A 128,446-nucleotide genomic window follows, 5' to 3' on the forward strand; every position below is an offset into this window, starting at 1 on the left:
CAGTGACGGACAGAATGGTTCCCCCCATGAAGACTCCCTGTTTTTAACCCTGCTCTAGCCCTGTATTACATCTTTTACAAGTAGGCAAAGCCTAGTGTGAGGAAACAATTGTACTTTTCTATGCCTTTGTAGGTCTGAATGCATGTTTACATGCAGGACTTAGCCTGCTCATGTCAGTAGAAGTGATTCTGTGTGTCTGAATGACGTGTTAGTTGAACATATTTCAGTCCCAATGTTTCTTTGCAACATTATTTGGTGTAGAACCAAGGAAAGCTGTTGCCGTGGATCCAGTGCAGTCGCAGTGGTGGACCATCTCCTATAAAAGACAGTCAGACATACAGAATCACAATAGGACTGCTCCAGCCTTCCAAAAAAAGGACTCACAAAACACTGGCATCTACACACACACCATATATAACTCAATTATATCAAAAATGATATCTGACTGGCTAATGACCAACTTAAAATACTCATTATATTACTAATCACTAATAGTTTTTCTGATAACTGTAACATAGTACCTCTCAGTCCTGGTCCCTGGGACCCTTTTTCACTTCTTTTTTATTGAGTAATTTGATCAACTGGATTTACAACAAGCTGATCATTTGTTCAGATGCACTGAAGAAGACAAGCATCTAAATCTGCAGGGTGGGATGTCTTTAGGGCCAGAGTTGAGAACCACTGCTTCATCAAAATTACTCTAGTGTGTAGTGGCCTATCTGCATAATGTTGCCCTCAGGCAATGAACCAAAAAAAATCATTTTTGGGAACTAAAAAATATCATAATATGTCTTTAAACAATAAAAGATGCTTCCTAACATATTAATGCACATGCACATATTTTTATTTATGAAGTTATTTCAAATTAATCATGTGAAATAACAGTATTTAACATGCCGATCTCTGGCACAGTGTCCTATGCCGTTTTGGCTCCAAAAAGTGATGCTTTACCCCCCCTATAAAATATCACAACCACTGCTACCCCTTTTATAATTGCTGATGATTAGTTCTTGTGATATTATATTAAAAAAAAGAACAGCAAGAAACTATAGGGGGAAGTGGAATAACAATAAAACTGGTACATAAGGGCAACGTTATGCAGTAGAGGGTTATTATTATTATTATTATTATTATTATTATTACTATGATGATGATGATGATGCATTAACTGTGGCAGCCTTGGCAAACACATTCATTTTCCTGTTTAAATTGATTTTCATTAAAGAAAACTTCTGTTTTATTCGGTCTTCTCACAGCATTGATGTTAGAATGTCTTAAGACATTAAGAATGTCATAAAAATGTCAAAGCTCCCATCTGAGCCATTTAGAAAGTGATAGGACCAATCAGCAACAAGGGGCAATACTTTCGAGTGCTGTGGAGTAAGCAAGCAGCAACAAGCGGCCGGTGCAGTTATGGCAGGAGACATTAGCATGGATGCTGCTAAAGTGCCAGTTTTATCAGAACTTGACGACATTTCTTCGTTAAAAGAAGAACAAAGAACAGCATTGAGCTGTTTTCTTTTCAAAAACGCCAAAAGTCGTGTACTGACATGTCTACTGTCTCCATGGTTTCGTTATGCAGTTCTTTATGGAGTTTACTCCTTCGGTAGGGGCGCAGCTCATTGGCGGCTACATCATGTGTTTTGTTGCTCTGATTGGCCGGTAAAGATGTGACCGACAGAACGTTCATCCAATCACCCTGAGTTTTTTTCAAAGGCTCTGCCCTTTCCCAAACACTGTATATGAGTGGTTTCCCAGATCCATCTGGCGTGCCAGGTTAAGGATTTCTGGGACTGGATTAAAAAATAATAAAACATATAAAAAATAAAAATACACCCACTGTTTAAACTATAAAAATGTCATTTTTTCATGTTTTAGGACCTGCTATTGTAATATAATTTATCTTTGATCTATTTTTGCAGTCTTCTAATGCTTTCAGTCTTTTGTTTTGAACTGTGAAAGATGGGCAGAGTAGAGAAATAAAAGGACCATTATACAGGGAGGTCCTCACCCACAGTATAATTCACCCTGAAGTCACCTAGTACCGCACAGTAGGTGGCGATGTGCAACTTTACAAATTGGCTGTGAACCAACATTAACTAAGAGAAGAGGGGAGGTCCTGGAATGATAACTGGAAAAGTGGGACTTCCATAGTGGGACACATAAAAAGAGCATGCAGAAACAAAACACAGTAATGAAAATACTACATGGTTAGAGGGGGTGAAAAGGATAAACAAAAGGAGGAGGGAGATAGTGAGAAGGAGAGAGTTATAACTACATATCACATTAAGGTCATCAAACACTGGTTCTGTGATTTGAAACCTTTCAACACTTTTTTCCCCATCCATTATTGCTATCTTTTTGTGACTTTTAACCCATTTTTGCCACTTTTCTGGAACTTTTTGCCACTTTTATCCTGTTTTTGCCCTTTTTTCACCCATTTTTGCCATTTTTTTCTGACCACTATTTTCCCAAATTTGTCATTTTTTGGCCCTTAAAGCACATTTCTACATCTTTTTGCAGGTTTTTGTCCATTTGAGCTGCCTTTGCCATTTTTAACCAATTTTTGCCCCTTTTTTGTTGCTTTTCACCCATTTTTTTGCCACTATATGCCAATTTTTGCTCATTCCGCCACTCTTTGCCACTTTTTCTGCTTTTCACCCATTTTTTTTGCCACTCCACTTTTGATGCCACTTCTTTGCTGTTTTTAACCATTTTTTGCCCCTCCCCCCAGTTTTTACTGTAACTCATGCATGTTTTGTCACTCCATTTTCATTTTTTTGCCACTTTGTAACTTCTTGCCTATTTTTGCCACTTTTGACCCATCTTTGCCTTTTTTGCCACTTTTTACCCATTTTTTTTTACCCTCTATGTACATATTTGACCATTAATGCCATTTCTTTGTCAATTGAAACCATTCTTGCCACTTTTCACCAATTTTTTCATTGCTTTTTCCTCTTTTTGACCATTCTTGCCACTTTTAACCCATTTAAATAATTTCTGGACACTTTTGACCCATCATTTCCACTTTTTGCTACTTTTAAATCATTTTTGACACTCCATATCCATTATTGCCAATTACTGCCACTTCATCATTTAAACCCATTTTCCCAACTTTTTAGCGATTTTTTAAATTGTTTTTTCCTCATTTGTCAGTGCATTTCTACCCCTTTTCCAACATTTTTGCATGTTTTACCACTGTTTGCTGCTATTCATGCATGTTTGTCACTCTATGTCCATATTTTCATTTTTTGCTACTTTTAATCCATTTATGCAATTTTTGCCATACTTTTGCCATCTTACCTATTTTTTGCCACCTTACACCAATTTCTAACACTTCTTGCCCTTTCTTGCCACTTTTAACCCATTTATGCCATTTTTGACACTTTTTGCTACTCTTCATCCATTTTTGGCCCATTAATACCACATTTTTGTCGCTTGAACCCCTTTTTGACACTTTTCACCAATTTTTTTCATTGCTTTTTTCTTTTTTTGCCCATTCTTGCCACTTTTAACCTATTTATGCCACTTTTTGCCAATTTCTGCCACCTTAACCCATTTATGCCATTTTTTGACCGTTCTTACCCGTTTCACCCCCTTTCCCCCATTTTCTTGTCTCTTTTCAGTCATTCTATTCTTCACCTCAGTTTCTTCTGCTTTCTGCATCCTAATGAAGTCTGATGTTACTGTCTTAATTATTTTGTTCAGTGTATCCATCCACATTCTTTACATCATTGAAAAAGGCTAATTCTGTTCTCAGAAAAGGGTTTTCTATTTAAAAAAAAAAGGGGTGGGGTGGGGGGTGTACTACAGCATTATAATATAATAGCATGAAAACCAGCACGTCCTCAGGGGGGCGCCATCCCTCTGAAAATCCCTCTATTGCTGACATCACTGTTTCCTTCCACATTACCATGAAAGGAGGTGGCAGCTCAGTGATGGAGGAAGGAGGAGCCTTCCCACACAACAGCTCAAAGCTGGGATCAGAGCTTTAAAACAGTTCCACTCATGCTGTTGACTCAGCATGGAGCAAAGTCCAGCAATTGTGATACACTGCACAGGACTTTGGTGCTGGAGATACTCATGGTAATCCTCGGGACAATGCAGCACATGTTACAGCATAGTGTTAGGAACACGAGGAGAAAGATCGGAAACAGAGCAGTGGTGAGAGTTCAGAGCTCTAAGTCCTTTCTTTACCACCAAATCTGGAAGCACCATTAACAGCAGCTCCGTTTGTCTTTCAGCTTCTGCTAATTTGGTTAATTAGTTCTCAGGGCTCTGCTTTGCTGATTGTTAGTCACTAGTGTTTTAGGAATGCTGTAATTTTGTCAGCACATTAGTCAACAGACAGGGAATGTGTCACTGCTTCAACCTGAAAGAAACATTTTTCAACAAGATTTGATAAAACAAGAATCAAAAAAGTCGTTGATAGATACATGGTAAGGGGACATTGGCTCATCCTTGTCAAATCTCTTGAAGGCAGAGCCTTTTAACTTGACATCCTAAACAGTCTGTTTTTTTCTGAACTGACTGAAACTAGACTCGTTTAATTTCCATTTCATGGCCTTGAAAAAGAATTTGATCTAAACAGTCACAGAACAAAAAAGATCTCAGAACAACCCAGTTATAGTCTGCACTCAACTCTTGTCTTGCATCTCATTTAGTATTCAAGCATCTGCAGCATCAGACGCTGTTATGAAAACTATTCCAAATTACAGGAAATGATATGTGGGGCTCTGTCGGGGCGAGGTTCTCAGTATCCTGCAGATATGCTACACAGATTTTTTTTGAGGTGTGGGGCAAAAAGCTTAGTTTGAGGCTGACTTCTGCAAACCAAAGATGGTGTTGTTTCATAAAATCCTAATCATTTACCAATATTTTAACAAGTACAGTAGAAACCATTTTTTCCCATTCCCAACAGACGTTTCTAGATATTAACTCTGCTGTCTTACAGTTGAGAGATCAAGAAATTCTGGGGAGAAATAAAAAACCTCTAAAATCTTTGAACCTTACAGCAGACAATGCAAGAAATGAATGGGACCTCAGGAGAATCGAGTCAAGGCTGGTGATGATGAATGGAGAGATGGCACATTAGGTTCATATTTTCATGTATTAGATTCTTTAAAAGAAATAGAAGCTTTCTGAGCAACGTGACATCAGCCTGTTGAATCAGAGGATATTCAGTGCAAATGAGGTTTCACTTCAGCAGCTTTTACAGAGAAGTTAAAGAGCTTAAAGTATCGCAAATGTCAGAGTCTGGGCATGTAAAATACCCTCACATTTCCAAAACTGGAACTAATGCCAGTCTCATTTACATGAATCATTTCCATCACTGGCACGAATGTGACGATAGATTACATACAAGGTATGTAATCACATTCACAGTGTCCATTTCTGTGTGGTTAATTTGAGGGAGCTGATATTGTTTCATTACTGTCTTAAACATCATCAATCCAAGGTGGCTGATGGTAAGGGCTATGCTGAATGATATATATATATAATATATATTATATATAATCAATATAATGGATATATTTATGCTACACTCCTCAGGAATATCTGTAAATACTTTTTATTCAAGGAGATCAGTTGAGGTAAAAGCAAGTATTATAAAAAAAGTGACAAACTACCTTTTGTAAACTTCAATTAAGAGTAAAATTAAGTTTTATTTACCAAAAAAATGACTTTACATTTCTGTGGGCATCATGTAACATTGGAGTCAAATTGCATCAAGTCTGATTTGTGTTATATGCTTGTAAATTTGTTCTGTTTTCTCAAACCTGATTTAATTCTCTGGTATGAGTTAGGCTAATCAGACGGCACACACCCAAAACACAAACTGTTTTAACTCTTCTCCTCTGGTAGGTGTTACAGGTCACTGCATGCCAAAACAACCTGACAAAACAATTTCTTCCCCCAGCCTGTCAGTCTGATCGACGCCTAACAGTCACAGAGTCACTCTGATGACCACTCAGCAGTCACCGAGTGCTAGAATAAAAGAATTTACATTTAACGAGCACCTTACCCCTGCTTGATTTAACATATCCTACACTGCCTCTTACTTCTTTACTGTATCTCAAATATCATAAATCTCACTGAGGTAAAAGCCTCACCTCATATGCACATTTGTACCAATGATCTTACCATACTCAAATGCTGCATGCGTAAGAAGGCTCTCTGTGGTAAAATGCCTCACCTCATATGCACATTGGCACTGATCAACTCTATGAAATTATCTTATCCACCTCATGTAAATCCGCCTCCATCCTCGCATATTTTATACTTCTGATCAAGTCTAGTCAGGACCCTTGCACCCTTTGCACATCTTGCGACCATCCTATCAATGCACACAGACAAAAAATACCTAACAAGACTAACTTGTACCTATTCAAACCTTAATTTTGTTGTACTTTTTTCAGTTGTTTTTATTTTTTGTATTTAATTTTTGATTCCTGTACATTGAGGGCAAAGGTGACCAGAGCCAGCTTCCTTGTTGCATAAGCATACTTGGCCAATAAATCTGATTCTGAAACAATCATAAGTTACACATTACACCATTAAAAGAAAAAAACATGAAGAAAGAAGGAACTAACAGTAGAATGTGCCAAAACATCAGCAGCATTTAGTTCAATTTTTTTAAGACATCAGTCATTATCAGTAATAAATTTTTTTACCTAGCAACAGTTTTTACTAAGATGATAATTTTTATCTACGTTTTTGTTCCTAAAATATGTGAGTTGTTTCTGTAAGCAACACACATATAATAATACAAATAATAATAATAGTTTTCAAATCACACATAAAATACTGAAATATAAATTTATCCAAAATTTATACTTTTATTCCTAAAAAGATTCTTTGTGTGACTTTTTTCATAATTTATGCTTAAAAGGCTTGAAAGTGTAGGTGGTTTACAAGCAAGAAGAGAATGGAGAGACTAAGAGGATGTGAATACAATGGAAATTTAAATTGGAGGTAAGATCATAATCTGGATACATGGGTTGGTTACACTTAATTCATTCTACTGTAAGGAAGTTATTTAGAAACGTGAGACCCTTTGATGTCAGCCAACGATAACAGAAGGCATCATGACAAATCGATAACATTATTTTGGAGGTTTCTGTGTTTCCATCTAGTACAATGATGCACATAATGACTCTGTCACGTAGCTGTTTCCCTGTTTCCACACACCTACTATTTTCTTAGTCATATATCCACAAGGTCATGAGTTCACAGTGGAGCCAAGCAGAAGTGGTTTCACAGGAACACACGATGTTCTTCACATGGATGTCTAATATAGATAACAGATTCAAAGAGACACGCAAACATGACTCACTTGCTGAAAACACCTTTATGAGGACATTCTGGCAGTACATGTACCTGTATAACCAGCCAGCCATTACAACACAGGTGCGCCTGCATTTGTTCCAAGATTTTTTAAAATTGTGTCCTGATAAGAAGTCAGACAGAATAGGGTCACAGAAACCTTAAGTTCAGTTTGGCAAATGATTTATCTGTACTCTTAAGATAAAGGGAGACATCAGCTCACCCTAGGCCTGCACCAAGAAGCTGGGATTTTGTATCTTTATAAGTATCTAGACCGCAAAAGAACACTTCTGAAGTCATATCTGACTGTGTTTTAGTTGTGAGGACAGAGACATTAAAAACCTGCACCAGTTTAGGAGGTTGATTGATCATCTTTTGGTCATGGACAGCTCCCACCAGTATCAATAAGACACTTCAACATTCCCACAGTGAGACCGATGTGATATTTCTACTGGGATATTCCCCACCCCGATGACTGTGCTTGTCTGTATGAGGAGGCGGTAAAAGCACCAGACCAAAGGACTAAAGCACACAATATATAAACTGAGACAACAGATCTTCTAAAGGGAGTGGTGCCGTTGACTATCCTGACAAAGACTGTCGAAATAAGGACTTGACATGCTGTCTCTTTGGTGAGAAATAAGAAATAAATGTTGGTCTCTGGTGTGAAAGTTTGATGTGGACCCACCCATCCCTCTGGTGAACGTACCGCAGAACAGTCTTCTTTTTTTTTCATTTTTTGGTTTAACTAAGTCTAACTTAAACTCGTTTGGTTACTGAGACAGCTGCATCATTTTTTATCCTCACTAGCAACGGGCACACTTGTTACAAACTGTGAAATACTCTCAAGTAAACAATTATAATTACTTTTATTTGAAAGAAGGAACTAATACATAGCTGTCATCATGCAAGTGATGTAATGCTAGTAATGCTTAACTGAATCAGCTCTATTTTTCTGGAGTTTTTGTAAATTTGTGCTTGAGGCTGCTGCACAACACCATTAAAAGTTGCATAAAGGCTACAGGCTTACATTGTTTAGGTGGATTTAGATCCTTTTTAGTGCTGAAGCATCCCTACATTTTTTTTTCACAATAACCCTAAATACCTAAGGGCAGTAGCCAACCAGACTTTAAAATCTGCCTGTTATTCTGTGCACAACTTTTTATTTCCCAGCTATTACTTTGTAATAATCCGTACTTTGTCAAAGTTTGGACCATACGTGCCTAAAAAAGCCTGCTCTCCCTTCTCTATGTACAGTTGGTTTAGTCCTAAAGCAATGCTTGTTTACCATCTGGTAAACAGACAGACGGCACAAAGCAGAGAATGGCTGAAGTTGTTAGTAAAACACAAACTCATTGAAACATGTCAACATTAACCATAACCATGTTGTGCATGCCTTTTGTTCTGTAAAGCAATCTGTAACGTCTGTTTTGAAAAGTACTTTATAAATAAAGGTTAGTCATCATTATATTATTATAATAAGATGAACATGACTATGACTAACTGTATTAGCCTTCCCTCATTCAGGTGCTGTGTGTCCTAAATAGCGTACTTCTCTACTAAACACTCTGATTGCGTAAGTGCACACAGTACTTTTGACTGAAGTTTACTCCAAACGGTTAAAGAATTGAGTGTGAAATGATGGACATGTTGCACCCTCAGTGAGCGCCATGTTGGTGACTTGGGGATATTCTACTGTCAGCAAGCTAGTGCAAGGCTAACGTTAGCATCCGCTAGCTAGTTAACGTAATCAACAGCAGCAGATTTCAATCAAGAAAGTCAAATTAAGTTCATCCTCTTCTAATCCAATAATGAAATATAAAATATTAGTTACCTGAATCTACGTAAAGTAGCCATCAAATTTAAATAAAAACTGTTCGACATCTGTTAATTACTTGATGTTAAGAAGCAGGAGAAGAAAACAGGCAGTTAAACCGTCATTAGTGTCTTCAGGTAAAGCTGCTGATGTGGGAGGAAGGTTAATATGAATTTTGCAACAAAGCCTGCATGATGATGATGATGATATAGTTTAATATGTAAAGAAAACATAGTCCATAAAAAATATATTTTGTAGGGTAAAATTCGTTCTCAAGTGCGAGAGCCCTATTGTATTTGCTTTGCTTGATTTTTTCATCTCTTTCTGGTCTGTTTTGGGGGCCTTAACATATGTGAAAACTCAAATTTTTTTTTCTCAAAAATTGTCCCCCTCAGGAAATAGCCATATGGTGGTGGAACGTTGTAAGTCCATCGCACAGTTTCCTGTGTGACACATTATGACCATCCTCTAAAACATACAGGAACCGAACTACAGACACCGAAAGGTCAAATTTAGTGCTTTTGGGCCTTTTGTACTGATGGATACTTTGCACATTTGCACAACCTCGTCCGAGGGCTTTCATCTGATTGACTCCAGAATTTTTTTTACTCAAACTAGACAACCTTGAGACCCGAAGTTGTACGAACTGTGAGTTTTCACTGTAGGGCGGAGTCGTTATCGGGGCACAAACTTAAACTTCATTTTTGTCAATTTTCGGCTGTGAAATTACACCAATATCACCATATAGCTTTTTAGTGTTTTTTTTTCAATCATCACCAAACTTCACAAGTATAATCACATACTGGTCCTGAATACATCCATGCATATATATCATTACTTTGCCACAGCATCCTCTGCTGCCAGTTGAACCTTTGCACCACTGATTTTTTATGTGTTTTTCATGTGTTGCCACAAAAGAAAATCAGCCCTGGCACACCATTCAACCCAGGCTTGTGAATTTCAGTGTGGGTAAAGAGCATCATGAGACCAACAAAAAGCCTCTGGACCAATGCCCAAATCCTGACAGGAAGTCCACCAGCTTCATTGCAATTTCACAATAATCCTTGTTTTGTGTCTCGCCCTAAATATTTGAACAGCCATAACTCTGGAATTTGCTGTTGTATCTTAGACCAGTTTCATTTGCCTGATAACAGTCTAGGCTAGAACACATTCATATTTCAAAATTTTAACAATGTGTGCAGAGATTGTGAAAATGCCTTCCAGACAGGCGCTGTCATACACGACAAGAAGTGATATGGTTTATCAAAAGTTAAATAACTTTTGAACAATAAATTGTTGCCTCTTACCTGTTTCCCTCTTGAAGCTAGCTGTTGTGCCGTCCCATTGACGCAGGATTTTCATTGAGCCTTGAACTCGTGTGACTTTTAGGGACTTCCTTAATTAAATCCACAGCAATAAACCCAATATTGAATGTCTTTTTATCCATTTGAATTGACTTACACTCATTTATTACTGCTTGCTTGAATGCTAACTCGAATGCTAACCATCATATTATTTACCCTTAGTGATAGTCTGTCAGCCAATGGCAGGCTTTTCCGTAATAATAGAGCATAAAGGAGAGTGATAGAGAGAGCCTGTGATGCATCCCCCGTATTGTTGTTATTTTAATATTTAGCAGTAAAAGTCAATAATTAGCAGAAAAACAACTTTACGGTCACAGAGATGCTGTACATTGTGATTCTATTTGTTGAGCCATGATCTGAGTCAAATATAGGTCTAGAATAATTTACTAGTCTGCACAGCCAGTCCAGAAAGTTCATGCTGGTATTGGATTGGTACTCGGTATCAGCAGATGTCCGACGCCTTGGTATCAGAATTGTATTGGGAAGGAAAAATGGTATGGAACATCTCTACCCTCAATGCAAACTCTAAATGGGTTAGCCCATGTAAACTGGATTACTTAAGACCATCTAGAACAGGTTTAACATCTGTCGTCAAACACAGGCTATCATTCATTCTACATTATGAACCACCCAGCAGGTTTGCAGAATGAAAGGCTGATTCTGTATTCTTTCACAACATCACTGAAAGAAAAACAAAGTCTGCAGAGTCATGCTATCATAGAAACTTATCTCTCTGTCTGATCCAGTTCATGCTCTTATACCTGATTTTGTAAACAAGGTGCAGTCATACGTGTTTCAACTGGTGGATTTGCCTTTGCTCTCCAAAGAGTCTGCATACCGATACACCCAACAACCCTGTGAAACATTCCAGGGCAAGCTGGGGCATCATGCACCAACACAATCTGACAGAAGAAATTCTCAGCTTAGGCATATCAATATCATGAAGTGGCGTGACTACTCCGGGCTTTTGAATATATACAAGTTCTTTAACTTTCAGTTGTTTAAGTATGTTTCCCACACATCATTAGATGTGACAGAGCATTGTCTGAGCCAGTATTTGGCTGAAACGTGGAGCATATCAAACATGCAGTTCCTGCAGTTATCACCATGTAGAAACAGGTTTTCCTGTAAGTTTTAATAGTATTTTATGAGAATGTCATGGCTTATTCAGTAGGCAGGAAGGTACAAGCTGTTTTCTCAAATATGTACAAGCTTTTATTGCAGGAAGGGCTGTAGGCACTGCACTGATTCCTGGTACCTGATTAATGGCTCTCCACCTACTAATTCTAGTGAACAGGGCATGTCTGTGCTAAACTGTTGTGTTGAAAGTGGAAGCAGAGAGGCATGCAACAGTTACAGTGACTGTGCAGTGGCGAAACTGGAAATTATGCAAAACTAGACAGGAAAAGGACGTTTAACCCAAACATCAGTACAATAACATCCTTAGCCTCACATCTTCAGGTCTGTTAAGGTAAGGTCACACAAAAATGTAAATATTTGAAGTAGAAAGAAAAGGAATCAATTTTATCACATCTTTGCTTTCTTACATTTAGTGTTACTTTCCATTTCATTTTTAAATCTGAATCTAAAACTATTTTATGCAAGGTTGAAACACCACCCTCAATTTTTAAAGAAGAATGACTTTAAAAAGTTCCATTAATCAACTTTTACAGTCCCCTGAAATTTTTTCTTTTTGACATACATGGTATTGAAGAAAAGGAAATCCCCCTCAGAGAGAAGCATTGTTGTTTATGTTGTAAGCAGAAATTTTGCGCAAGCGTTTTTACACTGTGGTGATAAATAGTTTGATTGCTCATTTGATATTGTTTTTTTTTTTTTTAACATCTTCTAAAAAAAAATCAAAATGCAGTTTCTCAGAGCTGCTTTTCCAGTGTTGGTGCAGTTAGCCACCAGTCTTAGGAAAATTCCACTCATTAGAACAGTGAAATATACAGATCAGGACAAAATGATTAGCCCCTTTGAAAATTCCAGTTTTGCCGGAGTATTTCTTAAATGCTGTTTAATGCGGGAAGAGATTTTTAACACAGCTTTTCTAAACATCCTAGTTTTATTTTGGATGCTGATGCTGTTGAGCCATAGCACAAACCTCTGTTCTTTCAAATGTTTTTATTGAGTTTAAGGTAGAACAATTTGAAGAAAAAGTTATCTCAATAGAAAAAAATGCAATAGAAAAGAGAATAAAAAAATAAGGTGCAAAACAAAATAAAATTAAAAACTCTACTTTGTGCTGAATATGGCATTTCTGTGAGCATGTCATGTGAACAGGGCCTTAGCCAAGTCAGGAACTGTAGTCTCAAACAAGACCATCACTAGAACCCTGCACAGGAATGGACTTTTTAGGTTGCAGATCAAGAAAAGCTTTACTTCTGCAGAAGAGACCCCTTCAAGCCAGACTGAAGCATGCTAAGGAGAAGGATTATAAATACTGGAGGTATGTCCTCTGGTCAGATAAGACCAAACTAGAGCTCTTTGGCCATAGAGATGTTGGTGATGTTTGGAGAAAGAAGGGAGAGGCGTATCACCCAAAGAACACCGTGGTGGGTTATGCTGTGGGGATGCTTCAGTGAGTGAATCTTGTGAAGGTTGAAGGAATCATGAAGAGAGAAGAATATACATGAAGATCCTGAAAGAAACCTCAAGCTGTCAGCAGTAAAACATGACAATGACCCAAACATACGTCACTCCTGGTGAAGAGCGACCTTCAGAAGACCAAAGTTAGTGTTACTGAGTGGCCTGCACAAAGCCCTGACTTAAATCCCACTGGAAATCTGTGGGGTGAACTGAAGACAAAGCTCCATGCCAGAAGACCATCAGATCTGGAGGAGCTTGAGAGATTTGCCAAAGAAGAATGGAATTCCTCCTGCCATGCAGCATATTGACAACATTATTCCATTATTTTTGAGAAATGCAAACTCCCAATTTAATCCTCAATTTTTGGCATGTGATGAATTTTAGGTGCCTCAATAGCACTAAAAAAGTATTTTAGGCTGTTTTAAAGCTACATTGGAAAATGAAGCAGCAGTCGATCAGTGGTATTACGTGCATTTTTTTGTCATGACTGTAGGCGATTAGATTAAGTACACCATACCTTACATGCTCACACGATGCTTTCATACAGTAAATTTAAGGTCAGTATGCATAAAAGATTGCTGGGGATGGGGGCTACCAAACTGAAAATGATCCACTCACAGGATGGATGCACCTCTCGCAATTATAATAAAAAATCCTACAACCTGAAAATTAACTGCTCATTTGGTCTCTCTGTACCTGTCCAGGTCTACATGTTTGATCAGAACAATGAATGAATCCTGACGCCTGAATTTGGTGTCACTTTACTCAGAGTATTCCATTCATAAACTGACGCTGATAATGTAAATGAAAGGCAACCAAAAATTGTGTTGCCCTCTATTCTTTTTGCAAAACAGTGTAGCCAGCTGTCATGCTAAGTGCTAAGTGGCACATGCTAAGTGGCACATAGTGGCACATATCTGGCACATATTTTTTCTAGCAAAAATATGTGCCACTGGCCTGTCCACAATCAGAATCAGAAAAATCCATCCCCTCTCTTTCTCCACCTTTCAGAAAATGTGTGCTGAAACAAGCCGTTCTCAGACTTTCCCCTCATGATGTCATGTGGGACATTAACCCCGCCCCCAGGTGCACTTGTCCCTCCCCGCTTGGAAGAAAGCTCTGCCCTCCTCTCCTGATCCTCAGCTGAGAGATCAGGAGAGAAACATCCATTAAGCCACATCCATGTCCCGAGAGGGGCAGAGTCAGACAGCTCATCAACGTTTAAAGCCACAGACACAGAAACGGCTCGTTCTGAGCAGGGCTGAAACAGAGGAGTTTTAAGACATGCAAAAAATCCATTACTGGAGTGTTTTTCAGCAACAAACTTCACAGGCATGTTTTTGGGACCTCTGAGACTGAGATAAACTTGTCTTAAAGGGGTAAAATATGTGACCTTTAAGGCCAGTCTGATTCAGCACCTATTTAGGAGAAATAGCTATGAACTTGTCCAAAATATTTGTGTAGACTAATGGTGAGAGTGACTCTGAATTATTCAATGGAACAGTCTCAGCGTTTCCCTCCACAAAAACAGTGACACATAGATGGAATGTCAAACAACAGTCACTGATAGCTTTCTGCATGTAGAAAGTGGTTAAAGATAAGATTTTAAGGCTAACATTGACTTTTGACATTTCAAAATTCTTTTGAACGCAAACTAAAATCCAAAATACACATTTAACCTTACACTGAGTTTCAGAATTGTTTTTATGGCCAATTTAACTTGCCCCACATAAGTATTTCTGGACAGACCTTTCCCTATAAGTTTAGTTTATAGTCATTACCAGTGCCTTTTTTCAGTGCCAAAAGATGGCTCTGTTTAAGTACCCAGAAGTCTGCTTGCAAGGAATTTAACACCTCAGCATTCAAGCTTCACAGGAAGTCTGAAGTCTGAATGAAGTCTGGGTTTTGTTTAGCATTGTTTTCAGCCACTCCCTTTTCTACACACTACTGCCAGAATCTCAATCATGTATGAAGTCTATAAATTATAATTTGGCTTTCAACCTGGGGCGAATATACCCTATATTGCTGGGCTATGTGAAAAACTAATTTCCCCTCCTGTTAAACCATGGGTTAACTGTGATTAACCGGTTTTTGGAGTTTCATGTCACTGGCCACACCCAGGCCTGATTACTGCCAGATTTGTTGAATGAAGAAATCACTTAAATAGAAGCTTTCGGGCAAAGTGAAGTAGGCCACAAGATCTCAAAAAGAAACGCATCACGCCATGATCCAAAGAAATTCAAGAACAAATGAGAAACAAAGTGAACAGGTGAAATCTATCAGTCCGGAAAAGGTTACAAAGCCATTTCCAAGGCTTTGGGACTCCAGCCAGCCACGATCAGAGCCATTATCTACAAATGGAGAAAACTGGGAACAGTGGTGAACCATCCCAGGAGTGGTCGGTGAACCAAAATGACTCCAAGAGTGCAACAATGACTCATCCAAGAGGTCATAAAAAAACCCAGGATGACATCCAATGAACTGTAGACCTCACTGGCCTCAGTTAAGGTCAGAGTTCATGACTCAACCATAAGACAAAATGGCATCATGGGAGAGTTCCAAGGCAAAAACCACTGCTGACAAAAACGAACACAAAGGCTCATCTCACATTTGCCAAGAAACATCTTGATGATCCCCAAGACTTTCAGAGAAATATTCTGTTGACTGACCAGACAAAAGTTGAACTTTTCGGAAGGTGTGCGCCCCGTTACATCTGGAGTAAAAATAAAAAGGCATTTGATAAAAAGAACATCATTCCAACAGTCAAACATGGTGGTGGAAATGTGATGGTCTGGGGCTACTTTGCTGCCTCAGGACCTGGACCACTTGCTGTGACTGATGGAACAACGAATTCTGCTGTCTACCAGAAAATCCTGAAGGAGAACATCCGGCCATCAGTTCATGCCCTCAAGCTCAAGCGCTCTTGGGTTACGCAGCAGGACAATGACCTGAAACATACCAGCAAGTCCACCTCTGAATGGCTCAAAATAAACAAAATTAAGGTTTTGGAATGGCCCTGTCAAAGTCTGGACTTAAATCCAGTTGAGATGGCGTAGTGTGACATTAAACGGGCAGTCCATGCTGGAAAACCCTCCAATATGTCTGAGTAAAACGACTCTGCGAAGAAGAGTGGGCCAAAATTCCTCCACAGCGATGCAAAAGACTCAAAACCAGTTATCACAAATGCTTGTTTTCAGTTATTGCTGCCAAGGGTGGCACAACCAGTTATTAGGTTCAGGGGGCAATTTCTTTTTCACATAGGGTCAGATAGGTTTGGATTTTTCCCCCCTTAAAGAATTAAATAGTCATTCAAACGCTGCATTTTGTATTTACTTGGGTTGTCTTTGTGAAATATAAAAATTGGTTTGATCCAAAACATAAGTGTGAAAAATATGCAAAAACCTCAGGAATCAGAAAGGGGGCAAATACTTTTTCACAGCGCTGCACCATTACTAACAAGCTAACAAAACAGGAAGTGCTGGATGGTGTCCAGTCTCAGGGGCCTTTGTTTCTCTCTAAGAATCAGAAGACATTTCCCTTTCCTTGTAAAACACAAACAAAAGAAGTGAAGATTGCACACTTAGAAAATCTGACTCCCCTCCTCAGGCTTTTAAAGGAACAGCTTTTCCTCACAGTGGTGTGTGGCTTCCATCAACACAATATGCTATCAGTTATGGGCTTGATGATTTCTCATTACATAAAGATGCATAGTTTTCTAACCAAAAATCTGTAAGAGGAGTATAACCCTAAGCTGCTGTTCCTTCTGTTTAAAGTTAAATAATGGAGTGAAACCCCAAGTTTATTCTGGGCATTAAAGGGCCACTTTTATTTGACACAAATGAACCAAATTTCTTTTTTATTCCTAACTTAATATTTGATACTATATCAAGTTATTTATTTGAATTAAAAAGTTATGACAGTGATCTACAATTCACATGTATTAAAAACAAAGCTGGGTTTAAAACAACATGAATGATTCTGCCAGTCAGGATCTGGCTTCAAAGATTAGATAGGACATATCAGGGAAGTCTGACAAATACAAAGTAATTTATTTTGAAACAACTATTTAGTTGGAATGTAGTTATCATTTCAGCTAAGTTATTCAGTGAGAATTCTGCTGAAATCCTGTCACATCAATCCTGTGGCTGTAGTAATCATACTTGTTTATTTAGTGTCCCAGAATTTGTCTAGCCAGTTTTCATGGGAGCCCAAATTCTGAGTATAAAATTATATCAATGGCCAATATCATTGATATAGCATGAACCACATTTTGTGCTTACATGAAATATAAATCTTTGGGATAAATGTGGTAAAAATAAGGTCAAACTCTATGCAGGGCTCTGAACTGTCCCTTTATATGATGAGACAATGAATCAGGCATGTAGAGAACCACATGAAAATAGCAACAAAGGAGTATGCTTCCTTGGTATTCAAGGCGACAGACCATTCTGCAGCTAGGCCTCTCACTAAAAGGGAGGAGGAGGGGGAGGAGGAAGAGGAGGATAATGAGGGTGGGAGACAAGGTCTGGCACAGCGCCAGATAGATATTCCCAGCCAGTTACACAGTTCCCGTCAATGCCTATACACAACTCTATAGAGAGGACTATAGAGAGGCTAAAGTGATGACAAACCATTGAGGCCAATCATGAGCATGGTACTTTTTTTTATAAATGACCATGTTACGTTTACATATTTCCCTCAGGATTAATAAAGCACTCTTTAAACCCTAATTAGCTAACCTTACTTTAAAATTAATGCAAAGCAATTGCATCAAAAATAAGTAAAATATTTTTTGAGGTCAGTAAACAGGATATTGTGTGATATGATTACAAAATCTTTTTTACTATTGTGCAATTGCACTTGAGTTTAAGTCATTCACTGAATCAGGAAGTTCTTTCCCATCATGTTCAGCACCTTTACCTTACCACATTGTGTTTCCAACAGCAGACGGATGGATGGATAGAGAAAACATCTCAAAAAGTAGGCAGAAAAATATCAAAGATATTTCCCCACCTTTCAGAAAATGTGTGCTGAAACAAGCTGCTCTCAGATCTTCCCCTCATGATGTCATGAGGGGAGTTAGCCCTGCAGGGCTGAAACAGAGAGTTCTTTAGACATGCAAAAATCCAATACTGGAGTGTTTTTTTTTCAGCACCAAACTTCACAGGCATGTTTTTGGGACCTCTGAGACTAATATAAACTTGTCTTAAAGGGTAAAATATGTGACCTTTAACCCTTTAACACCTGAGCCTCTGTACGCGTTCTTATTTTAACCATAAATGGCACAGAAAATGTCTTTTAAGTGCTTTTGCCCATTATTTAAAGTACTTTCAGTATCTGGCAGTTGTGTACAATGTACTACATGTTTAAAATGTGTTTTTTTAACTGTTAAAAATGAAGAAAAACAAAAAATAACTTAATTTTGGTTAGTTTTTCTAGTTAGAAAAAGGTGAAATGACCATAAGAACCACACCTTCTCAGCCTTCAGAAACCGTTTGAATTTTTTCAATATGAACTAGGTGTTAAAGGGTTAAGAGGTGATTGTCAACTGCTCTATCAACTGTGGTAAACGGTGCTGTTTTTTGTTATTTAAGCTATCTCATTTCAGCTTTTTTGCAGTTTCTCTCTTGACCGTCTTCTTCTTCTTCTTGGATGGTGTTTCGAGGCAGTTGGCATCCTAATGTGTTGCATTACCATTGACAACTGGATTTGAAATAGCCCTTCACTTTCTTGTTACTGACATTTGAAAATGAAAATAAACAAACACACTCACACCTCTCTTTTCCTATTCCACCATCCCTTTTACATTTCTGGCCGACTTCATTCAAAGCTTTGAAAAAGCCTGAAGGCGTCTTCCAGCAGCCCCTGCACTTCCTCTCCAGTTATTCCAAGAACTTTCTTGCAGCATCAACAATAATCTCAATCCTTTCAGATTTCCTGTTCCAGCCGCACACTTAATAACCATAGCCAAAGAGGCTAAAACATTTTATCTTTGCACAGACAGTACTCATACTTCTGCTCAAATCTGCCCCTTTTCTGGTTTCATCCTCATGTTTTTGTTTTCTTGTAGACCTCATTTTCAATCATTCCTCCTCTGTCTTTCTATTTGGACATTCAGCTTTCCATTCCTTATGCTCTCCTCCACACTGACTACATTTCAGTTTAGTTTTTATTAGTTTTACTGTCATTTATTTTAGGATACATGTCATGGCGGAGTGAGCATCATACATTTTTTAAAGATTTATTTTCAGGCTTTTTATTTTACCTTTATTGATAGAGGAGGACAGTGGACAGAGTCGGAAACAGGGATGAGAGAGTGGGGAGCGACACAGGCCAGATTTGAACCCAGGCCGCCTGCATACATGGGGCGCACCTTAAACCAGTAGGCCATCTGCAACCCAGCATCATACATTTTTTAAAAACATATTCTAGCAGGCTACTTATAATTTTATTTATTTATTTAAAGATGATGTTTGAATACAACTCCAGACATGAATCTACCGCTGAGTGAAGTCTTAACCAATCAGATCAGGCCATTTTACTCTCCTCAGACTTGGGTGTAGGTGCCAGTCAGTACGGTTGTGTCAAAGACTAAAACTAAGGATATTTTGTCTCCATTTTATTTAATTTTATTTTTATAAGCCCACTATACAGTTTTAGTTAGTTTTTCATTTTTTGGTTTAGTTATTATTTAGTTTCAGTTAACAAAAATGATTTTCAAATTTAAATTTCAGTTATCTAGTTAGATTTAAATAACCTTGTACTGAACATTATGGAAGAGTATTCCCTGGTTTACATTAATTGTCACCTCTAGTCCACTTAGTTGGACTACCTTGGGTGGCATTGCAGTGGATGAAGAGCATGTAACAGTATGGAAATACTTAAACATGTTTGGAGTTGGTTTTAAGGAGCGGAAGGAGGGATTTAAAACACTGCAGTTCTTTGCCATTTAAAAATAACTGTCAATAATAAAACAAATAAACTAATGAAAATGATTCTGTTGGGGCTTTATGTAACAGTGGTAAACACATTAAAACTTTACTACAAAGGCTTCAGACCACAGTGTAAAACTATGCTATTAGTCACTGGAATTTGAGTGTCTGGAAATCTAAACAACCAAGTCTATAAATAGAGCCCACGTTCATCCACTGGAGCTGTCTGGTGACTTGCTTAGTAAGGCATAATCCAGGGACCCTGTGAATGGAAGCCAACAATCATTGGTCTGTCATCAGTGTGATTAATTTTATACTTGCTTATCAACATGGAATATTTTCAGCTTATAAACATCACAAACACAGCACTGAGCAATAATCATGCATTATGGATATTACCAATATATTAGCAAGTGAAAATGTAATTTTAAGATTAATCAGTTCCCTCGCTCTGTCAGTGTCTCTCTCTTTCTCGCCTTCTGTATGAAACAGTGTGCTTTTTGTTGCGTTAGTCTGATGATAGCGATCTCATTAGGCTGCCGGGAATATTTCATCACTTCACTGTAAAGCTTCTGTGAATTTGCCATATGGTTAAGTGTTCAGCGTAGTGGAACTGACTGTAATTCTGGTGAATATCCTACTGTATCCGCTGAATGACCTCAGCAGCAGAGGCACGCACTGTGGTGTGTGGATGATACTGCCCAGTCTGGTGACGTCGGTGCCGGACGCTCCATATTTGGGCAACTGTATCGCAGTTGTACTGCTATAACCCGTGGTTTGAGATACATATCCCGCCGTCTGTACGACGTTAACATCACTTCTGTTAAATAGGAAACAGCGTGAGGACTCTGAAACTACTCTTGACTGAGATAATCGACGTGTTTGGGATTCTCACCATGACTTCTGCAGGATTACCAGCAGCTCTGTGGATTGTGCTTCTTCAGCTCACATTCTCGGCTTCAGGTAGGTCCTGGCAGCTCGCGCCCTTGTCCTAATGACTGTTTCATCTAGAAATGCACGAGGACAGATCCAACTATTAGAAACTTTTATTTCAGCATAAGAAATTTGTTATTAAAGCGAAACTTTTTTCATTGTAGGAGTGACTAAAATGAATATGTCGTTTTTAATTCATTTGTAAGATTTTGAAAAATGCAAACAGTTGGTTAGAGACTGCGAAAGACAAAGGAAATGACAGAATAACAAATCAGAATTTTTCACTTGTTTTGGCACGAACAGGCTGCATAGAGGTCATTCTGGGAGGGCACAGAACATGCAAAAACTAGCTCTAATAATACTGAACAACTTGTTAGTTACTGCTTATGCTTTATTTAGTCGCTTACTATGATTTCGTAACAGTTGTCCACGTTCTTTTGCATCATTTTTATTAAGAATACACGAGAAAGGAGGTGCAAACATCATTCTATTAAAGGAATGGCATGGGAAAGTTTTTCTTCATTTTAGAAACAAAAAAGTTTCTTTTACCTGAAAACAGAGGCTGTCTGCACTGTCAGAAATACTTTATAGTTATTCTAAATACTAAAAGTGAAAGAGCATATAGGAAAAGACATATTCCAGAGGAAAGGGCGGTTCAGTTTGACATCCCACCAGGTTACAAAATAAAACCTAAAAGTAAAAATCACACAGGAGTGTACAGGGTATAGCTAAAAATGAAACTAATGCTATAATACATTTTTATTAAACATAAACATTTTTCAAAGACTTTATACTCCCTTTCGACTGGAACAGACCGACGATTCAGGTTTTCCATTAACCCTTTATGACCTATCATAGAACAAGTCTAGGGCCATTTTTTAAGTATTTGAATTGGCTCAGTACAATCGTTAGAACCCAAATTTTAATGGTATGTATGTGATAAGTCCATGTTAACAGATTATATTGCTCTAAAGTACAAAAAAACACAAGAAAAATGAAAAGCCTTTTTATACATATTTTCCTAAACACAGAGATGTCATAGCTGTAAAAAAGTTGCACAAGATAATTTCAAACCACAAAAAACTTATTTGAGTATGGTCATAATTTCATTTGTTAAATACGCTTATCTTTATAAACTGTGGCAAAAATGAAAATAAAATGACATTTTTCACAATTGGCAAAAAAGATAGCATCTTTATAAAAATAATCTATTTACAGTAGTGAAATCAAATCTCTAAGTTGCACGTACTTTTGAGCATACATGTGTTTGCAGAAGACCATGTTGAAACAATAGTAAGTGCGACTCGTGACCTGCAAGAAAACAACACAAGTACAGCCTGGATTATATTGTATTATATTGTTTTTGATGTGTGCGCTTTATACTACATTTCTGCAAAATAAGGAAGGATATTTCTAGAAGGAAACAGAACTCTGAAACACATTTATTGTGTGATATGTTAGTGTTATTCCTCTGGTTTTATATGCAAAAAGAATTATTGATCTATCTTATCTGGTTACAATTCTACACGTGGTTAAAAATAGAATTGCAAATGGGAACTCCGGCGATCCCATAGGTTTTAAAGGGTTAATCAAAGAAATGCTGTAGGTCTTCAGGCAGTTGCCTCAGAAATGTCATTCTTAGACCTTAACATGTCCCTTTGAGCACAGATTTGATCTTAGGAATAAAGAGAAAGTCCCAGGGTGCTAGATCAGGTGAACTGGGGAGGGCGATCAAGCACTGTGATTTGTTTATGACCCAGAAACTTCTTTACTGAGAGCGCAGTGAGCTGGAGCGTTGTCTTGATGAAGAATGAAACCTTTCTTCCACAGTTGTGGTCTCTTTCTTCTGACTGTTCCTCACAGTTTTTCTAGAACCTGTTTGTAATAGTGTTAAATCACCGTTGACCCTTCTGGAACCCACTCCTCCAAAATTATACCCAAGGAAAACAACATGGCCTTGGATTTGGACTTGCTTTCTTTATCCTTTGTGATAATGGTGTTTGGTTGCACGTAATCACTACTTGAAAAAATATTGTGTTTCCTTCAATTTGTTGCAAAATGTCTCCCCAGATTTGCTAACATTTGTCAGGAGTCAGAAATTTTGAGACAATTTTGGCACACTTGAGTCATGTTCAAATTTTCATGCAAAATTTGCCGAGCTATACCTTTATGAGTGGAGACCATTTCTGCTTTCATTCTTACACTGGGTCGTCGATCATTTCCAACATTTTTTTTAAATCTTCAGAAGACTTTAATGAGCGTGGGCGCCCAGAACATTAATCGTCCTTTTCACACTGTTCCCCATTCACCTCAGATAATGCACCAACAGATTCGGCTGCTGTTTTGTTCAATTTCACTAAAATTTTAAAGTTAATGGGTTGTATAACTTTTAAGCTGATCATAATCAGACATCACTCATTGGAAACTTAAAGCAGATGTGTGTGAATACACAACCTTTAATATAAAACTCTTAGTGTGACTGAGAACCACACGGTTTTATCCTCACAAGTGCAGTCTCATTATTTAACAGCCTCATAAATGAGTTACGTACAATTTATTTAGATGGCTGCTCAAAGCTACAAAAATATGTTGAACACTGGTGAATGAGTGTCATTTGTCACTTGTATACAGTAAATTGTCACAAATATATGAGTCTGGATGTGCAGATTTAATCTTGTGTCTTCTCTGTGTCTTTGTGTGAATAAAGGTAAACATTAAAGAAGCTTAAATGTGTTAGAATTGTCCTTCACCCATGTTAATCCTTTGCAGGTTCATATCCCAGAGCACAGAATGTCACTTGGCAATCAGTCAACTTTAAAACTCTTCTGACATGGCAGCCAAAACCTGCGCCCGATTATACCTACACAGTAGACTACTACGGGTGAGTATCTTGACCCAAACCCTCACCTGTTTGTCCTTTTAAGAAATGTTATTTCAGAAAAAATGAGACGCCACCAGAGCTATCTTCAGTCTCAGGGCATATCTAATAAAAGACACTAAAATCACTGAGAATGCCGACCGGTTTGAACCTACACAGAGTTTTCATCTAGGCGTGGACAAGATACAGACACAGGTGAGGTCCTTTTTAAGGAACCATGATCTGAGGTTCTCAGGTTCAAAGGTTCTCAGAATGCATTTAGAACCCCTAATAATTCATGGGAATAAAAATAAAAATAAAGATTTACAAGAGAGACAGAGAAAAAAACAGAAACATACTTAATATGTCTCCAGATGTAAAATGTAAACAAAAATGCAGGACAAAAAATATTAGTGTAAGATGTAACAGACTGTCATAGTCTTGTATTAGATATGCCCTGAGATTTTAAAGGCTTTTTAACTTGATCCTTGACTTGAGCGAGTGTGCCCAAAGATAGCTCTGGTGGCTTCTCCTTTTTTCGCCAGTTTACACTTCTCTCTTCAAGAGCACCTGGCTCTTACCTGGAGTTTACCACACAATGAGAGCACAACCTTACATTTCCTCCGTACAGCACCTCAGGACTTACAAGCTCTTCCTTCATGAACCGTCCCAACCAGAATTTTATTCACTCTTTAAATTTATTTAATGAAAAATGCTTTAGTGAGATGGAACTAAACATTTACTTAAAAATCATGGTTGTTTTTGAAAGAAATCAAAACATTTTCATGGGGGTAAAAAGTCTTTATTATCCCAAGATAACCAAAGACATGAGGTGAGATGTCAGGAAAACAATCTGAAATGTACTTACCCCCATGGGAGAATGAAGTATGAAGTCAGAATAAACAAATGAGTACACATGACTTCACAGACTTTCCCACTGTTTTTTTTTCCAGGCACACATTAAAAAACTGCTCACAAACCCACGTTTGGGCCCTGAGAACTACTGATCTATGTGTCAAGAATCAGAATCTGTAAATGGTGCAGCTCTCTGTGCTGCTGGACAAATTCAATGAAATTATCCCGAAACGGCACAAAAATCGTTATTATTTAACTAATTGATGATGCTCCTTCCTTGTTTCTTTAACCCTGTCTCAGGTTTGGAACCTCTTGCATCGATTAGTCATGTCTGTGTACACTCTTGCAGGAACGATGGGAACAAAAAGAGGAACACTCACTGTATCCGGTCCTCGGACACAGTGTGCGATCTCTCCAGCTCTTTGACCGACGTGAAAGATTGCTACACGGCTGATGTCTCATCTGAACCCCCTCTCGGAGTGACCTCTGACCTCGTTGAGTTTCCCCACACAAGCTCGCCGCGGTTCTGCCCTTACACAGACAGTAAGTTCTTTTGGATCAATATAATGTATCGTGCTAACACGGTTAGATAACAGTTTTTTACAAACATGTTTCAGATGCATTTTCAAGCAGGCCAGTGCAGGTTAAAAGCTAAAAAGCACAATCTACTCAGGGAGAACAAGAGCTCAGTTAAAGAAGGAAAGAAGGAGGTGCAACAATAACAGACAAAAAAAAAAATACTCCATAAGATTAGCAAACTCTTGTAAAATAATGACACATTAGGCATATTATATATGATTTAACCCTCTGTTATGTATTTTTGGTATCCCATACTTATTTGGGATTAATAGGACCTGATCAGTATAATAACTAGGGCTGTTAAAAGATAAAAAAATTAGTCACAATTAATCTGAGGATTTCTCACTTATTGTGCAAAAATCACTTTTTCAGGCTTTTCTAATGAAAATATGTGCTCCTGGCCAGTCCACAATCCCCTCAAGAATCAGAACACCCCCACCCCTTCCATCTTTCAGAAAACTTGTGCTGAAACACAATATTACCTCAACAGTAAATAGTTCATCATGTCTACTTAATGTTCTTTTAGTCTGCAGGAACATGATTTTAACACAGCTGTGTGAAAATGAAATTGCAAACAAACATGAGTATCTCTTGAATGAGTTACCTCAGAGTTTCTTCTTCTGTTGAATTCATTAGTCTTTTTCCATTTTGCAGAAAAATCTGCCTTATAGACTGATTTTTTTCCACATGCAATACGCATGTTCATATTCTGACTTTACTTGGAAACTTTTGGTTTCTTTCCAAAAATCTGCCCAAGCTACATTCCCTTATTTATTCACTAGTAAAAAGTCCTTATGTCCTCATGTGAGTACTTGCTGTTTAGCTGCATTTTAGCTTGCTACTGTTGGTAAAACTTGTCAGATTTGCAGCCATATCAAACTACAAACATTACAAAGGGTAAATAAACAATTTCAATCATAAAATTTGAAATGTTTTCGTACCTTGAACTAGGGCTGGGCAAATTGCAAATTAGTTTAGACCGCACAAGTTGCAATATTTCCTTAACTTGAAATGTGTCAAAATTACCAGTTTAATAAATCAAATTTTTGCAGTGGCAGAGATTTTATGCACATTATGCAAACATTCAAGTGTCAAATTTTTTATAATGGTTTACAAAAAACTTCCTTTAGTGTTTTATGTTGTCCTTAATCAAAATGAGTGACATAAAAATGATCATTTTCCTTTATAAGGCAAATGACATCTAGTTTGCAATATGAGGAAAAATAATTTGTTAATTCATAAAGAATTGATGAAGCTTAGTGTTAGTTCACAAAAGTCATACTCCAAGTTGTGATCAGCTGACAGCCAGCTTCACCTCCTCCACCCCAGCTGCCTCCTTTATAGCATAAAGCTTGTTGCACCATCATATTCCGATTCACACTGCTATGGATAAATTGATTTTAAATAATTTTTGTTTTCAATACCCATTGTCATAAATGTGTGGATCTATATGGGGATTTCTAGCCATGTGCTCCCTGCAAAGTCAAAGCAGCTGCTTAACTAACCCAGGGAATATCTCTAGAGCAGAGCTTTCTCTGCCAAGTAAAACTGTAGTAGATCCTTATTGCAATAAAATGGTTAAATGTATGATGAATGTATGATGAATGTAGGATATAATATGGAATCATTTATTGCTTGAATTTGTTGAAAATACATAGGATGAGGAACCTAAGAATAATCACATATTAAATCACAATTGTAATATTGGGGGGAAAATTGCCATTAGATTATTTTTGCAAATTATTAAGCCCTACCTCGAACAGTTTTGTGTTGAGAGTGGCAGAATGGCGGCTACACTGATAGTACACTGATAGTTGTAATGTGCATTTGTGACCACAAGAGGGCAGACATAGTGTCCACAAATGAGCCTAACAGGTCTTAGTTTAGCGAAATTCAGAGTAATGGTGCAGGGAACCCAAAATGTACCTTCCTCATGTGAAGATGTTGGGACTTATGGGGTAGACCTTGGACCAAGAGCCTAAAAACTGAACGGACTGTCCTTTTTCCAAAAAAATCTTAACAGTGCTTGATATTCAGGGCTACATGATACCTTGTACGCTGGTTAACACATTTTCTCCTCCATAGCTGATATAGGCAGACCTGACTTCAAAGTGGAAGTGAGCAAAGACAAAAGGACCACCACCCTGTATGTGACTGACCCACTCACGGCTCGGTTTAAGGATGGCCGCCAGCTCAACATCAGGGATATCTTCTCCGACGAGCTAAAGTATAAAGTCACCTATCGGAAGAATAAGAGCAGTGGCAAGGTAAGCTAAAGCAAATATTTTCATATATGGGCTTAAAAAAACATGATTAGACGGTATTAACATCTTTACTTTTTGCTTTGTCTGCAGAAATTTTACATCTCTGACACTAATCGGATAGAGCTCACTACTCTGGACAGGGGAGAGAGTTACTGCTTCGAAGTCCAAGCTTTCATCCCCAGCCGCAGCATCAACAAGCAGCTAGGAGAGCTGAGCATACCCCAGTGCTCTGATGACGATGGCACGTCCCTCTTGGAAGGTGAGGTGTCGTGTGCTGCCTGTTAAAAAGGGCCTTATTTGACTGATTCTTTCCTTTAAAAAACAGAAGATATGCTTAAAAACCCTGAGATGAGACCAGCAGTTTCCCAGAAAATAAATTTGCATGAGCTGAAAAATAAAGAGTCTGTAAGGATTGCTCCTTTAACTGGGATTTTGTGCATATAAACAGAGAGTCTCACTGATCCAGTTTAAAATACATAAAGAGCTTAAACCAGATATATCTAACCCTTTTAAGACAAGTTTTTATTGGTGTCAGAGCTCCCTTAAACATGTGTCAAAAAAACCCTCTATTTTAGCCCTGCTCAGAACGAGCTGTTTCTGTGTCTGTAGCTTTAAATATTACTGAGCTGTCTGACTCCGCCCCCTGACCACACCCCTCTCAGGAAATGGATGTGGCTCTCCTGATCCCCCTCTTTGCAGGCAGCTGAGAGAGAGATCGGGAGGGGTGGGCAGAACTTTCTTTCAAGCAGGATGGGCCAACTGAATCTGGGGGCAGAGCTAACTCCCCACATGACATCATGAGGGGAAAATTTGACAACGGCTTGTTTCAGCACAAATTTTCCGAAGGGGGGGGGCACTTGAGGCACTTGGCACTTGAGGGGACTGTGGACAGGCCCGAGGTGCATATTTTTGTTTGAAAAGCCTGAAAAAGTGATTTTTTTGCACAATTTGTGACCTGTAATAATCAGAAAAGCATTTCTAATGGAATTTTGCCTTGTTTTTTCTAGAGTATTCAGTGGTTACAATCGCTGTTTTCATCCTCCTCTTCCTGCTTCTGATTGGAATCATCATCGCCGTCACAGTGGTCTGCTACAAACGCAGACAGAAAGCTCTGAGAACTCCGCACCTGGATGTTTGATCCACTGATTTTGATCATCAAGATCAAGTCTTATATTTCAGTGTCAAACACTGGAAACTATCCTTTTAGTTTCTGGGAAACTAGAATAGACAGTATAGACTCTGAATAAAAACACGTTTATGCTGAGAAAAGAAGAGGCATTACAACAGTCCTGCTGTATTCACTACCAGTTTTATGTATGTTGTATTTCACTACACTTTTAACCATGAATGGTTATCAGGATTATACATTTGGGAGCTCGGTGTGCACGACATTTCTATGAAAGTCAATGCTTTGTACCGTATTTTTGTATGCAGTGCTTTATTTATTGCTTTAAATGAATCAACTATTTATATGAAGCTGTTCTTTAACTAAAATTGATTATATTTTTTGTATGTGTGAAAATATTTTAAAAGCACAACCACTTTGTAGATTATAAAATGATTGAAATGATGAATGTAAAGAAATGTTACTTTTGTAAGAAATGTTTGTTTAATAGTTATGCCACTGTAGAACTGATAAAGGAGAGCACTAAAGACCAGCCTGGTGTCTTTTTATTCTACACACACATTTATGAGTATGTCTAAGCTTTTGGTTATGACATTACTGGAAATCATGTCAGTTTTAAGAATTTCTCTTCACTATGTGCTGCCTTGCATAATCTTTTCTGACAGAAGCATACCTGGTCATATGACAAATGATGAAATACAACCGAAAAACTGAAACGGAACTATTTCCTTGTGAACATGTGCGCTCTAATAACGCAATATCAGAATTTTAAGGTCTCTCAAACTTTTTCCACTGCATGTCTGTTGCAATACTTGTAGGGGTTTTTATTTACATTGTGACAGACAGCTGCTCAATTTAAAAAAAACACATCACCATGCAGAAGAATGCAGAATCAGCTTTACTGGCCAAGAATGCTGATGCAACAAGGAATTAGACTCTGGTTACTTTTGCTTTCAGTGTACAGGAATTAATCTATTTAATTCAAATCCTGTTTATTTTTTGCAAAACATTTAAATTATGAATGAGGATTCAGTTATGCATCTCATTCAGCCAAAAGCTCTGTTGTATTAATATGAATAAGGAAGTGAAACTATATTTAGCCAGTAATCACAGAGCTGTGATGACAAATACGGTGCATTTAGAAGGCCCTGATTGGGAAATTACCACCTTGCATCTCAATCATGCTGGAGTGAAGTCCTGGTAGCTGATGGTACTGAAGTTGGTAAAACAGATCTTTTCTTTGATGCTCCAATCTCATGAAACGTCTTCCAACAAACTCTAAAAACGGATGTTCTACCCTCTCTTTCAGAGTTTAGGACTTGATTTCTAAACACTGTGTTTTACATTGCAACTGTTTTACCTGATTTTAATTCATCTACCTTTGTCACCAATGAAGATGTTGTTCTCAGTGATTGTTACCACATACTTTGTTTCATTATACCGAGTTTTTTCTGTCATTTGCTGGTTTGACAGATTGGCTGTGAAGGACAGAAACAGTCTGAGCCAGATTGTTAAAGTCTGCTTCAAGATTATTAGAGTCTAGCTGAAGGACTTGAGCTCCCTCTGGAAGAAACATGTGGTCCAGAAAGCCAGAACAATAATAGATCTCCTCTGACTTTTCTCTAATGCCCTCTGGGTGGTGCTATCATGCATCCCCAAGGAAAACTAACAGAGACTCAAACTCATTTATCCTGTCAGCTATCAGGCTGATAAATGCTGAGAGCTAAATTGATTTGTGGTCCACACTAAATTTGACTCTCAGGGGCGTCTTACTTTTAATGCATCTTAACATTGTATTTATTGTGCTCCCATGTTTATTCCTGCTGATCTGTTGGCACTGATGTGTGAATGTGGTTGTCTATATGCTGCTGTGACTGTGACCAGTTGTTTAGATGGTGAGATAAGCTGGAAACTGGATTACCCTTCAGGGATAAATGAAGTCATCTGAACTGAACTGAACTAATGTGCCTGTAATCTGGACACCAATGGGATTGAGGGAAACCTCAATATCCTTTAAAGTATAAATAAAGGTTTGAAAAAACAATCTACACTCAGTATCCCATCATAAAAAATGAAAACAGAATTTTAGACATTTTTGCAAATTCATTAAAAATAAAACGCTGAAAAAAAATCACATTGATATATGTATTCCCTTTGCAAAAACACTGTAAATGTAGCTCAGGTTCTTTGCTGAGATGTTTCTACATCTTGACTGGCATCCACCTGTGGATAATTGTATTTATCTATTTATTTTATTTTTATAATTCTTATTCTATTTTATTTAATGTTTATTATTCCATATTAATTTATTTTGTTTCTATTGTTATTTTTAATTATTTATTTATTTCTTATATATTATATATTTTGTTATTATATTTTATATACATTTCATATTTTTTATATATTATTGTCTTATTTTTTATTATATTGGATATTATATGTTATGTGTTTACCAGTCATTTTCAGTGTACCATTCAGTTACAAAGTACCTTGTCTCTCCTGAACCTGCCAAAGTTTATTGTTGCTGACTTAATTGTGCATGCTGTTTAGGCATCTACCTATCATTCCCCTCGCTGTTCTTCCTTTGCTTCATTCAAGACGAGTGTTTTGACTCATTTGCTTAATGTAACTTGTAATTCTTTGGTGTCTTTTTGTAATTCTTGTTTCGCCAACATGTCAACCCTCTCGTTTCCTTTCAGACCAATAAGCACTGGAACCCACATAAACACAGCTGGCACAACTAGTTGGAGGAATCTGGAGTGAACCTGCATTATTGTGAACAGGATATCCTGTCGACTGGACTTGAAGGATCTCATACAATCACAACAAATTAACATATTTCTATCTTTACTTTTCCACCCACTGTAAAGCCAAAATCACTGCCAACATCTCTATACTCCTGATAATTTAAGGCTTGTTTTATGGCAGTACATTTCATCTGTGGGACAATAAAGGCAGTCCCAGTTGTGTGGCTCTCTCTGTCCGTATGTATAATACTGTTAAAAGATCCACGCTCCTTTTCTCTGCTGTTTTGAACTTATCTCCATGGTATCAATCCTCATATCTTCTGCATACTTTTTGCTGACCCACCCAAAACTCACTCTGCCTTCTTGGTCTTGTTCCCAGCACTCTTGCAAAACAATTTTTGAGGGATGTTTTTGTACATGGCCTTAAATATTATCCCAGTAATTAGGCATTGGTTGCTTCCTCCTGATGTCTAGAGACATTTCTCCTATCAGGACCTGCAGAGCCGGGACAGGGGTCAATGTCACTGCTCCCCAACACTGTGTCAGAGCTCAGGCTTGAATTTTATTCATTCTTTCTAATAAAGTTTTTGATGCTGAACCATATGCCACACTACCAAAATCAATCACTGACAAGTGGAAATTTACACCCCCAATCATATGCCCATTGTTCTACTTTATTAATGGCCTCTGCTGTAAAGATTTAGATGCTTTCTCAGTGATGTTTCATTTAAATATTTTAATTATTACATAACATAGTTGGTCCTTCTACAGGACACATACTTTATTGCTTAATTTAGAAATAGCTCTTTTCAGGTCATGGGTGAATTGAAAGTTAAGTGACTGGTGTTTCATATCCCTGTGACTTTCAAATGTTCTTGAATATTTTCTTTTTGTTATTTCTCCTCTCCTCCATCCTTTCTCAGTGATACTCCCTGATCCATGTATTTCAGCAAATGTTTTCCTTATCATTCCTGACTTGTTTCGATCAACAACTCTGATTTAAACCCTCGCTGTAACACCACAAGGCTGTTAAAAAACTGAGTCGTATTAACTTAAAAATCCAAAATAGGCTTTTCTATTCTAATTTTACTAGACACTTTTGCACCATGAGTGAACATGGTCCACAGTAGGAAGGGGCCCTTGAAAAACCTGGGATGAAAAGTGTGTTTTTATTTATTTTTCCTAGTATTTAGTGTCATTATTGAATCAAAAGCAGCTAAATGAATTGGTCAATGGTCTACATTTTGTATCAAATAGAGTGAAATAAAATACTGAGGCCTGCTACCCACTCAAAAATGTCCAATTGGTACGGCCCAGTGCTGCTGATAATGCAAATAAATTTAATTTAACCACTGCAAAAATATTGCTCATGATGCAACATTTGTTGTTTGGCTAGCTGGTTAAGGGGGGGCTCTGCGTAATATTCTTTCTAGAATCCCTAACTACGCCTCTAGCTGGAGATAAGGGAATATTACTGTGGATAAAGAACACGTCACATTAGGAAAAATGCTTAAACATTTTGTTTTGAGTTAGTTTTAAACACATAGGTTAGGGTACAATCCTTCCCTTTATTTAACTTCTTATTAACATGCTAATAAGCAGCATGCTAACTGTAGATTTGTCATTATTAAGAGTCTATTAGTACCTTTGTCTACAAAACCATTATCTATGGCTAAAAGGCTGTTAACTAAGAGTTTTCCCTTCATAGCCCCCTTATTATTGCATATTTGTTGCAAATTAGGAAACTGTTTCAACTTAATTCTGATTTATTCTGAGTTATTAAGGGAGAAGAATGATTCATGTGGTACTAATGCCTTATAAAGGCCATACTAAGCAAAGCATATTAAGATAATTGATGTGATGCAGCTTCCTAATTTGCTATTAATATGCAGTAAAAAGGAGGTTATGGAAACTCTTAGGTGGCCTATTAGCCATAGATTATGATCCTGTAGAGCAGGGGTTCTCAACCTTTTCAGCCTGTGACCCCCAAAATAAAGGTGCCAGAGACCTGGGACCCCCACTGTACCTGAAGGTGGCTGAACACAGCCATGCACATTCAAGAATAGTCATGTGCAGACAAGGCCACCCATTAGGGGGGAACATGGGGCCCAGCCGGACTGGGGGCTGGCAAAATCCTGGTCTGTTGTAAAGTTAAGCTGTGGTATTTTATATCTAACCTGAATAATAACCATTCTTAGCAAAGAAACAAATATTGTTATAATTCATTTGTGTAGTAAGTAGCCTTCTTGAAAATGTAAATCCATATGTTAAAAAACAGAATTAAAATGCATTAAAATAGCTAAAATGGGTTAATAATAGGAAAAAAATGGTGGGAAAGGTGGTGAAATTGGATTTTAAAAGTAGCAGAAATGGGTTAGAAGTGCCAAGAATTTGATAAAAGTGGCAAAAAATTTGTTAAAGTGACAAAAAAGGGCATATTAGGTGGTAAAAGGGGTTTTAAACATGGCTGAAATGGAATGAAAATGGCAAAAAAATAGGTGGAAATTTTGGGAAATGGGATTAAAAATTGATATAATCTGGCAAAAAAGGTTAGCTGGGGCAGAAATAGGCAGAAATAAGTTAACATGCAAATATGGGCATATCAAATTGTGAAATGTGGCATAAAAAGTGGTAGAGAGGGGTCAGTAATAATGGGTCAACAGAGCCAACAAGTGGTATATAAGTGGCAAAATAGAAAAAAAAAGTGGTGGAAAGGGTTTAAAATGGACAAAAAATAGATTTTAAGTGGCAAAAATGTGTTAGAGTTGGTGAGAAAAAGTGATGAAAATGGTTTAAAATTTGGGAAAATTGGTGTAAAGTGGCAACAGTGTAGTTTAAAAATATTAATTTTTTAAGGCATCTGGAAACCCCCTCTCAGCGTCTCATGACCCCCAATGGGGTCCCGACCCCAATGTTGAGATCCCCTGCTGTAAAGTGTAGAGTAATAATAAGCTCTTACTAATGACTAATTATCAGTCAGTATGCTGCTAATTAGCATGCTAATAATTTGTTTATTAATGGTGAGAATTGTACCCCAAACTTAATGTAAACAGATTTTTTTTAGAAGTTTTCACAGTTTAGTTTAGCTTAAAATTTTTAAGTTAACCCAACATAACTGTACAGGGAAAACTGAGTTGATACAATTCAATATGGCTAAGTAACTAAACAAACAGGCTACCGTTTTGTCAGTTGCCTGAGTTCTGCCTTTCTCCAACCTTTCCTCAGTGACCCCCCATGTTCCTCCTCACTACCAACCTCCATACTCCCATCTCTTTTTCCTCACTCACAATCTTTCCCTGATTCATTTACCGAGCTCTTATGCTTTACCACCCTTCCTTCAATCCGGCTCGCCATGACGTCGCCATCGCTCAAGATTAAACGTTCAATATTATTTTTATTTTCACCGTCCACCCTCCATGTTGTCGATGGGATTGCTCTCTGCGGATGCTTACTCACGTTGTCCACCAGGGGTCACTGCCAGACTCTCCAACACATAACTATAAGCTTTATTATAGAGGAAAGTTTAAGCCTTCCCTTAAGGGTAGTGAGTCTGCCTCTCGAACCTGGACAGGTAGATGATTGGTCCAAAGGATAACTGGAGGATGTCTGAAAGATCTGTGGAAGATTTTGTGTAATTGTGCTTTTTTGAGTAGTTTCAAAAATCACTATTTTTACTTTTACTAGTATATTTATATACTATATATAAATATTATATATATTTATTGCTGGGAGGGCATGTGCAATTTCGTTGTATTTATGCAATGACAATAAAGGTTTCTATCTATCTATCTATCTATCTATCTATCTATCTATTGATCTATCTATCTATCTATCTATCTATCTATCTATCTATCTATCTATCTATCTATTGATCTATCTATCTATCTATCTATCTATCTATCTATCTATCTATCTATCTATCTATCTATCTATCTATCTATATTTGGAGTGAAGTATTGAATTTAATTTCATTTTTAAAAGCATCAAGTAAAAGAAATCCACAACAAGGAGGTTCAAGCTTTCTGCCAACGACATGAAAACAACCAATCATTTGGCTTTCACAATACATGGCGGTCAGTACATGCACATAGCAGGAGAATGATTCCTGGTTTCTTCCTAAAACAGCTGCTGCATTGTACTCTAGGTTAGGACAAACATTATGATAAATAACCACATTGTAGGTTCATATTTTCTTGATGTTAGCTCACATTAAGGACCGGTCATATTTCACTGTGAATGCCCCTTGGTATTTACTCAGTACTCAGTACTTTGAGTACCTTTTAAATGACTTACTTTTTATTTTTAACCCGAGTAACTGTATTTTTACTGCAACGGTCTGCCACGTCCCCCTTCTGCTGATATTTTAACAACACAAATCCAAATTGTACTGACAAAAAAAAAAAAAAAAAACTTTTTGGACATCTACATTTGTTAAAATGCTCTACACATAAGCTACACTGGTTTTAAAGGACATAGGTTAAATTTAAAAACCCAGCAGAATTATAAATAGATGGTTTCAGATATTGGTCAGGACCTTTAAACATCAAAAAGGGACAGAATTTCTGTGTCATGATTGGTATTATTTATAGAGAGCAAAATGTGGGGGAAAATTATTGCATTCATTGTAGGAAACATAAGCCTGTTTTATCTGCACCTTACACCTTAAGAGAAGAGCTAAGTCCAGCTGAACTGTTTTCTAAAAACTGCCCCTGAAACAGAAGTCTTTATGGGAATATTTCACAAAGGGAAAAAACTGAACACATTTTTGTGTTTTTACATCAAAGCACATTTTATTTAAACACTTATACCATCTTTAGCGATAAGTTTTTTAACATTTTTATTTCAACCAGTTACAAAGATGCCACAGATTACAAAGTGCCCGTTCCCATGGGTATGAATAGATGGAAAGGGCAGAATTTTGAGGTCAAAGTTTTTTTTTCTGCCTTTCAAAAACCAAAAATATATATGTACATGGCCTTTAGGACTTGTTTAGGCCAAGCATCAGCAAAATGTTACTTTAAATTTTCTGAATTTATTAGAAATTTCTTTCGAAAAACAAAGAAGCTCCCTAAAATTTAGAAAGAAATTACCTTGAGATTTCTGTGAAAATTCTTACACATACCTGGTATCCCATAAAAAATATCCAAACATTTTTTTCAAACATTCCCCAAATGTTTCAGTAAAACTTCATTATGAAGTCTAATCATTTCAATAAAAATTCCACATAAATTCCTGAAATTTTTCATCAAATTACCACCAAAATTGCAAATACCTTCCCCAATATTCCACTGAAATGTTTTTTTTTTCTCTTTTGTGGTGATTACCACTAACACAACACAAACTATACACAAATAAGTAAACAAACAAACAAAAGCAAAAACACCAAAAACACCAAACAAACATCACCATGTCAGCACGTAACAAACCAAAACACACAAACCACACCAAACTAATAAAACCATGGAAATGTTAAAAATTCCCCCCACACATTATCTTGGCAAAAAAAAAAAAAAAAAAGGTATTAATTTTTATTTCAGTGAAAATGGCCCCCAGAAAATGTCTAATCAAATTTCAAAAATTATAAAATTAAATTTTCCAAGTTTACATGAAAGTATCTGAAAACCTCCACTACCTTACTACTAATTTATCCCCAAAAGTTCCATGGAAATACTTGAAAATGTCCAACCAAATCCCCCCAAATATCCAAATAATTCTCCGTAAATTTTCACGACAATTCTTAAAAGTTTTCCTGCAGATTCTCCCAACATTTCAAGCAAATAACTTTAACTTCAATGGACATTGTGGGGGAATTCTCTTTAAATATCTCTTAGAAATTATCACTGTGTAGTAGGAAAGCCATAATGTAATATCCATACACGCAGGGTCTAAGGAGGTTAAATAAATGTAAAATAAAAATAAATTAACACCAATAAAACATTTAGCTTTGATTAATGCAGACTTATAAAGCCAACTAAGTTATCTGATACTGCGAAATAAGTTAAATGTTGGAAAAAATAGTTTTTTGCCCCCCATAATTTCGTAACGCTTAAAGTGCATGTGTCTTTAAACCCCCCCCCCCCCCCCCCCCCCAACCTCCGGTCCGCTAGGGGCAGATGTGATCTCGGTTGACACAAACCACAAACAGAAGGAGAAGAAGAAATTGCGCGTGCCTCCGGGAAACCAGTTGCACTGGGCAAACTCGAGCAGTCGGCAAAAGAAAGATGGCGGCTTTCAGTAAACACTTAACAGCGAAAAACTCCTCAATAGCAGGCGGTATTTTGCTGTTGTTGTACCTACTGAAACAACGAAAACGGGCGCACAAACCAGAGGGGTGAGTGGTGATATATACCTGTAAGGTTTGCTTTGTGCTGCTAGATGTGAGGCGTTTGAGTGCTTTGGAGGGCTGACAGTATGCTAATTTACAGCTACTGGCTAGCTCCTCTGACAGGTGACAGCGACTATGCTGGGACTCTCCTGGAGTCGCTCCATTTTTTTTTGCCTCGCCTACCGAATAGTCCTCGCGAGACCAAAGTACAAACAATAAATGTCATTGTGCTTGGACACCATCATGCTTTGTGCACACTCATAATTACCCTGTTCGTGCCACTGTGGCTTTCCTCGTAAACTTGAATGAATATTGAGCACTCTATCTGTGACCCTTTGACTTATTCATATTCGTTTTACCGTCTGTTTTAGTGGCATTGGTTTAAAGATCAACTTTGTCTCTGTGTGGAGAAAAGGTGACCAGAAGTGCACATTTCCTTAATGTTAAATACTCCTATAACTTAATCTAGTTAGATAACAGTTACCTGAAGAGGAGCTCGGCCATCTACAACTGTAACAATTCACAGTAAAGGGGACGGAGATCAGACGTAACGAAGTTTATTGCATAAAGGGGAAAGGTTATACTGCCAAAGGATTGTCCAGTTCGCTGAAGTGGAGCACAGGTCAAGGTCTCTCGGAGCCAATCTGTCCCTCAGTAGAAAACACAACGTATAAATTGGTTTCTTCACTGAGTGTTAACCTATCTATTCAGTTAGTTAGACTTAATCATCCTGCTGTTTTTAACCCAGCTGGTTAAAGGTACCAATTCCACTAAAAATGCATTTTATCTGAATGCATTATACTTTCAAACACATTAATTGCATGAGTTTGCACACTTATGCATACACTGATTTTTGGTCTTTGGTTAAGCCACTGCAGTGTCTCCTTGCAGCCACAGTGATGCAAAGTGATTTCACTGCTGGCTCTCAGTGTCTCATTTCAGTTTAAAAAACTCATAGACAACTAGGCGGACCAGTCAGATTTCACCAGAACCATGTGTTATTACACATTTTGTTTTCACTGTTCACATATTTCCTCTTCAGTGCAAAACTAGTTCCCTTTCCTGTGGCTAAGTTCATGTTAAAATCTTAATTATACTTATAAAGCTGGTATGTTTAAGATCACAGAAAAATCTAAAATGACACAAAAACAAGATTTCAATGCAAAGAAGAGGAATTTTAGAAAGAGTGCGATTAGTTGAAATTAACTACAGAAATCCTGAGGTTAATTGCAGTGATTTTTTTTATTGTTCATATATATATATATATATATATATATATATATATATATATATATATATACAGTCAGTGCCTAACCATTGCAGAAACATAAAAAATGATTTTGGTACTTACCAGTGCTTTTAATTTAGGACAGCTGTGGCATGAACCTTACTTTGGTTAGGGTTAGGGTGGTCTAATAAATTTGTTAAGCACTGTATATATATTAGGGCTGAATGATTTGGGAAAATAATCTAATTGCGATTTTTTTATTACCCAATATTGCGATTTGAAATGTGATTATTTCTTAAGTTCCTTATCTTATGTATTTTTTCAATAAACACAAGCAATAAATCATTCTACATTACAACCAACCCAATATTAGATTATACAAGGGCAGAACAAGTTTGAAAAAATACCTAATTGTAAGGATTTGGACTTTTATTGCTAACTGGATATGAATGGTTGTATTGTCATTCTCATATTTACTAAGAAAAAAAGTATAAAAATGATGAAAGTAGGATTTTTTTGTAGACTATTCTACAAAAGACACTTGAATGATTGCATTTTTATGTAATGCAACGAAAATGTTTTAAACTGGTATTTTTAAATAAATTTCAGAAAGAAATATTGCACCTTTTGTGATTTGTAAATTGCTGCAGGCCATGTTGTGATTTAATCAAATTTTCAAATAATTGTCCAGCCCTAATTGGCAGCTTTTTTAAATATATCAGCCTATGACATTAAATAGAAAATGGATGCATTTCAAGTTTTTAAATGTCAGATTCCTCTTAAAATATCAAAATATATATCTGGCCCAATTTACATATTTTTTAAAATTTATCCAAAAGATTATCTGGAGTAAAAACCACCTCACTGTGATGACTTTAAACTTAGTTATTGTTCTGATTTTATTGTTTTCTTTCTTCACAGTAAAAAAGGAGGCTCAGACATAGTGCTTAACACTGAGGTGAGTTAACCTTTCATCTTTTTTGTCCATTGCTAATTACTTGTCTGAAAATATCTGTGATAATTAGCTATATTTGCATCTCAGTTCATATGTGCCATGTCTGCTCCTCCAGAGAGATGGCAGAAAAGATCGTGCAGCAGTTGACAAGGTGTTCTTCCTCCGGATCCTCCGGATCCTGAAAATCATGGTGCCTCGAGTTTTCTGCATGGAGGTATGACACAAGTTTGCTGTGTGGCTGGTGTTGTCTGTACCATGATCATGATTTGCTTATAGTTTGAACAGTCCTCTAGATGATAGCACTTCTTAAAAGGAAATATTGCTGATGTGTTAGAGATAGCTAGAGATATATTTTGTTTGTTAACATTTTTAAAAGCCATGGAAAGGCAAGTCCATGCTATTCCAAATGTTGTGCACACAGTAGAGCCCTATGACACAGAAACATCAGGTCCAAAAGCCAAGGTCAACATAGTTCTCTAGTTACATTTAGTTTTATCTTATCAAGACAATGAAAGACTTTGTGATTAGCGACGTTTTACAGGCTCTACTAACTTTTTCCTGTGCTTTTTTTGCTTTACCATAGACAGGCTACCTTATCTTTATTGCTGTCATGTTGGTGGCGAGGACCTACTGTGATGTATGGATGATCCAGAACGGCACCATGATTGAAAGGTCAGGGTCTAGCCACACATACATGAATCATTTAAGTTTAGTAGAATAAAGGATTTGCCATTAATCACTTTAAAGTTCTATTTTTGGTTTCTTGTTTAAGAATTAAGCAACCAAGACAACATTTATGTCCTCACATGAACACCTTTACTCCCCAACTGACTAGCAGGGGTGTAAATTCATAATATCACTGTGTATTAAAGTGACACTATTTTTTGTTTTTTGGATTTGGACTAGGCATCTCCTCATCACATCTAAAGCTTGTTTTCAGGGCTGAACAATTTACTTCGATCAGTTCTACCTTTATGAGCTGCTCATGTTCCAGTGAATTCTGGCAAAAAATCCTGAAGACCTCCTGCTACATGCGTAAAATGTACCAAAAATGTATCAGATTTGGTAAAGCTTTATAATTAAGGATGTGCAAATGATTTAACCTAAGAGAGGACAAAGAAGGCCAACCAACTCGATTGTCCAGATATTTTGCTTTAATGTGGCACAGCTCTAGATTGTTGTCTTTTACAAAAGCCAGTTCATGAAATTTCTTTGTTACTGGAGTGGAAGTGCCTCTGGAGCAGCAAGAGCTCGGCCTACACAAAAGTAGATCCCCAAACTCACAGAACAGGACCAACAGGCTCTTGGTATGCCAGTCAGCTTTCAACTTAAGTTGCTTTACTAGTTTAAGAACTTCATGAAATTAGTTACTGTTGCAAATTCATCAGCTGGACCATGGCTGTGTTCAGTTCAAGGAGCTGTTTAACAGAGACTGGTTAAAGTATAATTTAAAGTTTAATATTAATATATAGATATAAGTACTAAATAAAATAATTGAAACCCCTTTGGGACATCAAAAAGAAAGAAAGATACAGAAGTTAACCTCTTCTCTCTGGAAAGGACAATTAAATAGCATGTCAGTGCTTCCTTCAGGATTTTTAGGGACTATGGTGGGGGGCTCTGAGCTGTCTAGGAGGATCTGGGGGCATGCTTCCCCAGGGGAAAAATCCATGAACTTTAGCATTAAAAGCATCATTCTAGTGCACTTTGTCAGCAAAATTAAAATACTAGATCTGTGTGTTTAGTCACACATTTGGACAATTTAAAATGTTTATTGCAGCTTATGTTGACTTGTCTTTTGAAGGACTGTAATGAAAATGAGTAGGATGTTAACTTAACTGGCAACTTTGTTTGGATTTTCCACAGTGGTATTATAAGCAGAGACATCAGTATATTCAAGAAGCACTTTTATTCCTACATATCAGTCATACCAGGGGTAATTCCTGAACGTGTTTTTTCTAGAGGTGTAAAACAAAGCCACTAACACTGGACTTATAACACGTTGCTTCACTGTAGTGTTGTGCTGTGTTTTTAATCACTTAGGGCGTTTTACCACCGAGGGTTTGGATGCTCTCATCTGAAATCTGAACTAATTTGTTACATTGTTGCATAATTACACCATCTTTGGTTTGCATTCACAAGGGGATATATGCAAATGGATCAAATGTGCCACATGATGTGCAAGAATGCCCTCTGATTAGTCAGAATTTATGTTCGATTTATGAATACACTTAGGAAGTGTTACAGGCATACAACTGTGACCTGAGATAAATGCATAAAAAAATTATTATTCTGAATCATAAATGAATCTTAAGTAAATAACAGAACTAAACCACATATCAAAACAATCTTAATGCAATAACACTACAGTTACAGCAACAGCTACAACAAGCTGCAGCAGCCAAAGATGACGTGTATGTGACTTGTATGTAAAAAAATATGCTCCATAAAACAGTTTGTGTCTGTCACAGTGAGCAGAGGTTGTGGTTATTATTTGATCTTAGATTAAGTTAAAGGTCTCATATTATGCAAAAATCACTTTTTCAGGCTTCAGACCGCTTCTGTTGTAGAGTGATTGACACTCTTTGACCTGCCCCACGACAACCTGTGAACTCGCACTCAGTCGCGTAGACAGTGGTGATGTCAGCATATGCGGAGCCGATCGGGATCACTCTTGTAGTGTGGCAAAGCTGTTGGCCAAGACGGGACAAGATTTTGGTCTTATAATCTGACATGGTGCTATCGTGAACAACCAAAATAATCGTGTAGTTTGAGCTGGCCTTATGCCACATCCATTTCCTGAGAGGGGCGGGGTCAGGGGTGGAGTCAGACAGCTCATTAACATTTAAAGCCACGGACACAGAAACAGCTCGTTCTGAGCAGGGCTGAAACAGAGGGAGGTTTAGACATGCAAAAATCCCATACTGGAGTGTTTTTTCAGTATCAAACTTCACAGGCATATTTTGGGGACCTCTGAGACCAATGTAAACTTGTCTTGAAGGGGTAAAGTGTGACCTTTAAACCAGAAGAAGCTTGTGGGGCTAGGTCAGATTAAGATAGGTTCTTGTTCTCACTGCAAGTTTACCACACTGGAGTGAATAAAAATGGATTTAGATCCTAGTTTTCATGCAAACTGTACGGTTGTTTGGCCCTCATCAGGATCTCAAAAAAGCCTTCAAATTGGTGCAAAAACTCAAACTTGAGTCTGTTTCAGCCCAAACAGGGTAGGTGTGAAAGCACCCTTAGTGTCTGAGGTCTGCATTCTCTCAACACTGGAGTTTTGTGTTTATAAACTGGTTAAAATGATCATATTAGCTTATTTTAATTTAAAAGATTGAGATTTTTACACTGTTCCATTCAATTCATGCATTTGTCCTCAATTAAGATGTTTTATATTACAAGCGTTCTATTTTAGGAACTGAGAAAAGAAAAGGAGAGAAATGCTGAATAAAATGTAATTAAATAGCTTGATAATTAACTTTCAAGACTTTTGTAGCAGCTTTAAAAAATAAGACATGTTAATATTTATTTTCTTAAAATTCAGGTTTACTGCAAGTGTTGTTGAATTCATGAATCAAAACCTGAATCAGTACTTTAATTGCTCAAGAGAGTTAAATAAAATATATAAAAAAGCAAAATGTTATTATTGCAGTACAAAGTAGTTAGTTGGAATACATGTTTAATTGAATATGCATCAAAAGTGTTAAGCTAATAAAACTGCTTTAATTCTCTTGCCCTACTGGAAGTCAGTTTTAATGAATTTTAATTTCTGACTTTTCTTTCAATCGATCAGTCAATCAAACTTATTTATATAGCACCTTTCAAACAAATTCAATTGCAGTTTAAAGTGCTTTACAGGATTGTACAAAAGTGACTGACAAAAAGGTTAAATGGTAAAAAGGTTTAGAGAGTAATGCACACAAAAAGTAATTCACTAAAATAGTTCAAAAGATGGATGTTTAAAATAATAATATAACAAATTAAAACACAATTTAAAAAAAAATAAAAATAAAACAATAATGAAATATTTAACAGCCCTAACGCTTAGGTTGCACCCCATGCATGTTGCTGCCTGAGTTGAAGTCAGAGCTGTGGCCTCTTCGTCTCAACCCCTCTCTCTGAAACCCTGTTTCACACTCTCTCCCCTGTCCTCCTCTCTAAAAATAAAGCCTTAAAATGCTGAAAATATTTTAAAAAGCCTATTTAACTCATGCACTGCCATGCAGAGGAACGTTTGGTCCCTGTTTGTAATATGAGCAGTGTTGCGTGTCAGCCCTGTAGTGGGCATCAGTATGTGCACGAAAAAAATCTAAAGCCCATCAGAGGTCATGATGAAGATTCAGCTTGTATTAATCTCTTCTTTATATGTATGTTTGATACAGGCTAAAAACATGACAGAAATGTTCACATCTGCACACATCTTCGCTGATACCTGCTGAGACTGATAGTGTGTGGATAAGGTGCATCCCATAACAACTGAAACCAAAATTCATTCTCTAACTGGTTTTTGTGAAGTGATTTTGACTTTAGTTTTGGGCTGAATTTGAAAACATTTTGATGGCACTGTGTGACTCCTCAGAAGAGAGGGACCTGGATGCAGCTGAGGACCACAGCTTCACATCGGAAGTCGAACGATCGCCGCCATATCTCGTTTTATAAAACCAGAAGTCACTGGATCTAAACGTCTTCTTCATTGTTTTCTTTGTGTGTCACTACAATGTTAATATAGTCAGATCCGCCACATAAGGAAATACAAGTAGATGAAAAATATGTGAGCTTTTGGACTAAAAAGCACAGTGACAAGGTTACATTAATTTTAGTGAATTGATTTGTGATCCAAATAAAAGTATCACTGAGCAGACATAATATGTGACTGCAGATTTGCTGGCCGTCGCCGCCATGTTGCCAGAGGCAGGAATGCTATGTAATGCAATACAAGTAAACAAGTAATGTGCAAGTTTTCTGAATAAAAAGCAGAACTGCTTTCTTTTATTTCCTTAGTTAAATGAAAATATGTACTCCATGATTCACAATGAGATAGAAATTATATATGTACATATATATGTATATTTCTCATTAAACTAAGTAAATACAAGAAAGCAGATTCTGTGTTTGTGTTTCACCATCAGTTCTTAAATAAACATGGATCATTGATTAATAATGATTCATTAAAATCAATTTTATCTGATCGTTTGAACTTTTTATTCAGAAAATTTGCACATTCCTTGCCTACTTGTATTGCATTACATAGCGGACTTGACTCTGGCAACATGGTGGCGACGTTCGGCCAGCCAGCCAATCTCCTGTCGCATATTATGTCTGTGCTCAGTGATACGTGAATTTGGATCATAAATCTATATATTAAAATGAATGTAATGTTATCATTGCGCTTTAAGTCTGCCTCTACTAATATGGCAGTTATGGAGGAAGAAAACAACAAAGAAAACATTCAGTTCAGTGATTTCTGGTAGTAGAAGACGAGATATGGCGGTGATCGTCCAACCTCCAGTGTGAAGTTGAGATCCTCGGCTGCATCCAATTTCGCTTGCCTCAGAACGTAAACCTAAAGCTTTTGGAACATTACAATGGATGGAAAGATTGAAAAGCATAGATTTAATGCACTTGTTTGTTAATTCTTGACAGAACTCCAGTTTTCCTGTCATTGACATATTGTTTGAAAATTAACTGAATAAATCGACATGTTCCTGAAATGTTTACACGTGCATGGTTTCTACAAAAACACGAATGTCATTTATGAAGCCTCTGTACTTGTCTCACTTAATCTAATCACACTGTTTGCTTGTTTTTCTGCATGTGTTTGCAGTGCAATTATTGGTCGCTCAACAAAAGATTTCAAGACCTTCTTGTTCAGCTTTATGAAATTCATGCCAGTTGTAAGTTGGTTATTTTTGTTCGCTCAAGTTTTCTCTTTTCATCATTTTGTCTTTATTTGGAATTCTATTAAATAATTTTCTACACATTTAGCTCTGAATTGTGTGTAAAAACACCATCCTTTCACTGTCAGACTATTTTACTACTACATTTTTGGTGATAGCGTTTGGCCTAGAAAGCCATACTAAAGCAAAGAGCTTGTTAAGAAAGATTAATATGTTATCTTTCTGTTTTACTTGATCTTTTCAGATAGCCTTGGTGAATAACTTCCTGAAGTTGGGTCTAAATGAGTTGAAGCTGAGGTTCCGTGAGAAGCTCACTAAGAGCTTGTACGACCAATACCTGCAGTAAGTACTACAGCAAAACTAAACCTGCCCTCTTCTGGTCATCACTTCCTGCTTGTTTGTTATGAAAGCAAAAGCTTCTCTAAACTGACAGTGCCTTTAGAAATTTATATTTGGATGTGTCTTTTGTTAACATTTTACACTATCGTTGGATGGTGTAGACCAGGCCATCTTTTTTCAAAACATGGTAATTTTGATTCTGTCTGAGAAAATCCCCTTTTTGATGATTTAGATGGATTACCATTGATTTATATAGCAAAGGGAGCATGCTTTACCCATGAGGAACTTTCAATGAGAGAGAGAGAGCTGCCTACAGCACTGCCTTGATGCGCTTGCCTACTCAGTTGAACATTTATGAACTTAAATCCACAGGGAACTGTTTTTACCTGGGTGAAAGTTACACCTCTGTCCTGCTTGTTACCTGCTCTCTCCCATCAGTAGAGCCCTCTCTCCTCCTGCTGACCAATATGCTTGAAATCACGTTAAAGCAACACTGGATGCACACTTTGTTATTGGGGATATCTAGGGCCTCTTACAAACAACTGTTGTGCAACTTTTTTGGTCATACTTGATGTTTATAGCCTGTTAGAAGAGATTCCCATTTCCCATTCATTTGCCTGCAACATCCTGAAAGTATTTTTTTGTGATTGGAGGAACTGAATCGCAGACGGCTGCAGCCGTTGGTCTGATCTGTGCTTCACAGACAAACCCAGGTCAAACACTGTTCTTTCTTTGCTTATTTTAGCCTTCTTCCTGTGTTTCGATTACAGAGGTTTCACATACTACAAAATGGGAAACCTGGACAATCGGATAGCTAATGCAGACCAGCTACTGACTCAGGATGTGGAGAAATTCTGCAACAGCGTGGTGGACCTTTACTCCAACCTCAGCAAGGTACCAACCTTACTGCATTTGTTTTACAAATTGAGTGACTTTTATTAAGTTTAACAGATCGACACCTTTTGCATGCCAGTAAAATTAATTGGTAAGAACTTTATGTGCATCAGTATACAACATCTGTGTGCCAGGCTGGTAATATATTATGGTTTATAAAGTATTTGCCGTCATGACATGTATGGCGCGGGGGGGGGGGGGGGGGGTGGGGTTGCAAGAATATAATATAAATAAGCTGAAACCTTGAAGTGATTAGTGCTGTTGCCTCACAGCAAGAAGGTTCCTGGTTCACTTCCCGGTTAGTGCCTTTCTGTGCAGAGTTTGCACGTTCTCCCCGTGCATGCATGTCCATCGTGGTGGGGGAAAAAAGCAAATGATAAAACCTGAGTTTCTGAGTTAGAAAACGCATGGCTCTTATAATATTTCAAATGTCCTTATATATTAATTATTTATAAATTTTTCTTTTTTTCTGCCCTGTAGCCTCTCTTGGATATCGGTCTGTACATATTCAAACTGACAAGTGCCATTGGTGCCCAGGTAAGTAAACTATAGTCTGCTAAACTATGTTTTTTAATGTATTAGAATTCAGAACTTTCTGCAACACATATTTTAACTGTTGTAGTTCATTACTGTCAGATTTTTTAGTGTTGTCTCATAGAAACATTGGGGGATGAGGCTATTTGCATTAGTTGGTCAAGTGATTGACTCCACCCCTCTCAGGAAATGGATGCAGGAGAAGAGGGCGGAACTTTCTTCCGCCAACCGAACCAGGGGGCGGGGATAACTCCCCTTATGACATCATGAGGGGAAAATCTGAGAACAGCTTGTTTAGCACATATTTTCTGAAAGTTGGAGAAAGGGGAGAAATGGATTTTTCTGATTCTTAGGCTGATTTTGAACAGACCAGGGGCACATATTTTTGCTAGAAAAGCCTGAAAAAGTGTATTTTGCATAATATGTGACCTTTAACATAAGAGCTGAACAGACTTACCTTTATTTTGTCCGCGTCCTATTTAGGGTCCAGCCATCATGATGGCCTACCTGCTGATCTCAGGTCTGTTTCTGACCAGACTAAGGAGGCCAATAGGCAAGATGACGGTCACTGAGCAACGCTACGAGGGAGAGTATCGCTACGTCAACTCTCGCCTCATCACCAATAGGTACACACTGACTTATACTCTTTAAAGATGTTCTCTTAAAATGTGTATTAATGATGTTTTTTCTCTCTAGTGAAGAGATTGCTTTCTACAATGGAAACATAAGGGAAAAACAGACCATTTATGCCACATTTAAGAAACTGGTGAGTAGAAGTTGAGCTGTATTTGAGTCCTAAAAGGGGCTAATTTAATCATGTTTATTATAGTAGATGAAGCTTGTATCATCCTTGACCATATCAGTTATACCCATTGGTTTTAATATTTAATTGTAAACATTTATCTTTTCTCTCAGGTGGACCACTTGCATAACTTCATCTTTTTTCGCTTCTCTATGGGGTTTGTGGACAGCATGATTGCCAAATGTAAGTACATATTCTACCTTGCAAAAATAACATGACACAATGGTAGACAAATTAAATTTTTAACCAATGCAGCTACTGGACTGGGTTTGGTCATGAAATTTATTGGTTAAACTCCATGACACTGGGAGCTTTCTTCCTTTATCTAGAATGGTTTTTATGGACAAAAGGTTCAGTACAGAGAGACTGGTCTTGATTAGGATACCAAGGGGTTAAATAGCAATAATAATAGTAATTCAGAAACATTTTGGGTTACCTGTTTGGAATCTTTGGTCACCATACTGATACGACATGGCCTCATCAGTCTTGTTTTGCCATGCTTGTTTTTTTGCAGATCTGGCCACAGTAGTGGGCTACCTGGTGGTTAGCCGTCCGTTCCTAAATCTTTCACACCCCCGACACTTGAGCAGCTCACACTCTGAGCTGCTGGAGGTCAGAGAGCTCACACTTGCATGCATTCTCACTGACATAAGTCACACAGACTTCTTCTAGTATCCATCATTGGGACAATTTACACAAGTTTAGACTTATGCCAAACAGGCTGCAGTATGTCTATTTGTCTGGAGTTGTTTTTATAATGATATATTTCTGCAGTCAGAAACCTTTAAATGAACTACACTTTGCCTCAAAATACTTTGAAATGATGTTTTAAAGCCCAGGGATTTGACTAATGTGACTCATCTTTGTGGCCTGTAGGACTACTACCAGAGTGGGAGGATGCTCCTGAGAATGTCCCAAGCCCTGGGCAGGATTGTCCTGGCAGGCAGAGAGATGAGTCGCCTCTCAGGGTGAGTGTTACAGCAAAAACACCAAAACCATAACAAATGTGGAAGGCTTTCTGCTTTACACCTACGAACCTTTAATCGACGTGCTGAACCAACGTTACTTTATTTCCATCCCATATGAAGAATGCAAAAAGAGGAGGTGCTCTAGGAACTACACGGTGCCAGATCCACCCGGCCTGTTTGATGGCCACGTCTGGCCCATGTATTTGAAACACAAGAACATGCAGACCCTGCATGCACATATGAGGACATAGCATTTTGGCTGTCCTACAACATAATAACAGTTTCTGCTATTTTAGTTTTTTAGATACTTCTCCAGGAGTCCATCAAAACTTTAAGTTATTTGCTTAAAATGTTGGGAGAATATTCTGTCCAAATGTTTCAAGGAATTTATATTATTTCATGGAAATTTGGGGAAATGTTTGATTGGAAGTTTTGGGGGGAATTTGCTTTAATTTTTTTCTTTTAGCATTTTCATGGGAATATGGGAAAAAAATTGGGATGTTTGGGAAATTTATTTTGAAACTGGGAAATGTATTAGTGATTTTTGGAGGCAGGGGTTGTTCTTTAAAATGCTGAAGAGTTTTCATGGAAATTTCAAAGAATTATTTGGAATATTTGCTTGTTTCATAATTTTTATTAAAATTTGGAAAATGTTTTTGTACATTTTTGGGAATTTGCTTTGAAATTTCAGGAATTTACATGGCTTTCTGAAGGGGTGAATATTTATGCAGCCACTTTTTTTACAATATGTGTTTTTATTTAATTGGTAATGCTTTCTAGAAATCAGTTTTCACTTTGACATTAAAGGGGTTTTAATGTTTTCTTTTGGATAAAAAGCAAACTTATATTGACCATGATTGATTTATGAAATCAATAAACGGGTGAAACATCCAAGGGGATGAATGCTTTTTATGATCACTGTGTAGTGTCCATTTATGCTCTGTTAGCATTTAACAATAAGTGAATAAAGATAAAATATTTAATTTTTCTGTTGCCAAATAAGTGAATGTAGATTGTACCTGTCAACAAAATATATAGATTTGAGACATGCTAATCCTTTTAGCTTTTAGCCTGTTTCAGATATCTATCCAGATGTGATCAGAATTGTCTTGTTACTCTTCTTTGAAGGCTATGTACCTTTTTTTTAGCCAATGTTAATGTCCGACTTTTAAACTGGAATTAATGCAGATCTCCTGATCATTTCTATCTTTCTGACAGTCTTTGCCAGAAAACATAATTTAGAATGTGAAAAACATTCTCAACATTGTCCACACTTCACACAATGTGTGTTCTGTGTGCTCACTCTTGCCCCCTAGTGGGTACAGAAGGCCAAATATAAGTTCATTTATTGCCCATGATGCATGAAAATTCAAGCATTCATCTGCCGTACATCACTGTCACATGCTTTCTAACTGCATCACACTATTCTCAGAGTTACAATCTTTTCTAAACAAATCCAATGTTTATATTATTTTACAGATTCACAGCTCGCATCACTGAACTGATGAAAGTCCTAAAAGAGCTGAACTCCGGCAGATATGAAAGAACCATGGTCTCGCAGCAGGAGAGGGGTATGCATTATTTAATGTATGCAAAATAACGTCAGCTTGATGGGCTTTCTCATCCATGAAGGTAGTTCTTGTGGGTCCAACAGGCATTATTGATTTGGGGTTTATTCTTTTTACCATAGAATCAGACCCTGCAGAGAAACTCACCCTGGTGCCTGGAAGTGGTCAAGTTATCAACAGAGATAACATTATCAAGTAGGTCTATATTCTGTGATCCAGAATACTTTAGTATTCCACTTCTATTCCCTTAACCATATGTGCCTTTATCTTTTAGATTTGACCATACTCCACTCGCAACGCCTAATGGAGATGTCTTGATTAAAGACCTTTCCTTTGAGGTAAAGCTCTACTGTTTCATTGTCACATTTGCAGAGAGAGGCCAACTGTCAATGACATTATCAGTCTCCATAATAACTAAATACTAGATGTTTACATCAGTGAGCCAAGAGGCATGTATTTTATATCCCAACATGTTCTTGGTTCTCTAAAGGTGAAGTCTGGTACCAACGTTCTTGTATGCGGGCCCAATGGTTGTGGTAAAAGCTCTCTGTTCAGAGTCCTCGGCGAGGTGAGAAATAATCCAGTTCAGTAAAAATGTGAACAGTCATTCAGCTTGGTTTGTAAAAACGTGTAAGCTTTTTGGTCTTTGTAAATAAAGTGTTTTATGTTTTTTAGCTGTGGCCTCTGTTTGGAGGACACCTGACAAAACCTGAGAGAGGGAAGCTCTTTTATGTCCCACAGGTAAAAATACTCTGGATGTAATGTTTGAAGGAATGTTTGAATACTAACATAAAAACTCCTGTGGCTAAAGCAAAATGCCAGAGCGCAGGTAGCCCGATCCAAGATTCATGAAGCAGAGACAGATCTGAGGTTTTAAATCAGAGTTTGCAATGTAAATATTATCAATCATAGATGATCGTTTTATTAACACTATCATTTTAAGAGTTATCTTGACTGTAAGCAATCTAGTTTATCATTAGCAGTGCATTGTCATTAGGGATTAGTCGACTGTGATGACTGTGAAGTGTTCATTAGAGTGACTGTGACTGCTGAGTGTAGGGTTGGGTAGTTAATCCTAAAATAGTTTAAATCACAATTTGGCCAGCTGCAATTTACAGATCGCAGAAGTTGCCCTATTTCTTTTACTTGAAATGTGTAAAAATACTAGTTTAATAAATTATGTTTTTGCACCAGCAGCACAGATTTTATGCACATTATACAATCATTCAAGTGTCATTTTTTAATTATGATTAACAAAAATCCTCCTTTTCATGTTTTATGTATGTTTTTCTTAATCAAAATGAGTGACATAAAAATACTAAATGTCCTTTAACAAAGCAAAAGCCATCACATTTTCAATAGCAGCAAAAATAGTAAGCTCATTCTATCTAAAACTGATGAAGCCTAGCGTTACTTCACAACAGTCATACCCCAGCTGGGATCAGCTGGTATCCAGCCTTACCTCCCCCACCCCAGCCAGATTAATTGCTTCTGAAATATTTTCATTGTTTTCAATGCACATGGCCTTATTTATGGAATAATTTATTGCTTGAATTTGTCAAAAAATACATAAAATTAACCCAAGAATAATCATAAATTAAATAGCAATATTGCGGGAAAAATTGCAATTAGATTATTTTTGCAAATCGTTGATTGTTCATCCCCAGTTGAGTCATCATCAGAGTAACTCTGACTGTTAAAGAGTTCATTGTATTTGTAAATTGGAGGCTCCCTGCTCATGAGCTTAGAAGTCAATTTTCCACTAAGTGGCTGACTGAAATACTATAATCACTGCACAGTTGGTGCTATATTTCAAACTCTAAGGGAGCTTGGTGTGTCTCTTTTTTCTGCTTTCGTCTGTCTTTTGTATATCACTACTGAACTTGCAATGACTTAACTTAGCAGTCTTTATAAAATGTTTACACATATCAGGCTCTAGCACAACTATATTAAACTCATTTAAAAAAACAACATAAAAATTAGATTTATGAAGTAAAGCAAGAAATATTTTGTGTATCCAGAGACCCTACATGACCCTGGGTTCTTTGAGGGACCAGGTCATTTACCCGGACACCTATGAACAACAGAAAAAGAAGGGCATCTCTGATCAGGTGGGACATGTCACTCTCTGTACATTTTTATACTTTCATACTTTTGTTCCTAGTTACTAACTATTTTCTGTCCAGGTATTGAAGGATTACCTGGACAATGTTCAGCTTGGTCACATCCTGGACAGGGAGGGCAGCTGGGACTCAGTCCAGGACTGGATGGATGTTCTCAGTGGAGGAGAGAAGCAGAGGATGGCTGTAAGGATTCACTAACTCCATAATGAATAAATAACACAGGAAACCTGAAACAACAATTATTACTACATTAAGGGAAAAAACAGGACAAACCAAAGCCATAGATTTTCTATTTTCTCTTATTTCTGCTTTTAATGCTGGGTGCATAATCCAGGCTTTTACCACCTCCAGGTTTACTATTTTAAAATAATCGTGTGAGCAGAAATAGACTTTTTGGTAGGCCTAACATTGCATGCGTCAACTTCCCACTTAGCCAGGTGCTATTTCTTTAAAAATGTATCTGTGCTTCTTTATGTTTATAGATGGCCAGATTGTTCTACCACAAGCCCCAGTTTGCCATTCTGGATGAGTGCACCAGTGCAGTGAGTGTTGATGTGGAGGATTACATCTACAGCCACTGTAGAACGGTACGACCCTACCACACAAGCTGAACTTAATATGCACTGTGTCACTGAGAGACAAGGTTTATTGGTCAATAAGAAATTTATTTAAATGCTTCATCAAACACATAATCTGAGCAAGATTCATGCATTCAGAAAGTAATCAAACCACCCTCACTTTTTCACTTTCGTTGAAATTAATCGCAGAAAGTCATTTTCTTTTACAATGCATTTTCTCACCACTTGTCCTTCTTTTCTCCTATAGAGAAGTAATCTTTATGATTAAGATTGAGCTGTTTTTATCTGTACACTTGACCTTATACTCTGTTTTTAACTTTGGTGTGCAAAGATATTTATTGTTAACATATACAATTGAAAGTAAGATAATTCGGACAGCATTATGCCGTTTCTTCATGTCAGTTAATTCTTCCAAAAAGGATTAAAATGGGGGACTATGGTGTCAAAGAACAGGGACTGGTACAACTTGTGTTTTCTTTTATCTGCAGGTTGGCATCACTTTGTTCACAGTGTCCCACAGAAAGTCTCTGTGGAAGCACCATGAGGTAAGGACTTCCTGTAAAATCTTCACCTCATGCAGAAACTTATTGCAATGCAGTTTATTTTTGTCTTGAATGTTTCCTCTCCTCAAAAAGTTTTGCCTGTAGTCAAAACTGTAGTTTTATTAGCTGTTTACAGGATAGGTAGCTTAGAAGCTACAGGTTTAAAACAGTCTTATTTTAAAGTAATGTCACACGCTAAAGCCCCACAGCATCCAGCATCCAGCCCTGCTCAGAACGAGCTGTTTCTGTGTCTGTGGCTTTAAATGTTAATGAGCTATCTGACTCCGCCCCTCTCAGGAAATGAATATGGCTCTCAGTACTTTGGGCGCAGTGGAGTCGTGACATATGCAAGCAGCAACAAGAAGCTGGTGCAGTTATGGCGGAAGTTATTAGAGTGGATGCTGCTATAGCGCCAGTTTTATCAGAACTTGATGACATTTCTTCGTTGAAAGAAGAACACTGACAGGACACACTGAGTTGTTTTCCATTCAAAAATGACACAAGTCGGGTACTGACATGTCTATAGTTACCATGGTTTGCGTTATGCTGTTTTATATGGAGTTCATTCCTTGGTAGCGGTGCACATGTACCTTGGTAGCGGCTACAACATCATGTGTTTTGTTGCTCTGATTGGCCCGTAAAGATGTGACAGACAGAACGTTCATCCAATCAGCCTCCAAGTTTTTTTTCCAAAGGCTCTGCCCTTTCCCAAACACTGTCTATCAGTGGTTTTCCAGATGGATGTGTGAAACAAATACATCTGTGTCAGGTTCCCACGTGACATCATAAGGGGAAAATCTGAGAATGGCTTGTTTCAGCACACATTTTCTGAAAGGTGGAGAAAGAAAGGGGGTGGGGAATTTTTCTGATTCTTGGGGGGATTGTGGACAGATCAGGGCCACATATTTTTGCTAGAAAAGCCTGTAAAAGTGTATTTTGCATAATATGTGACCTTTAAAGGTACACTGCAGCCTTACATTTCGGTGGACAAACATTTTTTACGTACTTGCACTAGATAAACGGTGAAAACTACACTCCAGCAGGCTTATACGTCTATGAAACTTTGTTATTAGTTGCAGGATGCTAACAGATTTGTTTGTGGTAACGCTCTTTAGGTAAGTTTGTTTGTTGTTTGTTTTAAGCATTTGTCTGTTTTTATTTCTTTCATATAGTATTACCTCCACATGGACGGGAGAGGAAACTACGAGTTCAAACCCATCACTGAGGAAACTGTGGAGTTTGGTTCATAACTGATGTTAGCATACTCCTCAGATTAAGCTAGTCCCGTTAATTCTTTGCACTCAAGACAGAACGTTTAGCTAAAATTAAATGTTTTTAATCATTTGTGATTCTCATTCATGTTTCCTTTTTCACTTTGATGTTAACTAATTTGTCGAGTGTTATACAAACCTTCTAATTTATGTAACTAATCACTCAGTTGTTCTCAGACATCCAGAAGATTCTGAAAGTGCAACAAAGTGCATCAATAACTTCCATCTTTAACAGAGGTTAGCCTGTAGCTGAAATATTCAGACGATGTTCTTGGAGGCATTGTGCCTTACAGTTAATCTTATCCTGCAATAATACTGAAATATGCACCCTAATTTTTTTCCTTTACATGTGATGATAATGCTTCATCTCATTCTCAGTTAATTTCATATTTGCACAGCTGCAGGGATTTTCCTGCCTTCTGCAATTACAATACTAATATAGTAAAAGTGCAGAAGAGCGCTTTGGACTTTTTTACAGTTGCTCCAAGGAAACCCGATTGCTGTGTAAGGTAACAAGCATTATGGTTGAATTAAAATGTAAACAAGAGTTTATCTGAAACAGTGATGTAATTGCATGCTTCTGTAATCCATACTCAGATCTCTTTTCTTGACCACATAATAATTTGAGGCACTTTTATGTCACACAAAGCATAAAAGCTGATGTCATGGGATAAAGATTATAAATTGATTTGTATAAAAAAGTTTAAAATCTTCACAAATAATTTAAATGTGTATTATGAGAACTAGCTTTGAATCGCATTTAGAGGACTAAACATGAATATCAGTTATCAATTTAAAACTCACACAGCTGCTCTTTGGGATACCACCCTGGAGACCCTGAAGCACTCACCATTGTCTTAAAAAGTCCAAAATCAGCATGAGTCACCAGCCGGCTAAAGCTCCATGACTTAAAGTGTTTATTTTGTGGGATCTTTGGAATAAATCTGCTGCGTTGGTCTCTGGTCTGACCAGGCTTTTTAACTGTGATGAAGTTTCAAAGATAGAAAAATGTGTTGTTTTTTTTTAGTATTTCCATCTATTATTATCAGTTCCTCAACTTGTGTTTTTAGACCAAAAATGTGGAAAGAAATGAAATGTGCTCTTCCAGTTCAAACTCGGTTTCTTGCCGTCCACCCATGCAGACTGAATCCTGGCTGCATGAGGCCAAATGTTCACAATCATGACATTTGAAGAAATGCAGTAATGTATAGAGGAATTACACATTCTTCAGAAATACGAAACTGTGGTATGACTTTTTTTTAAACAGTTTTTTCTGGATTTAAAGTAAAAGGATCGTATTTATGGATCAGAGTAATTCAACGTTATTTCTGTAAAGCACTGGATTGAATTGCAGGTGAAGTCATGACTTATGTTCCTGGTTTATACCCTCATGCACCGTCATTCTAACGAGTAACTTTAATATGAGAGGGAGAAACAGTCTCTCCATTCACACACTTTTGTATGTATGTAGATAATGCATCACCAAAAATAAACTGATGGTTTAATTCATGAAAAATCATCTTGTATTTTACTTTTTGTGTTTCTTGTTGGTGTGTGTATGGGTGTTTGGGGGGGCGGGGTTAATACAACAATAGTATCGATATGGTTTATAAAATGTTCTCGATATTCTTAATATTTCATTATTTCTTTATAATTGCCTTTTATATTATTATTATTACTGATATAAATGTTGATATTAATATATTAATATTGCTTGTTTAATACCATTGGTCCAATAAGACTGTGCTGCCACAAGAGGGCAGCATATGATCTTCTTTTATCTAACAATGCTTCAACGTTTGAGCCTCAGTAGCTGATACTAAACATTATGACCTGTCAAATCTACATGGTATAAAAAAAAATGAAAAAAAAAAAGTCAGAATTCTCAGTTTAAAGTCAGAATCTTTAATCTTACAATTCTTAACTTTAATCCCAGACTTCTGTTTTTAATCCAAGAATTCTGTCTTTAAACTCAGAGTTCTTACTTTTTTCCTCACAAGTTAACAAAAATTGTGCATCTTGATTTTTTTTATTTTCAGTGGCCCTAATCCTCTCCCATAGTTTTGTTTGTTGTAATTGAACCAGCATAACTTTCATTAGTTTATTTACTGCTTGTATAATCTTTTTCTTTTTTAGGTTTTGATTTGTTATAATTAAAGCCTCTGATATTAAATGTTTTAATCAGCTGACAGCAGTTCATCCCAGTTAGGTATCCTGAATCATTGGTACATCAACTCAACATTCACTAGAGCCATAGAAAACTCTGGAAACTTAGCCAGGCCATTCACAACATGCAGAAGTCCACATGAATGACGACCTTGTTGTAGTTCTTTAATCACGTTTATTATGAAAGTTTAGATTTTATTATGTACATTAGGTGAATTAAAAATTAAGCACAATTGGTGTTTATGGACAGAAGTCAGAGATGGTGTGTCTGTATTTCAAGAATGAACAGAATTTGTGTTCAGCTGCTCCAGGTGAGTCTGAATCCTGAAGGGAGGGTGGAATACTGCGCTTGGAAAACGATGAAGACTTGATGGGAGGAGGCTGTGAACGGAGCAATGTTGGTTTCCTACAGAGAAAGAAAAAGACATGAAACCTCTTGTATTCAAAAACAAACTTCATCTCCAGAGTGACATTACTGCTCCCGTTGTTCCCAGCCTGGATATTTGCATCTCATCTACCCCTTCCTATTACCACATAGAAACCTGCTTCACATCAGAGCTCTGAGAACTATTCATTTAAAATATTCAGCTACACAAATTACCATATTGTTTGTTACAGTATGTCTGAAGAGATGGAATGTACTCCGTTTCTGCTTTTTCACAAGTAATCCAAAAAAAAAAAAAAACACACTAAAGCTCTATTCACACAGGATTAGTTTTACCTACTGAGCCCTGGTAATTTGTTATAATTGCATGGGATGTCTGTATTTTTGATTCCATGTGAATTGGCCGTGCCTTTAATTTGAAAGTAAAAATTCCAGGGCAAATTACCTGCCATATTTTAGCACACACAAAGGTCCACAGCGAATGGTCATCTCTGTAATTTAAAGAGGTAATCATGTCTTTTACATTAGGTTCGGCTTTTACTGATTTAAAAAGAGGCTCCATAGGAAATTGTCTACCAAATTTTGACACATATGGGCTTTTATAGTGCTCTTCTTTCTTGATTTTATCTTGTGTTTTTTTTCTGCTTTATTTTTATTCATTCAAACTTAATATAATTGCATATCAAATCGCAATCACAATATTAGGGAAAAAAAATCGCAATTAGATTATTTTCCAAAATCATTCAGCCCTACTATTCGCACGGCATTATTACTACTGATAATTTGTGAATTCCTGACATCAGTGTTTGGTTCATTTTGTTCGCACAGAGTTTAACCAAACAAGTTAAGTAGAAATAAAGTCATTTTTACACAGAAGCTGAAATTTTCGTCTAAACTTTGGTAACAATCTCCAACGCTGCCTCTATATATATTTTTTGGATCAGAAAAAGGTGCATGAAAAGCCGCATGGGCCGTAAAAACATAATTACAACACTTAATTGCAGAGATGCCAGTTCGCACAGGATTAGAATTACCTGTGAACCTGTGTGCTGAAATATGGCAGGTAATTAGCCCTGATTTTTTTTCTGCACAGGTTAAAGACATGGTTAGAACAGGATTAAAAATGTGGACATCTTGCGTTATAATTACAAATTATCAAAGGCTCCTAGGTGACACTAATCCTGTGCGAATATGGCTGAAGAGTATGTTTATGCCACTGACATTTTCAGGCTATTATTTTCTTGGTTTGCGGATAGAAAACAAAAAAGGCACAGAAAGATGTGAAGTTAAAGAAAATGATTTGAACAGAAGTGAAAAAACTTTGACCCATTACATCTCAAGTCTTCAGACACATCATTCAGAAAAATGACCATGTAAATAAAAGTTACGGTGTTGGCGAAAGCCTTTGTTGATCTGGACAACACATTATATCTTGATATGTGATGGTATGTTTGGGTTACATACCAGTCCGCAGTAAGGTCCAACAAGTCCTGAGGAGGTGTCTGGGCCATCATACAACTTCAAGAAATTGTTCTGGCAGTCTCCAGGGTCGTCAATACTGATCTGAGCAAAGGTGACAGTCACCACACGACCTCTGGGTGCAGTGATAGTCCACTCACAGTGGGTGTTGTTGGGATATGTGCCTGGGTAATTGGGACTCGCAAATGAGCCATGGTCTCCATACAGAATTCCACCGCAACCTGAAATGTTTAAAGAGAAGATGTTCTAGTAAACAGAGGCATGCACCATCTGTACAATGTCAAAGCAACATTTTTACGACTTACAATCTATTTGGATGTGCAACATTAGTAGCAGTCGGACAACTAAATAAACTGTTAAATAAATTTTACAGCGGTGCTATACATGCTAAAACAGATAACCCACGTGCTAAAGAGCTAAATTTGTCCTTCTTCTCTGACAGATAACCAATAAACTCATCAAATCTTGTCCCTAATTCCTGTCACTAAACAGTTCTGACCCTGTGGAGAAGATGTCCATGTGGCTTCAAAGCCATCTCTTGCATTGGAGTAGTCACTCTTGAAACGAAGGTAGAGTTCATTGGATTCTGGGAAGACTGGGCTCGGCACCGTGTTGCCACAGTACTTGTCGATCAGCGGTGAGTCAGCTGTGCTACCATTACGAATCTGAGAGACAATAAAAAGATGCAGGATTTAGAATCTCACTTGCACTTCATAGAAAAACAGCAACCAGAGAGTTCACAGATTGGACGCATGCTCTGTTTGAACCTCTGTATCCTTGTCTTTTTAAATTCAGTTTAGGCATCCAAGACATAGAAACTGCTAACCCACACTAAAGCTTTACATGGTTAAGGAATGTTTTTGTCTGAGCTTGAGACTATGGATAACACTGTGTACTTTGTTTATTTGGTAAGAAGCAACAGCAGGAGGGGTAAGTGGACTCTGCAGGGTCTAAAAAAACACAGCTGATGTGACTCCCTGTTGTGTCAATCTGTATTTCTGTAGCACATTAAGAATTCAAATCTTAATATAAACTTAGGACAAAAAGTAAGGAAATTTGTGTGAAATATTTGTCTTTAAATTTGCACAGAACACAGAAATGTGAAGGGATTCTGTATAAGTGAGTGAAGTAGGACTAAATTTAAGTGGCGTGTCTATGCATGCATGGTTGTTTCACCTCCAAGTAGTCAAATGAGCAGCTGCTGTGGCTCTCCATATCAAAACTGTTAAAAAAGAAAGAGATGTAGCTGTTCTGAGGCGCCTTCAGAACTATTGTGCAGTCGATGTTGTGGGGGTAGATGTCAGGCCAGCCAGGACTCTTCAGGTAGCCGTATTCCTGTTCATAGGTTCTGCTGCAGCCTGGAAACCAGCGACACAAACACAGTCAGAGCTTTTCTAAATCCAGGTCCCATTATAAACTGGAAATTAAATTAGAAACTGCACAGAGAGAAAGAAAAAGAAAGGAGAAAATAATGTTATTTCCTAAATTCAGATTACCAGAAATTGTTTACCAGTCTTGTCTTCATTCTTGGTGTGGTGTAAACAATTTTGTTAGTACAAACAATCATTTTAGGGATATTTGAACCTTAAATGAGTGATTTCATTCTTTTAACATGTAGGAATAAGTAAAAGGACTAACAAAAGGTACTCACCTGCAATTTCATAGGTAAAGCTTAAACCATTTCCACTCATAAAGGTGTCAGATTTGAAGTGAAGGAGAACTGTTCTGCCATAGCTGTAGAAGTCGTGTGGATGACCATCTGATGCACAGATCTTATGTGACTGGCCATAATCTCCCTGGAACAAAATGCATACCTCATTCAGAATCCTGATTGCCCTATATAAAAAGGCTAAAGTTAAAGGGTCCTTGTAGCAGGCGCCAGTTAGACTCAGTGTGTAGAGCAGGCGCCTATATACAGAGGCTGTAGTCCTTAAGGCTGTAGTCCTTAAGGCACTGGTTGCAACCTTTGAAGGCTATAGATTTTGCCACAAAACCAATCATCATACTGTTAGAAATGATTAAAGTATACCCTGCAATCCACAGTTTCTCATGTCTACTTGACAGTTCAGAAGTTTACAGGACGTGGCTTTGGTGCTTATTTGAGAATGGATTCCTTTAAGAAACAATGTTTAATCCTGATAACTTCAGGTCTTTCATTAATGCAGATATCTCTCTTTAACACGAGTTTCCTGAAGAAATACATTTTAACTATCACCACTTTTCTATTTAAACAATTAATCATTTCCTCTTCCAACTCAGTCCATGTTTTTTTTTCTTCCAGTTTGTTCCTTAATGGGTTAAAGGTCAAAACTGGATATATGTTAGGGCTACATGTATTGTTCTGTTATTTTATTTTTTTTTTTTAAGATTTATAATTTGTCCAATCAGTGTGTGGTTTCTTTTTATGTCACTTTGTCCCTGTCTGCGCTCACCACAGGCCAGTCCTTTATCTCCAGGTAGTTTGATGAGCAGCTCTGGCTGGGCTGGAGGACAAAGGTTTGGAATGATACTTTGACTGTTTCCTGTGCAGGAGCATCTAGGATCCAACGGCAGGAGGTGTATGAGGGATAGGCATTGGGGAAGGAGGGTGATGTCTGGGTCTGAACACTGGTTGTGGCATTCATAGTCCCACCACACACCACTGAGGAAAGACAGACACATGGAGTGATTAAAGGTTAAATGTCACATGTTAAGCAAAATATAGCATACTTTTTCAGGTTTTTCTAACAATAATATGTTCCCCTGGCCTGTCCACAATCCCCTCAAAAACTTTCTTCCTGCTTTGAAGAAAGTTCTGCCCTCCTCTCCTGATCTTCCTCTCAGCTGGCAGCTGAGAGCATAGATATCTATAGAACACTAGATAGGCCAGCGCGCTGCTACAGCGCACTGTAGCAGCCCGCTAAGCGACGTGCCTACGTGGCGGCCATCTTGGCGGGGCCGACGTTCTCATTAAAAGCAATGCATGTACATTGAAAATAAATAATAACTTGCTCATTTCTCAACCAATTTTCACGCGGTTTGCTTTATTGTCAACGTCAAAACATGTGCTATTAATGCAGAACATTTGATTTAAAAAAAACAAAACAAAACATTAAAGGGCTTTCTACAATGTAGCCTACAATTTTAGTTATTTTACTCTTTAAGTCCAGAGGTCTGGGAATCGTTTATGTTCAGCCATTATATATTTATAAATGTATATACATAGACATATAGTTGTATCTATAAAAATAGAAAGATAAAAATATACATATATAGAAAATATGTTTTTAGATCGAAAGATTTAATTATAAAGGTAATCAAATAATCAATAATATTAATTTATTTGTCTCTCTCCCTCCTTATCTCTCTCTCTACATTTATATGTTTATAGCAACAAACACACTGTGGAGATAGAATAGAATAGAGTTTATTGCCATTTGTACAAGTTAGAAACAGGTACACTGAAATTGTTGTGCTGCCAAAAGCCACTTTGGGATCTCGGCGCTGCTGGACCAACTACTACTGCTGATACTGGCACTGCTTCTACAACTGGTAACACTATTACAAATGCTGATACTACTTCTACGACTTTAAAGGCAATTTAAACTACTACTGCTGCTTGTACAACTACACTACAGCTACTATTAATCGTCTGGTATTTGGCTGTCAAGCTGCTAGCTTGCGTTGGTGTTTTGCTAGTAGCCAGGTAGTCACTGAAGCTCTCAACAAGATTTAATAATGAAAAAAGAGCCAAAAACTATTTTTACCTATGAAAGGTTATTTCCAGTTTCCTTGTTTCAACCGTACGGTGTAGTGTGCAACCGCATGCAGCACAATGTGCAGGCATCCTTGTTGTTTCAGTTTTCGTGCCATCTACAACTATGGACTGCCCCGACACATTTGCCCCCACTAGCTTAGCCTCGCCGTAGGCACGCAGCTCAAAGGAGCGTGTCATATCTACTCTTCTATATATATCTATGGCTGAGAGGAGGATCAGGAGAGCCACATCCATTTCCTGAGAGGGGCGGAGTCAGACAACTCATTAACATTTAAAGCCACAGAAAAGGAAACAGCTTGTGCTGAGCAGGGCTGAAACAGAAGGGTTTTTAGACTTGCAAAAATCCAATATTGGAGTGTTGGTCAAGCTACTTACTGGTCCTTTAAGGAGCGACTTGTGTAAGGGCACTAGTAGAAACCCAGTCCACTAATGCTCAGAGAGCATGGGGGACCTTCAGGCTGCTGTGTTTATAGCAGAGATGCCTGCCAGAGCTGATGGCTGATCATGCTATCCTAATGATTAAAGGGGACATATTTTACCCCTTAAAACAAGTTTATATTGGTCTCAGAGGTCCCTAAAACATGCCTGTGAAGTTTGTTGCTGAAAAAACACTCCAGTATTGGATTTTGAATGAGCAGATAGTGTATTTTAAAGGAAAAAAAACATATTGAAAGGGTTCGGAGAAAAGGTCTTACATGGTACTGCTCTGTAGGTAGCATTGAAGCCTCGTCTCTGGATTGAGCTATCAGTGAAAAAGTGGACAGTCAGGAAGTTTCCAGATGATACAAAGGTTGAAGGAATGGTGTTTCCACAAAATGTTCCAACCAGAGGGAAATTCACGTTGTCACCATCATATACCTGATAGAAATTAAAAAAAAAAAAACATTTGGAGACATTTACAGAACAATAATAAATATGACCTGTAGTAGGGCAAAGAAAGCTTTTTTAGAGGATCTAAAAATCGCAATTCTGCATTCATAAATAAATGTAAATGTCAAAGAACAGCTAAAATACTGTTTAATAGCCTGTGCTCATACAAAATATGTTATCACAATAAATTATTTGTATATTTCAAATTAAAAGTATAAATGCTGTGGGTTTTTTACTTTGACGTAGTCGTAGTAGCAAGTAGACGAGCTCTCAAGTTCAAAAGAGGTGAAGGTCAGGTTGACAACCCTGTTGAGTGGCATCTCAATGGTCCACATGCAGTCCATCCTGGGTTCATAAAACCCATCCAGGTTTGGATCTGGAGAACCAAACATGCCCATTGGCATTGACAGATACCCGCCACATCCCTGTGCTGGACCTGCAGATAGTTCAAAAGCACAAAGCTATTCAGGACAGGTATGGGTTGGCACTTTGCTATGCCACTTTCCCAACTAAGCCCAGGCCTGGCAGCTTCAGCCTCCGAGGCTCCTTTGCTGTCTGGGTAAAAAGACGCTGTACAGGACCGCAACCCTATTTTCTGTGTTTTTGACAATGCATTATTTATTTTTTCCTAACTTGTCTGATGTAAATGCATTAACTTTGGCTTTTACAGCAGTTTTTTTTAGTCCATTTGTAATGTATTTACATTGATACATTTGTTTTTCAAATGTTGTTTGTAATGTAAACAGTTTACAGCAGGTGCAGATTAGCTGCCTTTATGGGCCACAGAAATTCTGACACTAGTGGACCTAGAGTGGGCTATGACTCTAGCTTTATTACATGGTACACCTTAAGAATAGTGACACAATCACCTAGCAGATGATTCCTGTGTGCTATGATCTCTAACTGAGACAGAGAGGGCCTGCAGTACGGTGTACATTTTAGAACATCCTCAGGTCTTGGATTGAGGTGTCAGGTGTCATATTAAGCAAAAGCATCAGGTCCCAGAAAGAAAAAGGCGTCAAGTCTCAGGAAAAAGGGTGACCCACCTGCTTTCCTGAGACCTGACGCCCTTTACCTGCCTCTTGATGCCATTTTTCCAGAGACCTGAAGCCCTTTTTCCTGACGCCTTGTTTCCTGACGCCTTGTTTCCTGAGACCTGACACCTTTATTTCCTGACACCTTTTCTCCTGGGACCAGACCACTTTTTTTCCTGACGCCATTTTTCCTGAGACCCGACACCTTTTTTCCTGACGCCTTTTCTCCTAACCCCCTTTTTCCTGAGACCTGACGCCTTTTTTTCCTGACGCCATTTCTCCTGAGTCCTGACACCTTTTTTTTCCTGACGCCGTTTTTCCTGAGACCAGATGCCTTTTATCTGACACTTTTCCTGAGACCTTATACTTTTTTCCTTGGACCCGATGCCCTTCTTTCTGATACCTTTTTTCCTGAAGCCTTTTTTTCGGACACCTTTTTTCCTGAGACCTGATGCCTTTTTATATGACACTTTTCCTGAGACCTGAAGATGTCCAAAAATTTACACCATACTGCAGTGTTAGGATGAGGACTTATTTCTATGTCAAATCTGTGACTACGGATACATTTTTACAGTCCATTTTTTTCTAATTGTTATTTTTTATGCATGCCCCGCAAACAAACGGATCCATGTTGACTTACCAAGCGTCTCACTGTAAACGGCCCTCCAGCCAATCCCATTCACAGAAGAATCTGTCCTGAAGATAATGAACAAGTGGTTTGTGGAGGAGCGTAAATTAGGTGGCAAGACTGTACCACAGAATTTCCCCAGCAAAGGTGCCAATGAGTCCTGTCCATCGTACACCGCCACATAGTCATAACGACACGAAGAGGAGGCCTCCAGGTGAAAGGTGTTGAACCTGTGAACCCACAAGAAGGCATGGAGAAGAGCTGAAAACACTGAATAAGATCTAGAGCTTTTTCATACATAGGACTGATTCATAGCTACATATTCATTTAGCACTGAAAACACTCTGTTAAAATGTTGGCAAGATGGACCACCATCAATGCTCCGACCTGGGCGGAGGAATGGATCTAGTCTTACAAAGTTGGTGCATCTGTTGCAGGTCTTACTTGAGATCCACCACCCTGTTTTCTTGAACCATGATGTGGTAGGTACAGTTGATGTTGTGGTGGTAGTTTGTCATGGCAAGGGCTGGGCTGCTCACTGTTCCCATACTGCTGTTAAAGAAACCGCCACATGCTGGACACACGCACAAACACACACAATGAGAGATAAGTTGTATAAGTAAAATAGAAATTTAATTTGTTGCCTTTATTCCCCAATGACTAAAAAGGTTTCTAACAATCAATTCATGTTTACTAGCAATCATTTAATTCAATTTTAGTCATATTTTCTCTTTGTTACTTACGAATGGTTGAGTACTGTGCCAAGAAGCCGCCATCAGTGACCACAGAGTCAGAGTAGAAGTTAAGTAACATGGGACCAAAGGTGGTGAAAGTCCCTGGAATAGTGGAACCACATAGAGTGGCAATAGCAGGGCCATTTGTGGCCAGGTTGTAGATCTTCACACCATCATACAGACAGCTGGAGTGTGCTAGAAAAAGAATAAAGGGCTAAGATTTAACCCGTAGTTTTATTTCGGCTATTACAGGATAAAAAGTGCCAGGCCAATAAAGATTCTTTGACGTTTTATCATTTCTCCTAACACTTGCCTTCCAATTGAAAAGTCTGAAAGGTGAGGACAACCACAGTCTTTTCTCCAGCATTTATGGTGTAGTTACAGTTGACACCGGTGGGGTAGTCGGCTGGATAATTTGGGGACACCACACGACCACTGGGGGCTGTGAAGTTTGCACCACATCCTGTTGAACAAAAGACATTTCAGGAACTTTCTCTGGAGTGTCTGGACTTGGAATTGTGTGCTCTGAATTTTTATTAAAGTGAGTCAGTCCTGTCTAATTTCCTGTTGACTATTTGGTTCTTACTGGTGATGAAGGTGGCTGAAAAACCTCTGCCAGGGGTTCCAGTAGCCTGGAATCGACTTGTGATGATATTATATGGAGCGACAATTGGAGCCGGGGCCACAGAGCCGCAGCCTGTTGACAGCAGAGCCTCGGTGTTTTGGGTTTGTCCTGCCCATACCTTCAATAAAAGATGCATAGGATTAATTATCAGCAAATGAACTTACTTTGTCTGGGAGAGCTGGCAAGCAACATTACACATAGCCTATTTTAAACTACATTTAAAGGCAACATAAATTTAGCATCACAATATAAAAGCAACAGGCAATTGTCTTTAAAGGGTACATAATCACATTTTCAGGCTTTTTTAACAGCAATATATGCCCCTAGCCTGTTCACAATCCCCCCAAGAATCAGAAAAATCCATTCCCTCTCCCTCTCTCTTTCTCCAACTTTCAGAAAATGTGTGCTGAAACAAGCCGTTCTCAGATTCTGCCCTCATGATGTCATGTGGGAAGTTAGCCCCGCCCTAAGGTTCAGTTGCCTCTCTCGGCTTGGGAGAAAGTTTTGCCCTCCTCCTGGATGTGCCTTAATGGGTGTAGAGAACCACATCCATTAAGCAAGATCCATTTCCTGAGAGCGGAGGACTCAGACAGCTCAGTAACATTTAAAGCCACAGACACAGAAACAGCTCATTCTGAGCAGGGCTGAAACAGAGGGGTTTAAGACATGCAAAAATCCAATACTGGAATTTTTTTTGAACAACAAACTTCACAGGCATGTTTTGGGGACCTCTGAGACCAATATAAACTTGTCTTAAAAAGGTAAAATATATGACCTTTAACACCGATACCTTGATATAGCTACTCTCGCAGGTCCCACTGCTGTCTGGAATCTGAAAATCACTGCTGAAGCTCATCTCCAGGTGGTTTCCTTCGTGGGCAATGATCCGCCAGGAGCACTCCACATTGGCTGGGAAGTTCTGGGGATAGTTTGGAGATTTTATTGTTCCTGAATCAGCATGGATCACCCCTCCACAGCCTGTATGAAAACAAAAATATGTGATTACACTTTGAAAGTTCAAAAAAATCACTGAGTGACTTAAGAGAGGTCCCGCTGTGAATTAAAGTATATCTTCCCAAAAACCCTAAGCAATGTAGAATATGTATGTATCTGGTGTAAACTCACCTGAGGAATCAGCCGACCACTGGGCCATAAAACCACCCCTAGACACGCTGTGGTCAGCCAGAAAAACTACAGCAAGCTTGTTGGATCCCGACTGGATGGTTCCTGGGGAGGTCGTACCACAGTACTGGCCAATAATTGGGGAGCCAGGGGATCCCCCATTGAAGATTGTGAGAGAGTCCCATCCACAACTTGTGTGAGCTTCCAGGTTAAAGTAGCTGAAGGTTAGCTGCCAAAAGAAAAGGAATTGTTAGACAAACACCCTTAAAGTCAGCAATGACAGACCATTATTTAAACTCTATGAACCAGTCAGCAGTTCTAGTTTTTAAGTCATTGGTTGTTTTTCCCTGTCTTTGGGGTGGTGCCCCGTTAAACTAAGGCACATTACACATGTTTTGTGACTTTGGCCGGCTGCAGGACAAAGAGATCTGCTGATGGGACAGGCAGTGCAACAGGTGAAGGAAAAAGACTAAACCTGGTCATCCTGCAGAGACTCACCGTAATCGTGTGACCTGCTGGAGCTTCTAGCAGCCAAGCACAGCGACTGGGGCTTGGGTAGATGTTGGGGTAATTGGGACTTGATAATGCCCCTCCCTCTCCTGTTTGCCATCCACCACACTCTGTAAAGTTAAACCACAGAAATTAGACAAACTTCTATCTCAAATCCGGTCAATTTAAAATGTGCTTTTTACGAAGACTGCCTCTGTCTTACCAGAGAACAAGTATTTGGCCTTGAAGCCCAGGTCTCCCTGGGTCGCATCGGTCTGGAAATGGACCCAGAGTTCTGGAGTAAAGACCACAATTGGAACTCGTGGGATGGTCTGCCCACAAAACTTTGCCAATAGTTCACCATCTGAGTCACCTAAAGGAAGGGAACATGAAGTTTAGTAGTCTGAGAAAAGTAAAATGGCCAGATTTGAAAGCATTCTAATCAGGGTTGAGTGTCTCTGTTTATTTATTTTTTGACAATATTTCAGCACTGGTACCATTTTAAAAGCGTCCATTGAGCACATATGTTAAAGAACGGGTACTTTTAAGAGGAAAAAAGAAAAAAATTACAATGAAAAATATATATTTGATTGCAAGGGTAACCCTGAACTTCTACTTTAGCGATATATATCAACTTTAAAATAAAAAAACATTATAAGCAAAGACTAATTATTGTATTAGTCCATATAACATATTTCACTCAACATTTATTTGACTTTTTACTTGTTTGGTTTTTTCTTGTTTATCAGAACATTCAAACAATAAAGATACAAATTATTGTAACACATGTTGGGAATCAGCCATGTGAAAACACTCAGGCCTTGCAGAGGCCTGCTTATGTGGTTTTGAAGGGAAATTTTCAGACCATGGGAGAAAATCCGAGAGACTCATCTTCCCAGTAGCCCTTCCAGGGGGACTTGTTCCCATTTCTGATAGAAGGAGACCTAGGAGACTCTGCAGAAGGTCCACAATGTTAACCCCCTTCAGGGCAACACCACCGCTTGTACAGCAGCGGACCAGCTGCCTTCCACTGTTACTCTACTTTCCCAGCTGGCGTAAGTTTTGGCGCTGCTGGCAATCGGCTGGTCGAGTACAAAGAGTTTCTTTCATCCTTCAACATCGTCTGGACAGGACTACTGCAAAAAGTCTACCAGTACCCGAAGAAGGGCATGGAACTCTTCTCCCACCACCCAAAGGACGATACAAGCCCTACTCCCACCCTAAAACCGAGTCTCGTCATCACAAGACTTTTAACTTGCTGGAACCATGGAAGGAACTTCAGTGGATCACACAGTTCACAAGTAAGAGGCTTTGGTCTGAGCAGAAATAGCTGTAGTAGGAGTTTTATTTGCATTCATTGAAAGCTGCAAGTGTTTTAGACCCCACTTTTAAACACCCCATAGCAAGAACTCACCCAAGCGGAACTGGAGGTAGTCTGACTCGCAGGTCTGGTGGTTCTCCAGGTGAAGATCTTCTATCAGCACCACAATAGAAGAATTGACGTGCTGAGGGTTCCTAATCAGCCACTCACAGTTCAGGTTGTTGGAGTAGTTGGACACTAAGTACCCAGGCGAGGTGAAATTCCCACCGGCTGGGTTGCTCAGATCTCCCCCGCATTCTAAAAGATGCCAGCATGAAAAGATGGAGCAAGACAAAGGAGGGATATCAAATAATCCTCGTTATGACATTATAGCTGGAGTAGAAAAAAAAAAAAAGAGGTGAGCAAGTACATCAATCAGATACATCTGGTTTATAACTTACAGGTAAATAATTTACTACTGGGCAGTCATGCATCCTATCCTGTTACTTGTTATAAATACACCAAAAAAAAGTTCAGGCACATTGAGGTATTCCTTTTTTTCCATGTAAGTGGTCTTCTTTTTTTATAAAATGTACAGTAATTTATAGATGAGGTTATAGCAAGCAATCTCAGTGTTTTGTAGGTTTTACTTTAGGTGGAAGGTAAGTTTTACTTGGTTCCAAAGAATCATCAAACCTGCTGGTTCGTTCGAGGAGTAAGAAGCCGTGAAGCCTCCGTTGGACACTGAGGCATCAGTGCGGAAAACGACAGCCATGGTGTTGCCAGAGGAGCGCACTTGGGTGCCTGCAGGTACAGTACCACAGAATCTTTGTAGGCGAGGGGCGTCTTCAGTTAACCCGTTCCATATCTAGATGAAGAAGAAAAGATGACATGGAGACTGAGGTGCTGGATCTGAGGCAAGACAGCAACAATTCAAAGATCAGGTCTTTCATGTTAGTATGGCAGCAGGCTTAGAAAACTGTGGGATTAAACTATGGAGGTTGGCCTAAAATAAAGAGGTTTTTACCAAACTTTCAACACAGAGATAAACAACAGTTTTACAGTCACAGTACAGTACAACATATTCAGATATATTATAGGTCAGCATGACTGTAGTAGACTTACAAAACAACGTTATGATGAGAATTGGGGAAGAGATCATGAGTCAACATTAGCTCCTCTTCAGGTGCTTCCTATAAAATCTGAGATCATTCAAAGTCCTATTTCTAATCTAGAAAGTTTAACAGTTACCATCACCTCAGAATTCTGATTTTAATCTCAGAATTCTGACTTTAATCTCAATTCTGATTTTAATCTCACAATTCAGAATTAAATCTCAGCATTCTAACTTTAATCTCAAAATTCTGATTTTAAACTCACAATTCTGACCTTAAACTCACAATTCTGACTTTATTAGTCACTCTTCTTTAGGTTGTATCTTGTTTCCTTAAATAGAAAAAAATGTACCTGTGATATACATTTGTAGATTATAGCATAATGGAACTCACTTCAACATAGTCGTAAACACATGAAGAACCAGAATCTTCCAGCCGCAGGTCATTGATAGTGAGAGTAACCCGGCGGCCCGGTGTCACAATGATGTACCAGCGACACAGCCGACTGTGAGGGTAGAGGTTGGGGTAGTTGGGAGAGGATATTGTTCCAAAGGGAGCATTCAACTCTCCTCCACAGACTGTAATAGGGGGGATTAGAAGAGAGTCGAGTCAGCAGTCTTCCCTGTGATTGCAGTTGTATGCACTGAACTAGAATGAGATAATGAAGCCTCAGGAAACCTTTACAAAAAAAGGTTCCTGAAAAGTTTAACAATCAAATTTAAGACCTTTTTTTCAAACCTGGGCGGATGAGAATTAATACCATATTTTGAGCAGCAAATGGTCAAAGAAGAAAAGGCACGTGAGATTTCTCACTACACCAGACAGAGCTGATTTATCTGGTTCAATGCACTGAATATTTTTTTGGGTCATAAACACCCTTATTTGATGATTTCTGACACATTTAATGCCTCATTTCTATCAATAAACAGAAAATTGATATCTATCATAACACAAGAAGCATAAACTCAAAAAGAATGATATAACCTCCTGAGACCCTGCAAATGAGGACACACTACAACATAGTATAAATTCTGTTTTTAGATTTTTGTAAAATTGTCCACAATTTTCATAAAAGTGTAAGTGATTTACTTGGGATGGGTTACAGAACTTGTTTTGAAATCTCAAATCTTAGAATATTCTTGAAAATGTTGAATTTTTTTTAATACTTTCATGGGAAAAAATGCAGTTTTTTTATCATAACAGGGTATACTCTTCATTATAATATTAATGATTACAGCAAGTCTATTATAATAGGGTATAGTCTTGATTATAATATTAATGATTACAGCTAGTCTATTATCAGAGGGTATACTCTTTATTATAATATTAATGATTACAGCTAGTCTATTATCAGAGGGTATACTCTTTATTATAATATTAATGATTACAGCTAGAGTATTATCAGAGGGTATACTCTTTATTATAATATTAATGATTACAGCTAGTCTATTATCAGAGGTTATAGTCTTTATTATAATATTAATGATTAAAGCTAGTCTATTATAATAGGGTATAGTCTTTATTATAATATTAATGGTTAAAGCAAGTCTATTATAATAGGGTATAGTCTTTATTATAATATTAATCATTAAAGCTAGTCTATTATAATAGGGTATAGTCTTTATTATAATATTAATAGTTAAAGCAAGTCTATTATAATAGGGTATAGTCTTTATTATAATATTAATGGTTAAAGCAAGTCTATTATAATAGGGTATAGTCTTTATTATAATATTAATGGTTAAAGAAAGTCTATTATAATAGGGTACAGTCTTTATTATAATATTAATGGTTAAAGCAAGTCTAGTATAATAGGCCACAACAGAGCGTATGGTCTAGACCTGCCTCCTTTGTAAAGAGTCTTGAGATAAATTTGGTTGTGAATTGGCACTATACAAACAAAGATTGATTGATTGATTGACTGACGGATATTCATAGTTATAAGAATTTCAATGTAAATTTTGGTGGAGAATGTCTTTTGAAATTTTCTTGACTTTTCATGGATTTTTTGGGAAACTTGTTTGTTTTGTATGAAATTTTGGGTAAAAATTGGATGTATATCTGAAATGTTTTGGGGTATATTTGAGGACATTTTGAGGTGATTTTTTTAAAGGAATTTTGGACCTTAACAGAAATTTATAGCCCTGTCTGAATTTTGGGTGAATTTAGGGGGATTTTTAAAATGTTTTTGGAACTCTCCACTTATTTTAAAAGGAATCTTCCAAGACCTCCAGAACTTTTAGTGGAATTTTAGTTCATACCTGGCCTTAGGGACCGAATACATCCCTACCAACTGGCTGAAACACTACTCAAAATGTATTAGAAAAACAATCTGTTGTACAGTAGGACAAGCCTGTTGTCCTCATTTTCTATGGTGAAAACTACTTCCTACTCAAAGACAGGGCTAAGGTGTTAGATGTTTCACCTATCCTAAATAAGTGGAAGAAAATAAAAATGCATGCCAAAGAAAAGCTTGGCTTTCAGGAGGTTGTTTCAAATAAATGTCAGACCATCTAAGTCAAAGATTTTAGGGAGTATCAGGAACCCTGAAAATTGAATTTTCCACAATAATCTAATATTCTGAGATAGTGAATCTCTGACTTTTCATGAGCTATAAATTGTAACTACAGAAGCCAATTTCTGCTACTTAAAAAAAGAAAAATGTGAAGGTTAGACAATTGCAAAAAAAAATTCCAAAGTCATAAATATGAGATAAAAAATCAAAAGCATGAGATAATAATCAAAATTATGAGCTACAAAGTCAAAATTGTGAGATAAAAGTCATAATTATGAGACAAAAAGTTGAAATAATGAGATGGAAGTCATAATAATTATGAGATATAAAGTAAAAAATTATGAGATTAAAAGTTGAAATTATTAATTTTCTATCTCATAATTTCAACTTTTTATCTCCCAATTATGATTATTTTTTCTTTGAAGAACTGCATTTTACATTTTTTTTCTTTTTTATTTGGCAGAAATGGGCCTTATAGTAATCATCAAGATTAAAACAAACAAAAAAAGACCTTTTGTAACTGTGAAGAGTTGAATGTAAAATATATTGACTTTTAAGGTTGTGAAGTAAATCCCTTTTAAAAATAAACCTGACATGATATTCGAATTTCCTGAGATGCACATGTATGCCTGTACTACATCTGAAAATATCTTGTTATTGTGATTCTAAAACAGACAAACCTTTTTTTTTAATAATGATCCTACCTTCAACACTGGCTTCAAACGTAAGACTGAAGCCTGCTGCATTTCCACTGCTGTCACTGACAAACCTGATGTAGGCAAAACTGTCCGAAGTATCGATGGAAGCTGGAAGGTTACTGCCACAGTGACGGCCCAGCAGGGGTCCTACACAAACACAGAACATTACTGAAAATCTGACATTGGCTCATTTAAAGGCATCTAAAACACCATTCTGACATTTGCTATTCTATTTAGAAGTATGCAAAAAAAGAGTGTTTAAGTGCTCCTCTGACTTTCTTACCTGAAGCATTGTATTCTCTGATCTCCACATAGTCAGCAGAACAGCTCTGAGAGGACTGCAGGCTGAAGCTGTCAAAGCTGAAGGTAAGGTAGTGTCCTGTGGGACCCTCAATATACCACTCACAGTTGGAACTGTCTGGATAATTAGAGTCAGGGAAGCCAGGGCTACGGATTGTCCCACTCTGACCGATGAATGTACCTCCACATGTTGCTGTTAGGAGGAAAATATAGAAAAGGAAAATTGTGGTTAAAAAAATTAGGGTATCAAGATCCTCTGATGAACACATCAAACATTTAAAGTTACTTTGAGTGGCTCAAACTCTCAGTGCCTGTGTGCTCACCTGACACACAAAATAAACTGTTTTAAATATCTACTGAACAACCCCCAACTTAAAGGTCACATATTTCACCCCTTCAAGACAAGTTTATATCCGTCTCAGAGATCCCCAAAACATGCCTGTGAAGTTTGTTGCTGAAAAACACTCTAGTATTGGATTTTTGCATGTCTAAAAACCCCTCTGTTTCAGCCTTGCTCAGAACAAGCCATTTCTATGTCTGTGTCTTTAAATGTTACTGAGCTGTGTGACTCCACCCCTCTCAGGAAATGAATGTGGCTTAATGAATGTGAACCTCCTCTGAGCTGCCAGTTGAAAAGGAAGATCAGGAGAGGATCCATCAACTTTGCAATGTTAGCTTACAGGTTACTTGTTGGACCCACTATGTCTGATGTAGATAAATATAAAAAAACAAACATCTGGGTTTGAAAAACAATATTCTGAACATGCGTAATGACTGTACTTTTCCTACCTATAGAGTATTTCGCCTTGAAGCCTTTGTGTGTGACGCTGGTGTCAGTTCTAAACCTGAGCAGCATGGAGGAACCTGTTGAACGTTGGGTGGATGGCAGGGTGTTGCCACACAGACGAGAAATCAAGTCAGCGCTGGAAGTCGAGCCATCACGCAACTCCAAGTAGTCATACAAACAGCTATGAAATACACAATTGAAACATAAGCAGATATTATAATCAGTATGGCAGAACTGACCATTCTTAAATTTCTCAGCTCTGCTGCTCATCCCACAAATGCCTGTTCCTCATAAATGTGGCCCCCTTTACAAGGGAAATAATCAAGCTTTCCTAGGAATATGATTTATTGCCAAGAAGAATTGTTACAATTCAACTGTAAACGGTGCCATAAAGGTTGTTCTTTTTCTTTTTCTACTTTCTACTATTTTAATCTAAGCAGCAATATCTAAGCTGCTGTAAAAATAAACGGCCTGCAAACCTGCTCGTGGGCTCGATATAGAATTCACCCTCAAAGTCAATTTGGACAGCTTCTCCATTCGGCACACTTATCACCCAAGTACAGTCAATGTTCTGAGGATAGTTCTGTGGATAGTTGGGTGAAGTAATATATCCAGGAGGATCGTTATCATTCAGCTCTATAAAGCCCCCACAAGCTGTGAAAAAGAAAAGAGAAAACGGATTGAACTGGGTTAGTTGTCAGTATTCACTAGTATTACTCATTTACCATCCATGTCCTTATCCCTTTTTTAAAATACAGTAAACAAGCACTGGGCAAATTCACAGAAGCACCTAATGGCTATGTAAGAATGATTAGAAAACTAACATAACTTAATTGCATAATAATGGCATGACACCTGAGCAATAGAGCAAGTTTCTCCATATAAAGCCAGGTGCATCCAGCAACAACACATTACTGCACCAAGAACATTAATACCACATAAGATTAAAGAGCATGCTGTTATGACCCTGGGTTAAGTTTTGTATTGTTTCTTTTGTACTGCACATGTGCAGCTCTGTGTCCTCCCCTGCAGTGTTGAGTGTGTGTGAGTGTGTCTCTGTAGGTGTGTCTAGGGGATTAGCTGCTGATGTAGGTGGCTGTGGCTGATTGGATCATTGAAGAGGAAGGTGCTGGTGCTGACTGGATCTGACCACCCCCCAACCTTTAAATCTGCTGCTGCAGTCTGCTCCCCCCTAACCAGCCACTTCCAAAGAAGCCTACAGCTCTGTGATTTTTAGCTTAGCCTTTTGTGAATTGTAGACTCTGATTGTGTAGACTTTGAGATTAGTTTTGGTAAAGTGCTACTCAGATCAGTCCTGTGATTGACTGGCAACCAGTCCAGGATGTACCCTGCCTCTTGCCCAATGACAGCTGGGATAGGCTCCAGACCCCTGCGACCCCCAACGGGATAAACAGTATAGAAAATGGATGGATAGACATTTTAACAAAATCAAACAAAAAGGAAGGAAAAAACAGTAAAACCAGTGTGTGTTGTACCTGTACTGTGGGCCTCAAAGGTCAGTTTAAAGCCACTGGCCTCATTAGTTGCATCAGACACAAAGCGTATAAAGAGGTGGTTGTCAGTTGTCTGCAGTAGGGAGGGTGGACTTGAACCACAGAGTCGACCCCCCAGTTGTGGAGATGAAGCATCGGGGCCATTTCTGAGCTGTAAATGAAAGCAGGAGTTTTGGTGTGAAAATATACCAACAGATAAATATCTGATCCAAAACATTGGACAAGGAGTCATCATGCCTTGAAGGGAATAAAGTCAGTCCAAGGCATTTCAATCTACATTTTTTAGTCTGAAAAATAACTTGCTGATGAACAGCCTATTTCAGTTTAGTTGTTGTTTTCAATAAATTGCTACTCATTTTATTTTTGTCTCACTCCCATTTCTTCTTTTTGCATTTAGAAGCTCTACTTAGAACCTTTTTAAGATCCAACAGTGCGATATGTAAATTCTTGCAATTTTTCAACTGGTCTTAAATTTTGATCAAGAGTGTATTTTGAAAACCATTATTCACAGAATGTTTATTTTTTCAATATTTTCTCCCCAAGAGATGGAGTCCCTATTCTTTACTGTGTGTTATCAATAAAATCTTTGAGTTCCAAATTCCAATTATATTTTTCCTTTTTTCTTTAGAATCCTATAACCTTTTTTTAAATTCAAGTGACATTACTGCAGTAGATATATTCTTAAAGCCCAGGTTGTCCTGAAAAAAAAAGATGTATAGAGCTTGACTGTGCACCACAGGGTTGATGTTTTACAAGCTTTTTAAGACAAGAAGTCCAGACGAGACAGAATGGTGTAAGCTCTAAGGGTTATCCATCACTTTAATTTACAGAGGAAGCTTTAATGCTGGTAATTAAACCAATAGTGAGGGGTTTTTCATGCTTTCTTAAGTGAGGTTTTGCAAACATGGATGGTACTGGCTAACAGGTAAGGTTTCCTCCAGTGTTTTATTTTTTTGTCGCTTAAAATACCAATTCTGACACCTAGACTTGAGTATTCACCATGCAGACTACACCTCTGACACTGGTGATTATATATAAATATCATTTTTTACTTTGTGCATTTGTGCTGTCGTTCTCTTGATCATTATGCATTCTTTACCTCCACATAGTCTCCTGTGCTGCATACAGTCCCAAACCCTTGGATCTGAAAGGGGCTCTGGAAGGTGACAGACACTCTGAAGCCAGGTGTTACCATCACATGCCAGCGACAGTCCAGACCAGATGGATAGTTCTGAGGGTAGTGGGGACTGCTCAGGGTGCCCCTGTCTACATGCAGGAGACCACCACAACCTGAAAATAAAAGATTTATATTCATTAATTTTGAAGTGTCTGTTAAAAGACGCATATTTATTTGTTTTTAAGTGTTTTTTTTTCCTAGAGAGTGGTCATGGTAGTAGTGGTAGTAAAATGTCAGCTAAGTTCTAGATGACAACAAAATTCAGGGGTCATCAGGAAGCACACAAAGCACACCACAGACTTAAAAATAACCAGTTTACTTTATTCCAGTTGTAAAAGGCTTTTAGATAATATTTCTGAATTATCCCCAAGGTAGTTTATACTTTTGATGTGCCTCTGGGTGAATTTATATGCACATGTCTGCTAGAAAAGGGTAGAAAAAAGACGTTCAAATACCTGCTGATGATTTATATTACCTTTGGAGTAGGAGGCATTGAAACCTCTGCCACTAACAACGCTGTCAGAGGAGAAGTGAATGTACATCGAGTCCCCTGTTGAGTGAAGAGTACCAGGAGGTTCTCGACCACACACGCTAGCAAGCACAGGTGAGAGACTCGATGACCCTGAAAGAAGACAGCACACAAACAGGAAGTAGAACTTCCTCAGTAAACAGAGGTCAAGTCTCCCCAGAATGCATCTGGAAACAACAAAACATTGTGCATTAAAAGAGGCCTCTAGTCCAAGGTAAATTAAGGTATGTGTTCTTGGGTGTTCCTGTTTACATGGCTGAGGGTTAAAGGCATTAGTGACAACAGAATGACATTGATTAAGGCAAATATAGCATAGAGGATGAACTGGGGTGGAGGAGGGTTGCATAAAGCAGCTTGCAGAGGGAGCAGGAAAGCATAGCCAGGCTAGAGCTGCTTAAATATGGAAGCATGAGTGCAATTAGCCAATAGCGTGCTAAGAGCGAATCAGCTGGCTGGCAGCTGATGAGGGGTTGTTTTCTTAGGTCAGCCTGGTCTGACTGAACACTACCTAATAGAGACAATGTGATGAGTTAATGAGTCCAAATTTCAGGAACTACTGGGAAAATTCTTGTTGCTCTGACCTCTTGAGGTTGAATATACACATTCTAACTTTGACTGACAGTCAGTTCTTTCACTGGATCAAAATCCAACCTGCTTTTTTTTAACCTTTCGATTAATGACCATCTAATTTTCATTAAAAAAGGGAAATATTAGTAACCAACACATTCACCCATCACCCTACAGTCTTCATAGTTTCAAACAGTTGATTATACCATCCTACCATCTCTGATGACAAGGCTGTCAAAATAGCAGTTGGGGTAGTCCTCCATATCCAGAGACAAGATGTTAAACTCAACAGTTGATTCCGGAGAGCGTATCAGCCAGGTACATTCCAAGTTTGGAGCATAGCTGTCAGGCCAGCCAGGAGAATAAATGAAGCCTGGGTTCTCCCCTGTTATCAGCATTCCACCACATGCACCTGAAATATGCAGAACATAAGAGTATGAAAATATATTCCTTTGGGAATATTCATCCAATGGGTCATACATACATGCAAGCAAGAATGTATAAATAAATGAAGGCATATATAAATAAATACATATATAATAGGGATGGGATTAACAGGGCAACTAAGAATAAAATATAATCTGATCAACCTTTCATCTTGTAACACAGGAAAAATAGCTTGAATACATTTATTTCTAGATTCTTTGCTAGCACCATTTGTTTTAATTAGCCTAAAATATTGACATTTGGCATCATCTTATTGATAACAGGGTTCCACAAGTCAATGATATATAGCTTTATTGCTATTTTGTTCTTACCATACAGACATGCATACATTACATTAACTGAAATGGCTGGATAAATATAATTCCCCTGACTTTAGAGCATTATCTACAGGGAAAATCTGTTGTGATCAACCTGGTGGGATAGTAGGCGGTGGTCCGGAGTCCTGGACAGCGGTCCATTCCACAAGAAACCCTCTTCCTCCCACGACTGTATCTGACTGAAACTGTAGCGTGATGGTGCTTGCAGAACTTCTGATAGGTGGGGGCAGACCAAGACCACAGAATGTGCCTAGAGGGTAGTAATGAACACTGGGCCCGTCAAATATCTGGAAGGAAACAAAGATGATGGTGGGGTAGATCAGATAGTGTCATATCACTGGATAGTTCCAGATTTGACTCCATTTATCAGTCTTTACCAGTATAATCACAACATTTTATATTACCTTTTCTACCTCATAGTATAAAGTAGTTAGGGCGAAAGCTAGTTTTAAAGAGGTTGTCCCATAGAAGAAAATGATACTTGAGACTTTAGACCCCTGTTGATTTTAGATATATTTAAAGACCCTGTAAAGTGAAATCTAAAATTTCTGAGATATGTTGGAATATGGCTGAAAACCAAGTGGCAACCTTCGGTCCTGAAAAATGAAGCCAATGCAGAAGTGCAAAAAATTGCAATGTGGCGAGTGTCCACTTGAGGCTGGCTGCAGGAACACCGGAAGTCCCGTACACTATTGTAAGCAGAAAGCTGATGTCCAATTCTTTCTACAGGCTATGCTGAAAACACTGAGATCTACATGTGACTGAATTCTGGATTTAGACCGTTAGAAAGATTTTTCACCTCTTTCCTGGCTGGGTTTAATGTCGACGGGGCAAGCATGTGGACTCGTGATGTCACCAGCTCACAGTAGGAAAAACCCCACCTCTTTAACACTACAATATAAAATCACAGAGCAGTTCATCTCAGTACAGTGTGTTGTTAGCTGATGTTACTGCCTTAATTGAAAGTTACTGTCAGTTAAATGCTGTTTTTTTTTTTTTTTTAATTTTGAGGTAAATTTACCAAATCTATCAGCCACAGTGGTCTATGGATATTTAAAGCATCATAATAGAGATTTGACCCAGAAAACTGACTTTTTCTGATTTCTTGCACAGGGCCAGCAGCTGCTGTCTGATCACAAGGTCAAACTAAGGTCAGGAGGCGTGGTCTGCTCATTAAACAGATACGCCCACACCATCCTGGAGCAGATTTTACTGCCTCATTTTTCATGACTTTGAAGCTTAATTTTATAAACTTGGAGATGTTGTACTTTACTGAAATGTGAACTAGAGATTCATAATGCAGTGACCTGTCATACAACAAACCTAAATACGGATTTATTTTCACTTTACAGGGACTTTAAAATAAATAATAAATGTGCTGCAACAGTGGGGGTAAATCACTCACTTACATTCTTAATTAAAAAACAGTCAATGCATCAAGCTTGTGGTTGTTCCATCAAGTGCCATATCAACCAAATTACTGCATCTACTCTTGCCCATGACTGTGGCATTAAACATTAATCTTACTTTGAGATTGTCATAGTAGCAGTCATACAGGTCCTCTATGTCGATGTCCAAAAAGCGGATCTGGATGTAGCTGTCTCCGTCTACAGTGATGGTCCAAAGGTAGTGGGCGTTATTGGGGTATATCCTGGGATACAGTGGGGATGCTATCTGACCATAATCCCCCGTCAAATCATTGCCGTACACTAAAAGAAAATAGAAAAGTACTGTTTTAATCCTAGTTTTATTTAGGACACTTACATTATTTTACTTTGCATCCTTTAGAACTGATATTTAATGAGACACACCACAAACTGCTGCTGTGCAATGATATGTTTTAACTTTGTAATGCTCATAAAGGCTGAATGTTTCCAGCGTTGCCTTTGAGATTTTACATTTTGCTCAAAAAATCTTACATTTGCTGTTTTTCTGAAATATTTTCTCACAAAGTACAGTTTTTTCTCAAACAGATACTCACAGTGTGCAAAGGTGGCTCTAAATCCTGCTCCACTTATCGATGAATCAGAGACAAATTTAACCCACAAGATGTGACCGATCAAAGAGGTGTAGTTAGAGGGTAGTGAGTTTCCACAGAAGCGGCCAACAAGGCTCCCAGTAGAGTTTCCTTCTCTGATTTCTAGGTAGTCGTTTTGACAGCTGGAGGATCCCTGCAGTTGAAACATGCTGAAAAACAAAAAAAAAGGAGATAGCTGTTTTTTTTTTAAATCACCTGGATCCCAGACAGAAGCCATAGATAGGCACAAAAACACGTGAAACTTTGAAGGGATATTTTGGTATTTTCTGAGACAGGTTGTATAAGGTACTTGGCAATAGCATTAGCCTCCAGAGATTTCAGGGTGTGATGTGCTTAGGGATGCTAGGCTATACAGTGCTGCAGCTGGGTACAATTTCTCAGTGTAATTTAGCAAGTTTTAGGTAAAAATGGACCAAAAAACAATGCTGATTCAACTGTCACATTTTTATTTTTTTTTTTTTTTTTTTTTTTTTTTTACCAAGAAAGCCTTTTGAGTTTGGCACTATTTTCCTCTACCTCAGCATATCTGAACAGACAACAATAAACTAAACTAAAATTGAGTGATTTAGGGTCAGGTGTTGATGACAGGCAAGGTACACTGGATAAGAGGGGATCCTTCTTGAAGCAGGAGTACACAGAGGAACAACTTCTGCTGATGAAGAGGGGAGAAACTTCAATGAAAACTGGTTAGCAGGACAGATCCCAAGTCACCTGCTTATAGGTGTGTGAACTGTGAGCCCAACACGTCTTGACAACATTTCTGATCAGGGAATAGTGGCTCACAGACACCAGCAGCCTGCATCACTCCCCATCCTGAGTTCCCTGTCTCACTGAACGCTGGTGAAAAACTGACCAAGACCAGAAGAGCTGACTGGAAATTTGTCATTCAAGTAAGTTTAGGGCTGTATCTTTATTCTTCTAATAGCTGACAACAAGAAAAGCACCCTGCATTTTATGTTTAACTAACGAGAATATTATGTCAGTTGATGAAGAGGAAGGACCAAAGGAAACAGAGCTGAAATTACTACCTTTAGTGTACATTGTTATTGCCTGCAGACCCAAACAGCTGATCAGATACAAAGAGATGTAAGAGCATGCAGCTGTTAGCCTAAGCTTGCACTGCAAAATAGTCCCAAATACAGAGGTTTTCTGGGTGAAAAACAAAATGCTTAAAAATGTTCAATATAGTGCACAACTGATTTAAATTTTACCTTAAACTCACTAAATTACACAGAGCAATTGCACCCATCTGCAGTGCTAGATAGCTGCAGGTGCTTCTGTTTGAAAAAGCAATGCTCCTGAAATCCTTAGAGGTTTATGCCACTACTACTGCTAACTACCTCAAACAACCCAACTTCAAAAATACTGAAATATCCCTTTAAATTACAGAAAGCTGAAATAGGAAATACTGCAGGTGGGAAAACTCCAGTAATTAGAATACAATGACTAATGTAGTGGTGAGAATTATTCTTAAAAGTGGCCAGCAAGGTCAAGAAGGGGGTAACGTGAAATGCACAAATAATACAGTGGAAGCAAAGTAGATAGTAAAATAGTAAAAATAGATGTTGTAGTGGACAGGAGATGAATCTTGTCCATTAGCTTATATTTCCTAAAAATGATAGACATTTTCTAAGAATTTGGAAAAAAAAATCAGTTGAAGCTTAAGTAAATTCCCTGTTGTTTCTTATAAAAAGAGTCATCTGAAGAGATGACACTGGGCTTTGGAAAACTGGTAAGGGCCTGCCAAAGATTAGCCAATTAATAAATTTACAAACATGAAGGAGAGCTGGAGTCGATTCCCTGGTGAGCTTCTGATGGTCCACACGCACTCTACGTTAGGTGGATATGCATCTGGAAAGTTGGGACTGTTAAATGCACCACTTTCCATCACAAGATCTCCTCCACAGCCTGGGAAGGAAAAAAGTGAGAGGAATGAATTTTATTTGGACCTTTTAACAATGCCTATGCATCAAAAATATGATTTAAACAATGTCTACATCTCCAGACAAAACTTTAGGCAGCATGTCAAAGCACGGCTTACTGGAGGTGGATGCTGAGTAGGTGGCTCTGAACCCTCTTTTGCTGACGGAGCTGTCGGAGATGAAGTTTACCACCAAAGCGTTACTGAAGGATGTCACTGGATGAGGTATTTCAGAGCCACAGTAGGTACCTAACAAAATTTCCCAAACAGAATAAGAATTTAAAATACTATGGCTTGGTAAAAATAATTTACATAGTGTGCTTTTTTCTGTCACCTGTCTGCACCCTACAGTATACCTACCTATGGAAGGTGCCTGATAGTTGTCTCCATCCAGGATATTCACAGAGTCATGGGAGCAGTCTGAGTAAATCATCTCTATCTCAAAGTCAGTGAATGACAGGGTCACATGGTTGACTGAAAGACAAATCAAAGGCTTAAAATACACATCCTGTAAGTGAAACTGGTTTAAAAGTTATCTAGTCTCATTTAACAGGACTCACATGGCTCCTGTGCTCTGATGATCCAACTGCAGTTCTGATTAGATGGGTACTGAGCTGGGTACCGTGGGGATGCAATAGCTCCTCCTAAATCATCTGTCATGATGGTTGCACCACAAGCTTGAGAAATACACACATAAAAACACGGTCAGTCTCTCCCTCAGATAAAGCTTTATCTGGTTGACCTACAATAGGCATGGGAAGTGGGCCATGCAATAGGTAAAGACTTAGGAATAAAACATTCATTCTTAAGACCACTGCAACTCTTTCTGTTTTCCACAGCCTGTGTTTTTATTGTTGATGGTAGCATTAATGGCTCTAACTCTAGATAAACAATACTGGGTTAAAACCTAGTATATGGTTGACCACATCTATCTGGGATGCCTGTTGAAATGTGTGACTGAATTGTGTGTTCTGGCAGAGTGATTTTGTGTTGGGATGTGAAAGTGTGCCATCCTTCATGTCTGTGGGTTGAGAATTGAAGGATCCCAAAAGTGTAAAAAATAAAGCCTTGTTGGCAGGAAACAGCTAACCTGACGTGTCACATCGACTCATATCCATTGCATGAATATATTTGACATAGATCTGGGAAAGCCATTAAAATAAATAACACTGCTTTATCAAAATATTTCCCAAATAAATCAAACTCTTAATGAAGCATGAGGGCAATAAATATGCCATAAAACTGAAAGAATGACTAAATTTTACATAATGTTTTGTATGAAAGCTATGGTACACAACCTGGTACTGTCCTTATTTATATGGAATTTATTATTACTGGTGACTTAAATTTATATAGCTTCATTTTCTCCTCTCTCTCTCTCTCTGTGTGGAGACTGAATGGTACATGGAACCCTGAGCAATCATCTCCACTCCCCTCCTGCTTGTCTTTTATCACATCAAATTGGCTACACAGAAGTACATTCCCCTAAACAGACACATTGAGTCAATGACAGCGCCAATGTTGTTAGCAGAACGGTGAGGAGAAAATATCCTCCCTTTATTCCGTGTTGTTCTGTGAGAGGAGGGGACACATCACTACAGGAGACGTGCAAAACATCTTCTCTTCCAAGACAAGGTTTCAGTGTGGCTCTCTGCTCTGGTTTTAACAAGAAATGTGGTCCATGTGGTTCCGAGTCAACTGCAGCAGTCCTACTGTGACATCCAAACGAACAGCTAACGCAGCAGCATGCACTGGATATATCAGACAATCCGACCACAATGATCGGAAACCCATACCGAAACAGACCGGGAGTAGAGGGAAGACATTTTCAGTGTTGCTCTCTGCGCTTGTTTTAATAAAGACATGTCCAGTTTAGACAAAACCTCTGCTACAAGCACTCACACAGCAAGAAACCCTTTTTCCCTTAACTATCACATACTTATGCTGAAGAAGGTCAGCAGAAGAGTGAAAACATCTTTACTAACATGAAAAGCTTTTAGGGTTGTTTTTATTCTTTATTTCATACAGAAACGTACTCCAGTTCTAGTATAACGGATGCAGTGCTAAAGCTATATCTGAGGTACTTCCATCAGTGGAGGTAGCCATAACCAAGGGCTTTCAGTACAACTAAACCCCGCCCATAGCGCAACTCTGTGTGTATGGCTCTTTTTACTACAGTGGAGGCAGCCATTACAGACAGCTTTCAGCTCAAGCAAACCCAACTCTGTATGGTATGGCTCTGAAAGTAGCATCACTCAGTCAGTCAGACACAGACAGAGCCATCTGTAGGGCTGACCTCAGCGGTCAGCCAAAAGTTGGATTTGAAAGTGGCTTTTCGGCATTGGTAAACTAAAAACCACAGTGTGTCAAACTAGTCACAGGTTGCCTCACTCAGATTTATTACACTGCAAGAGACGTAGGAGATGTGGGTATGGGTGAAAAAATATGAAGGGAACCTTTTGACATGGATCAGTTTTTTCCAAGTCATGCTATTTATTAATAACCTCAAAATGTCATATTTATCGATCAATAATTAAATAAATATGTGTGCACATTAGCTGTGCCACAGATTTTGATGAATACACCCTTATTATAACCATCTCACAAATCTACTATTACAAAAAGGCACATTTTAATGGGGAATTGTACAATTTCATTGGAAGTGCTATGACAAATACACACCAGATTAGAAGTGTTCGGTATCACAGAGTTTATGTAACTCCCAATATTCTCTGTTCTGAATCCCTCTTTTTTATAGCCTGACACACCAGATAGACTGTTTATAAACTAGCACAAAAAGTATGGACATTTGTGTTTGGTAGATTATTTCTTTGTTTTAAGAGAGCTTCTTGGCAATAAATCTTACACTGTTGGAAAGCCTGTTCATTTCTCTTTTAAATGGTACCACATTTATAAGGAACATGCATTTGTGGGATGAGCAGCAGAGCTGAGTATGTGGGATGTGCCATGAAAATTTTCTCTGCCTGTTTCAAACAGCTTATTCTGCTGTTGCTACTGACTCTTGTTTTGAGCTTCTAGTACCCTCAGGTGCAGCACCTGTGAGCATGGGCCCTGTGTTAAAACCTGGAACTCTTTATCTCTCTCTTTTTGGATTTATTTGGTTGCTAAAAATAAAAATGCCAGAACAGTACAATGCAGAACTGCTCTTCAAGAAAATGCCATGAAATAGCTCATATATTATGACATTGCCAGGAATGAGTATTGTGCAGATAAAAAAAATTGATGACTGATTTAGCACAGCAAAAAAATTTACATTTCCTTCGGGATCAAGGTTACAGACCCCACCTTCAGAGAAGCGAGCACTGAAGCCACGGTGGCTGCGACTGGAGTCAGACCTAAAGCGAACATAGATGGTGTTCTGTGTTGAGGTGATTGCAGGAGGAGGACTGGTGCCACACACTTTGGCAAGCAGAGGGGAAGACACTGTTGGACCATCATATATCTGAAAACACATGGATCCAGAATGGTTACACACTCGACCACAAACACACATGCAAACAACACACAAACAAATCGGAGAAACAGGCACACACATTTACTCAATGAAACACTGAAAGCACAACCAAGTGTTCACCAGCCCACAACAACTAAAGCACATTAACTTTTTAAGACATAAAGCAGGTTTAGTGCAAACATTTTGTCTGTAAACCTCCAAATGAGGGAATGTCTGCGATGTATTTTACAGAGCAGGAGGTAACTCAAACCCAAGAATGAGGGGGGAGTCAAGCCTGTTTTACAAAGAGAGGAAACTGAAGCTCTGAGTCAGTTACTTGAAGCTCACCTGATCATTAGCAGGTTTAACCCTGTCTCATGCCTCTAATTAAGCCATGAACTTGGTGGTGCTTCTGCATTCTTATATTAATTATTTAACTCTGTATAAGGCATTGCTGTACGCTCTTCATAATAAATCATGTTGCTTCACAGGAAAATCAACACATGTTATGAGACCACTGCCTCTATACCCTTCATCTTTTACAAGCTCATTTTGAAATCCAGGCAAAAAAGTCTGAAATATAATCTTCACAATAGTTTCTTCTAGCTCTTCATGGAATTTAAAGGTCAAAGATTACGCAAAATACACTTTTCAAGCTCTTCTAAAAAAAAAAGAAAAAAGATATCATGTGGGGAGTTAGCCCCAAGTTTCAGTTGGCCCGCCCCACTTGGAAAAAAGTTCCGCCTTCCTCTCCTGATCCTCAGCTGAGAGGAGGATCAGGAGAGCCACATCCATTTCTTTACAGGGGCGGAGTCAGACAGCTCATTAATATTTAAAGCCACAGACACAGAAACAGCTCGTTCTGAGCAGGGCTGAAACAGAGGGGTTTTAAGACATGCAAATATCCAATACTGGAGTGTTTTTTCAGCAACAAACTTCACAGGCATGCTTTGGGGACCTCTGAGATCAACATAAACTTGTCTTAAAAGTTAAAATATGTGACCTTTAAGGCCACTGCCCCAGCTGCCACAAACCCAAGCACAGCTTATTTCTCTGATCTCCATGTCCATGACATATTGATGACTGAAGTATTTGACCTGGTTGAATGAAATTTTAAGGACCTTTAAAGACACAACAGAGGCAATCAATGAGCACAAAGGTGGATCTAGTATTTTAAATATGATCATGTGTTTATTTTCTCTTTATGTGTTGAATTTGATTTAGTGAAAATATGGCACCGGATCAATAGCAAACCTGTAAAACAAAAAGGGTACTTGGTACCTTAGTGCAATGCTCTTAAAAAAAGGTCAAATACGTTTTGAAATCAGATACTCACAGCCACATAGTCCCACACGCAGGTACTGTGAGGTTCTATGTCCAGGTCAGAGAAGTTAAAGAAGACGCGGTGGTTATTATCCACACTGATTACCCAGGAACAGTCGACATTGTTGGGATAGCTGTTTGGATACGAGGGAGAATGGATCTCCCCTGATGGAGCTGTGACAGGGCCTCCACAGCCTGCAGCAAGAAAGGCAAACACTTCACTCAGAAGTACCCTGTAAAAGCTGATTTAACATGCAGTTTGTCTCAGTTTGTTTTCTTTAAAACAAAAATAAAAATCTGAGTGAGACAAGGATGATGAGGGAAGCTACTGTAGCTACTGCTACAGTATCATGCTATTTGACAATCCCATCCACAATAAACGTCCACAATGATATCGTGAAATAGAAACTGTGAATTGAAGCTCACTTACCTCCCTGAACTTCTGCCCAGCTTGCATTGAAACCTCTACCACTAACATATTCATCAGACTTGAAGCGCACAGTGATCATATTGCCAGTGCTGGAGACTTGCATGGGGTTTGACGTAGTGCTGCAGAGCTTGGCCAGTTGAGGAGCCGATAAGTCCGGACCACCATGCACCTGAAAGAAGGTCAAAGGTTATTGTCAAAAGTCCAATTTCAGTTTTATTCACTGTTTGAAAAATAAAAATGCTGAAAGGTCAAAAGTCATCTACTTAGTAGATGAATGTTACAATGTCATTTAGCAGACACATTTTTCTAAAGCGACTTACATTAGACAGAAAGTACAACACAAGCAAAGATCTAGACAAGAAGAAACAAACTTCAAGTCCATTTGGACACAGCTGTTGCCATGCACTGTTAAAGGCAGAGCACACGGAGTATAAAGTTTTTTTTTTATCATTATTGCAATGGCTTAAAAGGATGAGTAGTGTGTCTACATCATCTAGTGAGTAATGTTGTGCTCACACCAGACAGGAGTAAAATCGTTCTCCAGAGTTAATCACGTGTAAAGCCAATGTAAAGAAGTGAGTAGACGCGAAGTTGCCTCAGGCAATGTACACTCTGTGAATGTGCGGTGCAAATCGCGTAAACGTAGCAAGCAATTCATGCAATTTGGGGCATGTTCAACTTCGTTGCTTCCTTCGCTTATTCATGACAGTTCACAAATCTGAACTCAGGCAAATCACACACCACCATAGCCAATCAACAAGGAAATCCCCTAGTCACGTATTTCTCCAAAGGACCAGCTTGTGAGGAGGAGGAGGTTCATTCACCTGGAAAATGAAGGAGAAACTTGTCTGTTGATTCACAACACAATGTGTGTGCTCAACCGGCGCAGGAATAAAAAGGAGCTGGCTTGGAGGAAAGTGAGTGAGGAGGAGGGATTGCCTGGTAACTAGTGAAAACTTTTGTCCATCCCTTTGTCACAGCAGATACAAAGCAGCAATCCTCTCAGTGTAGTCAAGCTCAGCCATGTTTGTTGACAACTGACTGGAATGCTGATTGTGGGTGAAGGCAGCCCCTCCCCTCTCACGTCTTGTGGGCACTTTCATACAGGGGATTTGACGCGAGCGTAGCAGGTTATTCGGGCAAATCAACAAAATTAAGCGAGTGCCTATATTTGTGTGTTCAGATTAGCGTAAATAGGTGTTCGTTTGTGTTTGGTATAAACACAGAGTAAGCTAATGTAAAGAACGGTGCATTGTACCTGCAAAAAATTGCTTCATTTGCGCAAATTACTAGCTAAATTTGCTGCTCTCCGTTCACTTCACTCGTAATTGACTTGCGTGAATGATTTTACTTGCATGTGACCACAACATTACGCATGTTCATGCCCTCAAATTAGCAATTTATTATATGGATAGAAAAAAGCCTACAGTTTCTATAGCATCCTTGCTTTGTAGTTGGTGCTCAGGCCCTAATAGCTTTATGGCCTTAAGACCAGGAACTAAAAATCACATATTTTATTTTACAGACTAGAATCACTTTAATATATTTCTATGAGTTATACCTTTATGAATTCTAACTTTTAAGGGTGATGTTTTTTTGGCCAAAGCCTAACACTGAAATGATCTAAATCTTACCTCCAGTACATCATAGTTGCAGTCTTGGTGAAACTCCACATCAAACTCATGAATGGTTAGGGTGATGCTGCTGCCGACTGATGTGGTGATATACCAGATACACTCCCTGTTTTCTGGATACCTGTTGGGGTAGTCTGGGCTGTTGAAGGACCCACTGGGACCAGAGAGCTCACCACCACAGCCTACATGGGGACACAATATGAGAGGGGGCAGTAATAGTTCAGAAAGTAAGACATACCACAATACAAAATAAAAGCACAGCACAGAACAGTTTAATAACACAGTGGCCTGTCATACAACAAATCTAAAGACAGATTTATTATCACTTTACAGGGTCTTTAATCATCAATAACTTAATTACTTACAGCCAAAAACAGCCATTTTAGGCTAAAATACTAAATATCGTGGTAAAATACATGTTTAGATGAGAATTAATAATAACAACTGGACGTTTTCTTTGACATTAATTTCTTAATAATGCTACATTTGAGTTTGTGAATGGTTAAGCCCAGCAGTGAGTATAGTAAAGGCCTTTGCACACTGAGTCTGTTTTTGTCATCTGAATTTTTCACATTAAAAAATACAATTGATCTCATGTTGTTCTAATCATGTTTGCACACTAATGCTGAAATTTTTGTCTGTCATTATTTCTTTCGGAACAGGTTCGATTTTATATGAAATTTCGCATCAGTGAAGTCATTTCAATGGGTGACTGATGATTCAGATCAGCACCCGCTGCTTCATTCTCACTCACCTTCCTTGACACCTCTTCTCTCTCGCTCTCTCTCTCTCTAAAAAGTTGCTCTTCATCTCTCCTACTTTGCTCAGCGCTATGACACATGAGCGTGTGTGGAATAAAGCTCTCTGTCAAGATGGATCCAGAGGGATTTCAAAGTCCTGATGGAGCCACAGGCTCACAGTATGAAACAATTTGCCACATTCTATGAATTTTCGCAGTGAAGGCAAATAAAAATGCATCGGACTCAGTGTGCAAGGTCCAAGTGCATGACGTTTTTTTGGATTTCGGATCAGAAAAAAATGCATCCAAAAATAACGGACCCAGTATGCAAAGACCTTTAGACATAGGCCGTGTCATATTCAAGTCCTGTGTGGGCCAAAAATGCCATAACATTATTATTGTCCCAGTCTAGCCCTGACAATAAGTAAAAAAGGTCAGCAGCGGGATCTAAGTGTTATTTTGTTAGTTTTTTTTAAACAAAAATTAAGCAAAGCACTCAATACTGACCAAAATAACTGTGATTATTACTTTGGCCAAAATTGTGCAGCAGCCCTACTGTCTGATCTCATCTTACACATATGTGCCACACAAATGACGGTAAAAAACACCTACGACAGTCCTGTTGATCTGGTCAGGTTAACAAAACAAAAAATGTCCTCACCATACTGGTACCACATCATCTGGAAGCCAGACATGGACACAGAGGAGTCTGTCCTGAACACCATGGTCAGAGCTGAGCTTGTGGTGCCGTTGCTTGGAGGTGGGTTGTATCCACAGTATGTACCAATCAGAGGGGCTTGTGTGTTAGGCCCATTATAGAGCTAGGACACAAGTAGAGAGAGAGTGGTATTACTTATAAGTCTTAGAGTGACAAAAATAAATCCACACACGAAAGGTTGACAAAAAGAGTAACAACTAACAATATGAAACAATATAATATTAAGGTATGACAGACTTGAATAAAATTCTTCACTGTTTCACTGCAAAAATCTCACATTATCTTTGATATGATGGATGTCTGGTTTAATTGTTTTGATTAAGGAGTTTGTTCTACCTTTTGTACTCAAATCACATGCATTCATTCAAATCACATGTTGGTCAGAAATGATTTTAATCTTCTTATTTAGTGCACAGAATGGGGAAAAAATAAATGTAAGCCCTGAACATTTTGCTCATATTCTGCTTTAGTTTAGGACAAATTAAATACATGCTGCTCCCCTGGTTTATTGTGATATCTAAAAGCAAACAAAAATGCAATTTCTGTGATGTTTAGCATTTATGCTGCGTCAAAGCCCAGTGTGTAAAATGCATAGCATCAATTCATTCAGGATACGGTAGTCATACACCCAGCTGTGATCAGCTGATGGCCAGCTGATCCCAATTATCACCTCCCAGCTCCAACAGCCAATCACAGCTCATTCTCTCAACACAGCGATGTATAAAAATGTGACGCACTTCTCACTAATTTCTGGTGCACCAAGCTGCTGCTGGCAAAGCTTCACCTCCTCCATCCCAGCCTCCTCCTTTATAGCATAAAGCTTGTGCACCCTCATATTCGGTTTCATGCTACTAAGGAATAACTGCTTTGGAAGTAGTTTTAATGTATTCAATATGCATTGTCATACTAACCAGGGAGCATCCTATGAGCAGAGCCTTTTCCATCAAGTAAAACTGTATATCCATTTGGCAATAAAATGGTTAAATGCATGACTAGAGTGTTCCTAAATAAACTGTGGTGCATGCTCAGAATGCCCAGTCCAGTTAAGGTCCAAATAAGTAGTCTGGACCAACCAATCTTGGCCTAGCTCTTTTTTATATTGTTAAAAAACAATCACAATAGGTTTTATCTGTTTACCTTTACATAGTCATAATAACAACTACTGCCCTCAAGCTGGAAGGAAGTAAATGTGTAGTTGATGGTGTTTCCGCCGCTGGCCAGGATGGTCCAGCTGCACTGTGTGTTGGCGGGGTAGTTGTTGGGAAAGTTCAGCGACTCCACCACTCCTCTGTATCGGCCTGAGATGAGCACGCCCTGGCAGTCTGAAAACCAAACACATTTATACTTTTACAAATTATGATTCAACTGCAGAATTATGGCAGACAAACAAAGGAATATATAATAAAAGTAATGACTACCTTTTTCATAAAATCCTAAATCAATTTAGACTAGAGCTATCAGCATTAATTGTAATTAAGGTCCATAATTAGTGCATTAACTTTTTTAATTGCATGCTTTATTGACCCCGTTAGCACACTTTGGTTAAGCCACTGCAACATCTCCCAGCAGCCACAGTGTTGTAAGCTGGGGGTGTCCAAACTTTTTCCACCGAGGACAGAAATATACAAGGATGTTGGGGCAACTTTTATATTCCTCACCTTGAGGATATTTAAACCAACAAAAAACAATCTAATGTAGCTTATGATATGCAAAGTTACTGAGTATGCTAAATGGCTAGTTCACTGCTGACAAGGCAAATAAATCGGTTTTAGGATTTTGGGGAGACAAATCAGATTTCAGAGGGCCCTGTTTTGCTACCACTGGCTCTGCCCCTGAAGCGTCACTAGTTCTGCTATTTGTTGCTTTAATCCATCAGGGAGTTATAAATAAAGATATTATTATTTTGGTTGCAAATGTATTCACTATTTACAGTGTTGTCCCAATTTAGTCACAAAAGAAACAATTAAATACATTTTGTCAAAATGTTTGTTTACTTAATTGACCTTGTAGCACAGCCTTGTGCTGAAACGACAAAGTTCAAGCACAATGTTAATGTTCAATGTGCCATATTTAATTTTATACCAAGAATTTGGTGAGGGCCAATCAAAAGAGGACCATAGTTTGAACACCCCTGTTGTAAGCCAAGCACCACTCCTTAATGTTTCATTTCACTTTACAAATTCAGACAGCCTAGTAGAGAAGTCAGAATATATCTGTACTTTGTGATATCAAGTGATTAATTTTTCACTCTTCTCTTGTTTACATTTTAATCATAACAACTTACTTTTTCTGGGGTTAAGTTTACAACATTATCTTCAATCTATCCAAAATTTCTTATTTCCTTTAAATTAAAAGCATGTCTGCATCTAAACAGGAAGTCAGCTGTGTTAGATTAAGACAGTTCAAAGTTCTAAAACAAAAACAGTTTTAAGTGCAAAATAGTGAAATTTCAAAGTGTGGCAAAAAGGAGATGAACTGCAATTAACTACTAAAGTTCTGAAATTAATCAAGATTAAATAACCCAATCATTTGACATTCCTAATTTAAACTTTAACCCTCAAATTCCAAATTAACCACATTCATACATTTGCAATACCTTTTTACTCTTTTTTACAATAGAATTATATTTCCATACTAGATGTGTATGATGCAAGGAATCCTCCAGCGCTGACACTGCCGTCAGTACGTAGTTTTACAAAGAGCTCACTGCTGGAAGAGTTGATGGCGGCGGGAATCTGATTACCACACAGTTTAGCTAGCTCTGGAGCGCTAGTGCTGTTGCCATCATAGACCTAAAGAAAAACACACATTTATTCACATGCACATCAGTGCACATATAATAATAAACGGCTCATAAATGTTTGCTTTAGCAGCAAAAAAAAAAAAAAAAAAGGAGTCCTGAAAATGAGTCAGATGGAAGGTAGATCTCTCTATCTATCTATCTATCTATATACATTTATAATATGTCTATCTTAATTCAATTCACTGAGCTCTATTGGCATTGAAAACAGACACTAGCATTGCCAAAACAGTATATAAATAAATAATTAATGATAGATTTTATATAATAACAGGAAAAACAGATTAGAATACTATAATCATCATTCATATATATGAAAGATTTCAGTTTAACTTTACAAATTACAGATTGAAATTGACGGTTTTTCCCTTAAAATACTTACAGATTAGTAGGTAGCATTATTAACAGGTATAGCCAGTACTGTCGACTGTGTTGATGTAGTGTTTGAGTGCAACCAGAGTTACAGCAAAGGGCCAATATAGATCGATGAAGTTAATTAAATCTGTTAATGGCAAAATGCTGCAGAATATGTTGGGGTCATAATACTCACTGCTAAGTAATCATAGGTGCAGGAAGAGCTGGACTCCAAGTGGAAATCTGAGAAAGTCAGGAGGATCTGGCTGCCCTGGCTGGTCTTGATGTTCCAGTAGCACTCGGCATTAGGGTGGTATGCCAAGGGGTAGTTAGGTGAGGAAAATCCTCCAGATGCAGTAGTCAGTGTTCCTCCACAGCCTTGTGAAAAATCAAAGGGAGAAATGTATCTATGTCTGTATCAGCGCTTTTACACACACTGTATTAACAGAAAAGGGTTTGATATCTGAGAGCTCAGACTGCATACAGAGATGGTCTAGCATGCCTTCATCCATGATGGCACACACTAAAGACATAAAAGGACAGAATCTGGGATATTCTGCTAAAATATAAGGATGCCATCTTGCAAACAGTAGCTTGCTTCCACCACTCAGAAAACAAGCAAGGTCAACAGGCTTGCCTGCAAAGGATGCATCGTGACTCCCTTGTAACATGTCACGTTCAACTGTTTTAACTGTTTCTAACCTGCAAACTGACAATGATGAAATGACAAGTGGCAGTGATCTAAAATGTTACTGCAGTAAAATAATCCAACTCCTCTTGAATTCTAGCTTTTGTTCTCGAAAGCTTAGCATTTAATCAACTACAAGAAAAAAATATATTATTGCAAGTTTCATTCCCCCTTACCAGTCTGTGTGCCATCCCAATGGGCAGAGAATCCAGGACGTGTGATGCTTGAATCAGATCGGAATCTTATCCAAAGACGGTTGCTATGGGATACCAGGACTGGTGGCCTCTGATTGGAGCAAAACTTGCCAATTAAGGGTGAAGTCTCATAGCCACCATCCCTGAAAGAGAAAATGCCAGTGCTTGAATTAAATGGAGAAAGACATGGTCCAACTCATAAAGACATTTGAAAAGATCACTGATTCTGGTATCCAAGAGGTTAACAAACTTTTAATCACAACCTGCTTGAAACTAATCTGGCAACAGATCTAGAGTATGTTATGTAGCAACTATTAAGTTCTTTAAAGGTCACATATTTTCCCCTTTAGGACAAGTTTATATTGGTCTCAGAGGTCCCCCAAACATGCCTGCAAAGTTTGTTGCTGAAAAAACACTCCAGTATTGGATTTTTGCATGTCTAAAACCCCTCTGTTTCAACCCTGCTCAGAACAAGATATCTCTGTGTCTGTCCATTAGCTGTCTGACTCAGCCGCTCTCAGGAAATGGATGTGGCTCTCCTGATTCTCCTCTTAACTGAGAGGAGGATCAATAGAGGAGGGCAGAACTTTCTTCCAAGTGGGGAAGGCCAACCGAACCTGGGGGCAGGGATAACTCCCCACATGACATCATGAGGGGAAAATCTGAGAACGGCTTTTTTCAGCACACATTTTTTGAAAGGTTGAGAAAGATGGGGGTGAGGTGGATTTTTCTGATTCTTGGGGGGGATTGAGGACAGACCAGGGGCACATTTTTTTGTTAGAAAAGCCCAAAAAAGTGTATTTTGCATAATATGTCCCCTTTAAGTTTCTCAAAATTTTCTTTGATAGGCCCATATAATCCCTGCTTCATATTACAGTTGAGGTCCATGGAAGGTGATATAAAAAAATCTGGATTTAAGGTTTTTGTATGACAGGCCACTGTGTTCAGAATTTCAATCATGAAAAACATCTGTAAATTGATAAAGATAAGCTTTAGAATCATCAAAAATGAGGCAGTAATATCTGCTCTAGGATGGTGTGGGCGTGTCTGTTGAATGAGCTGAAGCCATGCCCACTCATGAGATTCTCTTAAATATGCTACAGAGCAGCTGCCTTGTTCTGTGCCAGAGCAGAGACAGAAGGATTAAATTTACTGTTTTCTGGCACAAATCTCTCCATTATGATTCTTTTAATGACCTGTAGGCCATGACGGCTAATAGATTTGGCAAATTTACCTCACAATGAACAAAAACATAGCATGTACCTGGTTTTCAACTTTTAATGAAGGCAGTGACATCAGCCTTACTAGCATTTTAGAATTAGAGGGGCAGGGTTATTCCCCATCAGACTGATGATGTCATGGGCTCCTATATTTGCTAGCCAGGAAAGAGGTGAACAACTTTCTAACAGTCTAAATCCAAAATTCAGTCACATGTAGATCTCAGTGTTCTCACATATTTACAGAAACCTTATTCCAACATATCTAGTGTGTTGAGACACAACGCTTGGATTTCAGTTTACAGGGACTTTAATATCTTCTTAGAGCAGGAAACAAAGCATTTTTTAGTTGTGTAGCAACAGATCAGCACTGTTCCTTGATTCAATAGCTATCCTCTCTTAAAACCATAAAAAAAGAGACATTTTTACCATCTAAAATTCACTTGCAGATAAAACCATATCCCCATTTTTAGATGGTCATGCAATAAAAGGGTTTAAGGCATTAAGTTTTACAGATGTTAGAGTTTTACTCCTCCAAAAGCTTCATCATCAATATTTTTATCATACCTGATCTCCACAAAGTCAAAGCTGCAAGAAGGAGTGGAGCCCTCCAGCTCAAAGCTGGTGAAGTTAAGCATGATCTGCATGTTGACTTCCACAATGATCTTGAAGATGCAGTCTCTATTATTGGGATAGTAGTCTGGGAAGTTGGGTGAAAAGAAAGTTCCAGTTGGGGAGGTGAAGGTCTCACTGCAATCTGATAAGAGACAGAGAAATTTTTACAAAAAATGTTTAAATTAGGATGAATGAAAACTTGTCATTTTGTCTGGAATACTAAAAAGTATATTTGTGGGGTTAGCTTTGATAAAAACTATCAAATATTTTTGCAGGTCACAGAAAACTGTTAAATTTAGTGTTGCTTTTGTTTTAGATCATTTAATCATATAGAAAATTGCATTAAGGATGTATTCCCAGTGCAGAGCATCCTGACATGTAATGCAGTTATCTTTCCTGCCGTTAGTTTCAAGCAGATGTCTAAATAGCTAAAAAGCTTGAACCAAAATCTGCATCCATTGGTGTGCTGATCTAAAAATTATGTGTGGTAAGGTGAACAGGTGACATATCCTGAGGATGCCTGGTTGCAGTGGAAGAAGATGGAGGCTTGCTTCTGTGCCTTATGTAAAGATAGTCACTGTCTCTCTTTAAAAAAAATGCACTGACTGTTTCTGATGTTGTTTCTTTTTAGCTGCAAGGAAGAAATTTATTTTATCAAACAATTTCAAGAGGGGGATTTAAATCTAGAAGTGAATCCTAAGCTTGTAATTCCTCAGTCCCCTGGCCCCCCGATACGTACCTATGGAGGCATCAAAGGAGACATAGCTGGCGGAGAATCCCTCTGAGCCCAGGCTTGAGTCGGACACAAAAAGCACGGATAACTGGTTGTCTGTACTGGTAATAGAGGGAGGCACTGAACGCCCACAGTACCTGCAAAAAGAATCCAAAAACTTTAGTGCCAATTACAGTCAAGCACACACACACACACACACACAAATAATAAAGTGTCATGTACCTTCCAATCTTGTTTCCAGTCTGCACGGTGCCATTATCATACACCTCCACGTAATCATAGTTACAATAAGTGTGGTATTCCAGGTTGAAGGAGTCGAATGTTAGCCGAATAAGGTTGCCTGGTTCAACGTTGATGTACCATGTGCAGTTGGCACCATGGGGATAGTGTGAGGGATGGCCAGGGCTTGTGATGGTGCCGGAAGGACTGGTCAGAGTATCACCACAGCCTGATGCAGAAAAACAAGAACAGCTTGTCATCTTTAGAGTTTCTCAGATTATTTATAAAATCAATTCAAAGGTAAACTTACCCTCCAAGGCAGTGCCATAAGCTGCTTCAAAGCCATGGTTGGTGACAGAGGAGTCTGTTTTAAAGTAGATATACATCGATCTCTGAGTTGACTGAAGCCTGGGGGGAATCTCAACGCCACAGAATGTCCCCAGCAGAGGGGAGCTGGAGGTAGAGCCATCCCTGACCTGGAACACAGAGCATATTTAGACATTTAACTGACCAAACTTGAAAAGCTGCATCACCTCCTAAAGGGGCAGTGTCTCTGATAAAAAGCCTCTGCACTGTGTGGCAACAATGGCCAAGAAGGTCATCAGCGTCTGTCTCCCATCTTTTAAATGAGACATATTATGCAAAAATCCCTTTTTATGACAAAAACATGTGCTCCTGGCTGTCCACAATCCCTCAAGTATCAGAAAAATCCTTTCAGAAAACATGTGCTGGAACAAGCCATTCTCAGATTTTCCCCTCATTATGTCATGTGGGGAGTTAGCCCTGCCCCCAGATTCAGTTGGCCCTCCCCACTTGGAAGAAAGGACAAGCCCTTCCCACGTGGAAAAAACATGGAAGGACAAGATTGCTGCAGCTGTTTTTCTACATCAAAACTGAAAGTTAATCGAAGCCAAGTAGCATGGATTGTTTCAAGTCAATTTTATCTTTGGGGCCAACAGATTGCTGAACTTGTTTAATATTTATTTACCTCCACAAAGTCATAACGACAGGAGCCTCCTTCAACATCAAACGACAGAAAGTCGAGGGTGACCACGTAGCCTTCTGGCTGGTTGATGACCCACTCACATTCCTTGTTGTGTGGATAAGCGTTGGGATGGTACGGAGAGCGTATCTGCCCAGTCCCAGCAAAAGTGCCACCGCATGCTGGGGAGTGGGGAGTTAATAGTTTATCAGTGGCAAATACAAAGTAGAATGAAGTTTCTAAAGGTTAATATGATCATTTAGACTGTAACAATTATCATTTTCCAAAATACTAGGGATATCAGTGTAATCAAAATCAATCATTTTTTTCTTCTCTCCCATAAACTTGTCCAGACAAACACTACTCCAGATCTATCACACTGATTGATCGTCTACATTTAAGTGGTGGCCATTAAACCATCTCTTTGCACTGGGGTAGCTATTGCTCAAGAGATAGAGGGCACTGATCATTAATCTGAAGGTCTGTGGTTTGTTTTAATTTATTAATAATTAGAGAAATATTAAGTCTTAGCATAGATACAGACATCATTTAACAATTAAAGATAAATAAATTCATATAAAAACATGCATAATAACATATGATGTGTGTGGTTTGTGTGTTTGTATAGAACCTCACCAACAGTGTAGGTCGCCCTGAAACCAGCCCTGCTGACCGAGCTGTCTGACCTGAACCGGATCCATAAGTAGTTAGAGGATGAGTGGATGGGAGCTGGCAAAGTGGTCCCACAATATCTACCAATCAGAGGATCAGTCTCGGTTCTTCCATCACGAACCTGGAAGTAAGCAGATAAGCAGAGAAAAGCATCAACTTTGACGACTAAACTCAAACAGAAAAAATATTTTTCTACTTGAACCAGTCTCAGCCCCACTGACAACTGGTCCTATGAACATCTGGTGTAAACCTGCTGAAATTGTTTTTCATGAAAGTGTTAGTACTTAAAAAAAAAGAAAAGAATAACCTTGAGAGGAAAATAACTAAATGCTTAGATTCGTTTTTTTTTTTTTTAAAGACTTGTTTTTGGGCCTTTATTTGATAGAGGAAGGACAGTGGATAGCTTCAGAAACAGAGAAGAGAGTGGGGAGAGACATGCGGTAAAGGGCCACAGGCCGGATTAAAACCGGGGCCGCCCGCATACATGGGTAGCGCCTTGAACCGCTCGACCATCTTTTTGCTCTCCATTTTTCCTATATAAATTTGATTGCCGCATTTTAAGATTTGAGAAAAGCATTCGACACAGAAAATGATAATGCTCTTATCTCAAAACTTTCATAATTCAAAAAAGCATGGATCTGCAAATGAATGCAGATGATACAGTTTTATACACATTTGTGTCTTATGTGTAAGATTTTAAATGGTTTGGCTCCTCCCCCACTATGTCACCTTATTAATTTTTGCCCTGAGCAGTCCATAAAATCCACCAGAATATCTTCAATAAGAGATTGTTCTGTGCCTTTCCGTTGCTCTACTTTAGGCCAGTCATCTTTCTCTGTGAAACCCAAGATTCCCTAACAGCATTAAGAAATGTGATTCTATCGGTAACTTTAAGAACAAACTCAACTGAAAGACACTCAACTCTGTAACCACTGGTTTTATAACATAATTTTAAATATGACTGTGTGCATGTGAGTGTGAGTGTATACGTATGTGTCGGTGATCTGCAGCTCTGCAGCTTTGAGCTAATGTTTTATATTTCATCAATTTCTTTGTGGTGTTTTATAATTGATGTTTCAATTGTGACCTGCCCAGGGACTCCAGATGTAAATTGGCTTTAAGCTAACTCTGCTACAATGCATCAAATGGCAACATTTATGTTCATTATTGTACAAAATAAAAAATATTTACACTGCACATCAAGTCTACACCAAATCGTGTGTGCACGAGCTGCTGAGGCCTGGCGTGGGATATGAGCGTATCCTCTACCCCAGTGGTGCCTAACCATTAATCCTTGCAGTCCACCGCTACTTTTTTCAAAGACAAGCTGAGCCCCCTAACACAAAAATTATGGTGTCAAATTGTTACCAAAAATCAATATCCATTTGTTTCATTGATAAAACCCTAAGGAAGTGGTTCTTCACAGTTTTTTCTTACCAAAAGACCATTGTATAAGCTTTTTAAGTGCTTTGTCAGAATTTCATTTAATATTTGCAAATCTAATTTTGACAACCTAAGGCTGACAAAACCTCTGAGATCTTTGGCACCCCCCCTAGGGAATCCCAGACTGCAAGAGAGGTAGAAAAGCAAAGTGAAAGTTAAAGAACTGTGGGGACTGCTCAAGTAGTGGCTGTAGGAAGAGGAGCAGAAAGACAAAGATAAGTCAGGAGAGGAGTGAGAGGTGGCCAATTCCTAAGGTCCTCCATCTTTGGATGCAGTGTTGACTAACCTGCCTTTAAATTTCAGAGGATTTACATTTTTTATTTGCTTCTTCTGCATTAAAATCACTTAAAGATAACTGGTATACTTCAGAGTCTATAATTCCTACCTCCACATAATCAAAAACACAGCTGCTGTGACTCTCCAGGTTCATGTGGGTAAAGTTGAGGGACACCTCCTCGCCGGCTGGTAGTCGTATCAAATAGATACACTGACGGTTGTGAGCGTAGTCATTGGGCCAGTTGGGAGAGATAATAATTCCCTCATCGTCAGTGAAGGTACCACCACAACCAGGGTCACCTGAAAAACAAAACCTTGGTGAGGAGTTGCATTATAGTTGCAGTTCATTTACATAAATCAGGATGCTGCTGACACTGCTGTGGGAGGAAGATCAGTTCAAACTTCAAAGTACCCAAAAGTAAAGGTCAGTGTTGTGTTTAGTACATGTCTAAATGGTGGTACGAACAATAAAACTGTAGGATTTAATGTCGCCCTAAATATTATCAAATGAGCAATGATTTTGTGACATTCATGATGAAAAATAATAATAATATGGCATTAAGCAAACAGTTAAAATGCAGTTTTCTTTTACACATTTTTATATTAGTGTTTTAAAGTATCTTCAAGAGCAGGAATTTCAAAATTATTACACATGTAAATTTTGCAACACTTCTCAAACTTCAGAAGGTTAGCCGACCGGACAAGTTGAGCACAACTTTAACTTTTGTATTCCCTATTCTTATTCTATTAAAGTAAGCAGAGCAGGCTGTTTTTTAATAAAAGTATTGATTATGTTTAAGAGTGTTGGCGAGAGCTACCAGGGATCTAATCTGTAATCTGTGCAGAGCAGCAGACGGGTTTCTCTTTGCATCACGTGTGTATGTGCAGTGGAGAGTGCAGTCTGCAGTGCCTCCAGTACAGGGTGGTAGCGTGCCGTGTTCAAAGCTGTTCCCTATGCTAGAGCAGGGGTTCTCAACCTTTTCAGCCTGCGACCCCCAAAATACAGGTGCCAGAGACAGGGGACCCCCCACTGAAGTTGATCACAATCTTGTACAATTAAGAATCGTCATTTGCAGATGAGGCTGCCCAAAAGGGAGAGTTTTCTGGTGCCCAGACAAACTGGGGGCCCATGGAGGTCAGCAAAATCATGGTCTATTGTAAAGTTAAGATGTGATAAATATATTTTATATCTAACCTGGAAAAAAAAACTCTTATCAAAGAAACAATCTTTTTTTATCATTTGTGTAGTAAATTGCCTTCTTCAAAATGTTAATCCCTTTTGTTAAAAAAAGAATTAACATTGGTTAAAAACTGCTAAAATAGTTCAGTATAGTGGAAAAGGTTATGAAATTGGATTTTACAAGTAGCAGAAATGGGCTAGAAGTGGCAAAAATTAGTAAATTTGCAAATGGCAAAAAATAATGAAATAAAAGGCAAAAGTGGTTTAAAGTGGACAAGATTCACATAAATAGTGGTTAAAGGGACATAGAAGTGGCTAAAATGGCTTTAAACTGGCAATTATGGGTGGAAATTTGGTAAAATGGGATTGAAAATTGATACAAACTGGCAAAAAGGGTTAACTGAGAAAAAAAATGGGCAAATATTGACAAAAATTGGTTAAACTAGCAAAAAATGGGCATATCTGATAGTAAAATGTGATTAAAATGTGAAAAATTGGGTGTAAAAAAGGGTTAATAGTGGCAATAATTGGTAAACAGAGGCAACATTAACCTTATTACAAGTTAACTAAGTTGAAAGAATTAGTTCAGAAGTGGCAAAAAAGGCAAAAAGGGGGTGGAAAGGGTTTAAAATGGACAAAAATAGGTGTTAAATGGCAAAAATGTGTTTACATTAGTGGAAAAAATGTTGAAAAGGGGTTAAAATTTGGCAAAATTGGTGTAAAGTGGCAACAGTGTAATAAAAAAAAATTCTCAGTTTTTTAGGGTATCTGGAGACCCCCTTTCAGCATCTTGCCACCCTTAATGGGGTCCTGACCCCAAGGTTGAAAACCACTGTGCTAGAGTTCTAGCCTTCAGTAGCTGCGGTTACATGAGCACTTTTTTCACAATCCAATTGAATTTATTCTGATCAGAGATTTAAACTTCTCTATGAAGATATAATCCGATTCCGATGTGTGTGCTCATGTTTCATACATTTAATCTGAATGAAACTGCTCTAAAACGCACAGCATCATCCCACCGCTCAAATCTACCGAAAATTTGCCATTACTTGCATTATTTCTTACTTGGGGATGTTGTGTATGTAATGTGGAAGCCTCGGTCAGAAACACTGAAATCAGAGTGGAAGTGAATCCATGCAGCTGGACCAGTCGTCTGCAGAGGGGGTGGTGATGCAGTACTGCAGTAGCGACCCAGAACTGGGTCTTCAGGTAGAAGACCATCCTTGATCTACAAAAAATAAGTCATGAAAGAAAAAAAATTGAAGAGGAATGGTGTGATGTTGTTAAGGTATATGACAGCTAGCATATGAGAGTGTTAGGAGTTGTTTGGATTTACTACTTCTCTCTCTCCCTGCATCCATCAAACACCAAACAGTTCTCACCTCCAGGTAGTCATAGTTGCAGTCAGTGTGATGCTCCAGACTTAAAGTTCCAAATGCAAAGGTGATGAGTAAGCCTGGCTCCACAGTTACTGTCCAGTAGCAGTCACGGCTGGGTGGGTAGTTTCCAGGGTAACCAGGTGAGTTGATATTGCCATAGGGGGCAGTTAGTTCACCTCCACACACTAATAAGACAATAAAATTTAGTTAAGTATGTGAACTGTTTCACTTAGTTCCTTTTTCACCAGGCTTGATGTGCCTGCCAAGTTTGGTGAGTTTCTGAGCATGCAAAGGCACTGACAACTGAGGAAACCTGCAGGGAAAAAATCCTCTGGATTGCAACAGGGTTCCTGCAACCATCTGTGCTAGGGCCCTTATAATACTCACTATGTACACTGCTCAACTTTAGTATCAATAAAATATGGGTTTGTATTCTTAGCATTGAAATATAATGACTAAACTATAATAAACTAAACTTACCCGGGTCCCGAGATTCCCAAGTGACTGTGAAGCCACCACCACTGACAGAGCCATCAGAACGAAACCAGAAATACAGGGAATTATGGGAGCTGAAGAGTTCCTGAGGATTGTTTTCACCACAGTATTTTCCTAACATGTATGCAGAAGCACTGTCCCCATCATGAATCTGAAGGAAGTCATAGTTGCAATTCGTGCTGCTCTCCAGGTGAAAAAAGGGAAAAGTTATACGAAGGATCTAAAAAAGAAACAGAATTGAAGACATTAGGATGAAGCCAAAACAACATTTCTCAGTGTCCCTTTTAGATTGTTTTGTTTACGGTTTTTAACTTTTAAAACAGGAATGTTCAATTAAGGAATTAGAAAGTGGATGACTGATGAAAAAAGCTGGATATACAGTGATGAAAGGTCTGGTAAATGGCAAAATGGACTAGCTTGCCTCCACCGGGGGGCCTCCTCCACCATGAGGCCTCCTCCACTGTCAGGCCCAGTGATGTAATTTCTGTTTGACATGTCTTGGATCATTTGCTGACCCTAAATAAAACTATAGTACTACTACTGTACCAGTGTGATAATGATGTGTTTTTATGAATTACCTGATTATTCTATTTTGTTGGTAAACAAGTAGCTGTTAGTGCCACAAATGGGCAATATCTCTATCAGCCATGCAGGAGACTAGGGTTCAGCTCCCTTCTTGTAAGACTTAGGCTCTCAAAGTTCAATAACTGACTGTCTTGTCTCTTACACACAGACCAAATGAAGCCTAGCATTGGTTCATGCAGGACACGGTAGTCCTATGCCGATCCGTGATCAGCTCCCGGCCAGCTGATCCTAATTATCGCCTCCCATCTCCCACAGCCTATCATAGCTCAATCTCTCAACACAGCAGTGTATTTTAATGTGACATCCTTCCCACTAACCCCTGCTTGCATAAAAGTTGATGCACCATGCTGCCACTGGTGCTCCTCATCCACCAAAGCCAACTCCTTTGTAGAAAAAAGCTCATTGCACCCTCAGATAGCCTGTTCATATGCATTTTGACATCACATTTATTTCAGCCTTGTTTACAGAAGAAAGAAAATATAAATATAACATAGAATTTAATGATTTTTTGGAGACATGTGGTTATGCAGGCTGAGTTTCTGCAGCATGAATGGATGTTGACCAAAGAAATGCATGTAAACCAATTTTTTTACTGTTTAAAAAATGTCCAAATAACGATCGATGTCTGGACCTTGCAGACATGACCACCTCCCTCTGTTTAATAGACGCTGATATTATAAAGTTCCCCTTTGGATTCTGTTATCCTGATGTTTACCTGTCAGGTGGAAAGGCTTGTAAATAATTTGAGAAAACCATGGAAAGAAAAACAGTGTAATAGTTAAAACAACAGTAGGCTATCTGCCTCTTCCACACTTTATTTTGATTGTTCATCTCTCTACCCTGTTGGAACCTTTGCAGATCGGAGGCCGTCTTTAAAGCTCATCAAAAACATTAACAGGCTATGAGCAGATTGTGCAAAAAATGTTTTTTGCCCACTGATGGTCCAGAAAATCAAGACACAACCTCGAATAAGACCAGAATCTTCCTAAATCTTAAGTTTTACTTTATGTGCAGTGTGAGTCTCCGCTGCATCAGGAGGGAGAAGGGGAGGAGGAGGAGAGGGAGCAAAGAGTCAGAAGCAAAAGATCCAACAGTAAAACAGCATTAGCAGATCATTGATACATTCTATTTCTTCAGGATCTGAGATTGACCTATCACGCACCCCTACGTTGTAGCCTACAATTCAGCGGTGTCTACAGTAGAGGAAGCTTTCATCATACAGTCTGCACACATCAAACTTGATGCGTTTTCATGCTTGAAACTTGGAAGATTAGTAAAAAACTCAACTCAAACCCCTCTGTAGGAGGCATAAAATGCTAAACAGGATGTGCCAGGACAGTTTTATTCTGTCATTTCTTAAGTCACATCTGAGAGGGTTAGGCCTGAGGTGGAGTTTCACATTAAATCACAGCGGAAAAGTAAAATAGGGACATATTTTTCCAAAAAATGTGTAGAAAAGTGACAAACTGGGGTGGACAGATAGCCTGGTGGTCTAAGGCGCTAACCATGTACGAGGGAGGCCCGGGTTCGAATCTGGCCCTTTGCTGCATGTCTCTCCCATTTCCAACTCCATCCACTGTCCTCCTCTATAGAATAAAGGCACGAAAAGCCCAAAAATAAATCTTTAAAGAAAAGTGGCAAACTGACCTTGTTTGGATCAATGCGGATCACCCAGGCACAGCTGACCAGGTGATCGTATTCATCATGACCAGGGGTGTTCGGAAAACTGAAGGAACCAGCAGGGCCAGACAAGGAACCTCCACACTCTGGAACAAACAGGATTCACTTAAAAGCAGCGTCATCAAACTCAAACACAGCAGGGGCTGGATTCTGGATCCAGGTCTAATCCAGGTCACCAGTAATTTAATATATAGAAAAAAAAACTTAGCACTGATTTTGAAATTTAAATAGTTAAAAAGATAACTTAAAAGGCTCCAAAACTCAGAAAGTAAATTTATAGGCTCAAAAAGGTCAAACATAAAATTGAAAAATAATGTTTTTGAAAGGCAAATATATTAGACAGAAAGTCAAAATCATGAGTTTAAAAAGTCAATATATTAAATATAATTTTTAATCATGAAGTTAAAAGTCTAAATATGATTTACATTTTTAAATTGTGAGTCTAAAAGGTCAAAATACGAAATAAAATTTTTATCATGAAATTAAAAGTCTAAATACGATTCTACTTTTTTAATTGTAAGATTAAAAGCTCAATCTATGGGATATAAAGTCAAAGTCAGGAGTTGAAAATATGAGAAAATACAAAATAATCAGTTAAAAAGATGAAAATATAACTTAAAATTTCAATCTAAAAGCTTAAAATATAAGAAGTCAAAATATGAGTTGAAATGCTCAAAATATGAAATAAAAAGTAAAAATCCTAAGTTTGAGTGATAAGTGTGAGATCCAAAATTTAAAATCTGAAATAAAAACACAAATTAATATCTTTTCCCGCATTCCTGACTTTTCTAATTATTTCTACTCCTCAGTTTTTCAGATTTTAAAAAGGATTTCTTAAACCATAAAGGATAAGTTTACATTTTTATACTTCTGCAGGCCTCAAACTGATGGGTCAATTATAACGGCGGGCCAGATTTAACTCTTCTACGGGCCAGATTTGGCCCCCTTGCCTTGAGTTTCACACCCCTACTTTAAAGTAATATTTGATAGTTTTACTGTTAGACTCTCTGTGTGAAGAACGGGGTGATTACTGATACCCAACACATGCTCCTATGGCCTTTCTAGCTTGTTCTATTATCAGAGATAATTTCCCTGGCATATTTTTGAGATTACAGTCACAAAATAATACAGTCTCCAACAAAATAAACTCACGTCATTGAGTTTTTCAATTTCATAGTGATCATATTTTAAAAATTTTCTTTTCATAATCCAAGTGCTTAAATCTTTACCAAAAAAATGACCATTATGTTATTTATGTGAACATTCATGCAGAATGTTGTGTACATTTTCATACTAAAAATGTCCCTGCAGTCCCACATCCCAGGCACTTTATCTCGCTACTTCTAGCCCATTCTTCCTTTATGCAATCCTCATGCTTTTAGCCAATACCTTGCTGTGCAGTCTGGCAGAGGGGGCCAGTCCACTGCGGAGTGCAAGCACACGTGAATCCATTAATGCTGTCGGTGCAGGTTCCTCCATTTTGACAGGGGTTGCTCGAGCATTCATTGATATTTTGGTCACAGTTTACACCTTGCCAGCCAGGGGAGCAATAGCAAATGTAGCCAGGAGATGAGGTGGTGGCCTGTGACAGCAACAGTGCACAAGTCAGACATGCATGTGTTTGTTGCAATAAATGTGCCTGAGTCAAGATATTCTAATCTTGAGAATATTATTATTACAGAAATAACATTGGATTCAGCATGCACAAATAAGCAAAAATGATTAACTAAATAAATAAATAACACAAATAAATAAATCAGTCTTATCAGACTTATTAACGTTGTTATCCTTCAAAAGGCTGTTTTCTAAAAATATCTGGAGATCTTTGTCATAGTGGACACAAAGCACTCCAAAACTTGATTATACACCCACTCACACCCACTCACCACACACTGTCCATTGACACAGGGGTTGTTAGTCTGGCAGATGTTACTTATTTGGGCACAGCCAGCTGGTCCATAACCATTGCCTGTGTAGCCTGGGGGGCAGGTACATATTGGGAGACTGGACCCTGGTGGAGATATACCACGTTCCAAATTATTATAGAAAAGGTATTTTTCTCTAATATTACTGATGCAAATGACAGTTACTGTAATTTCAAGTCATCAGCCGTTAGAGCACAATTTAAATTTTACTGAACAAACCTCCCAATGATAGCAATTTTTTTTAAAAATGAAAAAATTCAAAATGCACTGTTCCACATTATTATTCACAACAGAGTTTAAAACATTTAATACCTACCTCCTACCCTCATAGCACTTTTGCTTGAGGATGCTGCAAAGGTTCTTAAAAGGAACCCTGCATGATCAGACAAGTTCATCTTGTTGGATAGATATTTGTATCTCTAGTATGTATACTGAACTAAAAAACTTACTAGATATCTGCATTTTGAGTAATTTGAGTTTAAAAACTCACAAGGAGGCCGCCAGCTGGTCCACGCCAGCGCCGTGAGGTCACAGTTCCGCAGCGCTCCTCGCTGTTGCTATGCAGTAACCCTGCTTCAGACTGGCAGCCAGTGTTAGGGCTGTATCTCAGATATGCAGCACGTCTCACACACAGAGAATTTTGAAATTTGAGGTCTCTTCTATTTTTTATTTGCACCACAAGCAGTTATCGGTCAAACTAGACAGGAAAATGCTAAATACAGAGCCATATTTACCTTGTATCAAATACTTAAACCCACATCGGTTGAATATGTTTGAAATCAGTTTCTTGATGAACCAGATGAAGGCCACAAGCTATAATGCGTCTGTTTAATAAAGTTGTTCCCCGAACTTCTACTCTTTATGAAGCTTTCTGTTTCCACAAGGTTCAGGTAAAGTTAAACACAGCAGGAGAGCACTTCCGGTTTGTGCTTTTCAAAGTAAAAGCCCACTTTAGCATTTCTTTGGAGAAACATCGTTCGTATGTACATACTGCTTTTATTTTGAAAAGCTCCCAGCAGTCTTCCACTATACACTGAATCAGTCACTTGTAGAGACTTTTACTGGAGTAAAATGTTGGAGGAATGACAGAGCTTCGACAGCAGGGAGATAAAAGCAACAGGCAGCAAACTCATGTCAGCAACAGCTGCAAGCAGAAAAACCGTCTGTGAGGAGCTCATAGGGAGAGCTACGGAACTTTGATGTCACACTACCAGTGTGGACTGAAACATTTTGGCCTCCCGGTGAGTTTATGTGCTCAAATTTACTCAAAATGCAGATATGTGTGGTATTTAGCGAGATTTTTATTTCAATATAAATTTGAGAGATACAAATATCTATCCATCAAGTTAAACTTGTCTGATCATGCAGGGTTCCTTTTAATAGGTTTGAGGTCAGGGGAGGATGGGGGCCACACCATGAATTTCTCTCCTTTTATGCCCATAGCAGCCAATGACACAGAGGTATTCTCTGCAGCATGAGATGGTGCATTGTCATGCATGAAGATAATTTTGCTACCAAAGACACGGTTCTTCTTTTTGTACCATGGAAGAAAGTGGTCAGTAAGAAACTGAATATATTTTGCTGAGGTCATTTTCACACCTTCAGGGACCCTAAAGGAGCCTATCAGCTCTTTCTCCATGATTCCAGCCTAAAACTTGACTCCACCACCTCCTTGCTGACGTCGCAGCCTTGTTGGGACATGCTGGCCATCCACCAACCATCCACTATCCCATCCAAATCTTGTTTACACAAAATTCAAATTGCAAAAGTTTTTGTTGATTAGGCAGTACTTGAGTGCATCTTTTCATCCCTAGTCATTAGTTTACTCAATTGTGAGCAGTACAGGAACATCTGTTGTATTTATTTTATCAATCATACAAGATATGGGGTTCTTTTAAAACTCCCCCCACACTGTCACTCCAATTACATGTTGAGCATGCGCCACAGTGAGAGCCACTGACAACCTTTAAGTTCTAATTCCAAAAAACAATGCACAGTATTGTTGTCTTAGAGCCCCCCTGTCATATAAAGTACTGTTTTAAACAGCTATCATATCTACTATGATAATGTATCTGAATTTGTTACCTGCGCTGGAGGTACAAGTAGCTAAGGGGTGACAGCCTCCATTGTTTGTAGCACAGATATTCATCTGGGTACATGTTTTCCCATTCCCCTCATAACCTGCACAAAAACAAGTGTTATAATATAAATTAAGAATTCTGGAGCTTGATTTCGTTCACTGCCGTCTTTTCTTCTCTCTACCTGGAGGGCATGGGCCACAGTGAAAGGAGCCCATGGTGTTCATGCATTGCACCATTGGAGCAGTGGAGCAGCCGCCGTTGTTGGTTAAACATTCATCAACATCCTGGCAGCTGTAGCCATTGCCTTGCCAACCTAGGACAAATTAGAATAAGTTAGAAAAAATACACTTAGGAAATAACTTGGCTAAATGTATGTGCACGGCCAATAGTAAATCACACAGATAAAGAAGACACTGATGCATGTTTACCTTTGGAAGAAAGAGGATGGGTCTAAAGATTCAGAAGGATAATCAATGGAAGTATGATAGGAATTCGGGAAAAGATGAAAAAGTTGAGGACTACTAGTTATATAAATCAAACTTAAAGAACACATAAGCATATTTCTGTTGCAGCAGAATTTCATTTTTGCCAAAAAAAGATAAAAAATTTACAAATAAAACCTTTAATAGCTAAGTACAAAGAAATATCAATTTTTAAAAAATGTAAAACTACTGACCGCATAAATATTCACTCACTTAAAAGTGGTCCAGCCAGCTGGTGCCAGTATACTCACATTTAATAAAATGGGGATCACCTGAGTGCAGTAAATGTGTCTCACTGGTTAATCAGTATTCCTGGCTACCATTACACTATGAAGACAAAAGAACACTCCAAGCAACTCAAAATGCTATTGAAAAGTACAAGTCAGGGGATGGATACCAAAACATTTCCAGGGCACTGAACATCCCCAGAGTTCAGTTAAATCTATCATCAAAAAAATGGAGGGAATATGGCACAGAGCAGACCGTCCTCACAAACTGAGTGAGCGTGCAAGAAGGAGACCAGTGAGAGAGGCCACCAAGACACCTCTGACTACTCTGAAGGAGTTCCAAGCTTCAGCAGCTGAGATGGGAGAGACTCTGCAGACAACAACTGTTGACCGGGTTCTTCACTAGTCAAAGCTTTATGGGAAAATGGCAAAGAGAAGGCACTGTTTAAGAAAACTCAGGTTCAATCTGGACTAGAGGTCACCAGAAGGCATGTGGGAGACTCTATGGTCAAGAGGAAGAAAGTTCTTTGGTCTGATGAGACCAAAATGGTGCTTTTTGGCCATCAGACAAGACACCAAACACTGACATCACCACAAACACACCATCCTCACTGTGAAGCACAGTGGAAGTATCATGGGGATGCTTCTCAGCAGTTTTCCCTGGAAGGCTTGCAAAGTATGATGGATGCTGCAAAACAAAGGAAAGTCCTGGAGGACAATCTTATTCAGTTTGCAGGAGAACTATGGCTTGGGATAAGATAGACAATGGCCTGAAGCATACAGAGAAAGCTACGTGGAAGTGACAATCTGGAGTGGCTGAGTCAAAGACCAGCCCTCAATCCAGTAGAGAACTTGTGGTTGGACCTTAAAAGGGCTGCTCATGCCCAATTTCCATGCAACCTGACAGAGCTTAAACCAGTTTTGCAAACAAGTCTGGAGTAAAATGTCAGTGTCCAGCCTGTTTAGACCTATCTACACAGACTCAGAGCTGTGACTGCAGCCAAAGGCGACTGTATTAAAAACTGACTTGAAGGGGGTGAAAATTTATGCAGTAACTTATTTTTTACATTTCTATATTTTTTATTTAATTGATATTACTTTGTAGAAATCTGTTTTCACTTGACATTAAAGAGTCTTTTTTATTTTGGTCAAATAAGGCTAATTATATTGACCATGACTGATTTATGAATTTAATAAAAGGTTAAACCATCCAAGGGGGTGAATACATTTTTAGGCACTGTATAATCATCTGAGCAAGCAATCTGAATCATTGTACTTGCAAAAAGGGCCAGGTAGGCTTCTGTGGGAAACAAAGTATTACCAGCTGGACAAGCTCCACAGTAGAAGGAACCCTGGGTGTTGTAGCACTGAACAGGTGGATTGGTGGAACATGGTTTGTTAGGGAGGTTACACTCATCCACATCAGCCACACAGGCCGGGTTTCCAGCTGGAGCCTCCCAGCCACTCTCACAAATACACTGGTATTTAGGCTGTAAATCATGAAAAGAAGTCAAAATTAGGAAAACATTGTACACTAAAGTCATTCTTCTACTGACAGCTCAGAATAGAGGATCAAAGGGAAACAAAAACGACCTGTTAAGGTAAAATGACATTCTCATATTACAAAAGGTCAATTTTCTGCTAGGATTTCTAATGCTAAGGACTTTTGTCAGGCTCCTACCTTTGATTAAAACTGAGAAGATGTGGATAAAGCCACTGGGGTAACTTCTGTAATATGGCAGTCAATTATAGCAAATGATTGCAAAGTTTTTTATTACCATTAAATATAGCATAACTATCTTAATGCTAAGTCTACTGTATCAAAAAATTGTTCTGGGTGTTGAAAAATTCAACCAAAAAGTTACGAGGAGCAAAAATAACTCTTAGGGTTAATTTGAAATTATGGTTAATTAACCAATTACCTGGCCTGGTGTGATTCGATCTGCATCAATGCATGTTCCATGTACGCAGAGATCCTGTCCAGCATTCCTGCAGTCATCATAACGGACACTACAGAGAGTCCCGGACCATTCTGGAGGACAGTTGCAACTGCACAGAAACAGATGTACTGTTAAAGCCCTTATGGAAGTAAGATGTCTTAATCAAGACTATCAAAACCGATTGATCATCGTTCATCACACTTCCCTCCAAGTACAGTTCTATAGGATTTTAAATATATATTACCCTTTAAGACAAGTTTATATTGGTATCATATGTCCCCAAAACATGCCTGTGAAGTTTGTTGAAAAAAAAAAACACTCCAGTATTGGATTTTTGCATGTCTAAAAACCCCTCTGTTTCAGCTCCGCTCAGGACAAGTGTTTTCTGTGTCTTTAAATGTTAATGAGCTGTCTGACTCCGCCCCTGACAGGAAATGGATGTGGCTTAATGGATTGAGCTCTCTCTCAGCTGGTAGCTGAGAGCAGGATCAGGAGAGGAGGGAGGAACTTCCATCCAAGTTGGGAGGGCATACACAAGACCTCTCCTTTATGCTTTTTAATATAAAACGGGTGACAGCAAAGTTGTGAAAATTAGACCGAGACAGCCCCTCATAGAAAATTATGTTAACAACAAGGTCTCAGTAGTTAATATTTCCTTTACCACATGTGGTGCCACAAGCCTAATTATTTCAGTTATTTTGGTTACTTGTTGCCGAATATCGAGCTCTGGCTGCTTGGTAAGTGTAGGCATCATGCAGTTAGCTTCTCCCTCACTCAGGCTCTGGGATCTTTAGCTTCTAGCTTTGTGTTAGTATGAGATCAAGGCAGTGGAGAGTTGTTTTGGGGCACACTTTACACTTCACTTATTTTAAACAATTTTATTGAGCTACTTTTGGTGTTTTTGTTCTTATTTAAGTATCTTTTTGTTTTGTTTTGTTTTCATTTCATTTTAATTTATTATCATTTTTTAAATTCCATTTTATGTTACTTTATTTTTACATTTGACACTAACCTCCAGGGTTTCTTCCTTTTGAATTTTAAGATGGCACAAGTTCCTGCTCATACTGAATCCATTACTCCTGATATAAAATGGACTTTGTATATGGATTTGAGCTTGTTTAGTGCTTTTCTAGTCATCTGACTACTCAAAGTGCTTTATGATATACTTGCCAATGTTGTGTTTGGATTACGGGGTGGGGAAGAGAGGACAAGGCTGGGGTGGGGTGGAGTCATGTATTTTTATTTTTTTTTTATTTTGTTTGTGTTTAAAGCACTTTGTACTACGTTGTTTTGCATGAGAAGTGCTATACAAATAAAGACAGATTGACTGATCAAGTAGTGTCCATATCTCAATGCTTTAAAGATGTCCCTGTGTAAACCTGTGATTATCTTTCTAAATTTCCCCGACCGTTTGTCTCGTCCTGCTCCATGGACTCGAGCTAATCAGCCACCTGAGAGTCACATGAGCTCATATTTAAAGGGACACTTACACTGATTATTTTATTTGTCAAAAATATGGTAACATACACAATGTACATGGCCAAATTCCATGACTTCAAGTCAAAATGCATTGTTAAAAATTCTGAGCAAAAACATGGAAAGAACCTAAAACCTTAATAAGGCTTACAGTTCATAATGACTGACTGTTACCGGATGATTAATACTTACCTGAATGATCCAGGGTTGTTCATACAGGTTGCTCCATTCTGGCATCCCTGAACTGTTCCTGCATACACCTGACATTCATCCACATCTGTTGCACAGTTAGGACCCTGACTCACACAAAGACAGGAAGAGCGGAGGGAAGTGTAGAAACACAGACACCTGGTTTATAATCAACGGTGGAAAACTGATTCCTACTTACTCATCTAACAAGTTAAAAAAGACAGAAAAAAACAAACACTTTCAACCTTCGTAGATGAGCTACAACTTGATTTTCCTTATAATGAGATGTTCTCATACATCATCAACTTTCCTGTCACCTGAATAACCAGGGTTTGTCTGCAAATTGCAATGCTGAGAAAGATGCTACAAAGACATTTATTTCATCCAGGATAGCTACAGTGTAGTGTCAACAAATAAATTAACACATGCATGATCTCATGTTGTTCACACATTACTTCTTTGTTTACAAAAATATGCACTAAGATAATAATTATTTTAGGATCATTTCAATTGAAAGGCTATACCTAAATCATTACTGGCATAAAGACAAAAAATAGTAAATAACATGAAACTCACAGCCCAATTTTTGGGACACACGCAGTGATATGAGTTGAGTAGATTCAGGCATGTTCCTCCATTCTGACAGGGATTACTGCTGCAGGACACCCTCTGGACCGTCTGGAGAACATGAGTGGAGGTGAGCTTAGGTATTGTATCCTCTCATGTTTTAGCCTTCCCAAGTAACATTTTTAGTTATCATGCTTACCGATTCAAGTGTAGTGACTTTACTTTCAAGTGTTGAAACCTGCAAAATAAAATAATATAAAAAAAAAACTGCAGGAAAACACTTTTTTTTAATATTTACAATAGACCATAAGATACTTTCATAGTATGAAGACAACTCAGAACTACACATAACTGAGCGGAAAGTTATTTTTCTATAAGAAATTGAATATAAATGAATCATTTTGAGGAATAGTTTACCTACCTTTGTATCAAGCTCATTCAGTTTGTTGGTGACGTCAGGGGGAACTCCACCTCCATGAGTCTTAATGTCATCAATCTCTTCTTTGTTTGTTTTGATCTGAAATCAGATAGAGATCAAAAACATACACTACAGTATACAAAACTCTCTCATCCATGTCTTTATGGACCTTGCTTTGTGCACTGGTGCACAGTCATGTTGGAACAGGAAGGGGCCATCCCCAAACTGTTCCCACAAAGTTGGGAGCATGGAATTGTCCAAAGTCTCTTGGTATGCTGAAGCATTCAGAGTTGCTTTCACTGCAAGTAAGGGGCCAAGCCTGGCTCCTGAAACACAACCCAACACCATAATTCCCCCTCCACTAAACTTTACACTTGGCACATTGCAGTCAGACAAGTACCGTTCTCCTGGCGACTGCCAAACCCAGACTTGTCCATCAGATTGCCAGATGGAGAAGCGTGATTCGTCACTCCTGAGAACGTGTCTCCATTGCTCTAGAGTCCAGTGGCGGCATGCTTTACACCACTGCATCCGACGCTTTGCATTGTACTTGGTGATGTATGGCTTGGATGCAGCTGCTCGGCCATGGAAACCCATTCCATGAAGCTCTATACACACTGTTCTTGAGCTGATCTGAAGGCCACATGAAGTTTGGAGTTTTGTAGCGATTGCCTCTGCAGAAAGTTGGTGACCTATGCACCTTAGCATCCGCTGACCCCGCTCCGTCATTTTACGTGGCCTACCACTTCATTGCTGAGTTGGTGTCCTTCCCAATTGCTCCGACACTGGCGTATGGCCAGCCAGCCAATCTCCCGTTCCATATTATGTCTGTGCTCTGTGATACTTGAATTTGGTTCATAAATCAATATATGAGTTATATAGAATAAAATATAAAATATAATAACATATTAATTTAAAATTTAATATAAAAATATATATTCATAAATCAATACATCAACTAAAATTAATGTTATGTAACGCTGTGGTTGTTAGTCTGAAAACCCACTTATTTTTTGTTTACTTGTACTTCTTTATGTGGTTGACCAGCTTATATTAACATGACGGTGACACGCTGAGGAAACAAAGAAGACGTTCAGTTCAAGTGACTTCCGGTATTAGAAGACGAGATATGGCGGCAACTTTTCTACTTCCGGTATGGGGTGGAGGTCCTCAGCTGCATCCAGGTACTCTTGAAAAAAGCTGATTCTGATCAGATTATAACTTAATTTTTTTTTTGTGATCAATTTGCTGCACAGTTAATTAGTTTTAGTCGAAATGATTATTATGGTATTGATCTACCCACGATCAAATATTTTTTTGGCGATTATTTACGTTTTAAATGTGTTCCGGTGAAATACTGATGGTCGTCGATTTAATACATATATATTTAAAATAGTATGGTGTTTAAATCTCTTTTGGCTATGTACCAGGTTTTTTGAATATTTTTGTTATATAACAACGTTTGTTTGCATACTTTAATCTGCTGATTCTCCTTAACTCCTCGAATCACGTCTATATGAGAGCACGCGCACATGAACAGCGTGCACGTGCGCACTTCCTGCACTTCACACAACGGCCTGTGCTCTGCCTCTTCATTTCTCTGTAACTTTAACAACTTTACAGGTAAAATTCACCAGTAGAGACACTGAAACAACATGACTTACGTTTGAACCGCTTCGCTCATGATTTCACTGTTACGTAGGCTCCGAATGTGATCGAACTTTTTACTTTTCTATTTCTTTCTCCGTAGTAAAGTTACCACCAAACTGGCGATAAGCCGGAAGTTCATTTGTCTTTCAAAATAAGAGTATTTCCTAAACCGGAAGTGATGTATACCAGCCCTAAGACAACATAAAAGACATATATATATATATGAACAATTAATAAAAGTACAACGAAGAACAGTTTACTGAAGATATCTCAGTAGTTAACTAAATCCCTTTCCAAAGTAGTCATATTCAGCTAAAATACTGAGTGCTATTTGATCAAATCAACTCTAGAAAAAAAATGTGTAGTGCAGCAGTTGGTGCATTGGGGGTTGCTGCCATGTCATATTTACCTTAATTAAGATGTCATGGGTTAACATGTTAGAGCAGAGTAAGGTCAGGAAATAGGTCAGTAACAGGATATAAGGGTTTTCAAAATTAAAAATAGGTAATAGCCCTTTAAATTAAAAATTGTTATTAATAATCTCAGTATTGAGCAAACAAATCAGGACTTTCATTTTGGGCAACATCTTGCAACCCTAGTTTGTATCGTAATTTTCTCATCAAACATATTGTTTGATATTTACAGCTTTAAGCATAGATAAACCACTTAAAATTTTAGACATACAATTCTGATTGTGATTGATATCAATCAGCAGGAGCCTAGCTAAGGATTGCTCATTTTTACAAATATCTATGCATTCTAAATACTTTTGAACCATAATTTCCCCATTTATGAGCAATATATTAACTATAGTTAAACTGAGTTAACCAGCATTATTTTGCAGCATGGGACCCCCCCAATATTATATTTTACTCTATTTGATGCAAAGAGTTCAGTCCATTCTAGTCACTTTTGATTCAATAATGGCACTATCAACTAAGAAAAAATACTAAGAACACACCAAACACACTTTTCATTGCAGTCTTCTCAAGGGCCCCTTCCTACTGGGCCAGGATAATCAGTAATCCCCCGGCCCCCTTTGCTACACCCATGTCAATCTGTGTATAATTTTATTTACCTTATCTTGAATTTGTGACCATTAAAACTGCTCCCACCAGAAAAAGGCAAGTTGGACTCACAAAGGGTATGAGAAAAAGCATTTTTTATCATCTGAATGCAACTTATTTCCAAAACAATTCTGTAATGTTCACAACTCTTAAAAAGTAAATAACATCCACTTTTAAAGTGCTGTAGTTTACTTTTGACTTAGCTGACACCAAAATCTGTTATCATCAGATACAGATAAAAGAAGTGCAATCACATGCTTTTATAAATTTGATTGAATGATTTTCTGCTTTGCCCTGTAAAGTCTGGCCAACCCACCTTGATTCCCTCGGACCCTGATCTTTGGTCCTCTAAAAACTGCTAGGTTTGATCCTCACTTGTTAATCATTTACAGTGAGCAGCAGCAGGCTTTCACTTCACACAAACAGTGATAAGAAGTTAAATAAGACGATAACCTGCATGAATTAATTCAGATTTTCTCCTATGAAATAATTAGTTTATTCTTTGGATTCTGTTAACATCTGCTGAACACGTCCCTTACTTGAAGGGTGAGGGATGTTAAACCTCGAAGATAGGACACTAAAATACACCTCAATTACAAAATGTTAAAGCTGAAGTAAGCCCCCATGATGGTTTAAACTCTGTTTAAGAGCATGTGACTCAGCCAGAAACAATTATTTTTAGACAGAACTTTTCTGTGTATGCATTATTGCTTTCAAAAGGTGCAGGGGAGATACGTTGATAGTGGAACTAAACCACATAGATTTGTCTCAAGCAGACAATTTTGGTAATTTATAGATTATTAATGAGCCCATTTTGCCAGTGCAACATAATTATTGACTGTACATTAGTCCTGTTTCAATGCCACCTACCCTTTCCATGTTATGCTCCTTTACCATGAGCCCAATCATTACACAGAAGTCACAACAAAACTTGTTTAAATGGTGAATTGCTGCTGATCACATGATGTAAAATGTCAGCTTTTACCAGGTTAAAGTGCAGTCACTTAACACCTTTCAGCTGTTACTATAAAACATGTCAAAATCGGCTGTTTAAATCCATCAATGCGCCCCATTTGGTCTATTTGTGATCTTCATTTTGAGCAATGCTTTACTCAACTTAATCTTACCTGACTTAGAAGTTGGGTGAGGTCTTCATTATTCACTTTAACCCGGCCTGATGTTGATGTCTGGAAGCGGATCTCTTTATTGTCACCAGTTTTGAAAACAAGGTGACCATTATCTGACAGCATGCGGGGCCTACAGGGTCATCATCAAACAGAGATAGATCAGTCCCAGGTATGACCAAGTAATCAGTTTAATGCATGTTTTTACAAAAATGCACATTCTATTAGAAAGCTAATATTTAATGAATTTGTAAAGAAAAAACCCAACTCACTGGTCATCGCTTGCGTCCCTCTTATTTCGTTCATGTGATGCATCCTTCGGCTCTCCTTGAAGGCCCACCAAAAAGAAGAAGAGAATGATGAACAGCCATGAGAACTGCAGTGTCACAGCCATAGAAAAATCATGTGTTGCCTGATCAGCCTCAGCACCTTTACTGGGGTCTGATGTGTTGCATACTCTAATGCTCTCAGCTAAGACTTTGACCTAAAGCAACACCATGAAGTACATCATTTTACCAAAGTTGGTTAACTTTATTATTTTGTCAGAATGTCCCTCACATGACAAATGTAGATGAGTAACCAGCTTAGTATAAATGTGTGTCTATGTGCACTTTGTTGATACCACAGCACATGGCTTTGCCTCTATTCTTTTTAAATCCAAAGATCTGGTTCCTAAATGACATCTGAAGATTATCATAATCATATCAGCATCATTTAATCCTATCAGCAGGAGCAAATGACACACACATATATTTATATTAAGAGTCCATTTCCTGGACCTGCCTTTGTTTGGTGGCTCTTAATCCACTGACTCCAGTCTCAGTCCACTCCTTGTGAAGCTCCCCTAAGTTCTTGAATCTGCTTTTTTTGACAACTTTGAAGGCTGAACTCATCCATGTTGCTTGTGCCCTTTTTCTTACCACATTTTTCCCTTCCAGTCAATTTTCCATGAATGTGCTTTGATACAGCCTCTGAGAACAGCCTGGACATGCTGCAATGACCTTGTGTGACTTACCCTCTCCTTATGGAGGGAGTCAGTCATTGTCTTCTGAACACGAGTCCAGTCAGCAGTCTTACCCATGATAATAATATTCTTACATTTCAAGTTACTGGATTTTTGATTGTGGGGACCTGAAAACCATCAATATTTGAACAAAAAAGTCTGGATATATTTTACTGTATATAGAATGACTCTAGAAAATATGGAAATATTCCATGATTTAGTTCAGAAAGTAAATCCAGGGAAAAAGTGAACTTTCACATGATATTTTGATTTTTTAAGTATATAAATAAATAAATATATGATATATATATATATATATATATATATATATATATATATATATATATATATTAGTGATGCACAATATCATCGGCCTGGTATTGGATTCAGCAGATATCAAAATTTCTGCCAAGATATCAAAATTTTTGCCATGAATATCAGCATATATTGACTTTAAATTTAGCCATATATACTAATAAATTAGGGGAGTTTTAGGCTGGACCAACAGGCCTATGTAAGTTGAAATCTTTTTCTCTATTCATCCTTATTCTTTAACCTTTAAAGTGTGTCTAAAGAAAAAAACAGTTTTGTTTCTTTTGTCATCCTCAAAACTTAAACTGTGTTTAAAGGACTGAATTTTTCATTATGTAAAACATAATTAAATATGTGCTTCGGCTAAAATGAATCGGTAAATATCAACATGTTGGATATCGGCAAAAATCCAATGTTGTGGATATATATATATTTATATATTTAAAATTTGATTTAATATACAGCGCTTAATAAATTTATTAGACCAACTGTCATATTTGTCTCAAAGACCATCCAACATCATGAAGTGCTTTCATGCGGACTCTTTCATTTTCAGTGAGCTCTCTACGTTTTACCATTTTGAACAGGAATTCACCCAAATTTGAGCCGGCTCACTGGGCTTCTCTGAGAAGTCAGAAATGAATCAAGCATCACATTCAACCACTAAAACTCATTTTTCCGTTCAGGAATGCAAGTAAATAACTATAATTTGACATATTAATCAAGAAATAATAATATGCTTTACTTTTTTTTCAGTTTTTTTGTAAATCAGTAAATTTGAAAATTCACAGATAACAATAATAATTATATTTTAGCATTAAAAATATCATTTGGGTTAAAGAGCTTCTACATATTGGTGTATTAACCATTGCAGAAACATTAAAAAATGATTTTGGTAATTACCAATTCTGTTAATTTAGGGCAGCTGTGGCATAAACCTTACTTTGGTTAGGGTTAGGGTGGTCTAATAAATTTGTTAACCACTGTATATATTATTTGAAATATATATAGCTATAGATATGTACAATGTATACAGATATATAGTATATAAAGATATCAAAATTGTATATATTGTGAGGGATCATATCAAGGTAAGAGTTTTAAATTCCTCATAGTTTGAGATAAACATGAATAAACTGCACAGTAAGAAATCATACAAGTCACTATTCTCTTTGGTCCCCCTTTCATTAACATAGTGTGTCATACATTCATCTTAAAATTTTAACTCATTTTTTTCCAGCAGTTGTGTTGTCATACAGTGCACTGAACATGAGGCGTTATCCCTGAGGCTTATTCAGTGAAGTTCTCTTTAAAGCTTCACCGCATGTGATCAGAACAATCTGAGCCCAGTGTTACACAAGTGTTTCCCCTCTCATCCATGTATATGAAGTTAGTGATTTCCAAAAATCATGTGAGGCAGCCAATAAAGTTAACAGCCTGCTAAGTTTGGACATTTTTATGGTGGAAATGGCCATGTACAGTTGAGGAGTCCAGAGAGCCTTCCTGGTAGAATGGTAATGACATGTGAAGCTCAACATGACTTCCTCAGTGCTTATTTGCATGTGATGTGCCTGCCTACTTAACACATGACCCTGTGTGACTCCATCTGCTGTAAATTGGCATGCTTATTGTCACTAATCTGCTGTAATAACCTCGGGGACAACAGTGGCAGATATTTTGACTTTGAGATACAGCCCTTTGTTGGATTGAAATTCTGTAGAATTCCCAGATATTATTCTTTGATTTTGTTTGTGATATAGAAAAATTAAAGCCAAGCCTTCTGCCAGGTGTTCAATAAATAAGAATGCAAAAACGTTTTTTTTTCTGTAGGGACATTTTCTGGTATGTAATTGTCGGTGTTTATTATGGGCTACTAGTTATTTCAATTCTATTTAGGCTTTAGACTCATGAAGAAATCCAAAAGTGCCCAAGAGTGAATCTCATCTTACTCATGGCCGTTTAATGAGAGCGACACTCCCATTGGCTGCAATAGAAATTCAGGAATGCGGAAGTGACGCGGGGAGACGATAGTTCCAAACCTTACTCTTATTATTATTATTATTATTATTATTATTATTATTTTGTACTGAGGTGTTGTCATCAAACCACGCCCCCCGATAGCGCGACTGCCTAGCTAAGTTGGTGCCTTACAGGCGTTTATCGCCCAGTAGTCCCAGGTTACAGACTAAAAAAAGCTGTTGGGACGAGAAGCCGTGTGGCCACATACCCCCTTACCTGACCCTACAATCAGCCTCAACTACGGAAACGATTCAAGGTGTGAAGAGAATCCTACACTAGACAATTCTAACCGACAGGTAAGCTGCGACACTGAAGCCTGCTGGTGGCAGTGGTGGGGTCCACAGAGGTAGCCTACTGCTAGTCCAGCCCTGTGCTTCTTTGGATAATACAGTCTTTAATTCTTGCAAAAATGTATAATAACCTAGTCTCAGTTTAACACGGGAATGCCCACTTAAATAAAGTACTGAGTGAAAGCATTCTTATTGGCTTTTAGTGTATGACAGGGGACAGTGCACAGTGATGAACATGCTTGTTAATGTGGCAGATTGTAGCCATAGGCTTATTTCCATCCGAAGTCAACATCAAGCATTAGGATGAATAGAAATAAAATAAATACATAAAACAAGATAATACTCAGAGACAAAAAACATAAACAGTGCGTTAATATACATAGACCTACATATAACAATACAGCTGAGGACATGAAAAGGAGAACTAAACAATTAAAATAAAACTTTATGCTTCTATAAGGGATTTGTGGTCTAGCATGTGCATTGTTGGTATTTTCTGGGCTAATTAGATCTCAGACAGAAGAGCGGGTCGGAAAAAGGGTTTAGGGAGTTGGGGACGACACACTGGAGAAGAGCCAAGTCCGTACTTGAGTCTGGCACAACCTCACTGCTAAGGCCATCTGCATCCTTAGTCTCACATTTTTTTTATCAACATATCTGTATTTAACAAAGGCTGACTGAAATTTCTCCATCAGTTTGGCCAATACCTGTTTCAGTCATTGCATATTCAGTGAATATTGGTTTATAATCCTTACAAAGAGGAGTCATTGGCCTCCAGCTTTCAAGTCTCATTGAATTCTTATCTGATTCTGGTAGTAAAGCCTGACCTGTGAAAGTGCTACACAAGCTCAAGTCCATTTACCAATAGTGCTATGAGACTTGTCCCAGAAGTTCCTGGTTTTACATCAGAAAGTCTTCAGTGGATCTAAACTGGAGTAAGGTGTTGCTGTCACATTTCCTGTATTTCTTGAAAACCTGTGTTTTGTTTCACAGACTGTGCTGTCCTGCATCAACCTACTCATGGATGTGTATATTGATCTCTGCCGTTCATTTGGGTGAGTTATATGTTTTATTTATCTTTGCATTTCTCCATTAGCCCTTTAAGACCTGCAGGAGCACCCAGTGCATTTCTATTTTTAACTGGGGTAGAATTGCAACCAAATGAGATAGAGAAATAATTCTTTTTGCATATAAAACCGGAGGAGCATCACTAACATATCACATATTCAATGTGTCTCAGAGTAGTTTCCTCCCAGAAATATCCGTCCTTCTTTTGCAGAATGAAATCGCACTTGTTATTGTTTCAACATGGTCTTCTGCAAACATATGTATGCTCAAAAGCATCTGGCACACTTAGAGATTTGATTGCATTACTGTAAATAGTTGATTTTTATAAACATGCTGTCTTTTTGCAAATTAAGCACAATTTCTTTTTATCTTCATTTTTGCCTTCTATGGTAGGTCATAAAGGGTTAAAGACCAATTCATGTTGTCAAAAGTATTTTGATGCAAATTGATCATTTTTATGTAAGTAAATAGAGTGTAAAGACAGAGACAAATGTATATGTGCTGATTAGTGGTGATTAGACTTTTAACTTTCAAAATGGCCTAGTAACCTTCCTCAAATCCTTCTCAGACTTCCTGTGTGGCTAGCATCACTGATCCATACTGCCAAACGACTGAGGAGTGACTGCGCACGCCGAAAGAAAGTCTACAGGCTTCTGCAGAAGAAACTGGTCAGTACTTTTGCAACGTAGGAACCCACTAGATATTGTCTTATTATGTCCTAGCTTTTTCGGGTAGTTAAAGTTATTCTGGGTTCTGGAGTCTTCTTTGGGACAAGGCAACAAAGGATTTCCAGGCAACGTCTCCCTTGCAGTGAGTCTGTCATTGTTGACAGTAGGGGGAGTGCAATAGGATGATTTAAGGACATAAAGATGTATAATGTCATAGAGACCTGTTCCTGGTCTCTTTGACACCTTGCTGCAGTCAGGCTGGGTGATATAGCCTGAAATTGATGCTCCAATTTTTCACACTAAACTTGATTTAGGATTTCAGTTATTTTTATTTTTTTTAAAAACTGAAAAGAAATAGAAATGCGCAACCATTCTGTTAACAATTGAAAAAGTGAACAGAGTTTCAGGGGGATGCACAGCATAAGTTACAGGCTCTAGTTAACATTACTGTTAAGAATGAAGGATTTTTGAAAACTGTTGGAAATACAACCCCAATTCCTAAAACGTTAGGGCATGGTGTAAAATGTTAATAAAAACAGAATGCAATGCTTTGCAAATCTAAAAAACCCATATTTTATACACAAGACAACATAAACAACATCAACTGTTGAACACATTTTAGCATTTCATGAAAAAATATTAGCTCATTTTGAATTTGATGGCAGTAACGCCCCAATAAAAGAGGGACAGGGCCATCTTTACCATTGTGTAGCATCCCCTCTTCTTTTAACAACGGTCTGTAAATGCCTGGGCAATGAGGAGATCAGTTGCTAGAGTTTAAGGAGAGGAATGCAGTCTCATTCTTATCTAATGAAGAATTCTAGCTCCTACAGCCTTTGGTTTCTATGCTGGATTTTTTTGTTTTATAATGCCCCAATGTTTTCTACTGGTGAAAGGTCTGCACCAGACCAGTTCAGGTCCCAGACTCTTCTCCTGTGAAGTCATGCTGTTGTGATGGATGTGGTATGTGGTTTAGCATTGTCTTGCTGAAATATGCAAGGCCTTCCATCAAAGAGATTGAGTCAAGATGGGAGCACATGTTGTTGTAAGACCTCTACATACTTTTCAGTATTGATAGTTCCTTTCCAGAGATGCAGGCTTTTAAACCTTGCACTGATAACAAACTGGATGGTCCCTCTCCTCTTTGGCTGCAGGACACAGCATCTGTGGTTTTCAAAAACAAGTTCAAATTTTGATTCATCTGACCACTAGTTCTCCACTTTACCTCAGTCCATTTAAAATTAACATTGGCCCAGAGAAGATGGTGCCATTTCTGGATTATGTTCACACATGGCGCCTCCTTTGCATGATGCTTTAACTGTCATTTATGGATGGCACGGCAAACTGTAATATAGACAGTAACTTCTGGAAGTGTTCCAGAGCCCATGCAGTGATTTCCAGTACAGAATCATACCTGTTTTAATGCAGTGCCACCTGAGGGTCTGAAGATCACCAGCATCCAGTATTAACCTTTGGCCTTGTCCCTTGGCCTGTATATTGAGATTTCTCTGGATTCTCTGCATTTTTTTTCTGAAATTGCTTTACTATCTTTAGACGCAATTTTTTCACAGATTGGTGAACCTTTGCCTATCTTTACTTGTGAGGGACTATGCCTCTCTAAAATGCTCCTTTTATACCCAGCCATGTTACCGACCTGTTTTCTGTTAACCTAATTAGTTGAAACATGCTCCTGCAGCAGTTTTTTAATTTGTAAGTCTTACTTTTCTAGCCTTTTGTTCCCCCGTGCCTACTTTTTTGAGATGTGTTGCCTCCATCAATTTCAAAAGGAGATAGTATTTTTCATGAAATGGTAAAATGTCTCAGTTTCAACAGCTGATGTATTCATATTCTACTATGAATAAAATATGCATTTATTAGATTTGCAGATCATTGCATTCTGTTTTTCTTTACATTTTGCAGTGTCTCAATTTTTTTTAAAATTTGGGTTGCATTTGGGGTAATGTAAGTAATCAGCTAAATGAATATATAATATAGGTTTAATATTTTGTTAAAACTTTTTAAATATTAAAATGGTGTCTCAGTGCAACCTTGTCTTTATCTTCCTGTCACTTTTGTTTCAGATGCTTAACAGAGTTGGTGTCAAAGAAGGAAATCCACATCAGCCCACTTACGTTTACCCTGAGGAGGTTAAAATGCTGGTGCGTTCTGTCTTCTCACAGAACATCTGCGACTATCCTGAC

At 38.2% G+C, this 128,446-nt stretch overlaps 3 protein-coding genes across 3 annotated transcripts; 2 read left to right on the forward strand and 1 right to left on the reverse strand.

Annotated features, from left to right (window-relative positions):
* The first annotated feature begins 20,826 nt into the window (after window positions 1-20,826).
* On the forward strand, window positions 20,827-29,168 carry f3a (coagulation factor IIIa). Its single transcript, XM_041814335.1, has 6 exons — window positions 20,827-20,993; window positions 23,733-23,844; window positions 25,025-25,218; window positions 27,340-27,521; window positions 27,609-27,777; window positions 28,526-29,168. The coding sequence occupies exons 1-6, from the start codon at window positions 20,927-20,929 to the stop codon at window positions 28,654-28,656; spliced, it is 855 nt and encodes a 284-aa protein (XP_041670269.1). The 5' UTR covers window positions 20,827-20,926; the 3' UTR covers window positions 28,657-29,168.
* An 8,410-nt stretch (window positions 29,169-37,578) lies between these two features.
* abcd3a (ATP-binding cassette, sub-family D (ALD), member 3a) lies at window positions 37,579-55,488 on the forward strand. Its single transcript, XM_041814555.1, has 23 exons — window positions 37,579-37,722; window positions 39,866-39,902; window positions 40,015-40,113; window positions 40,483-40,571; window positions 45,724-45,793; window positions 46,041-46,138; window positions 46,906-47,029; window positions 47,510-47,566; window positions 48,047-48,189; window positions 48,260-48,329; window positions 48,479-48,548; window positions 48,880-48,977; window positions 49,242-49,333; window positions 50,813-50,904; window positions 51,024-51,096; window positions 51,176-51,239; window positions 51,392-51,469; window positions 51,577-51,642; window positions 52,923-53,012; window positions 53,088-53,207; window positions 53,507-53,611; window positions 54,091-54,147; window positions 55,317-55,488. Exons 1-23 carry the CDS (start codon window positions 37,613-37,615, stop codon window positions 55,392-55,394), a joined length of 1,980 nt encoding a protein of 659 aa, XP_041670489.1. The 5' UTR covers window positions 37,579-37,612; the 3' UTR covers window positions 55,395-55,488.
* Window positions 55,489-57,736: 2,248 nt separating this feature from the next.
* On the reverse strand, window positions 57,737-121,333 carry cubn (cubilin (intrinsic factor-cobalamin receptor)). Its single transcript, XM_041814316.1, has 67 exons — window positions 121,158-121,333; window positions 120,889-121,018; window positions 117,048-117,143; window positions 116,826-116,864; window positions 116,636-116,737; window positions 116,063-116,166; window positions 114,377-114,503; window positions 113,776-113,944; window positions 111,927-112,058; window positions 111,750-111,845; window positions 109,626-109,750; window positions 109,129-109,321; window positions 107,707-107,825; window positions 105,460-105,694; window positions 104,983-105,164; window positions 104,666-104,828; window positions 102,530-102,720; window positions 100,666-100,822; window positions 100,036-100,211; window positions 99,358-99,523; window positions 99,051-99,276; window positions 98,835-98,965; window positions 98,048-98,237; window positions 96,246-96,406; window positions 95,578-95,759; window positions 94,863-95,019; window positions 93,365-93,549; window positions 92,171-92,330; window positions 90,771-90,952; window positions 89,137-89,305; window positions 88,720-88,901; window positions 87,236-87,392; window positions 84,490-84,606; window positions 84,290-84,403; window positions 84,050-84,178; window positions 83,784-83,916; window positions 81,952-82,157; window positions 81,498-81,679; window positions 80,065-80,257; window positions 79,421-79,618; window positions 78,586-78,732; window positions 78,033-78,223; window positions 76,916-77,084; window positions 75,899-76,073; window positions 75,422-75,600; window positions 74,616-74,825; window positions 74,339-74,479; window positions 71,513-71,697; window positions 70,701-70,872; window positions 70,119-70,322; window positions 68,928-69,077; window positions 68,714-68,835; window positions 68,219-68,444; window positions 67,884-68,071; window positions 67,055-67,211; window positions 66,782-66,931; window positions 66,478-66,663; window positions 66,179-66,308; window positions 65,747-65,964; window positions 64,309-64,508; window positions 63,898-64,060; window positions 61,878-62,086; window positions 61,097-61,241; window positions 60,622-60,803; window positions 59,945-60,110; window positions 59,431-59,666; window positions 57,737-57,987 (listed from the first exon to the last, which is right to left on the reverse strand). Exons 1-67 carry the CDS (start codon window positions 121,277-121,279, stop codon window positions 57,880-57,882), a joined length of 10,887 nt encoding a protein of 3,628 aa, XP_041670250.1. The 5' UTR covers window positions 121,280-121,333; the 3' UTR covers window positions 57,737-57,879.
* Window positions 121,334-128,446: the final 7,113 nt, after the last annotated feature.

The sequence above is a fragment of the Cheilinus undulatus genome, linkage group 19 (assembly GCF_018320785.1).
Source record: "Cheilinus undulatus linkage group 19, ASM1832078v1, whole genome shotgun sequence".
Taxonomy (NCBI): domain Eukaryota; kingdom Metazoa; phylum Chordata; class Actinopteri; order Labriformes; family Labridae; genus Cheilinus; species Cheilinus undulatus.

Coding starts and splice junctions, on each gene's coding strand:
- f3a (XM_041814335.1), top strand. CDS start 20,927: ATGACTTCTGCAGGATTACCAGCAGCTCTGTGGATTGTGCTTCTTCAG. Junction 25,219..27,339: donor GTTCTGCCCTTACACAGACA/GTAAGTTCTTTT, acceptor TCTCCTCCATAG/CTGATATAGGCAGACCTGAC. Junction 27,522..27,608: donor AGAATAAGAGCAGTGGCAAG/GTAAGCTAAAGC, acceptor CTTTGTCTGCAG/AAATTTTACATCTCTGACAC.
- abcd3a (XM_041814555.1), top strand. CDS start 37,613: ATGGCGGCTTTCAGTAAACACTTAACAGCGAAAAACTCCTCAATAGCA. Junction 47,030..47,509: donor TTTACTCCAACCTCAGCAAG/GTACCAACCTTA, acceptor TCTGCCCTGTAG/CCTCTCTTGGATATCGGTCT. Junction 51,643..52,922: donor AGCTCTTTTATGTCCCACAG/GTAAAAATACTC, acceptor TTGTGTATCCAG/AGACCCTACATGACCCTGGG.
- cubn (XM_041814316.1), bottom strand. CDS start 121,279: ATGGCTGTGACACTGCAGTTCTCATGGCTGTTCATCATTCTCTTCTTC. Junction 113,945..114,376: donor ATCGAATCACACCAGGCCAG/GTAATTGGTTAA, acceptor CATGATTTACAG/CCTAAATACCAGTGTATTTG. Junction 64,061..64,308: donor GCTACTACGACTACGTCAAA/GTAAAAAACCCA, acceptor AATTTCTATCAG/GTATATGATGGTGACAACGT.